Raw genomic sequence first — 144179 nt, forward strand, 5'->3', positions numbered from 1 at the left:
CCCTGGTGTCATGACAGACAGTGGCGTATGAAGTGGTGGGGGATTTAGACAGAGAGAGATGAGACGGCAACAATGGAGGGGTAATGGTAGGGAGATTCTGATGCTTTGTTCTCACACACACACACACTCACTAGTTCAGCATGGCGTTTTGGCACCAGAGACTGCAGCTGACTCGTATGCCAGGCTGCACCCGGACTACACAGACACACACACACACACATACACATAATGCACACATACACACACGCACTCACACCAACACACCAACAAGCCATGGGGACAGTGTTGTCTTTGTAATACCAGGGCTCATGTGCTTTGTATACCATATTTTGATGGGGTTAGTGGAATAATTATTTATTTCAGTGTTGCACAATCATTCATGCTTTATTACCATGACATTATACAATCAGTGTAGTTAGTGCTGTGTTAGTATACACAGAACACACAGAAACAGCACAATTGATTAAAACCTCAGTTTGAGGATGAGGTGGCATTCAGGGATTTTTTATCCCATTTTTAATCCCATTTTTAATCCCAGTTTAGGATTAATAGAGTAAAGAGAGTCAAAGATCTCAACCTACTGTGGTCGTATTAAAATGGCCTTGTGTGCCACACACACACATCAACAATCCACATGGAACACACACGCACACACACTCCCCGACAGGTACTGCCTTTTGTATTTTTAAAAAGAGCTGTTTGATGTGTAACTAAGTGTATTACACCACAAGAGCAACGCTCCATATTTTCTTCAGGTACATACCAATGACAAACTCCCAACTACCACACCTACCAATGCAATAATACACAGTAATAAATATTTATGGTGGAGCAACACTACAAAAACAACTAAATTGCCGTAATAATCTGTTACCGGTATTGCTTTGTGTAAAACAAAGAATAACCAAAATTACTATTGAAAATGTGAATAAGAATTGATTAATATAATAATTGTAACAATAAAAAAATAGTAACAAAAAATAAATTGTTCCACCAAATGTTTCTAAAACAGAACATCCACGCATAATGCCATTGACCCAACCAGACGCGTCTCGCCTGTTACATTATGATGTAAATAAGTCTAATATTTCAGTTTAGCTGCTGGCTGAGACTGTGTGTGTGCATGTGTGCGTGTGTGGGTGTGTGGGTGTGTGTGTTTGAGTCATAGTCAGCATGCTTAAATAGCTTGGATAATTTGTGCTGAAATTGCAGCGACATCTTTAAAACAAAAGGGCTAAGATGACACGCACGCACACATGCAAATACACGAGTCGAGACACAACCCTGGTTAGAATTGCCGATCCATTAAGATTGAACTGAAGCTTGTAAAGACAATGAGCTAGCGAACCAGGTAAGACTGACACACGCGCACACACACAAAGCACACACACACACACAGCGCACACACACACACACAGCACACACACACAGTGAGGTTCAAGTTACACAACATTTCTCCCCACCAACATAAAATAGAAACGGGCCTTTCTGGAGTCCATTCCGTACCAAAAACCAAAATTAAAGGATCAAAGGTCAGATCTAAATGATTGTTGATGAGGATGATCTGGGCCAGATCCATTTCCTGAAACTTGGATCTCTGGAGGCAATCAGAGAGTAGCCAGATGAGAAGAGGTGGCATAAATCAGAAACACAGTCACTACCCTGCATTTCTATACAACGGCAATAACTACAATACACACACACATATGAGAAAGGCCAGCTGAAAACTCCAAAATAATCTCTAGAGGAACTGTAATTATGGCCACCTTGAAATCCACCCTTTAACCCTCTATATTCCCAAGCATTTTTGTTGTTATTTACAAGCAAAGTGGTAAATGGTCTTGTTTTGTTGCTATGAACCGTTAACACTATTTAATATTTTCCCAGGCCTTATTTAGTTCTGCCAGTCAACCACTGGAAGTGAATCCCTAATTGAAATACACCGAAAAACTACACTATCACAGATCATTTGTGCCTTTAAGATGCTTTAAATAAACGACTCTCCCTCTGCAAGCCAAAATAACCGAATGTACACTCCGCTTCCCTCTCTGTTATACTGCACAGATAGGGAGAGAGTGAAAAAGAAAGAAAGAGGGAGGGAGGGAGAGAGAGAGAGAGAGAGAGAGAGAGAGAGAGAGAGAGAGAGAGAGAGAGAGAAAGAGAGAGAGAGAGAGAGAGAGAGAGAGAGAGAGAGAGAGAGAGAGAGAGAGAGAGAGAGAGAGAGAGAGAGAGAGAGAGAGAGAGAGAGAGAGCGAGCGAGAGCGAGAGAGAGAGAGAGAGAGAGAGAGAGAGAGAGAGAGAGAGAGAGAGAGAGAGAGAGAGAGAGAGGGGGAGAGAGAGAGATAGAGAGGTGAAAAATAAATTTCTGAGAGAGTAAGAAAGAGTAAGTATGCCTCTGTTTACCGGTGTAAGATGTGGTATGAGAGAGACCGCAGTGAGATCAGAAGACATCTGCTAGAACCACATGAGACAGCCACAGCCTGCAAGAGGGCATACTGTACACTCTCCATTCACAACAGGACACATACACACACACAACACAAAAGAGCACATACACGGACACACACAAAAACGGAAGCTTACACACATGGAGTGAAACACATCGTAAAACTGTAGCCTATATGGGGAAACTGGGAACACACATCCTAAGAAGGCATGAAGACAGAGAAACTGTGTACACACACACACACACAGAAAGGGAGAGAGACGAAAACACACACATCACAACATCTGTGTATGCCCTCTTACAGGCATATACACACTGCACAACTGTGTAATTACACAAATAAACTCTCTAAACCACTCCCACCGAAGCCCACACAGACTGACCGATGCCCCAAACCTTTGTTTCTCTGCGTGGTGGGTGGGTTGAGTCCGCTGCAGTGCCTGCCAGTGCACCCACCCTGTGCCCCACTTTTATAGGCCATCGCAAAATGGCCACTAACTCAAGGTTACCAGTGTCACTTTGCCATTGGGCTATATTTGATTACTGTGGAAAACCTACCTTCCCCCCATCCTCTCTCTGTCAAACTCAATGGATCTGAGGACAACTGCAGTGCCAAGTTAACCATTTCCCCTCCGCAGGCTGACACACACACAAACACACACATACACATACACACACAGAGCTAGAGATCAGTAGCACTATCATATACATGTGTCTCTAATTAAGAACACAAGCCAGTGAGAACAGGGCGATCTGAGACACGGATGAGCTAACAATCCATAAATCAAATCATAAGATGTGTTTTTATCTCAACCACACTATTCCTTTTCTCTTGGGCTTCCCTGTGACATTTCACAGTTGTGGTTAGCCAGAATAGACCCCGCCCCTAGCCTATCAGTCCTAACCAATCAGATGGATCACTTAAATGAGGACTGACAGCTGACCCAATCACGGCAGTGCCTTTCTCCCTGGGTCTCTTAGGACTACAAATCCTACAGGGATAGGGAACATGTGTGCCAAATATGTGACCTCTGCTGTACCCAGTCTATGCCTACACACACTACTCTGCATTGATGCTTTAATGCAACCCCCCCCCCCCCCCCTCAACATAAACACACAAGCCCACAAGGGACATACCCATTCACATGTCACTGCATATAATTGTGATTTGTGAAACTTCAAAACTTAAACACGCACCCATGGCTGCCTACCTTTATGGTGCACACACGTTTGAGCACGTTTACCCACGTTCATCTACGCCAATAACAACTCCTATTGTTTGTTTAAAGACAACTTGGTGTGGGGAATGGTGGTTACCTGGGATGTGTTCCTGCTTGGGGCAGATCCCTCTGGGCAACAAGAGGCGGTCGTCATCGCACCCTGGTGTGGCTTGGACGCCCACCTCCACAGGGCGCCTGCGGAGAGAGGCCAGGAAGGGCGAGGGGGTGAGAGCCAGGCCGGGCGTGGGCGAGGGGGGCTTGTCCAGGCCCCTGGCCAGACAGGGGGGTCCGTGGCATCTCTTCCTCTTGTGCTCGATGAAGAGCAGGATGTCCCCCAGGGGGAAGGTGGCCTGGCACTGCCCACAAGTCAACAGATCCTGCTCTGTCTCCACGGCAACCCGCAGTGTGCCCGTGCAATTCTCCGAACGGTCTGAGCGTTCCGAGCAGCGTTCCGACGAGAGCTCCTCTGAGGCGACGGCAGACAGGGGCTCGGCTGTAACCGGGAACGAGTGAGAGACAGAGGGAGGTAGGGAGGGAGGGAGAGAGGGAGTGTGATAGAAACAGATGGGAAATCAGAGGTGGAATGTTCAATTGAGCAGTATTAATAACAGTGCAAAACAATGGTCACGTGCTTTGGCTTTTTCTCTCTCACTATTCTGCCTAGACTAGTAGTAGTCGTCAGACTACTCCCCCAGTAGTAGTAGTAGTAGTAGAAGTAGTAGCAGTAGTAGTATGAAAAAAATTTATTCACTCACTAACTGTAAGTCGCTCTGGATAAGAGCGTCTGCTAAATGACGTAAAATGTAAAATGTAGTAGAAGTAGAACTAATGCCTGGGCAGTGTTGCAGAGAAAAAAGGGTGACTAACTCTCTGTGAGACTGGCATTAGACAGACAGCTCCACTTAACACTCATCAGCCTGTCAACTTCACACTCTCACCACTTCTACATCCATTGAAATTAACACAACAACAACCAAGAAAGGCATGTAATTAAAGATGGGAGTTATAATGTGATTGTAGAAACATATAGCTATGACAAATTAAGCCTTAGTTTGATGGATAATAAATGGGATAATTTAATGACTGTTTTATAGACTTGTAGAAATCAAAAGCTCAGTAGGACAGAGACAGTTGGATACCTCAAAATACAAAAGGAAAAAAAGGAAAAAGTTGTTCTAATATATTTTAAAAAAAAATGTTTTTCATATTCAAAAGAGTAGGCTATTCTTGGATGATGAAGAATAATAGTTCATAGGACATAGCTTGCTTCTCTCAATTCATTATGGGGAAAATTACAAATGTGTCCAACATATGTGCAGAAAAGACAAGCAGCATGAGTGTGTCGAAACAAAAAAAACGATCCTGGACTTTTTACATGTGTGTGACTTATAGTTTCTAGATAACCACATTTACAGACGGAAATCGGCCTAAAGGAACCGTTCAAGTACATTCTTTGCCATGGAAGCCAGGATTAACGCTTGACTAGTTTTAAAATTGCCTTTTGTCACACAGGGAGTGTCAGTCTTGTTGTACACGGACGACGAGCTGTGTGAATGAGAGATATTTTACCACAGAGGGAAGTTAGAAAGGAGTCTCAGTAGCCTACTATTGAGCGGCTCATGGTGTTTGAAATATTTCGCTCTAAGGTGAGAGTAGCTCTCCTTTAGCTTCCTAATGGGTAAGCATCTTGACCTTCTTTACTAAGCTGCCAATTTCACATTTTAATGAACCTAAAACCACTGAGAATCAAAAAATAGATTTTAATTTGTAGTGGCTGATGATTGGTAGGAATGTTTGATAAAAGAGATAGGATCCAGGGTACTGAGGTTAAATGTATTTCCGCCCAACCTAGAGACAGATAGAGGGAAATTGTGTGTGTGTGAGAGAGAGAGAGAGAGAGAGAGAGAGAGAGAGAGAGAGAGAGAGAGAGAGAGAGAGAGAGAGAGAGAGAGAGAGAGAGAGAGAGAGAGAGAGAGAGAGAGAGAGAGAGAGAGAGAGAGAGAGAGAGATAGAGAGAGAGAGAGAGAGAGAGGTATGTAGAGTAGCTCCCAGCGCGCGAGAGGAAATATCATTTGAACGAGCAATCCTACATGACATCTGCGAGCGAACTGGGACATAGAGATAACATGTGATAAATTCCGGCGGCCGGTTACTACCCTTAATTTAACGTCAGGTCAACCACCAGAAGGCCGGGTTTATGCTACAGCCCTGGGCATTAAATTCACTGGATAAAATCAAATGAAAGTAGACTAAGTCCTCACCTTAAACTTGAACTGAGAGTAGATTTTAGAGTTGCATAATGCATTGTTGGTTTTCATAAAAAATGGATAAACAACAAATGTAATCACAAAGTCTAACACCAATTTTCATGATGATATCATTTGATTGCATTTTTTTGTTGTTGCATAGGCCTTTGCACGTACTTTGCACCATATCGAGCCGTCTACATTGAACTGCTTGAAATGGAATTGAAAGAGAAGAGAAACAGAGCCTGGACATAAATTTTTTCTGAATATTTACATATTCTGAATAATAGCACTTCATATTTACATATTCTAAATAATAGCACTTCCACACTACATTTCCCCTCCTAAACTAAATGTGATGCTATCAGTATCACATTACCAAAAATATAGGCTGCATCAGAGCAGCAACACTGAGCTAAATTATATTGTATTCCTTTAAAATGTGTGGGATAAACATGATTCGTCACTAATTAAATTCTGCGTGGCAAATCAATAACAACAAGAAGAAAACTGTTGAGGAACAATTGTTTTCTAATAGGCTATATGAAAATCAAGCACTGTCAGGCAGCACTACAAATTAATTAATGCATTTGAAGCGAATTTCATTCTGCATGATATTAAAACAACTGTAATTTCTGCACAACCGGAAAAAACGAAGTGTGTTGTTGGATGCACAGCCCATAAGAATAAAAAGTTGTAAACATTAGTAGCATATCTCTTTTCCTACTTCTGTAAATTCCATTACATTTCAAGGGGTTTGATTAGCCTACCATTAACTCTAATGATAGCCTTCCTTATATGAAGGAAATATGGACAAATATATAATTTGGGTATAGGTCCTATTACAAAATATTTGCTCAAAAAGCAAAAATACTAACCTTAATTTAGAGCCATCATATAAGTAGGCCTACATTTTATATGAACAAGTTTTGTTATGCATTTGCACCTTAAATACATCTATTTTCATTGTAAAATAGGATATCCTCTACCATTTCCAATGGAATAAAAATAGGTCTGAATCTATAGAGATTTTTGCCTTAAGGTTTAACAAGATATAGGCTTACAGAATGTTGACACTTGTAATGACATTTGTTTAACTTCTATACCCCTGTAGAAAAAAACGGTGGATTCGAAACTGCAGAGAAAATAGGAGAAGGGGGGAAGGCGCCGTATACCTTATGTTTTTCCCTGCATTCTAAACATATAATCAAATATGTAGATTGAGATGGCGGTAAAATTGATCAGGTTCAAGTTCACATCCAGTTTCTGATCGTCGTCTGCCTCCTAGCGACGGGATTCGGATAGGAACAAAAGTCTGGCGATGCAGCTGGTCTGTATGCCCCCTGGCTGCATTGAGACCCAGAGATATGGCTATATGACCACTCGACTTAATGCGGAAACCTAATAATGCCGCACGAAAACATTACAATGTTACAACAACGTGGATCTGTGTAGGGCATGTTATCGCATATAACACCATTCGAGTGCTACTGAAGGAACGGTTGCAAGACGCATACACCGTGTGGCAACGTCAGGCATTGGGCTGGCTACCTTGGTCATTCCTCTAGTTACAAACGCATATAGCTGCCTGCTGCTTGTAACACTGTAAATATGGTGGTAATGTTTTCAATATATAAAGGCTCCAATCAAAATAAATGTGCGCGTAATGGAGTTTTCCATAACATTAGTTCAACTTAAAAATGTCTAATTATTAAACATTTTCGTTACATTGTTATTACCTTCTAAATAACATTACAGTGTTATGCTTGTATTGTCTTACCTTAGGGTACTGTACTGCATGATAAACTAAAACAAATATCAAGTGGCTCCAAATGTGGGTTTGTAAAAAGTAGGAAGAAAAATATAAAAGATAAAAAGCGTTGGTCCTGTTGCTCTTTACAAAAGCAACCAATTTTACTAGGCTACTCGAGAAGTATAGCCTATCATTCCTGCCACTATACCAGAACACCTTACAGAATCAATGTAGGCTAAACACTACAATCCAGTTGATAAGGATATTTGGACAAGCAGGGTACAAATAGGCCGTTACTGACATCTATTTCGACTCTGTTGGCAGATGAGCTACACGCGCATGCACGCGGTTCTTGTAAACAGTCGGACACGAGATTTTTCCCAATCAAAATCCACTTCCAGTTTTTTGAAAACCTTCCAAAAATAGCACGAGAGGGGGAAACCCGCCACGATCCAAGGCAGGCACGGATACCGGAAATTCCGGACGATATTCTACATAGCACCGCGTAAAGCATAGGCTATACTCATACACTCCGCGTACCTTAACGTAGCCTATGCACTTTAGTGGCTGAGGCAACCGGGGCACTAAAGCCAGTGCGTGTGAATGTAATTCCATTCTTGATGCAAACTTCTCCGATTTTTCTCAGGGATGAAAGCTGGATCAAACTTTTCTCTTTCAGCTTTGGGTAGGATATGCTATGTGCGCATAGGTATTTCACCCAGGTAGATTCTCGCCACGCTTTCACGGTGAAGTCCACTTGACTGCGGGTCGGTGCTGTCCAGTGTCCAAAGTGCCCGTGAGAATCACGCTCCTGGTAACCCATTTTCCGCTTTTCTGAATGGAACCATTATTGGGCTGGGTAGAAAAGGAGTGTGGTAAAAGTAGAAATTACAATTTAGGTGTACTTACGCGAAAAATCCCTTTTGCTTAAGTGCTGGGGTTTGCCTTGCTTGCGGCGAGACATGGTGGCTGGTGGCGGCGTTCAGCTCGGTTCACATCGGGAGAGCGGGGTTAGAAGGGAGACTCCAGATAAAATATCTTCATCAATGCCTTTGACATCCAAAATAAATTAGAAATAATACAACGATGGCGCAGGGAAGATGTATTGTGGGATCACCGTCATGGCTTTTTTGAAAATAGAGCGAGAGAGAGAGATGGAAAATGGCAAAAGCCCCCCTGAGCTGCAAGTTCAAGTGCGGACGTGACGTTTCTGCGAACTTGAACGTCAGGAGATGGATGGACACAGACATACAAAACATGGGCAGGGCGAAGCGGCAAAGTGGGAGGAGGGAAGGGAAATAACAAAACCAATGGACACTCATTAGGGGCTGGACATGAAAAATAGACCCGGAGAAGCCAATGGACAGAAAGATCAGGGGGCCGGACAAGCGGCACTTGGGGGAGGTAGTGAGGGAGCGCAAGGGAGAGAGATGTCTAATGAAAGCAATGTGCACTGTGTGTGTGAGAGGCGGGAGTGGGGGGACAGCAAGAAAAGCCAATGGACAGGAGCTCAGAGGGGGCCGTACATATGCTGCATGTGGGGAGAGAAAGAAAAGAGAGAGAGAGAGAGAGAGAGAGAGAGAGAGAGAGAGAGAGAGAGAGAGAGAGAGAGAGAGAAAGACAGAAAGAAAGAAAGAAAGAAAGAAAGAAAGAAAGAAAGAAAGAAAGAAAGAAAGAAAGAAAGAAAGAAAGAAAGAAAGAAAGAAAGAAAGAAAGAAAGAAAGAGACGTTTAATAGATGAAGTGGCAGTGGTGGACATTGTGGAGCCATGTGGTAGAAATACAAACATTTCTAGTCACACTCTCTCTCTGTGTGTGTGTGTGTGTGTGTGTGTGTGTGTGTGTGTGTGTGTGTGTGTGTGTGTGTGTGTGTGTGTGTGTGCAATATAGGTACAAAAGGAGAAAGGGCAAAGCGCCATTGAAACAAACGAAACGGAGCGCGTGAATATCGGGTTGCATGAACAGGACAGACAGGTTCTGGCAAGAGGGCACAGGGGTTGAACATTACCGCGCGCGCGCAGGTATAGAGAACCATCCCGGGACCAAAAATCTTTGAAATCGTGGAAACATAAGAGAGGTGTCCAAACCGTGCTATACCGATGTTTGAATACAGAGTTGGGTTTTGGGTTCAGTGGGCGAGGTTAGCGAGCACTATAGGCTAAAACTTCGAGACTATATGCTTTCTGTGAAATCCAAACTCCTTTACGAACAGACCGTGGGAGTATGCCCATAAGCGCCTATGTAGGCTAATAAGTTTCAGATGTGTTTCAGGTTGGACCGGCGGTTGGGGGAGGGGGTGTAAATACTCACAGAATGGGGGGTTTGGTAATATAAGAAGGGTTAAACACCGCCCGTGCAGACTAAATAACGACACCGTAAGAAGACATCATGCAAATAAAAAATTCAATGACAAGATGGGGTTGTGCGCGGGGAGGGTGGAGGAAAAGAGAGAAACAGACTATAGCGAGCTATAGCTGAAATGTGACTAGACAGCGACTGAAGCATATGCACAGGAGTGAGGAACCGCGCGCCATGCAAGTGCTGTACACACGGACCTGGGACACAGAGCATTATAGGACGGAGAGAGAGAGATAAATATAAAGAGAGCGAGAGAGAGACACGACCCGGAGTGGTGGAGGTGCTACGTTCAACGTCGACGACAAAAATATATATAACCAGTGAGTTAAATATTTTACAGGTTGCGACTAGCTGTTCGTTGCGCGCTGAAGAGTCTTGGTGCCTGGTGTGCTGTGGTGCATAAGGGAGGACTTAAGGCTATGCTTACATTCTGTGTTATGACGGGGCGTCAAAGTTCAGGCGCTGATAAAGGAGGTTACAGAAGTTGCCTAATTCCGTTGAACGACACCATGGACGCTGCAGATACGAAGCCTATCTTCCATTGTTATATAGCCTATGGCAATAACAATATTACAGTACATTAGAGTTGTATCTTATACAGACCCAAGGCTGCTTGGTCGAATTGTATTTTTCACGTACACGCAAGGAATACAAAAACCGTCTATCACCATCAGAATGGTGGACGCTTTACCCATTTATTTCACTTTCTCTAAAGTTTTACGCAAGCAATATGGACTTAAAAACATGCAATAACCAATATAACAATTATTTGTAAATATGCCAATGCTACACTTTTCTGATATTGTACATATTTGACCAGTGATCATTCCAGATGTTCCCTATATAGTGCTGAGAGCGCGGTGGAGATAAGAGGAATGATCTGTGACTGTTTTAGAACAATCTCAGTTTTCCATGGTCCCCAATTTAAATATTCGCCATCGATAACTTTAAATGCAGCTCTCATCTTCTGTTTGGAGTCATTTTCGTCCAATTGTGCACAATGGGGAATGCAGCCTCTTTGAGACTTGTTCTGGAACGGCCATTAGGCTATAGTAATTGAAAACAAGGAACAGCTATACATTGACAATTGTTTCATGTCTAAATAACAGTTTTAAACAGTTGGATACTAAATGCCATAGTTTTCAATTTAAACTAAGTGGTTTAAAATGAAGATTTTTTTTTTTATTCCGTAAATTTATGGCTGATATTTAGCCCGTTTCAATTGTCTCAGTCTTCCACATAGTGGGACATGATTGCTTAATCCAAAAGGTGACCTAAATCAAGTGGATGTGTTGCTTGTGTCCCCACACTGTAAACCTTATAGTTTACTTCAATATGCATGGCGTATATAGGACTTAATACTGTTGGGACACACTTTTAATTCACTTGATGGGCTTACCTTAAATGTCGCTGTAATTTTTTGAGGACACCGGCATGCACTTAAGATCAGGCTTTACGCACATGGTGCAATGGTTAAAAGAAACAATGTTACAAGGAAATTCACTTGTAGCCTTAATTTTAACTATGATTGTGTATCCTACTGTTTTCAATTAAAAAATATCGGTATAAAATAGGGCAGAGAATATCATCGGGATCATTCAGTAAGCAGCCTGTTATGTTACTTTATAGTGACAGCCGGCCACCGAGGTCTCTTCAACTGGATAGGCTTCACTGAAATCATTCACTTGTAGGCTTCACATTGATTCTTATCTTAGTGTGGACCGCCCACCATATAGCATCCCAATGATAGAAATGCAAATTTGTAGAGAAGTTTCCCACAATAGCATTGAAGAACATCACCATGAAGGTGTAAACAAGTTGAAAAGATGACCATGCTAATGTATTTTTTTGTTAACAATTTGGATTCATATCGATTCCCCCCAAACTGCCACAATAAAAAAAACTAACGCCACTTTGTAGGCCTACTGTACAAGTAATTAAAGTATTTCATGGACAACGCGTGTGTAAGCTGTTGACTAGTCTAGGCTACTGTCTGTATGCGTGAAAGCTCTTGTGGGGCCCTCGCTTTAACATCCATATTCTAAGGCACAGAGCGTTAACCTTGACCTCTCCCTACACCCCACTCCATCTGTTGGCACAAATAATCTTTTTCCTGTTTTTCTTCCCCTACTCTTTCTCCCGCTCACTCCACCCGCCCTCTCTCCCCTGCTCACTCAATGCGGACATTGATCAAAGCCCAACACCGCGAGCATCTCAATACGCAAATGCAGTATTTGCGGTGTTAATGCATTAGAGGTATCCATGTAGCACCACACTGCATGGATGCATGGACTGACATGCACCACGTACAAGTGTGTGTGTGTGAGAGAGAGAGAGAGAGAGAGAGAGAGAGAGAGAGAGAGAGAGAGAGAGAGAGAGAGAGAGAGAGAGAGAGAGAGAGAGAGAGAGAGAGAGAGAGAGAGAGAGAGAGAGAAATACGTTTCTCATGCCAATAAAGCCCTTAAATTGAAATTGAATTGAGAGAGAGAAATACAGAACACTCCCGTTTTGTCTTATAACCTAATGCAAACGAATAATATGTTATAACAAAAACTGAAAATCACCTGCATGCATAGCCTACCCTCCACGTGCGGGAGCCCGGAGGAAATTGAGTGATTGGGCGCTCGGTTGCATTTCAATATATGGAAATGACCAGAGGCTCGCGCAATAAATCAGTGCTCAATACACAACACATTCTCTGTGTCTCTTCATGCTTCACTCTACCCATTTCTCCCACTTCTGTTGGACTATTCAACCGCTTCTGGTATGAAGGATCTGCCTCTAAACGTTGGAGTTATGACATCTAAAAAGCACATTTAGGCTAATCTGTTAAAAAAATAAAGCGCGTGAAGTGCATGCAGGCCTACACAAATAGGTTATGCATAGATTTTGGGGGGTTGTTTTACATTCTATCTGCATCACCAAGAATAACAACAATATGTAGGAAGTCGACTAAGTCGACTAAACCATTCCATTGTTCTGCACTACCTCCCCTAACAAGAAAAGTTGGAAATGTGTTCTACCCTCTTGTGGCTTTGAGTCTCTAGTGACTCTTGTCAAGGATGTAGAGTAATGTAGAGTAAAATACCTAAGATACCAGCGAGTGAAACAACTCCAGTCCAGAGCTTAACATATTACTCTGGACTGGAGTTGGTTCACTCACTTCAGTTCAGGATAAGAATACTTTAAAATCTAAAAAACACCTAAAAATTAAGTTGTTTCACTTTGATAAACGCCAAAAAAGTAATCCCATGCGCGATGCGCCAGGCAAACACTCACAACCCACTTCAACGTGTTTATGGTGGGTCTTTACGCACACAGTGCTCCATTGAGCGCGTTTGGAGGACATAGGCCACTCTCTCTCTTTCAGCATTGTCCTCTCCCAGCAAAGAGGATGGACGTTTCTCTTTACAAATCAGAGAGAAAACCAGGGAATTAACTCAAAATCCTTGGTTAATCGAGCCTTACCCTTTTCGGAGGAATATCAAGCTCTGCTGGTCGAGGCATGATTCCCAGCCTTACAATTAATATTAATGGCTAGATTTCACAATGTGGCATTATCACACCGAGAGATGGGCGAGCATGCAGCCCAGGCTTCGGCAGGTATTAGATAAAATCTGAAGGATTATGCGGCTATAGGCAAAATTATCACCCTGAGCTCCCATTCTCTCCTTCTCGCTCCCTGTGTGTGTGCGTGTGTGTGTGTGTGCATATCTAATTTGTAAGCAACATACGTGCGTACCATCACACACACCACACACAGGTGCGAAAATCATCAAATTAATTACATAACTCAAGCGTTAATGGTAACAGTCAGGTTTCCGAAACCGCAAACGCCCGTCTCCCTCCGACGGGCTGCAGATACCACCCAGCAATCTGCAACAATCTCGGGGTAATGCATGACCATGTTTATTGCTGTAGTAGTTAAGTCGGTGTTAATTTTACACTAAACGCTTGTTATGATGATAAATGGGGAGGCCGAAATGGTCCACATGGGACATCAACCATTTATTTATCTGTTGAACGGAGGCCTGCCTCCTATGTCAGTGCATTAATGTTAGTTACATAGAACTGAAATACCATGACTGAGGTTTATCCAAGAGCGAAGCACACACCCTTGGCACTCTGACTTATGATACCCCCGCCACAAATGTTCAAATGTGGGTTCCACATCGCAAACCCAGTCTCTTTAAACGTTTAGCGCAGGAGGTTTCCTTAAAGGCTAATAATTAGCCTATTGTTTGTTGTATTTTCATGAATGGAATTGTTCATGGAATGCTGTATGTTCAAGGGTTTATCATAGGCCTAATATAAAATCACACGTTTGTCATAATCAACTTTTAGGTTCATTTAAATAATAAATAATAAGCCAAGGCCTACCAGTACTCATATATTGACAAACATCAAAGTAAGCGATAGCCCAGATGGTAGGCATAACGTATTACCTCCTTGAAACCTGTCTACATACAGACTATGCTATTTTTCGGTTTTGACGCACTTAGAGGAGGCCATGGCATTGGCATGACTTCCACAATCATGGACTCAGACGCCCTCTAGCGTCAGCAATCAGTAAATCACAGATGCTTGGTCAGTCCAGTCCTTGAGCTCCAATTTGTAATTGCCAGCATATGACAGTATCGTACACTATAGGCATTTTCCTCGTTTACTCTCCGTATGAGACTTGCACTATGAAGGCTTTGAACATTAGTAGGCCTATATCCGAGTAGGGTTAGAGTTATTTTCTGGAAGAAATTTGATATCTATCGAAATTCCAATGTCGATGTTCAACTCCTCTTTAGCCTAGGTCTACTCCATCTACAGGAAAAAAATTCATCGATTAAAATAGAATGTATAATCATGGGAGTAAGATTATTTCTAAACAAGGTTAAGCAGGCTAATGTAACAGAACAACGAACAAGGCAACTTCAAATATTGGCTTGCCAAGAATCTGAGAAAAGGTTAATGAAAATATATATAGGCCTACATGTTGCATCACCTGTTTCAACTACTATTTTAAACATTAGGCCTAGTTGGAAAAGATAATGTTTGAAGTAGGCTAAGCCTACAGCTTACAATATTTTGCCGAATAAATTACAATTGAATTGATGCAGTGCGGCAGGATTGAGGTCAATGCCATTTGTATTCCTGAAAAAAGGAGTAGTGAATTGAAAGTCAATTAATTAATTGATTTGGGGGGAAATCCTCATATAATCCGCAGTTTTATTTACGGAATTGTTCAGTTTTTCTTTTTTTTTTCGCTAGAGCTGAAAGGTCAGACCGATAAATAGTTAAGCCACGGTTTTTGAAAGACATGAAAACCATCTTTGAAAATTCTTTGACAAACTGATAAAACTCACATTCTCGGAAACAAAACCTCCTATGTTGTGTTGTAGCTATAAAGACATTCGGTTTTGCTATGTGGAGCGCGACACACAAAAGGGCTGATCATGCGGGTGCAATTTATTAGTCTGCTCTATTACATGATCGTGATGTATTTAACTAGGCCTATTTATATTTCCATGTATATATTATTAGTATTATTAGACTATTATTATTATTATTATTATTATTATTATGCTCAATTATTTTTCTATTGACAATCTGTCCTCAAAATAGGCTACGCATGTCGCCAGACAGTAGAACTGTGGATTGTCTCTCCCTCTCAAAGTAAATGAATTCCAACTGTTTGTCCTCTTATAGTCTACGTGGCGTTTATTACCCTCAGACGGATGAATGGGACATACCTCAGAGAACTTAGTGATAAATCATGTATTTTTAATGAATATCAATAGAAGAAACCCCAAAGACATAGCCCGCTATCTAATTTGATTAAACTGTGCTTAGGGCGGCTGGAAGTCTCTGACCGGGGAATAGTGTAGTAATGACTCGGCGGGTGTTACACCAGCCTATTTTAATGATCTAATGGACTGCCTGTGAGTTTAACTCCGCGCGGTTCAAATGATTAGCACCGACGAAAAATAGCATTCGTTCTGACATGATCCTTAATATCCGTTCTATAGTTACAGCCGCCCGCCCACTACCCATGATATCTGTTTGGGTGATGTGCAGGTGCATGTGCACGTTGTCTATACAAACAATTTACGTAGCACGCAAAAGGTCAGAGAGCACGCACAGCAATATCCATAGGCCTAAATGAGCACAGTTCAACGAAAACATTTACAAAAGCGAAAAAAAGATAAAGAAAGCTAAAGAAAAAGATTAAATCTGGTAGAGGAAAAATGTAAACTGCCAAGAAAGAGAAACTTCAAGTCAATCAAAAAGTGATATGACAGATAAATAAGTTATTGCAGGATGATTTCCTACACCAATTTACGGAGAGTGGGTAGTTAGGACTAAGTCTAATTGTTGCATTAGCCTACACAACAGTTCATTTCAGAACCATGGACAGCGTACTTTTTTGTTGTTGTACTTAACCATTTCATCTGGCGCACCAAACGTCAAAATTTCGCCAAAACTATTCTGCTCTGCCTCTTGGCAACACATAGGCCTATGTGCATCGATCTAAAAAAAAACGATTTGTTTGTAGGCTAACCAAATGTAGACCTATAGGCCTAGGTATAAATATGACCAGTCTTTGCGGTCGATAGGCCTACATGTGAATGCATAGGCACATTTTTTCACAGAATATGCCTTCACTGTGTGCTTCGTAATGTCCGTTACGTTCACATTCAGAATTTAATGTATGTTCTATATGGTAGTTTGCAAACACCCTACACATATTGGTTGTAGTTTACATTACAGGCTACAACTTATGTGCACATTGCACGCATGTGCCCTGTGCTGCTCCATAGTATTTGAAAATATGTATGTCATGCAAGAATGCAGTCATGATGTAGGTAGGCCTAAGACAGTGTCTAGTGCTACCACTAAAACGGAGTATTGGAAAGGGTTTATTATTGTTAATACCAGTGAAAATCTACACATTTCAAGGTGTATTCTTAGACTGAAGATTATTCCAACAGCTCAGGTATGTGAATCAATTATCTTTCCTAAAGCAGTTATGGCATGCATAAATTATATTGTTATGAAGGATAACAACAGTTGATAGAGAATGATGCTGAACAAAGTCTGTAGTAGCACTTTATATTGCCATTGTAAGGGGGCCAACCCACATCAGCCCACCACTGATGTGCAGCACCTACCTTTGTTAAGGGTTATGGTTAGGGTTTAGGTAAGGGAAAGTTGTTCAATTGCTTAATATGTTGGAGCTTAAAAACACGGCCTGTCTTATGGCTCCTTTGTACTGAACAGCAGCCATTTTGCAGTAGCTAAGTTAGTCATTTTCAACATCGTATACCTGTTTATTGACAATAACTTGAGTTGATTTGCCCACCATTTTCTTCCACACAGTCTTTTATTTGTAAATAATAAAAATGAACTCTTGAATATAAAACATACACATCAGTAGAGCCACATCTGTTATACAAACAAGAAATGTTGCAGTGAATACTTCTTTCCTAGATATCGTGTTTTGAGTGGATACCTATGGACTGTAAACAATCAGTATCATGGAGTAATACCGACAAAGGAAAGGGCAGTGGGCCGCACCGCAAGGGGTTAAACTGAAACGTCAGCAAATAAGATTTTCATTGGCTTTTAAATTCAGTCCAAACCATGAGAAAATAGTGGGTTTAAAGTTTTGCAATTAAAGAAACAAGATGGTGTGTGTTGCAAATAGTCACGTTGGTGTTGGCTGCTATTACGAGAATCTGAAAGGTCTGTTGGCTCCCCCTTGTGGTTGGGCACCGCTCAGCGGCTCTCACAGCACAGGGCATGGGGCTCTGATCTGTTTCCATAGGACCAGGAATGTTTGGATCGTTTTGTGTGTGTGTAAATATTGTCAAACTTCTCCCGATGACTTATATTTACAATGTGTGTGTGCACTTAAGTAATGTGTGTAGTCAAATGCACTAATTTGATAATCATATATCTTTATAATTTCTGTCAAGTCATAATTATACTTCATATACATTAAGCTCTGTTTTTATACACACATTCTCTACCTCTGTTTCCAGCCCCACTGTCATAGACTACAGTTAAAGCACCTAGATCCTCAGATAGTCAGGGGTCTCCAGTTTGCTCAGTACTACGATACAGCACTGCTCTCCAAAGGGTTCAAAAGGAACACAAGAAAATAAAAAAGGCTTTTGGAGACTTCCTAATATGGGAATTCGTACCCAGAGTTGGAGGTGTGGCCTGGGCGGAGCTTATTCCCCCGTGTCCGCCCTTGGAAGGCGGATGGCTTGGCTTTTCTGTTTGTATTCATATTCAGTACGAGCAAACTGTACAAGTACATGCAACATACAAGTTGGCCTAAAATATGTGGAACTAACACACATTTAGTCTCTTTTTTAAAAGTAATTCGTCTGGCTTTTGTTTTACAAAAAAATGTGCATGCAGCTTGGGCCGGGGTCCCGAGTCATGCTGTGCCTGCCACGCTCGCAGGGGCGGGACTAGAGGGGGGTATGACAAGACCTCTGCAGGTCTGCAGACCACCGTCACTCGAAACCAAATACACACACAGGGAGTCTGCACCACATGGTACCTTTCTCAACTCTAGGCAAATAGAATATGGAATAAAATATATCTAACCATCATTTGGCCTCTGTTTTTCTTTCTCTTTTGCAATCAATCGTTGTATGAAAAAAATCAATATTTTCTCTTTGTCTCCTGCACACCCTTTATGGCCTCACAATAACCTCTTCACTGATTGGCTTCACCAAGCCTGGGCTGACGTCCCTTTTGCCACCTAACAGAGTGGGCTGCATGAGTCCCTTCTATCTCAGGAGCACGTGCCATAACACACTCAACAGAGAGAGAGGAGGAATGGACAAAGAGGGGACAAAGAAAGTAGATGTCAGAGAGGAGGGGGATGGATACATAAAAAGGAGGAATGAGGAATACAAGAGGTGAGACTCAGGAGCAAGGCCCCAGCAGCCCAGAGAAAGGCGTGAGGGAAGGGAGGGAGGCATGGCAAGTGATTGTCAGAATCCAGCTAAGCTCTGATTGGCTAGTTCTCTATCTCCCTTCCTTTCTCTCTCTCTCTCTCTCTCTCTCTCTCTCTCTCTCTCTCTCTCTCTCTCTCTCTCTATTTCTCTCTGTCTGATTTGCTCTTTTGCCCTAAGGGCAATTGGCCCTAGGTATGTTGTCATGCACTCTGGTCATTTGTGGTCCATTGGTTGTGGTCCATTTGGGGTTGTGGTTACGTTGCGGTCACTAAGAGCGCATACTAGCTGGTCCTGAGCTGTCCAGGGATGTCTGGGACGCCCGCCGCGTGAGCGAGGCTAATGTAGGGTCCACCAATGAGGACGGGGGAAACAGTTTGTACCAGCCAATCACTGTGCTAGAGAGATCCAGCTCCTCCAATAGGATCTGTGCAACTCCCATGAAGCATTTGTGGTCCAGTCGCCCGTAGTCGCCCCAGACTATTACCTGTGGAAGGGGAGAGAGATATGTTAGGCCAAGGAAGCATGCACGCACACGCACACGCACAAACACAAACAAACACATAACACACAGTACAGCTCCCCGGTGTTATTACCTGGAGGACCTTCCCCTGTGGGCTCTCCTCAAACAGCAGGGCCTGCTGATAAAGTGGCTCCAGGGTTTTACGTGCAATCTTGGTTTTCTTTTTGGCTTTACAGGCTCCGTTGTCCAACAGGTACACCTTGACATAGGGAGCTGCAGCGAGAGAGAGGTGGGGGGAGAAAGGAATGAGGGAATGGAGAACAAACACACTTATCTGTATGTGGGTGGGTGGGTGGGTGGGTGGGTGTATGTGGTACCTGGGAGTGATTTGGACCCTGGTTTGGGGTTAAGGCCACGTGCCCTGATCACCTCTACCTCCAGCTGGCCTTTTTTATCCATCATTCCGATTTGAACATCTCCTGTAAAACACACACAGTATATCTTATCCAGTTCAATGAATGTATCATACTGTATGTAGTATCTTATGTCAGGTTACACAAGTCCTTTGTGTCACTCACCCATGGCAGGTGTGGCTAATGTTTGCCGGCCCACCAGTTGGGCCGGGCCAAGGCCATCCAGGAAGTCACTGAACTGACTGTCAGCCCCCAGCCTCATCCCCGAGAAGATTAGACTGGAATACACACACACACACACACACACACACACACACACACACACACACACACACACACACACACACACACAGACAGACACACACATACTGGGGTTAGACTACTGAATAACGTTACAATGGATAAGCATTGAGAATGACACTACCACTATAGTCAAAGAGACAGAGTGAGGCTAGAGATACTGACTTCCCCTCAGAGCTGTAGCTGTTCATGCTGCCGTTGGTGGAGTCTCTGCTGGTCTGGCGGTTCATGGCAGAGCGGGGGTAATCTACAGCCATACCCACCTCTGTACTCCTCTGGATCTGGATTTTGTTCTTTTTCTTGCCCTTCTTCTTAGTATCCACCCCCACTGCTTCTTATTGCACACACACAGCAAACACACAACAATGCATGAACAATACCAACAGGTGGTCAGATGGGTGCTGGATCCAGGGCTTGTGTATGGGAGAGTCTTGTTTGTATGGTCTGTCTGTGTTACCTTTCTGGGAGGTGAGCTGTGAGGTGCTGCAGCTGCGTCTGGAGGGCAGGCCCACGATGGCCACCACGCGTTGGCTGAGGCTGGAGCGTCGCTTCTTGCCCCCGCCCAATGCTGTATCTGATTGGCTGCCGTCCGTGCGCTCAATGCCATAGATCTCACCGCTCACGCTGGTGCTCTTCAACATGCTGCGGCCTGACGCATGGATCGCATTGCTACACACACATACAGACAAATATATGTTGCAGACATTACTGCAACACACAGGAGTGTGTGTTTGTGTGTGTGTGTGTTTGCGTGTGTGTGTGGTTCTATTTACTTGAAGCGTCCCCGGGGTCTCTCTGACTGGATGGACATGTAGCTGGTACTACTGATGCGGGAGGCACTGCTGGTGCGAGAGATGGCTGACACGTCACTGACATCACTGTCTGAAGACTTGCGGGATACGTTCTCACAGCTGGTTCTCCTCTGGTCCTTATACAGCTAGAGATAGGATGAGACGATATATACACATGTATTTATTAATGCCAATAAACTTAATTGAATTGTTTTGAATTGAGAGGGGGGATAGACAAGTGAGGGGTGAGAGAGAGATGGAAGGAGGGACAGGGATATGGGGAGCGAGAGAGAGAGAGAGAGAGGGACAGAGACATGGGGAGCGAGAGAGAGAGAGAGAGAGAGGGATAGAGAGAGATGGTGAGAGGGACAGAGATACAGGGAGCGAGAGAGAGAGAGGGACAGAGATATGGGGAGTGAGAGAGAGAGGGACAGAGAGAGATGGAGGGAAGGACAGAGATATGGGGAGCGAGAGAGAGAGGGACAGAGAGAGATGGAAAGGGAGACAGACAGAGGGTTAGGGTTAGTGGCTGACCTCTAGTGAAAGGTGACTGACCTCGCGTTTGCTCTTAAGCGCCCTCTCCAGGTCCCTGCTGGAAGTGGAGGGAGCAGCAGAACTCCTGTAGGAGTCCCTCTGCTGCACCTTCATCTGGAGCTGACGAACACGCTCCTCTGCTGCTAGAGCTAGACACACACACACACACACACACAAATACACACACACACACACACACACAGGGAGGAATGAGCAAAAATAAGCACACACACATATCTCTCACTCATTCAGGTTTACAGACAAAATCAAGTCTAGAAAGCCACACACACCTTGCTCTACGGGGCTGCTACTCTTGTCGGGGACCTGTGGGAGGTGTCTGACCCTGCGAGCTGCTGACGAGGACGTCACGGAGGAGGACAGAGACGCACCACCTTGGAGGGGGATCCTGAGAGAGAGAGATGGAAAGAGAGAGGATGAGAGAATGAGAGAGAGATACAACAAGGGGATGTATCTCTTCATGGAAATCCTGCAACACCAACTATTAGTTTCACTGTTGGACACAGAGTTTTTACACATACAGTGAGCTCCAAAAGTATTGGGACAGTGACCTATATATTTTTCTTTCTCGGCTCTGTACTCCAGCACTTTGGATATGAAATGATACAATGACTATGAGGTTAAAGTGCACTGTCAGCTTTAATTTGAGGGTATTTTAATCCATATCGGGTGAACCGTTTAGAAATTACAGCACTTTTTGTGCATAGTCCCCACATTTTAGGGGACCAAAAGTATTGGGACAAATTCACTTATATGTGTATTCAAGTAGTAAAAAGTTAAGTATTTGGTCCCATATTCATAGTACACAATGACTACATCAAGCTTGTGACTCCAAGATTATGGATTACGGATAATCCTGAATGAATCATGAATAATGAGTGAGAAAGTTACAGACGCACAAATATCATACCCCCAAGACATGCTAACCTCTCAACATTACAATAACAGGGGGGGCTAGCATGTCTTGAGGGTATGATATTTGTGCGTCTGTAACTTTCTCACTCATTATTCACGATTCATTCAGGATTATCCATAATCATGGTCGCATCCACATTAATGTAGAAGTGTTTAGAAATATATTATATTCTTATTTACAATACAATACAAATGACACAATACATTATTTACCATTAATTTCTATTGGGCACAAAATAAACTGAAACGCAACCAAAATAAACAGCAAATGGAAGCAAGTCACAAGCTTGATGTAGTTATTGCATACTATGAATATGGGACCAAATACTTAACTTTTTACTACTTTAATACACATATAAGTGAATTTCTCCCAATACTTTTGGTCCCCTAAAATGGGGGACTATGTACAAAAAGTGCTGTGATTTCTAAACGGTTCACCCGAAATGGATGAAAATACCCTCAAATTGAAGCTGACAGTGCACTTTAACCTCATAGTCATTGTCTCATTTCAAATCCAAAGTGCTGGAGTACAGAGCCAAAACAACAAAACATTTGTCACTGTCCAAATACTTTTGGAGCTCACAGTACGAACTAAGAAGTAAACACGAGTAAAGCTTGGTAACACAGTGAGGGGAAGTGTACTACACTCAATATGCAGCTCATTCCATTGTGGCTGGTGTGAGGTCCTGTAGCAAAAAGAGCTAGATACATTGAGACCGTGAAAAACATAGACAATTAGCATTAGTGAGCATTTAAGTGATAATGCCCGAGAAGCCGGTGTTTGGAGGATATATTGGCACAGGTGTTGTTCGTCGAGGCCAGCAAACCGTGCCAATATATCCTCCAAACACCGGCTTCAAGGGCATTATCACTTTTATATAACGGGTTACCAACATATTCAAATAATTATTTACATATTTTCATTAAAAACTTTATTTTGATGAATTTATTCATACTATTTCATCCTTCCACATGATATAGTCCCGACACAAATCTAGGGTTGCTACCCACGCCGGCTGGTCGTTCGTTCTATCGGTTCGGTTGCCAGAGACGCGACCCAATCGTTCAGTCTTTTTGTTCTGTATCTATGGACGCGACCCAGTCATTCGTTCTATATGTTCTATTACCATACTGGCTGGCAATGTTCTTATCCCTTGCTTGCTAGCTAGTCAACTACAGCTAACTTACAGTCACGTCAAACAGTGCAGCCAGGACAACAAAGCAGCTGCATTTGCATTTGTTTAAGCTATTTTCAAGTGACATTTATTTGGATACATCCATAACAATGAGCTAATGAGGCGCGATTTCACCTGGCATAGAAAATGTGCTCTCTCATCAGGACACTGTTGTTCAGAGGAGCTAGCCAACAACACAGCTAACACAATCACTTCAAACTGAAGCTGGAAAGACTGCAAACTATCTGCACTTCGTTTTGTTTTTACCTGTTTTCAATTTATATTTATTTGTATATATCCATAAAAATGATGCTGATTCATGATTTCGACTGGCTGAGAAAAGCTGCCTGCCTGTCTGTCTCGACCTGACTCCCGACTCGTTCATTACTATACGACAGCTGGAGTTACCCTTTGAATATTGAAACAATGTTGCAAATGTGGGAGAGACAGACAGCAAGGTTTATACAAATCTCAGCTGTAGAAAACTAAATGTTAGTCTAAAAGAAATGTGAGATAATGTCTAGATGCATTTTATAGTGGAAAGTTTATAAATTGCATGGCTGGGCTGATGAGACTGGATTGCGCAGTCGGATGGAACAGAGTAAATAGGCATTTTAATGTCATAGATTTAGCAGGTGGTAACTTGTGGAATAGACACCAAGCATTCAGGATTAGGCCCACTCGTTGTATTAACACACACAACACATACACTTACACACACAATCCACCACAACCCACCACACACTGGCCAAGGGCTGGGGTACAATGTCAAATAAATCGTGTGTCTGCATTAAAGGCAGTGGGATCACAGAGGAGGAAGGTAGCAGCTCTCTCAGACCACTCCTCCAGGGGGTCAGAGGTGAGGGGTCAGAGGTCAGCACCTGTTTGTTTGGGGTGAGCCCGGGGCCAACCCCCGGAGGTTCCCCTTACCGAGCGGCCGCAGGGGAGGGGGCCGTCCTCGGGATGCCTTCAGGATGGAGGTGGGCTTTATTCTGGGGGCCCCCCACACACACACCATACACACCGTGTGCACAACGTCGCACAGCGCAAAGCAGCATGGAAAAAGGAAATAAAATGAAAGGAAAATATATATAAAAAAATACAAATAAAAACGTTGTCAAACATGTTGAAATCAGTCTAGACAGTGTGAGAGACATCTCAGAAAAAGAAATCTGAAATGTGCAGGTCAAACTACCAGATCCCATATTAGGGACGATCACACATTGGTCCTGAACTGTCCATTGCAAACGCAAGCTCAACTTGCCTCCATGTGAAAACATATAAATGAATCCTAACCAATACTATCATGCTAATGTTAGCATCACCATGCTAACCAGGGGTTGGAACTGGTTCAGGGAAGAGAACCGAAAACCAGAAAAGAACAACAAAAGTGATCTATACTGTTCCGGAATAGAACCGTTATTTTAAAAGCATGGGAACCGGTTAATAACGTTATTTTACGTTCCGTGATTTTTTTTCCAGTCCCTCAAAAGACGCAACAAAGGACCTATGCAAAGTCTTCATTGTCACTCAGAAACTTATATCGGCCTGCCTGCCAGCTGAAAATCTTTGCCTGTACGAGTTTAGGCTACCTGCCCCTCCCTCTGAAGCATGCATAGTCTACTGTAGCTACTGGCGTTAAAGGCGTGATTCAGAAATTAGGGAGAGAGATTTTTAATTACAGAACAATAGATTCACTTTTTCAATGGTAGTTAAGGATACTATAGTTATCACGTTTCACATTGGATATATTAACTAAAATACATGTTTTTATTTGAATAACTGGTGCCGCTCTGCACACACAAGCTTGTTATCTAGCTAGCTTGTTAGCTAGCTCTGGTCTAGCTTTTGAAAACTCTAGACGCCATTAAGTGTAATGTAATGGAACTGAGAGTCATGATCAAGGGCTAGCTCTGGGCCAACATTAGTTAAGCCAACTCTTTGAAGTTCAAAGACATTTAAAGTTCCTTCATAGAAGCCGCTCCTCCGTAGGTATAAATCTGTGGGCCTAATTCAGATAATGCATGTCATAAAAAGAAGATGCCCAGCGCTTCATGCCCAGCATTATCCTGACCCGCAAAATTTCAGTCACATGTAACACCCTACGCTACATTTGTCTGTCCAATGCATGTACATATCTTGCCCGCTCCATAGCAAGCTGCTCTATCCATTGGTGAAGTAATTTAATTTTGAGCTAAATGTACAAAATATATAAATATTTCAGAGGTTTAAAAAGGAACAGAAAGGAACTAAATAAATTGTTACTTTTTTTTTGTTCGAACCGGTTCAGGACTTTATTTTGCTGGTCGGAACAGTGGAACGGAACGAAAAAAATAAAATTATGTTCTGAACTAAACGATTGGAGAATTTTTTTTGGTTCCAACCCCTGATGCTAAACACTGCAGCCCAGTACAGTACAGGTGTAGGTGACTTAAAAGTAACAGTTAATTCCCAAATCAAAGTCTAAATAGTGGTACTGTGGATGAACTAGTGAACAGAAAGGAGGTAGACCCCCCCCCCCTCTAGGTAAAAGTCACCCATGGGTACAGATCTAGGATCAATTTACCCACAAACAAATCCCAACCTCAATTATTATGGGGGAAAACTGATGTTAGATCATGTCTAAGGGGAACTTCATCCTACTCTGGGAACTCATGTGAGGGGACAGACTATGATGGCAGGATGAAACTCACAGTGAGATTCACATGCTCGACTCAAACTTTCACTTTAATCCTGTACTGATGTGAATGGGAGATTTTATGAAAGTTTGAGGATTGGGCCGGAGGTGATGATGTTGAAACAAAAAACTCTGGGTATATGTTATGGTTGGCCACCTTACCTGTCTCTGTCAGGGAGCTTCTTGCCCAGAGTGTGACAGGTGGATGAGTCCAGGGTCCGAGTTTGCCTGGGAAATTGGGGGATGAGTGGAAAACAGAAAGAATCGGATGGATGGATGAATAAATTAATGGAGTATGGTAGAGGGGTAAACAGCTGGGGTAAGTGAGAGAAGTCTGATTCTCTATTCGTAATGAATCTAATAGCCTTATGCTCTACAGAAGACAAGCCAGTTGAGATATAGATTTGATGTAGCTGTCTCTGTGTTGTCAATACACAAAAATTGAATATGGAACAATGATTACGAAGAAGCATCACACACTCATGCATTCATTGAACAAGTACTGTGTGTGTGTGTGTGTGTGTGTGTGTGTACCTCTTCTTTGCACTGAGGTGGTTTACTGTCTCTTGTCTAGGAACTAGATGCTCCATCATCCATCTGCTTCATACACACCACAAACATGAGGGTGATGAGATGGCATGATAAGAAACACAGACACACATACACAGAGACACACACACACCACTTATGACTTACATAGATATAAACTCAACTTTGAATCCTGAATTATGTGTATTTTGTTATGAATATGAAAGACAGACATTAGTGATAATGATAAAAGCTCAGTTGGCATGCAATAGACAGACAAAAGCTTCTGAAATCCCTCAGTTTCATAGACTACAACTACAAAGCAAAACAGCACAGCCATTCTTCACGAGAAGATAGAGGCTGCAAGGATTTTAGAACACAAAGTTTACACGGCAGAATGCTAGAACACAAACTGGATTGTAGAACACAAGTGGAAAACAGAAAGAGGAAAACAGAAAGAATCGGATGGATGGATGAATAAATTAATGGAGTATGGTAGAGGGGTAAACAGCTGGGGTAAGTGAGAGAAGTCTGATTCTCTATTCGTAATGAATCTAATAGCCTTATGCTCTACAGAAGACAAGCCAGTTAAGATATAGATTTGATGTAGCTGTCTCTGTGTTGTCAATACACAAAAATTGAATATGGAACAATGATTACGAAGAAGCATCACACACTCATGCATTCATTGAACAAGTACTGTGTGTGTGTGTGTGTGTGTGTACCTCTTCTTTGCACTGAGGTGGTTTACTGTCTCTTGTCTAGGAACTAGATGCTCCATCATCCATCTGCTTCATACACACCACAAACATGAGGGTGATGAGATGGCATGATAAGAAACACAGACACACATACACAGAGACACACACACACCACTTATGACTTACATAGATATAAACTCAACTTTGAATCCTGAATTATATGTATTTTGTTATGAATATGAAAGACAGACATTAGTGATAATGATAAAAGCTCAGTTGGCATGCAATAGACAGACAAAAGCTTCTGAAATCCCTCAGTTTCATAGACTACAACTACAAAGCAAAACAGCACAGCCATTCTTCACGAGAAGATAGAGGCTGCAAGGATTTTAGAACACAAAGTTTACACGGCAGAATGCTAGAACACAAACTGGATTGTAGAACACAAACTACAGGCTACAACATTTTAGAACACCTACAGACTGTTAAATTCTAGAATCAATACAACAAGTCACAGTGATTCTAAATAGTCTGAAATATAGTACCATAGAGCAAAATTATTGATTGGGATACGTTTATGGTTAGAGGTTAGCTAGCTATTAGTGTGCATTGGGGTTTAGTACAGGTGTGGGGGTTAGAGTTGGGGCCAGCTGCTAACAGGGGGGATGGGGCCGGATGGGAAGGGGGTACCTGTCGTCTTCTGGGGAGGCGTGTTGGATTAGAATCCTGGGGCTGCCGGGGCGTCTGCGGGGCAGAGACTGGGAACAGCTGAGACCCACAGCGCCCCCGGTGTACACACAGAGAAACACATGCATTATGGATCACCTGCACTCTCATAGCTCATAGGGGCTTTATCGAGTTCATGGGTCTATCATAGCTCTGAGTCTCAGTTTAAGGCTGTTACCACAAAAAAGGGACCCTCCCTTTATTGCATCTTACAAAGTAGCTATGTACAAACACTCACTCCATGAGACTCTACAAAGAGAATGGATTCTTTCAGACACTGCACTATACCATTACTTTTGCACAAGCCATAAGAGCTTTTGCACACACACACACACACACACACACACACACACACACACACACACACACACACACACACACACACACACACACACACACACACACACACACACACACACACACACACACTAAAATAGGTGGTAAAGTGTAGAAGGTGGGGTGCAGGGTACAGGTCAGTGGGCTGGTACCTTTGGGGCTCTGGTGAAGGAACACTGTGGTTCCTTTCTGGGTTCAGACAGTTGGTGCTAGCGCTCCAAGTCTTAACCCTGTCCAGAGAAGGCTGTAGATCACTAGCCCAATAACATGCCATCCAATGCAGGAGAGGAGAAAACAGGACAGGAGGAGATGCAGAAAAAAGAAGAGAAAAATGGAAAAGAAAGAAATGTTAGATACCCAAATCATAAAGGACATGCTAGTCTTAACCTGGTTTTGAGTGATTAGGTGATTGATTACAATCACGGCAATGCAATATGTTGTCAGATAGTGAGGTAGTCAGGTTGTCAGGGAGACCTGTTCCCCGGTTCTCAGAAGAGTCCTTGACCATGGTATGAGGAGGTCATGGAGGGCTAAAGGTCTGTGTGTGTGTGTCTGTGTGTGTGTGTGTGTGTGTGTGTGTGTCTTACCTAATGGTGATCTCGTCTGTAAACCTGAGAACTCGTTGTGTGAAAGAGCGGTGCGTTGCTGTGACAACACTGGAGCGCACCATTGAGCTAGTCTTTAGACATGCAGGCAGCGTGGAACTTCACTCAAGACAATGAAAAAAATCAAAATGAAAGCATGCAATAAAAAGGCAACAAAAATCTACTTAACATAAAACAAACAGAGGCCAAGAGCAGGTAATGATGTGTGTGGTAGCCTACAACTGTGGACAATACTCCCATGGGCAAGATAACAACAACTGTTTCTGAAGTGCAAATTGGACTACTTTCAATACCTGCTCCATGTGAATTGATGGAATTCATCCAAGGATATCAGTAAGACCAAGATCAGTAAGACCAGGATACAGTATCTGTACTGCAACATTGGTCTGGTGCATATGATGTAGCTATATGAAGTCAACTCAAGTGATATTACCTCCTGAACATAAAACTACAAATGTATAACATACCACAACAACACTAACTTACAAGATAATTGTGTGTGTACGGTGGGGAGAGGCGGGGGTACAAAGTTTGGAGGGGAGCAACTTTCCAACACAGCCTCTCTCTTCTTCCACGTACCTGTAAATGTCCTTGTGGATGCCGTTGACTAAGAGGGGCATCTTAGTGGAAAGTGTGTTACTGTGTCTAGAAGAGCTCCTGAGGTGAGTGGTGTGACGTGTGTGTGCATGCAGGAGACAGAGATAGAAAACGGGGAAGGAGGAAGATGGATTAAAATAATGGAAATAGAATTCCCAAACTACTGCTAAAGAAAGACAGGAGAGCAGCATGCCAGATGCGTGGAAGCATGTATGCCAGCCTTTGCCAGTCTCTTCCAGCCCATGTACCAGCCATGTACCAGCCAGGCTTTGCCACCTACCTCTGTGGGTGGGCTCACTTAGACAGTATTGCACTTTTGTCCAATATAATGGATCTAGCAATGCACTGAACTAGCGTCAAAAAGTGCCCTCTAATGTTTGAGGGACATTATTACAACCATGAATGGATCACTATAGCTACATGACGCTAACTCTGAATAACTAGCTGCCCCTCAGGCATTGGCCAGGATCAGCAGAGGCTATGTGCGGTCAGTAGTGAACAGTCCCAGTGTTAATAATATAATAATTATATGCCATTTAGCAGTCGCTTTTATCCAAAACAACTTACAGTCATGTGCGCATTCATTTTTACGTATGGGTGGTCCCGGGGATCGAACCCACTACCCTGGCATTACAAGCGCCATGCTCTACCAATTGAGCTACAGAGGATGTGTGTTGTGTCACTGTCACATGGGATAGGATGGACACACTGCATGTCCATTACTCTCTCACATACATTATGACAGAATAAGATGCATATAGCAGATCAAGAGTGAAGTCATCGAAGAACTCTACACATCTATATGCGGCTCCAAAATCAACGTATAGAAAAGGCTAAAAGAAAAAGAGAACCAACCTCAACCATGATGTGCTTCAGATAAAGGTTTATAAGGATGGTGAGAATGAGGATTATGATCATACCTAATAATAATAAATGTCCTGACTCCTGTTTACCTTTTAGTGTGTAGGCACTCTGCACTTTTGCCCCGATTTGATTGGTGGATCAAGATGACCTCACTGTGGTTACCATGGGGATGGATGACACATGAGGAAATAAACAATGGAAGCCGGAGGACAGGGAAAGAACATAGATACAAAGCTGAGCCAGCGGAGAACAATGGGACAGGTAGAAGTTGCCCCTAACCACAGATCTAGGATCAGATGACTCTATCCCATTTCCTAACCCTAACCATTACAGGGGATGAACAAATCTGACCATGTATCAGTGGTTATTGGCAACTTCTACCTACTCCGACAGGTACAAACATGACAGCAAGAGATGCTACGACGCCTTATAACTCTTAATAAACTTTTGTCTCATGGCTATAACTTCATTGTTCTGAGAGTCTGAATCAACAAACAACTGAGACCAAACCAACAAGTGAGCAGCCATATCCAAACATAATCCCGACTATTCATTGTGCTGAATCACAGAAAGGAAGAGAGCAGAAGAAAAAGGAAGAAATACAACTAAAGGTACTTTTCGAACTGGAAAACACGACAGGGACAAATAATCCAGGGCCACCCGATTGCACGCACGCACGCACACACGCACACACGCACACACACACACACACACACACACACACACACACACACACACACACACACACACACACACACACACACACACACACACACACACACACACACACACACACACACACACACACACCCACACACACCCACACACACCTGTCATCTACATAGTCCTGCTCCTGGTAGTGTCCTCTGGCAGAGTCGTAGTAGCGGGTGGGAGAACTAGACCTCCTACTATGGTGGACCTCATCATCCAAACTCCTGACACAGAGGAGGCGTGAGAAAGATGAGAGAGAGTGTGAAAGAGAGAAGGGGTGGGGGGTGGGGAGAAAGAGAGAACAAGGCTTTTAGCTGTGGTAACACTGTATGTGCTGGCTGTGTTGGCAGTGACAGTAAGAGCATTATTGGCAGCACTACTTGTTCTGGGTCACAAAGGCCGAAACACAAACATGTCCCTGAAGTTCTCTCCTCCCCCTCTCTCTTCATCAACACCCCTTCTCCCCCTCTCCTTTCCTCTCCCTCACCTCTGGGTGGGGACGTTGGTGGGTCGTGATCGGCCCCTGCCCTGTTCCTCTCTGTGAGGGGAGACAGATCGAGAGCGATGCTGGGGTGTCCTCTGCTGCTCCGGCACCTCCAGAGTGGTGGCGTGGGGATCCCTCTGCTGCCTCTCTCTCTCCCGTGAGCCTCTTTCGGCCGCTACACAGACACCCGCAGGGAAAGAGAAGCAGTGTTCATAAAAGCAAACATACATACGACATACTATATTGCCCCAAGCTGGCACATTTGTATCCTTCAGCTCTAGTATGACAATACTAATACAAACTACTCATGCCAGTTGAACCCAAGGATACCGACTGTTCCTGCTTTACCAAACAACCTCCTGCTGTGAGCTTTGAATGTTCAGTTTATATAAAAACATAATGAACTGCCTGATGTAGAAACAGTGAAAAATCACACTGCAATCACACTGCAATTAACTATTTTCTGAAGGTCAATGTGAGTTTTTTGTCATTTCTAGAGGAATAATTCATTAAAGCTGACAGTGGGTGCCTTTAATCTACAATTTCTTTTTTTACCAAGAAAAATAATGAGAGGTTAGTGGCTGTATCAACTTCTTTCTCTCTTCCTCTCTCACTCTCTCTTTTTCCTCTCTCTCTCTTTCAAACACACACATACGCCCCCACACGCATGCACACTCGCACGCATGCACACCCACCCACACACACACACACACACACACACACACACACACACACACACACACACACACACACACACACACAAATAGAGCAGTGAAGGTTTATGAGGTCCAGTGTTCTGACCACAACAGAACCACATTTTAGTTGTAGAATGCCGATGGAATGTCTCTCTTAGTAAGACAGCATTCCCATGCCCCCACGCACCTTTAGACACAACTCGAAGATGGTGCTGCAGTGGATAGCTGCCGTCTTACGAGCTGCTGACCAATTCTGCTATTTTGTGTGTTTAAAAAAAAAACTTTGATCTTAACGTTTTGGTACAAAATATTGCTGACATAATTTCCTATGACCGAAAACAGATTCTGGACATCAGAACAGTGATCACTAACCTCGATTGGGATGAAGATTTCTACTTCAACGAGTCGGCAGCTGTGGATTTACTGCTCATTCCGGACCAGGCCCTAATCCCCGGGATCCCTAATTAAATTGCCTCTACCCTCGGTTCCATTGGCAAACACACAATCACTAGAGAACAAACTGGACAAGCTCCGTTCGAGACTGTACTATCCTATGTTTCTTGAAGTCGTGGCTGAACAAGGACATAATAAACATCTAGCTGTTTTTTTATGCATCATCAAGACAACAAAAGCTGGTGTGTGATCTCTAATGTTAAGGAAGTCTCAAAGTTTTGCTCGCCTGACTTAGAATACCTAGATAAGCTGCAGACCATACTACAGTATTTACCAAGATAATGTTCATCTATATTTTTCGTAGCTGTCTATTTACCATCACAAACCGTTGCTGGCACTAAGACCACACTCAACAACCTGTATAGGGCCATAAGCAAACAAGAAAATGCACATCCAGAGGTGGCGCTCCTAGTGGCCGGTGATTTTAATTAATGCAGGGCAACTGAAATCCGTCTTACCTAATTTTTACTAGCATTTCACCTGTGCAACTAGAGGCGAATCTCTAGATCACCTTTACGCCATGCACAGAAACACATACAAAGCTCTCCCTCGCCCTCCATTTGGCAAATCTGACCATAACTCTATCCTCCTGATTCCTGTTTATAAGCAAAAATTCAAACAGGAAGTACTATTGACACGCTCAATAAGGAAGTTATCCGATGAAGCGGATGCTAAGCTACAGGGCTGTTTTTTTTGCTAGCACAGACTGAATATGTTCCGGGATTCATCCAAAAACATTGAGGAGTTTACCACATTGAGGAGTGAATCAATGACGTCGTCCCCAAAGTGACCGTACATATATATCCCAACCAGAAGCCATGGATTACAGGCAACATCCGCACTGAGCTAAAGGCTAGAGCTGTGCTTTCAAGGGACACTAATCCGGACGCTTATAAGAAATCCCGCTACGACCTCTGATGAGCCATCAAACAGTCAAAACGTCAATACAGGACTAAGATCGAATCCTACTATGCCGGCTCTGACGCTCGTCGGATGTGGCAGGGCTTGCAAACTTTCACAGATAATAAAGGGAATCCAAGCCGCGAGATGCCCAGTGATGTGAGCATACCAGAATAGCTACATTTATTCTATGCTCGTTTCAAAGCAAGCAACACTGAACGATGCATGAGAGCACCAGCTGTTCTGGACGACTTTGTGATCTCACTCTCCGTAGCCGATATGAGTAAGCCCTTTAAACAGGTTAACATTCAAAAGGCCACGGGGCCAGACAGATTACCAGGATTTGTACTCAAAGCATGCGCTGACCAGCTGGCAAGTGTCTTCACTGACATTTTCAACCTCTCCCTGACCAAGTCCGTAATACCTACATGTTTCAAGCAGACCACCATAGTCCCTGTGCCCAAGAATGCCAAGGTAACCTGTCTAAATGACTATCGTCCTGTAGCACTCATATCTTTAGCCATGAAGTGCTTTGAAAGGCTGGTCATGGCTCACATCAACATCTTCATCAAATACACCCTTGACCCAACAGATCCACAGATGATGTAATCTCTATTGCACTCCACACTGCCCTATCCCACCAGGACAAGAGGAACACCTACGTGAGAACGCTGTTCATTGACAATAGCTCAGTGTTCAACACCATAGTGCCCTCCAAGCTCTTCACTAAGCTCAGGACCCTGGGACTGAACACCTCCTTCTGCAACTGGATCCTGGACTTCCTGACAGGCCGCCCCCAGGTTGTGAGGGTAGGCAGCAAAACATACGACATGTTGACCCTCAACACGGGGGCCCCTCAGGGGTGTGTGCTTAGTCCCCTCCTGTACTCCCTGTTCACCCGTGACTCCAACACCATCATTAAGTTTGCTGACGACACAACGGTGGTTGGCCTGATCACTATGAGACAGCCTATAGGGAGGAGGTCAGTGACCTGGCAGTGTGGTACCAGGACAACAACCTCTCCCTCAACATCAGCAAGACAAAAGAGCTGATCATGGACTACAGGAAACAGAGGGCGAGCACGGCCCCATCCACATTGACGGGGCTGTAGTGGAGCAGGGTCGAGAGCTTCAAGTTCCTCAGTGTCCACATCACTAAGGAATTACCATGGACCATCCACACACACCAACACAGTCACGAAGAAGGTACGACAATGCCTCTTCCCCCTCAGGAGGCTGAAAAGATTCGGCATGGGCCCTCAGATCCTCAAAAAGTTATACAGCTGCACCATTGAGAGCATCTTGACTGCCTGCATCACCGCTTGGTTTGGTAACTGCTTGGCATCCGACCGCAAGGCGCTACAGAGGGTAGTGCGTACGGCCCAGGACATCACTGGGGCCAAGCTCCCTGCCATACAGGACCTTTATACCAGGCGGTGCCAGAGGAAGGCCCCAAAAATTGTCAGACTCCAGCCACCCAAGTCATAGACTGTTCTCTCGGTTACCGCATGGCAAGCGGTACCAACGCACCAAGTCTGAAACCAACAGCACCCTGAACAGCTTCGACCCCCAAGCCATAAGACGGCAAAATAGTTACTTAAATAATTAACCAATAGCTACCCGGACAATCTGTATTGAGCTTTTTTGCACTAACACTTTTGACTCATCACATACTATGTTGCTACTGTATTATCTATCCTGTTGCCTAGTCATTTTATCCCTACCTATATGTTTCATATCTACCTCAATTACCTCGTACCCCTGCATATCGACTCGGTACTGGTACCCTGTGTATATAGCCAAGTTACCATTACTCATTGTGAATTTATTCCTTGTGTTATTCTTTTTTATTATTACTGTTTTATTTCTCTCTGCATTGTTGGGAAAGGCCCGTAAGTAAGCATTTCACTGTTACTCTACACCTATTGTTTACGAAGCATGTGACAAATATATTTGATTTGATGATTTGATTTGATCATACTTAGGCTCTATAACGAGCTGAGAACCTGCACAATGGTGGATGTCACATAAATACACACAGGCACATACAGAAGGAATGCGGTAAACAGACCACATTGATATAGACATGCATGCCGACAGACATACAGACACACACATACACACACAAGCACAAACCACATTTATATACAGTTCCAGTCAAAAGTTTGGACACACCTATGGAATCATGTAGTAACCAAAAAAGTGTTAAACAAATCAAAATATATTTTAGATTTTAGATTATTCAAGGTAGCCACCCTTTGCCTTGATGACCGCTTCGCACACTCTTGGCATTCTCTCAACCAGCTTCATGAGGAATGCTTTTCCAACAGTCTTGAAGGAGTTCCCACATATGCTGAGCACTTGTTGGCTGCTTTTCCTTCACTCTGCGGTCCAACTCATCCCAAACCATCTCAATTGGGTTGAGGTCGGGTGATTGTGGAGGCCAGGTCATCTGATGCAGCACTCCAACACTCTCCTTTTTGGTCAAATAGCCCTTACACAGCCTGGAGGTGTGTTTTGGGTCATTGTCCTGTTGAAAAACAATTGATGGAATGGCATATCGCTGCAGAATGCTGTGGTAGCCATGCTGGATAAGTGGGCCTTGAATTCTAAATAAATCATGGACAGTGTCACCAGCAAAGCACCCCCACACCATCACACCTCCTCCTCAATGCTTCACAGTGGAAACCACACATGCGGAGATTATCTGTTCACCTACTCTGTGCCTCACATAAATCTCAAATTTGGACTCATCAGACCAAAGGACAGATTTCCACCGCTCTAATGTCCATTGCTCGTGTTTCTTGGCCCAAGCAAGTCTCTTCTTCTTATTGGTGTCCTTTTGTAGTGGTTTCTTTGCAGCAATTCGACCATGAAGGCCTGATTCACGCAGTCTCCTCTGAACAGTTGATGTTGAGATGTGTCTGTTACTTGAAGTCTGTGAAGCATTTATTTGGGCTGCAATCTGAGGTGCAGTTAACTCTGCAGCAGAGGTAACTCTGGGTCTTCCTTTCCTGTGGCGGTCCTCATGAGAGCCAGTTTCATCATAGCGCTTGATGGTTTTTACGACTGCACTTGAAGAAACTTTCAAAGTTCTTGACATTTTCCGGATTGACTGACCTTCATGTCTTAAAGTAATGATGGACTGTCGTTTCTCTTTGCTTATTTGAGCTGTTCTTGCCATAATATGGACTTGGTCTTTTACCAAATAGGGCTATCTTCTGTATACCACACCTACCTTGTCACAACACAACTGATTGGAAATTCCACAAATTAACTTTTAACAAGGCACACCTGTTAATTGAAATGCATTCCAGGTGACTACCTCATGTTGCTGGTTGAGAGAATACCAAGAGTGTGCAAAGCTGTCATCAAGGCAAAGGGTGGCTACCCTTTGTTAACACTTTTTTGGTCACTACATGATTCCATATGTGTTATTTCACAGTTTTCATGTCTTCACTATTATTCTACAATGTAGAAAATAATAAAAATAAAGAAAAACCCTTGAATGAGTAGGTGTGTCCAAACCTTTGACTGGTACTGTATGTAGGATCTTAATTTGACATATTTTTTCACAGCAAAATAATCCTGCAGAAACAGGATTTGAACATTTTGTCCATAATGTACCTTGATCGGTAGTTAGGCTATTAGCTGGCCAGAAATACTGTTAATATAACCGTGTGTTAGTTTGGTTTTCAGTTAATTTATGTAAATCACAAAGCTCATCTGCATTTCCTGCAGTGCAAGAAAATTCTCAGCAACAAAAGTGTGATGAAATTCAGATCCTACATCTGTACAATACAAACAAATATATTGTGAACACACATCGCACATATACCCGTCTGAGACTTACGCTGAAGCTTCTTGCTGGGTGTGTTGGGGTGGGTGTGTCTGCGGGGCATGTAGGGGGATGGCCGGGGCAGAGGGATGGATGACACGTCGTGGGTCTGCAGATTGTACCAATGAGGCTTATCATCCAACGGGGCTGTCTCGAGCTCTATCAGGATCTAAACATAACCAATATTAGCAAGCACAATCAGTCAAACACGAGGCCAATGAAAGCAATTAATCAACTTCTGTGTGTACCTCGCCCATGAACATGCTATCCTCATCAGGTAGGCGAGGCTGGTCCCACACAGTCAGCTCTAGCATGTGTTGGCGGAAGTCTCTGCGGTGGACGTGGGAGTACACAAACGTCTGGTTCCACATGGGCTCTCCGCTCTTCTTCACTGTCTTAGTCCTCCGCTTGCTCTTATCACTGCGCATGCACACACATACACACACAAACACACATATATACACACACACACACACACACACACACACACACACACACACACACAAACACACAGAGAGAAGTTATATTTGTTTGTTTCTTCCTGTTTACAGATCATTCTTTGTGGTAGTCTGTCAGTGATATACTATGTTAACGTACCTGCGGTCCGGCAGGAAGTACATTTTGACGTAGGGGTTTCTGGGTCGCCCATCCGGCCGTGTAGGCAGCTCTGTGGCCTGGACCACGTTCACTATTAGCTGGTGTCCCACCTTATCATACCACAGCTTCACCTGCACATGGACACACATCGACACAACCAAACATGATCACTGGGAGCCAACATCCCATCTTAAATGGTATGATGTAGGCTACAGACTACATACAAATACAAGACAACCCCAAATGTCTGCACTCATGATACATGACATGACAATCATTTGGTATTGACTTACTGAAAGTTGTCCGGGCAGTACCTGAAAACACACACAAACACACACACAATGGAAATGATCACTATGAGCCAGATTACTATCACATACACACCATATCCAAATGCATTATTATCCCATGTTTGAGTGCGTACACACACACACGTCTGTTGGTGTGTACTCACTGTGAGCTGTCCAGGCATTAGCTGTGGGTTGTCTCTTAGTGTACTGGGACTGGTGGGGGACATGACTGATATAGATGGCTGCTCCATCTTCTGGGACTCGAATGAACTGGAACCTGCTGTGAGGGCAGAAATAAGACAAGACACATCTCACCCAGTTAAACCCCTAACAACTAGGGTCAAAAAGAAAGAGAGAGATAGTAGACTGAGAAACAGAGAGGAAAAGCAAAGAGAGAGAGAGAGAGAGAGAGAGAGAGAGACAGACAGACAGACAGACAGACAGACAGACAGACAGACAGACAGACAGACAGACAGACAGAGAGAGAGAGAGAGAGAGAGAGAGAGAGAGAGAGAGCAGAGGAAATACCTACTAGATTCTAGTGGAGGGTGGGACGTGTCTGGAATTCTTGGGATATCACTGGAATCAATCAGAGACATATCAGTCAAAGTCACACTAACATCTGATAGGACAGGATAACACAAGTACACAAAGAACATTGTTTAGCGTCGTCTTGTCTATTGCAACATATTGGTAGGTAAAAACAGGAGGGAAGAGTAGGATCAATATAGAAAGAGTACGATCAATATAGAAAGAGTACGATCAACATATAATTTTTTTTACAACCAATAATCCCTTATTGCGGTCTACTCATTTAGGCATTTGTCAGCTCTTTGGTCACAGGGTGGGGGAGGACGGGAGTGCTTGTGTAATTTCGGGTGGAAGGAGAGGGGGTCCTAATACTGTAGCTGTACTTACTGATAGGCTTTATACACCCTTCGCAAGTGTTTGGAAATAAATATGTTTTTACGAAGGAGCAAGACAAGTCAGGTCAGAAAAAGACAACTGTTCAAAATGAAAACCAAATGTATGTACAGTATGTGGTTGGAGTGAGTGAACAGTGACACCCAATTCAAACGAGGCTAATTCTGTTTCACCCCCGTCTCCTCAGAGTAAACTCGTTCACTCGCCCTCAAGAAATTAAAAGCATCGCATTGATGTTTGAATGTTCTAATGGAGTTTCCACCCACTGGGCAAAAACTGGTTGAATCAACGTTGTTTCCACATCACTTCAACCCAAATAAATGTGACGTTGAATCAACCAGTTTTTGAATCAACGTGGAAAACTGATTGGATTTGCAAAAAGTCGTAAGGGAATTTAGTATTTTTTTCACCCAACTTTGAACCTAAATCCAATGATTTTTTTAAATGTTGAATTCACGTTAGTTGACAACTCAACCAAATGTAAATCAAAACTAGACATTGAACTGACGTCTGCGCCCAGTGGGCACCCTATTCCTTACACCAGACCATTCCTTGTAAATCTATGAGGGAAAGTGCATGCATGTACAATTTGGAGAGAAAGGTGGGAAATGAAATTGGGCTATGGGCTAACCTAACCATTATCTCACCAGATAGATAGACACAGAAGACACTTGAATCCAAGTTTCACAAAGTCACTACCCTAATCATAGTGTATCTATCAGGGTTCGCTGTCTTTTAATCAAAGGTAAGAGTCTCTTATTCCTGACTTACACAATGGGCCGGGACACCACTAGTTCCACTTGGGGTTCTGCTTGGGAATTGAGAATGATATTGTAAACTTCTTTCTGGGTTGCTCCTGGCAACATCTTGCTGTTCCACTGCAGAACCTCATCCCCTGAAAATACACAATGTCATTCTTCAAAACCGACACACACATACAAACATATTTACACACACATACTGTATGTACACACACATACATACACACACACACACACACACACACACACACACACACACACACACACACACACACACACACACACACACACACACACACACACTTTGCATACCTGCTCGTAGGTGTCCCACGATGTCGGCCAGACTGCCCTTCTTGACTACAGTGATGAAGGCTCCCAGTCTGCCCGCCTCTGTGACCCTTCCCCCAACCACCTGAGGACATTCATGTGTACATACACACAAACACACACACACAGAGTCAAGTAAAACAATGGCCAAACTTAAGACACACACACACACGTACACACATGCATGCATACACACAGATACTCACACACACACAAAACAGTCTAGCCAAAGTGTGATTGTGTCTGGTGTGAGCTCTAACCTTCAGCCCCAGCAGTGCCCCGGCCTCTTTGGGCATAACGCTCCTCTTACTCAGGGTGATTCGGCCGATTAGATGGTCACCCTCTTTGGATGGCTGCCATGTCACCGGATGCTGTGAACAATACACTGATTCAATCTAACAGCCTGGGAGCAATCACATTATACCTAACCTACTCTTTCTCTTTCTGTCTCTCTGTCTGTCTCTGTTTCTCTCTCTCTCTCTCTCTCTCTCTCTCTCTCTCTCTCTCTCTCTCTCTCTCTCTCTCTCTCTCTCTCTCTCTCTCTCTCTCTCTCTCTCTCTCTCTCTCTCTCTCTCTCTCTCTCTCTCTCTCTCTCTCTCTCTCTCTCTCTCTCTCTCTCTCTCTCTCTCTCGACAAGCACACACTATATAGAAATTCACACACACTTACAAACATAGACAGACACAAATACTCACTCACTCAATCACTCACTCACTCACTCACTCACTCACTCACTCACTCCTCACTCACTCACTCACTCACTCAAATAGATACAAAAAGAGAATCAGTCACTTACATGCCACACAGTGGGGTCCAGTGGGTAGCACTCCCAGTCCCCTACACGAGAAAAGAGATCAACTCAACCAGTAGAAGTAGATGGAAGGAGACATACACACATACACACAGAAAGACAGAGCCAGTAGTGGCAGCATGGATAGAGAAGGTGTATACACAGCACATACCAGCTCAGCTGCCACTATACACAACTGAGCCAGATCTGGACATTCGTTAGAACTGCTCTGTTTACAGCAGGGCAGAGTTGATTGAATATTTAGTTTTGAGACGTGACACTTCACCAGAATCACCCAGGGCTTGACACCATATTCCTCTTAGAGATTGGGAAGGAAAGAGAGTCTCCATGTGATGCATGTTTGTTGAGCTCTTCATGGTTATTGAGCAAACTTTCACTAGGAAGTCTAGTTAAAGGAAAGCAATTAACAACCTTACTGCTATTGTCCTTACGCACAGTTGAAGTCGGAAGTTTACATACACCATAGCTAAATACATTTAAACTCAGTTTTTCAAAATTACTGACATTTAATCCTAGTAAATATTCCCTGTCTAAGGTCAGTTAGGATCACCACTTTATTTTAAGAATGTGAAATGTCAGAATAATAGTAGAGAGAATGATTTATTTCAGCTTTTATTTCTTTCATCACATTCCCAGTGGGTCAGAAGTTTACATACACTCAATTAGTATTTGGCAGCATTGCCTTTAAATTGTTTAACTTGGGTCAAACGTTTCGGGTAGCCTTCCACAAGCTTCCCACAATAAGTTGGGTGGATTTTGGCCCATTCCTCCTGACAGAGTTGGTGTAACTGAGTCAGGTTTGTAGGCTTCCTTGCTCGCACACGCTTTTTCAGTTCTGCCAACAAATTTTCTATAGGATTGAGGTCAGGGCTTTGTGATGGCCACTCCAATACCTTGACTTTGTTGTCCTTAAGCCATTTTGCCACAACTCTGTAAGTATGCTTGGGGTCATTGTCCATTTGGAAGACCCATTTGCGACCATGCTTTAACTTCCTTCCTGACTGATGTCCACTTCCTCATGATGCCATCTATTTTGTGAAGTGCACCAGTCCCTCCTGCAGCAAAGCACTCCCACAGCATGATGCTGCCACCCCCGTGCTTCACGGTTGGGATGGTGTTCTTCGGCTTGCAAGCAACCCCCTATTTCCTACAAACATAACGATGGTCATTGTGGCCAAACAGTTCTATTTTTGTTTCATCAGACCAGAGGACATTTCTCCAAAAAGTACGATCTTTGTCCCCATGTGCAGTTGCAAACTGTAGTCTGGATTTTTTAATGGCGGTTTTGGAGCAGTGGCTTCCTCCTTGCTGAGCGGCCTTTCAGGTTATGTCGATATAGGACTTGTTTTACTGTGGATATAGATACTTTTGTACCTGTTTCCTCCAGAATCTTCACAGGGTCATTTGCTGTTGTTCTGGGATTGATTTGCACTTTTCGCACCAAAGTACGTTCATCTCTAGGAGACAGAACGCGTCTCCTTCCTGAGCGGTATGATGGCTGCGTGATCCCATGGTGTTTATACTTGCATACTATTGTTTGTACAGATGAACGTGGTACCTTCAGGCATTTGGAAATTGCTCCCAAGGATGAACCAGACTTGTGGAGGTCTACCATTTTTTTCTGAGGTCTTGGCTGATTTCTTTTGATTTTCCCATGATGTCAAGCAAAGAGGCACTGAGTTTGAAGGTAGGCCTTGAAATACATCCACAGGTACACCTCCAATTGACTCAAATGATGTCAATTAGCCTATCAGAAGTTTCTAAAGCCATGACATCATTTTCTGGAATTTTACCAGCTGTTTAAAGGGACAGTCAACTTAGTGTATGTAAACTTCTGACCCACTGGAATTGTGATACAGTGAATTATAAGTGAAATAATCTGTCTGTAAACAATTGTTGGAAAAATTACTTGTGTCATGCACAAAGTAGATGTCCTAACCGACTTGCCCAAACAATAGTTTGTTAACAAGAAATGTGTGGAGTGTTTGAAAAACGAGTTTTAATGACTCCAACCTAAGTGTATGTAATCTTCCGACTTCAACTGTACATCGTACAACTGCACACGCACTCAGAGAAATATTTAAATGCCTGAACACTCCTCCTGTGCTCAACCCATCTTGGACCGAGCTAAAAAAGGAAAAATGGCTCGCTACTGCACTGGTATGATTCAAACTAGTTTTGACAAATCTCCTCTTCCTCTCTCATATGATCGATTAGTCATTAGAGAGCTTTGTCTGGTTTCAATCCAGGTTGGCATGTGGAACAAATGGCATTAAATCAAAGTGGACTGAAGCCTATACTTAACAGTACTGGGTTTACAGTAGTACCTACTTTCTTCTGCTAGCAAATGTGATGTATCTAGGTGAGATGTATATAGCCTAAACATAACAGACTCTGACTATAGTTAGAACTGTACAACATGATTAGAGCTAACATAAATAGCTAGGACATGGTTAGGTACATGGGCATGGTTCACTTCAAACTAAAGTACATGGCTATGACAAGGTAAGACCTGAAGTAAAGAGCTAGGACATGGTTAGCATTTGCAGTAACATAGCTGAGACATGACGATGTTACAGAAGCATCCAGCCTAGTGTTTGTTCCCATGGCTCCAGGGCTGCAGCCTGTGTCCTAGCTCTGTCACGCAGGGTCACATTGGGTCAGAGCAGGGTCAACCTATCCTGCCCGCCTGGGACTCTATCCCCTCAGGCCAAGCCATGGCCAGAATATCATACACAAACAAGCGCACGCACACAAGTGCACACACATACAAACACACAATGCAGTCACACACAGACACACTCAACAACCAAAACACATCCACTGAATAATTTAACTAAATATGTTTTCTCACGACAAAACAAGCTGAGATCAAATAGAATAACAATATATTACATTATATACAGTACAAAGACGTACAAATACCACTATTCCTCATCTAATAATCTCATAAGAACATCCTATGATTATTTACCTGTAATAAAGTTGAACGCAACCTCAAGTTTGGATTGTTACAATGAAGAAAGCAGACAGAGACTGAGCAGCTCTCGCTAGTCGGTACTATTTACAATCACTTCCCATGTATGAGTGTGTTAAAAAGGCGGTGAGCACACACACACTTTCTCACACAATGAGTGAGCGTTGATTTAAAATTGTGCTCAGCATGCCTTCAAAACAAGGGAGCACACAATGTTACCACACTCTCTTACCTCTTTCACTGCAGTGTGGGATGCATACAGTATCGGTAAGCTCTTTCACAGTGTAGGATAAAGCTGGCCCTAGAAGCTGATCTGAAGTCAGTGTTGTGTCTCTCCTTGATTTTTTATGGTTAAGATTTGGGGAGGGTACGCTGAAACTAGATCTGTGTCTATGGGAAACTTCTACCCTGGAGCCTCTCTCACCTCTCTCACTAACACTCTCGATCTCGGCATCCTCACAACTGCTGTACTCTGGCGTGGTCCCTCCCTCTTCCTCTGAGCTGCTGACTGATGTCTGTCTCTTCCCGGCACCGCCACGTTTTGACTTGTAGGGCCGTGGCGGGGGTGGCCGCAGAGACTCTGACTGGTCCGAGCTGAGCGAATCATTTCGCAGCATGCTCTCAGCCTTTTCCCGTTTGGACCGGCGCAGGAGGGGGCTTGGTCCGGGGCCAGGGGCTGACCCAGGGGTTTCCCTGAGGTCTGGGGGCTGGAGATGTGGAGGGCCAAGGTCCTGTTGGCCCCCAATACCCCCCACCACTGTCCTCTGGCCCAGCATAGCCTCGGGCTGGCCCCCAACACCCTCAAACCCAATCTCAACCCCCCTGCCTCGCCCCTGGGGCTGTAGAGGGTGCCTGCCCCCCAGTGGCTCCCCTGGCTGGGGCTGTGCTAAATGTCGGGGGGCGTTGGTGTCTATGTGGTAGCCCTCTTCTGTCCATCGGGGGACCCCCGCACCCACAGGGTCATGTTCCAGAGAGCGGCCCTTACTCAGCCGCCGGCCCTCCCTCCGCTCTCGCTCCCGTTGGTCACGGTCCACAGACACCTGGGTGTGGAGTCTGGGATGACCCGGCCGATGCTCACCTCGACCTTTACTGTTCTGATCACCCGGCTTTCTCCTGGAAATAATGCGGTGTATGTCAGTTTAGAGTAATGTTTAAGTAGGTTTACAGGTTAACCATTTGTGTGTTTGTGGCCGGGGCTTACGGCGGCTCGCTGCGTGAGCGGAGGTCCATTCCTGGTGCCAGTCCTGGGACACTGGGGCAGTTGGGGTCGTGGGGCCCCAGGGGGACCTGGGAGCGGGAACGTAGCTTCTCGTCACCGGGGTTCAGGCCACACATGGCCGGGTCACTGATGCCTGAGCCTAGACCTGGCTTCCCTGGACCTGAGAACCACTCCCCTGGCTTAGTGAGGATCTCCTGCTGCTTACGGCAATTATTACACACCCACATCACCTGGAGGAACACAGATACATAGAGTTATTATATGGTTATTATACAGCTATCAACTGAAGGAAGATGTTACAACAGTTATTAAACACCCTGATCACCTGGAGGAACAGAGATATATAGAGTTATTATATGGTTATTATATACGGTTATTACACACCCACATCACCTGAAGGAAGAGGTTATAAGAGTTATTACACACCCACATCAACTGGAGGAAGAGGTTATAACTGTTATTTCACACACACCACCTGAAGGAAGAGGTTATAACATTTAACATTTTAGTCATTTAGCAGACGCTCTTATCCAGAGCGATTTACAGTTAGTTAGTGAATGCATACATTTTCATACTGCCCCCCCGTGGGAAACGAACCCACAATCCTGGCATTGCAAGCGCCATGCTCTACCAACTGAGCTACAGGGGACTATAACACAGTTATTACACACACACACACACATACCACCTGGAGGAAGAGATTATAAAAGTTCTTACACACACGCCACCTGGATAAAGAGGTTATAACACAGTTATTACACCCACATCACCTGGAGGAAGAGGATTTATAACACAGTTATTACACACACACCCATCCCCTGGAGGAAATATATTCACACTGCATTTGTTTGTTAAAGTCAAGATAATCTACATAATCTACATAAAGCACAAATTGTTTCATCTTTAGTTGGTTACCAACTTATTTGGTACATATTGTATTGCATATGACGTGAGAACAGTATTATTGTGTATTGTGAGTAGCTATTATTATCACAAGCAATTAAGATAAGCACTGAGCCAATTTGAACAGTGACAGACTAACTGTGAAGTTCAGCATCACAATAAAACAATGGCTTAGAACAGACAAGGGGGAATCATGCACCCTAAGGAGTATACTGCTGCCAATATAACAGTGTGGACAAGAGGGCTTTTATGATTAAAATAATAATATGGCATAAAGATATGACATCTATTCTAATAACCAGTTTGGCTTATATTCTTACAGCAAAACCACAGCTCTGACTTTGCTGATAACTACATTATTGAGGAAGAATGTACTTACTATAACTAAGATATGTGGTTGTCCCATCTACCTATCTTAAGATGAATGCACTAACTGTAAGTCCCTCAGGATAAGACCGTCTGCTAAATGACTAAAATGTCAAATGTAAAAACATAAACCTGAAGGTGCAAAGGAACACACACACATTGTTGCCTATTTCTGAGCTGAGTGTAGAGAAGAGGGGATGTAGAGAGAAAAGGCCGGAAGGAAAATAGGGAAAAGGGACAACAAGAGAAAGGAGAGCGAGGGGAGAGAGGGAGACCCTTTACTCTGGCCACCAGGTTTATCATTATTCCATAAGCGTCCCTGATGGCTCCTTAAAGATAACTAAAATAAAACACCTTGGCATGTTCCATATTTTCCCACTCCCTTCCCCTCTCTCTCACTCTCTCCCCCTCTCTACTCCTCCAGATTGGTTTTGATTAAAGCCGAGGAGAAAACAGCCACACACCAACGCAGCTATATTTATCATACCATCCGCCCAGTACCATCAGGGAAGAGGAAAGGCAGTATACACACACAGGAAAAAGCCAACAACTCCCCCAATGGAGCAGTGCTTTGCTGAAGATATTCACCAGCCCACCGATCCCTGCTGCCAGACCTAAGCAGACGATTCCTGCCAGCACCAAGCACTGATCTCCCGCCCTGCCTGCTACTGCTGCTCCATAGTGCCAGAACACATACACACACACATACATACACAAACACACACATACACACTCCCTGATGAGGCAGCTCTCCAACAGAACACACTCTCCATGAACGCACAGTCGCATATGCCTTCTGCCACCGCCATTGCTGCCGTCCTAGTTTATCACACAACAGCCAGCTTTACTAGTCAGCTATAGCGGCACTGATCGTTCTCAGTTGAATATCTGTGGGTGACACTTTTCATAAGTCACCTGTGTATAGTGCTTAGTACTGTATCATCTATAGTACATGATTAGAATGCTAAAAGCATTCATAACAGTTCATGACTACATAGAACGGCTTAAATGTGTTTGTGTTCTCCTCTCTCTCTCTCTCTCTCTCTCTCTCTCTCTCTCTCTCTCTCTCTCTCTCTCTCTCTCTCTCTCTCTCTCTCTCTCTCTCTCTCTCTCTCTTTCTCTCTCTCTCTCTCTCTCTCTCTCTCTCTCTCTCTCTCTCTCTCTCTCTCTCTCTCTCTCTCTCTCTCTCTCTCTCTCTCTCTCTCTCTCTCTTTCTCTCTCTCTCTCTCTCTCTCGCTCTCTCAATTCAATTCAATTCAAAGGGCTTTATAGACATGGTAAATAGATAGCAAGTGAAATAGATAATAAACTAAAGTGAAATAAACAATACAAAATGAACAGTAAACATTACACTCACAAAAGTTCCAAAGGAATAGAGACATTTCAAATGTCATATTAAGGCTATTTACAGTGTTGTAACGATGTGCAAATAGTTAAAATACAAAAGGGAAAATAAATAAACATAAATATAGGATCTATTTACAATGGTGTTTGTTCTTCACTGGTTGCCCTTTTCTTGTGGCAACAGATCACAAATCCTGCTGCTGTGATGGCACACTGTGGTATTTCACCCAATAGATATGGGAGTTTATCAAAATTGGATTTGTGTTTCTGTGTAATCTGAGGGAAATATGTGTCTCTAATATGGTCATACATTTGGCAGGAGGTTAGGAAATGCAGCTCAGTTTCCACCTCATTTTGTGGGCAGTGTGCACATAGCCTGTCTTCTCTTGAGAGCCAGGTCTGACTACGGTGGCCTCTTTCAATAGCAAAGCTATGCTCACTGAGTCTGAGCTCTCTTACTTTCCATCTCTCCCTTCTGTTTTCCATCTTCTTTCAGCATAAACAACCACTCCAACACCAAACAAAGTGTTCTCATTCCAAACCCCAGTCAGACACAGCATGTGACACATACAGTGCCTTGCAAAAGTATTCATCTCCCTTGGTGTTTTTCCTATTTTGATGCATTACAACCTGTAATTTAAATGGATTTTTATTTGGATTTCATGTAATGGACATACACAAAATAGTCCAAATTGGTGAAGTGAAATGAAAAACATAACTTGTTTCAAAACATTCTAAAGAATAAATAACGGAAAAGTGGTGTGTGCATATCTATTCACCCCCTTTGCTATGAAGCCCCTAAATAAGATCTGGTGCAACCAATTACCTTCAGAAGTCACAAAATTAGTTAAATAAAGTCCACCTGTGTGCAATCTAAGTGTCACATGATCTCAGTATACAGTCGTGGTCAAATGTTTTGAGAATGACACAAATACTAATTTTCACAAAGTCTGCTGCTTCAGTTTTGATGATGGCAATTAGCATATACTCCAGAATGGCATGAAGAGTGATCAGATGAATTGCAAAGTCCCTCTTTGCCATGAAAATGAACTTAATCCCCAAAAAATATTTCCACTGCATTTCAGCCCTGCCACAAAAGGACCAGCTGCCATCATGTCAGTGATTCTCTCGTTAACACAGGTGAGAGTGTTGACGATGACAAGGCTGGAGAACACTCTGTCATGCTGATTGAGTTAGAATAACAGACTGGAAGCTTTAAAAGGAGGGTGGTGCATGAAATCATTGTTCTTCCTCTGTTAACCATGGTTACCTGCAAGGAAACACGTGCCGTCATCATTGCTTTGCACAAAAAGGGCTTCACAGGCAAGGATATTGCTGCTAGTAAGATTGCACCTAAATCAACCATTTATCGGATCATCAAGAACTTCAAGGAGAGAGGTTCAATTGTTGTGAAGAAGGCGTCAGGGCGCCCAAGAAAGTCCAGCAAGCGCCAGGACCGTCTCCTAAAGTTGATTCAGCTGTGGGATCGGAGCACCACCAGTGCAAAGCTGGCTCAGGAATGGCAGCAGGTAGGTGTGAGTGCATCTGCACGCACAGTGAGGCAAAGACTTTTGGAGGATGGCCTGGTGTCAAGAAGGGCAGCAAGAAGCCACTTCTCTCCAGGAAAAACATCAGGGACAGACTGATATTCTGCAAAAGGTACAGGGATTGGACTGCTGAGGACTGGGGTAAAGTCATTTTCTCTGATGAATCCCCTTTCCGATTGTTTGGGGCATCCGGAAAACACCTTGTCCGGAGAAGACAAGGTGAGCGCTACCATCAGTCCTGTGTCATGCCAACAGTAAAGCATCCTGAGACCATTCGTGTGTGGGGTTGCTTCTCAGCCAAGGGAGTGGGCTCACTCACAATTTTGCCTAAGAACACAGCCATGAATAAAGAATGAGAGCAACTTCTCCCAACCATCCAAGAACAGTTTGGTGACGACCAATGCCTTTTCCAGCATGATGGAGCACCTTGCCATAAGGCAAAAGTTATAACTAAGTGGCTCTGGGAACAAAACATCAACATTTTGGGCCCATGGCCAGGAAACTCCCCACACCTTAATCCCATTGAGAACTTGTGGTCGATCCTCAAGAGGCGGGTGGACAAACAAAAACCCACAAATTCTGACAAACTCCAAGCATTGATTATGCAAGAATGGGCTGCTATCAGTCAGGATGTGGCCCAGAAGTTAATTAACAGCATGCCAGAGCGGATTGCAGAGGTCTTGAAAAAGAAGGGTCAACACTGCAAATATTGACTCTTTGAATAAACTGAACGTAATTGTCAATAAAAGCCTTTGACACTTATGGAATGCTTGTAATTATACTTCAGTATATCATAGTAACATCTGACAAAAATATCTCATAACACTGAAGCAGCGAACTTTGAACATCCCACGGGGCACCATTAAATCCATTTTTAAAAAATGGAAATAATATGGCACCACAACAAACCTGCCAAGAGAGGGCCACCCACCAAAACTCACAGACAAGGCAAGGAGGGCATTAATCAGAGAGGCAAGAAAGAGACCAAAGATAACCCTGAAGGAGCTGCAAAGGACCACTTTAAGCCGTACACTCCACAGAGCTGGGCTTTACAGAAGAGTGGCCAGAAAAAAGCCATTGCTTAAAGAAAACAATAAGTAATCACGTTTGGTGTTCGCCAAAAGGCATGTGGGAGACTCCCCAAACATAAGGAAGAAGGTACTCTGGTCAGATGAGCTTTTTGGCCATCAAGGAAAACGCTATGTCTGGCGCAAACCCAACACCTCTCATCACCCCGAGAACACCATCCCCACAGTGAAGCATTGTTGTGGCATTATCGTGCTGTGGGGATGTTTTTTATCGGCAGGGACTGGGAAACTGGTCAGAATTCAAGGAATGATGGATGGCGCTGAATACAGGGAAATTCTTGAGGGAAACCTGTTTCAGTCTTCCAGAGATTTGAGACTGGGACGGAGGTTCACCTTCCAGCAGGACAATGACTCTAACTGCTACAGCAACACTCGAGTGGTTTAACGGGAAACATTTAAATGTCTTGGAATGGCCTAGTCAAAGCCCAGACTTCAATCTAATCTGAGAATCTGTGGTATGACTTAAAGATTGCTGTACACCAGCGGAACCCATCCAACTTGAAGGAGCTGGAGCAGTTTTGCCTTGAAGAATGGGCAAAAATCTCAGTGGCTAGATGTGCCAAGCTTATAGAGACATACCCCAAGAGACTTGCAGCTGTAATTGCTGCAAAAGGTGGCTCTACAAAGTATTGACTTTGGGGGGGTGAATAGCTATGCACGCTTTCACCCCAAAAAATATTTTGCATCTTCAAAGTGGTAGGCATGTTGTGTAAATGAAATGATACAAACCCCCCAAAAATCCATTTTAATTCCAGGTTGTAAGGCAACAAAATAGGAAAAATGCCAAGGTGGGTGAATACGTTTGCAAGCAACTACTACTACTACTGACTGACATACACACACACACACTAATCTACACCGAGTCAGACAATGAACCCTTGCAGTACAGGATTAGAGAGGCTTTTTTGTTGTTGTGTGTGTATATATATATATACAGAGAGAGAGAGAGAGAGAGAGAGAGAGAGAGAGAGAGAGAGAGAGAGAGAGAGAGAGAGAGAGAGAGAGAGAGAGAGAGAGAGAGAGAGAGAGAGAGAGAGAGAGAGAGAGAGAGAGAAAAGGAGAGCGTCACAAAAGCCTAACAATCTATGTAAGCAACCGTTTGGCCAACATTGAAAATGCTCATGCACCATTTTGCCTCACACAGTGCAGAAGCACTCATCAAGGTCCAGATGACAACTTCTGACACCATTACAAATGGACAACATTCGAGAGGCAGTGCAGGACTCTAAGAACTTCTGTTTTCCCATGGGAGCCACAGATAATCCAGGAGTAATCCTGGTATTAGATCACCCTCTGATAGGAGGCCGCCAGTCGGCTGGATGGAGTCACAGTCGGATAGATTGCAGCAAACACAAAGCCTTTTCACACACTCTCATTCCTAACAGCAACACGTCACATGACCAGAAGAAACCCTCAGAGACAGAGAGATTGAGACCAAGAGAGAGAGGGGGGGAAGCAGAATGTACTGTGACCAGAAGAAACCCCCAGAGACTAAAGAGAGAGAGAAAGAGAGAGAGAGAGGGAGAGAGAGAGAGAGAGAGAGAGAGAGAGAGAGAGAGAGAGAGAGAGAGGGGGGTGAAGAGAGGGAATGGCTTCAACACAGATCAAGTTTATTTTGTCGTGAGGATACATATTTCATTACATTATTCAGTGGATGTGTTTTGGTTGTTCAGTGTGTGCGTGGTTTGACTGCATTGCGTGTGTGTGTGTGTGTGCGTGTGTGTGTGTGTGTGTGTGTGTGTGTGTGTGTGTGTGTGTGTGTGTGTGTGTGTGTATGAAATAACAATGAATAGGGCTGAAATCTTTGAGATGCTATTGTATCGCTGCTGGTTCCTGGAGAGACTAACACACTGTGTAACCATAGTTACCGCATGTTATTACATTCCACTGTGGGAATCCCCATTCTCTGTCTTCAGGTACGTGTCAACTAGAGGTCATGCTCTATAGTGGAACAAAACGCTTTATCACAGCAGAGTAGTGTGCTATGAAAGATATTGCTCATTGAAAAACAGCGCCACCAACTGGTAATGGACACCAAAAATGAAGGTGCCGGTTTAGATAAGGAATGATCGGGGCGGCAGGTAGCTTAGTGGTTAAGATTGTTGTGCCAGTAACCGAAAGGTAGCTGGTTCTAATCCCCGAGCCGACTAGGTGAAAATCTGTTGATGTGCCCTTGAGCAAGGCAGTTAACCCTAATTGCTCTGGATGAGAGTGTCTGCTGAATGACTAAAATGTAATTGCTCTGTGTACCTGGTTTGAGGCACAATGATGAACAGGACACAGACTCAAGTTTAACACTTTATTGCCTCAGACACACACGGCTTTATGGTGTAGTTGAATGAATGGTTTATCATCATCGACGCATTTACATCACACCAGGGAGGTTCAGAGTTTAGAATCCTTTAGCAGAAAAGAGACGATGGAAATGTCCAGTTGTGGTAGAGTAGCCTACACCTTTCACTGGAAAACTGACTTCTGACCCCGGGATGGGCCGACTGATATCAGTCCCAGCCTAAAGTTCTTATTGGCTCAAGGCTAAGGTGGGCAAGGTCAAGGGGGATGAATGGTGGGTCAAGGGTCCCATGAGAGCTCAGAGGTGTGACCTGTAAACAGACACTTCACACCTCCAAGGCAGAGGGGGAGAGTGTCCTTCCCACTGCAGCAGACTTGCAATAAATGTAAGCAACTCTAACTCAGGTAACATGCATAGCAACAACATCCAGATACAAGCAGAAATGGAAGAACCAAATGTACCTGTGTTGCCTTTATTGTTTGGCATTTGCGATGGTAAAGGTTTTGCATGATCATGTGATGTCAACATATGGTTTTTTTCCAAGAATAATGATCCCCCCAAAAATCCAAGATTAGTGAAATATGATTTCCAAGAGAGATGATAGAAACTTATAACCAAATACTGACTGGATTCCTAAAGGGGAGAGTAGGGAAAGAAAAGTACAACCACTGGATGCCTGGATTCATAGGGGTTGAGACGAAGGTCAAAGACAAATGGCTGACTGGTAAATGACTGGTTTCCCCCTAGAGGGGTGTCTCAGACCCCCAAGGGGGTGGGGGATCAGTGACTAGCTCGTTATCACACAAATTATCAGCTCCATCATGTGGCTACATCATAATTAACATCCAATCAACGAGTGATCACTCGGACATCAGAGCCTCTGGGTGGGGCTGTGGGGAACAGGGATGCATGTTTTTGTTCTAGCCCAGCACTAACACACCTGATCAACTACTCGCCAAGCCTTGAAATAGTTGAATCAGAAATGTGCACGCCCTGGATTGAGAAACCCTGCTCCAGCCTACCCAGCAGGCCCCTGCACCATCTATATGATGTACTGTGCTATAATGTAATGGGTTATGATCTTGTCTGCATTGACTAGTGTGAAGGGGACAGGCAAGGACTATGAGTAATGAGTCACTGCTGTCAGTGTCTCCTCACAGGTGAAATGGATGGGGTTTAGATGGGGTTTCCCTTGATGTATGGAGACGGCAACATCAATGCACTACCCATAATTCAGTGGGCTATAAATCCTAGGTAAGGATGAAAGAGTGCCACAAAGGAGATTAGTGTCCATTGGGGTTAATGAGAATGTATATCAGCATACCCAGACACCCTCCTCAGTCACACATACATATGCACACACACATACACGCAAGCACGTGCAAACACACTCACACACGGATACATGTAATGTCACACACCAAGACACATGCCCACATACACACAGAACATACAGCCACACACACTGTCACAGTAAATGAAGACCCCAATTCTATCACACACTGACCCAACCACATAGAAACACTAACACACAGTCAATAGTGTAAATAATTTACTTTGGGTCCCTGCTGATGTTACAAAAGCATACCTCTGCCTGTGTGACTGTGTCGGGCCAGACATATGTTTCCCTCTGACAGTTCATCAGTGAACCGATGCCCGAGACAAGTTTAGCCCGGCCTCCCCTCCAAACACAGGCTTTTCTGTGAATTAAGCCGCTCGATAGGTCTATGAATGTGCGTGCGTGCATGTGTAATATATAACAAATATATATATATATATATAATATATGGGTCAGGTCTTTACTCACTCTCACTGGGAGTGTGTTTATGTTTCATTGTGCCCTCACACACCCACTCTCCCTACAGTGCCTCTATACTACTGTAAAAGTCCTGTGTAGCTCAGTTGGTAGAGCATGGTGTATGCAACGCCAGGGTTGTGGGTTCGTTTCCCACGGGGGACCAGTATGAAAAAAACAACAACAAAAAAAACATGTATGCACTCACTAACTGTAAGTCGCTCTGGATAAGAGCGTCTGCTAAATGACTAAAATGTAATGCATTGGAGGACGGTAAGTCTACTGTACTTCTGCCTGTCTCCACTAGATGTCTCTGTGCTGCACTTACATGTTCTTTGAGGTTCATTTTATATAACATGTGAAACATAGGCTTCATCAAATGTGATATGTGTAGGGTAGGTAAGGGTATGCGTTGTATCTATATGTGTGAAACAATAGGAGGAGACTGAGAGATAGCTCTGTGTCAGGTCCCAGTCAATGAAACATTTCCGTGAGGTGAATGAATGGCAGAGCGGAGGGAGGCTAGAGACTGAGATCAATAGTAGTCATGAGGCGCTGTTGATTTCAGGGGAGATGACACATTTCTGTGTGTTTCTGTCTCTCAGCCACTACCAAACTGCTGCTGGGAGAGACACTGGGTATACACACTGAACGCTACCCTGAGACAGTATCAAACACTGATATGACTACATTGTAGCTATGATGAAATACTACCACAGTGCCTGAAAAAAATACCCAACAGCCAAACAGACCGCACCTGAAACCTTTTAGCAATGTTAAAGAGTCTGTTTTATAGCCTAATCAACACATTCTAAAAACATAGCCTTGGATGTTACAAAAAGAAGGAAAGAGAAAGAGAGAAAGAGAAAGGGGAGGGAAGAGAGCTCTGTCTTGGAAGAGGAATCAGACATCGAAAACAGTGTTCCTGTGAGAAACACTTGGCTTCAGCACAAACACAGATTTCACCAATAGATCCACCATTACTGTAGACAATGAGCACTGCTTATCATTAGCCATGACACATATGTGACTAGTTTCAGGAAACTTGGCGTATGTCGCGCGTCACTACTTCACAGCACAGGCATTTGAACGTAAACGTTTCTTTTTTATCCAAATGTGTTTTGTTGACAGAAATGCCTTCTGGAACGTGAACTTTCATGTGCATTAAAAACAAACTTGTATGCCATCTGTAAGTACAAATAAAATTGTTAAATTACGAGCCCAGTTGGTTTAGCTACGGAAAAGACAGGAATCTTCCCGATAGCTATGATTGGTTGAGATAATGGATGGGCTGGACATGCCAAGAGATGAGTTCAGATTGGTCTGCAATGTAGCACGCTTCTGTCTATAACATGAGCTGCTCAGTATGTGTAGGTCATCCTTTCTAAAACAGCTGTTTTTAAAGATATCACGAAAAACTGCAAAAGTGTTGCTAATGCTCTTCACTTTCTGGAGGACCGAGTTTTGAAATCAGTGGAATGTCCGGTGGAAGCAGAGTATGATAGCTAAGGAGATGGAGAACATTCTGGCGTTTGATTGCAAATATGCGGAGGGAGTCGAAAAGAGAACACACTGAAGGCTGTTGTATAAAACACGTCTCTGGATTACATCTTCAAACTAAGGGTAACCATGGCATCTGTGACAGAGAGGGAGTAGAGTTCATCCATGTATACGCGTAAGAGAGTCTAGCTAGCTACATATTCAGATATTATACGTTTCTAATTTTGTCAGTAAGTAGTTTTCATTGCAAGTTAAAGTGTACTGTTAGCTAGCTAGCTAACGTTAGCTGGCTGGCTCGCTAGAGTTACTTGTTAGATCTGTGTAGTAATATTATTAATATCTCAGAGCCATTTGCATTGCATTGCTAGTTAGCTAGCTAGCTAACATTTAACCTAGTTGGTTAGCTTTAGCTACCTGCAGCTTCATGCAATTTAGTAACGTTATGAGTAGGAATTATGGTTCATTGTTTAGCTAGCTAGCTACATGTCTAAACAAAAGACTCCACTATGCAAGTAACCATTTCACTGTACCGTTTACACCTTCTGTATCCTGTGCATGTGACAAATAGACATTGACTTTATTTAATATAGTGTGTGTTTACCAGAGACGGTAATGTGAAAAACAACATGACCAGCACCAAAGTCAAATTAGGATATAACGTTAGGCCAACGAGACAGTGTCCAAGTTCAAAAATTCTCCAGTAGAACGCCCTGCTTTTATTTCGTCACACTCACAACCGTAAGCTATTTTCTGTCATTAGCTCGCCATTAACTTGTAAATAATGATCTTGTTGTGAGTTTCTTTTCCTGTAATAATGAATGCAAATTAGCTAAAGTTAAGACGTTGTCAGCTATATGATATGGTCATTATTTGAACTGGCTAGCCAGCTAACTTAATGTTAGCTAGCTAGCTAACAAGCTACAAACTAACCATAACATTGTTTAGAAAGTTGCTTTTAGTTGCCTGGTTTGTTAGATTGACATTACTAAATTCATTTTTAAACGGATGGGTTTATTGGTGTTAAAATACACCAGTTATGCTATTTTGGACTACCAGGCTTCTGATGTCGTTTTTGTGTTTATACTTTTTCATAACGACAACGACAAGTTTGATGTCGAATGACAATAGAATGTTCATGATGTCACTGCGACAACTGTCTACAGACATGTCGATAGACGTAGTATAAACCACCCTTTAGTCTTGAAATCTTTGGTTGTTTAGTACACTACCGTACTCACATGGCCTCACATGTGAATCCTTAAAGAGATGGGTGGGGCTAAGGCTTAAGAGGGTGTGAATGATGCTGAATGGGTGTAGACAAAGAAGAGCTCTCCAATAGGTGTACCAAACCATTCAATGGCCATTTTCTCAAAAGTGGGGTTACAAGTTTATCAACTTCCAAAGCAGTATTACTTTACCACAATTTCAAATGTTGCTACATAAGACCGAATTGAGCCGGTAGATCACATATGGGCTATGCAAGCTACAGTATAAACAGTGGCTGCCTACTGTAGGGCATACATATGGGATTAGCAACGTGCATGCCCCATCCACCTGAGGATCTGTCTTTTTCAACCATCTATTTCCTGTGTTTGAGGGGTGCAAAATTCACTTGTCACTTAAATCTCGCTTGATTGATTGCTTTTATTTTACTCCTGCGACTCTTTCATACTCTTGCTTTTGGCTGAAATGTTTTCCCTTTAGTGTTAGGACTATGGAAATGTTTGTAATGACCTGTCAAACACACCCCGGTAATGGCAGAAATTGGCACTATGGAATACATTGTTGTACCGTTGAATCTATAAGAACGCTAAAGCTTTGTCAGGGATTTAATGCACAGTCTAAATATTTACATCACAAGAAAGAGAAGAAAGATAATTTTATTTTGATGGTGTTCATTTTTGGTGGAATTGAAAAAAAGTTATCATTTAATACAGTTAAAATGTTTACAAATTAGATGCGCTGAAATGAAAGCAACTTCCGAAAATGGACAATTGGATTATAGTGATATTATTTATAATCTCGCAAACAATGTAAAGTATGTTTAGATAGGTGTAATCTAGAACTAAGCGTGTTGACTTTTAATCTGATGGTATCCTGCTATTGACACACTTGTTAAATTATGCAAGAGTATGTGACAACAACAGTAATGAATGATGCAGTCTAGACAAGACAGGTGAGTGCAGGTAAGGTAGACAGAGCAAGTGTTTGGTGGTTGCAGCCTTGTCCCACCCCTTTATGTTAATGTATTATTATATGCAAACACAGTTGGCATATTAATGCAAATTTGTCATATATAGTTTTATAAAAAAAATTGGGGGAAAAATACCTGATAATATAAGAAAATATATATGAGTGCATTCCACCCCCCTCCAAAAAAAAAAAAAAGAAATTTGACAATAAATGGAATACCTGAATTGCCACCAAAATATCTGATGCTTTTCACCACTGGGACTGCTAAGTGTGGAAAGCGATCTGTTGAAGTCAATAAATGACAAACTGGGCATACTAGAGTTGGTCAGTAAGGACGTAAAGCAGTTGAAAGCGAGTCTTGAAATGAGTGACGAAAAAGCTGCGATAATGGAGAAAGATACAAAAAAGCTAAAAGGGACAGTCACTAAGATAGAAATGGACGTTAATGAACTTAAAAAGGAGAACAACTGTCTGAGAGAAGCCTTACTAGACATACAGACTAGATTGATGAGATAAAATGTAGTACTTACAGGTATCCAAGAAAAAGAAGGAGAGGTTACCGAAAAAATTGTGAAGGACTTCTTTCTTACAGTGCTTCAAATCCCAGTCGATGCTGTCGATAAAATCCAACTTGAACGTGTACACCGTTTCGGAGAAAGAGAACAGAGATATGAGCGTCCAATTGTTGCCAAATTTGCTTTCTTTAAGGATAAAGTAATGGTTAAAAGGTAAAAGACCTGCTGGCACAAAAATAGGCATGAATGATCAGTTCCAGAGGGAGATTGTTCTGTACTAAATCTTCAAGGAAAATAGATTAAAAGGGAAGCGTTTTGCTCTCGTAGTGGATTATCTGTATATTGACAACCAAATGTTCTGCGACACAAAGACTACTCCATGGCTATTCAGAAAGTTCTAATAGAGGAGTCGAATAATGGAACACCCAATACTAGCCATGGTAGGGATTGTAATAATAAAACACATTTATAGTATTTACAGTATTTTATAAAGGGATAAGACAGCATTACAAGAAAGGATAACAAGCGAAATAATACATCTTCAAATATAACTAATTAGAACACAAGTACTCAATCAACATAGTGGAGATAAAAACATAGCAAACAGAAGACATAGAAGGCACAGTATGTGGGTATGTGTGGATGTATTGTGATGGAAGGTGTGGTGTGCGTTTTTGTGTTTGGAAAAGTGTGGCGTTAAGTGAGTGAGAAAGGAAATGGTTGCATATCCCAGAACCAATGTGTGTCTGTGAGCAGAAGTTGTGAGAGAGAGCTTTCAATTTTGTGCAGATGAAGGATATACATTTTAAAATAAAGTACACATCTAATTTATTTGTTATTGTCCTCTCATGATGGAACGGTCCCCAACCCTATATCCTAGACACCCACCTGAGCGACCCATACACCAAAGAGAAGTCCCCATCTGTTTTATGGCCCTGCTGTAAGTTGCCTATATGCAGCCAAAACAGAAAGACAAATGCGGTCAGAGACCGACTAGAGCAGAACCGCCCCCTTAAGATTCTTAGCCTGCCTGGCAGGGTTGGTCCTATAAAGCCAGAGCTCCCTGATGGGAAAGCATAATATACAAGGAAATTCTCAAAGCTGCTAATGAGAACCTTGACGACCTTATACCTAGCCGGTGGGGATTCTGGTGGGGTACCCCCACCCAGGTAGTGGCAGTGCTGGCAACACTGGCTGCAGTAACCCATGGGGAGGGAGTCACACTCGGAAAATCAGAGAGGGGGCATTTTATTGTGGCCCTGGTGGCACAAAATAATCAAAGGTCTGACTGCACGGAGATGCTTGGGAAAATGGTTACAACGGGGGACCAGAGTGTTTGCGTTTCAGGGGAAGAAGGTGGATCTGATCTCCATCACCGAGGACTTGACATACAGTGGGGAAAAAAAGTATTTAGTCAGCCACCAATTGTGCAAGTTCTCCCACTTAAAAAGATGAGAGAGGCCTGTAATTTTCATCATAGGTACACGTCAACTATGACAGACAAATTGAGGAAAACAAATCCAGAAAATCACATTGTAGGATTTTTAATGAATTTATTTGCAAATTATGGTGGAAAATAAGTATTTGGTCACCTACAAACAAGCAAGATTTCTGGCTCTCACAGACCTGTAACTTCTTCTTTAAGAGGCTCCTCTGTCCTCCACTCGTTACCTGTATTAATGGCACCTGTTTGAACTTGTTATCAGTATAAAAGACACCTGTCCACAACTTCAAACAGTCACACTCCAAACTCCACTATGGCCAAGACCAAAGAGCTGTCAAAGGACACCAGAAACAAAATTGTAGACCTGCACCAGGCTGGGAAGACTGAATCTGCAATAGGTAAGCAGCTTGGTTTGAAGAAATCAACTGTGGGAGCAATTATTAGGAAATGGAAGACATACAAGACCACTGATAATCTCCCTCGATCTGGGGCTCCACGCAAGATCTCACCCCGTGGGGTCAAAATGATCACAAGAACGGTGAGCAAAAATCCCAGAACCACACAGGGGGACCTAGTGAATGACCTGCAGAGAGCTGGGACCAAAGTAACAAAGCCTACCATCAGTAACACACTACGCCGCCAGGGACTCAAATCCTGCAGTGTCAGACGTGTCCCCCTGCTTAAGCCAGTACATGTCCAGGCCCATCTGAAGTTTGCTAGAGTGCATTTGGATGATCCAGAAGAGGATTGGGAGAATGTCATATGGTCAGATGAAACCAAAATAGAACTTTTTGGTATAAACTCAACTCGTCGTGTTTGGAGGACAAAGAATGCTGAGTTGCATCCAAAGAACACCATACCTACTGTGAAGCATGGGGGTGGAAACATCATGCTTTGGGGCTGCTTTTCTGCAAAGGGACCAGGACGACTGATCCGTGTAAAGGAAAGAATGAATGGGGCCATGTATCATGAGATTTTGAGTGAAAACCTCCTTCCATCAGTAAGGGCATTGAAGATGAAACGTGGCTGGGTCTTTCAGCATGACAATGATCCCAAACACACCGCCCGGGCAACGAAGGAGTGGCTTCGTAAGAAGCATTTCAAGGTCCTGGAGTGGCCTAGCCAGTCTCCAGATCTCAACCCCATAGAAAATCTTTGGAGGGAGTTGAAAGTCCGTGTTGCCCAGCGACAGCCCCAAAACATCACTGCTCTAGAGGAGATCTGCATGGAAGAATGGGCCAAAATACCAGCAACAGTGTGTGAAAACCTTGTGAAGACTTACAGAAAACGTTTGACCTGTGTCATTGCCAACAAAGGGTATATAACAAAGTATTGAGAAACTTTTGTTATTGACCAAATACTTATTTTCCACCATAATTTGCAAATAAATTCATTGAAAATCCTACAGTGATTTTCTGGATTTTTTTTCTTCTCATTTTGACTGTCATAGTTGACGTGTACCTATGATGAAAATTACAGGCCTCTCTCATCTTTTTAAGTGGGAGAACTTGCACAATTGGTGGCTGACTAAATTGGCTGACTAAATACTTTTTCCCCCACTGTAGGCTAATCAAATCTCAAATATTTGTCAATTTTTGCTCAATCTTGCATGCTTTCTCAAACAGCTGTAACTGTATATGCATTCGTAATATCAGGTCCTTTCTTGAGTTGGGCTCTGGGATGTAACAACCGTTGAGCATCTGAGCATATGGTTGATTGTGGAGGAAAGGGGTTGAGTGTGTAAGATTATGTGCGTGTGTGTGTGTGTGTGTGTGTGTGTGTGTGTGTGTGTGTGTGTGTGTGTGTATCCCACATCTGTTGCAAGGGGGTAAGGATGTTAGGGAGAATATAGGATGGACCACAATTATTGTTTGCTAAAATAATAATTGCTTGACAAAAATGTAATGTAATACAATGGCAATCCGGGTTTTAGGTAACAATCCTTCGCATGAACTGCCCACATTATTACGCATATTTATTGATAATGATGGTAATTAAGATATGCAAGATATTTGAATAGATATATATGTTTAATAGCTATACAGTGGGGAGAACAAGTTTTTGATACAATGCCAATTTTTCAGGTTTTCCTATTTACAAAGCATGTAGAGGTCTGTAATTCTTATCATAGGTACACTTCAACTGTGAGAGACGGAATCTAAAACAAAAATCCAGAAAATCACATTGTATGATTTTTAAGTAATTAATTTTCATTTTATTGCATGACATAAGTATTTGATCACCTACCAACCAGTAAGAATTCCGGCTCTCACAGACCTGTTCATTTTTCTTTAAGGAGCCCTCCTGTTCTCCACTCATTACCTGTATTAACTGCACCTGTTTGAAGTCATTACCTGTATAAAAGACACCTGTCCACACACTCAATCAAACAGACTCCAACCTCTCCACAATGGCCAAGACCAGAGAGCTGTGTAAGGACATCAGGGATAAAATGGTAGACCTGCACAAGACTGGGATGGGCTACAGGACAATAGGCAAGCAGCTTGGTGAGAAGGCAACAACTGTTGGCGCAATTATTAGAAAATGGAAGAAGTTCAAGATGACGGTCAATCACCCTCGGTCTGGGGCTCCATGCAAGATCTCACCTCGTGGGGCATCAATGATCATGAGGAAGGTGAGGGATCAGCCCAGAACTACACAGCAGGACCTGGTCAATGACCTGAAGAGAGCTGGGACCACAGTCTCAAAGAAAACCATTAGTAACACACTACGCCGTCATGGATTAAAATCCTGCAGCGCACGCAAGGTCCCCCTGCTCAAGCCAGCGCATGTCCAGGCTCGTCTGAAGTTTGCCAATGACCATCTGGATGATCCAGAGGAGGAATGGGAGAAGGTCATGTGGTCTGATGAGGCAAAAATATAGCTTTTTGGTTTAAACTCCACTCGCCGTGTTTGGAAGAAGAAGAAGGATGAGTACAACCCCAAGAACACCATCCCAACCGTGAAGCATGGAGGTGGAAACATCATTCTTTGGGGATGCTTTTCTGCAAAGGGGACAGGACGACTGCACCGTATTGAGGGGAGGATGGATGTGGCCATGTATCGCGAGATCTTGGCCAACAACCTCCTTCCCTCAGTAAGAGCATTGAAGATGGGTCGTGGCTGGGTCTTCCAGCATGACAACGACCTGATAGAAAATCTTTGGAGGGAGCTGAAAGTCCTTATTGCCCAGTGACAGCCCCGAAACCTGAAGGATCTGGAAAAGGTATGGAAGAGTGGGCCAAAATCCCTGCTGCAGTGTGTGCAAACCTGGTCAAGACCTACAGGAAACATATGATCTCTGTAATTGCAAACAAAGGTTTCTGTACCAAATATTAAGTTCTGCTTTTCTGATGTATCAAATACTTATGTCATGCAATAAAATGCAAATTAATTACTTAAAAATCATACAATGTGATTTTCTGGATTTTTGTTTTAGATTCCGTCTCTCACAGTTGAAGTGTACCTATGATAAAAATTACAGACCTCTACATGCTTTGTAAGTAGGAAAACCTGCAAAATCGGCAGTGTATCAAATACTTGTTCTCCCCACTGTATATATATATATATATAAAGCAAATTGAGGTGAGAGCATTGGAAATACTTTTGGCGGTTGACCTGCTTCTGTTTTGTGGGTGGCACTGTGTGATCTTTTCGAAGGATGGGTCCTGGCCTCTCGGGGGGCCAAGGGATCCGGGGGGACGGGGGTGGTATGCCGATCACTTGGATGACAACCCAACTTGGGATGGGGAGGGGCTTTCGCGGGGGGGATAGTGGAGAACAATTGGAGGGTTACTTAGTAGCAATGCAAATATCATGGTACAGCTATATGGTCACTCAATCACTATGGTACTTTTTATTGGTACATTTACAAAAATATACTGTATTATGATAAATAGATTTGAAACCTGTATCTCATTATGGTAAGTGGAGAAATAAGTATACCCAATTATAACTGTAATGGCTTAGCAGATAATAACAAAATAAGTTCAATATTTACATGGCTCAAAGAGAAGGAATATAATATCTATTGTTTACAGGAAAGTCATTCAACAAATCTAGATGAAGTTGTTTGGAAAAAGGACTGGGGGGGGCGAAATATACTTCTCCCATGGGCAAAGAAACTCAAAAGGGGTGATGATATTAATTAACAGTAATTTTGATCCGAATGTGCAAATTGTCCAAACAGATCCACAAGGTAGATGGATGATTTTAAATATGTTATTGGACCATAAACAGATATGGCTCATTAACCTTTACGGACCAAATAATGATGATCCATGCTTCTTTGACAATATATTTAATACATTATCAACCCTGCAAGCAATACAAGACTCTGTTATTATGGTGGGAGATTATAATACTGTTTTAAATAGCTCAATGGACCGTAAAGGAAATCACACTACAAACTATAACCCTCATGCTCTGAAGGAAATAATGAATGTCATGGATATATTAGAACTAGTGGATATACAGTGGGGGAAAAAAGTATATAGTCAGCCACCAATTGTGCAAGTTCTCCCACTTAAAAAGATGAGAGAGGCCTGTAATTTTCATCATAGGTACACGTCAACTATGACAGACAAAATAAGAAAAAAAATCCAGAAAATCACATTGTAGGATTTTTTATGAATTTATTTGCAAATTATGGTGGAAAATAAGTATTTGGTCAATAACAAAAGTTTCTCAATACTTTGTTATATACCCTTTGTTGGCAATGACACAGGTCAAACGTTTTCTGTAAGTCTTCACAAGGTTTTCACACACTGTTGCTGGTATTTTGGCCCATTCCTCCATGCAGATCTCCTCTAGAGCAGTGATGTTTTGGGGCTGTCGCTGGGCAACACGGACTTTCAACTCCCTCCAAAGATTTTCTATGGGGTTGAGTTCTGGAGACTGGCTAGGCCACTCCAGGACCTTGAAATGCTTCTTACGAAGCCACTCCTTCGTTGCCCGGGCGGTGTGTTTGGGATCATTGTCATGCTGAAAGACCCAGCCACGTTTCATCTTCAATGCCCTTGCTGATGGAAGGAGGTTTTCACTCAAAATCTCACGATACATGGCCCCATTCATTCTTTCCTTTACACGGATCAGTCATCCTGGTCCCTTTGCAGAAAAACAGCCCCAAAGCATGATGTTTCCACCCCCATGCTTCACAGTAGGTATGGTGTTCTTTGGATGCAACTCAGCATTCTTTGTCCTCCAAACACGACGAGTTGAGTTTTTACCAAAAAGTTCTATTTTGGTTTCATCTGACCATATGACATTCTCCCAATCCTCTTCTGGATCATCCAAATGCACTCTAGCAAACTTCAGACGGGCCTGGACATGTACTGGCTTAAGCAGGGGGACACGCCTGGCACTGCAGCATTTGAGTCCCTGGCGGCGTAGTGTGTTACTGATGGTAGGCTTTGTTACTTTTTTAAAAAGTTTTTATTTTTAATTTTGTATTTTTTAATTGTTTTCCTCTTTTTTTATATATAATTTTTTTTATTTTTGGGGGGAATGGATCAGCTTAATATTGCAGATAGATTGTATCTTCTATCAATGTAATTGTCTGCATCACTTCCAATCCCCCATATTTTTTATATATATATTCCCCTTTATTACTTTTCAACCCCACCATCCTTTCCCTACTTGGAGTAAATTAGTGAACAACAATGCCCAGGCCTCTACTTCCGGTCTATACTTACTATCTACACCTATCAGTGGTCTTGTATGTCTTCCATTTCCTAATAATTGCTCCCACAGTTGATTTCTTCAAACCAAGCTGCTTACCTATTGCAGATTCAGTCTTCCCAGCCTGGTGCAGGTCTACAATTTTGTTTCTGGTGTCCTTTGACAGCTCTTTGGTCTTGGCCATAGTGGAGTTTGGAGTGTGACTGTTTGAGGTTGTGGACAGGTGTCTTTTATACTGATAACAAGTTCAAACAGGTGCCATTAATACAGGTAACGAGTGGAGGACAGAGGAGCCTCTTAAAGAATAAGTTACAGGTCTGTGAGAGCCAGAAATCTTGCTTGTTTGTAGGTGACCAAATACTTATTTTCCACCATAATTTGCAAATAAATTCATTAAAAATCCTACAATGTGATTTTCTGGATTTTGTTTCTCAATTTGTCTGTCATAGTTGACGTGTACCTATGATGAAAATTACAGGCCTCTCTCATCTTTTTAAGTGGGAGAACTTGCACAATTGGTGGCTGACTAAATACTTTTTTCCCCCACTGTATGGAGGCTTAAATATCCTGACCTAGTGAGATATACATGGATGGAGACTCAATCAAGCTAGTCATCTTGACTTCTTTCTTATGTCATTCTCGTTGGCACAAAATATAAAAAAGTGTTGACAGGGGACAGAATGCGGTCGGACCATCATATAATTGGCATATACATTACTCTTACTGAATTTCCACGTGGGCGAGGATATTGGAAATTTAATCAAACCCTATTGCGTGACAACTTGTTTTTAACTAGGACAGAGGAATTTATAACTGCATTTTTCCGACATAACATAGGTACAGCAAATCCCCTTATTGTATGGGACACTTTTAAATGTGCCTTTAGAGGCCATGCAATTCAGTACTCATCTCGAAAACAAAAGCAATTTAGGTCAAAAGAGTCCATACTAACAAAGGAAATAGAAGGTCTAACAGAACAGATAGATAGCAATAAAAACTGTAACATAGAGGCTCAGAATAAATTAGAGGAAAATCAAAAATAAATGTTATATAACTTATTCAAGAAAGAACAAGTGGTCCTCTGTAGCTCAGCTGGTAGAGCACGGCGCTTGTAACACCAGGGTAGTGGGTTCGATCCCCGTGACCACCCATACACAAAAATGTATGCATGCATGACTGTAAGTCGCTTTGGATAAAAGTGTCTGCCAAATGGCATATTATTTTTATATTATAAAAAATTAAGCAAACTGGATGGAATATCGGGAAAAATGCACCAAATTATTTTTTAATCTTCAACATAGAAATGCTACCAAAAATAATTTACTGAAATTGGTTACAAATGATGGAGTCACCCATGATTCACCAAATTATATTTTGAAGGAGGAAGCAAAGTACTTTAAGCATATGTTTTCATTTCAGTCTCCTCCATCTCCTCTAACTGAAGCTAATTGTAGGGATTTTTCTTCTATTGATAATGTAAAATTAACAGCCATACAGAAAGACTCATGTGAAGTTGAAATTACAGAGGAGGAACTTCTGGATGCAATTAAAGACTTTAAGTCCGGGAAAACTCCAGGGTTGGATGGCATACCAGTCGAGGTATACCAAATATTCTTTGATATACTCAGAGGACCGTTATTAGCATGTTTTAACCACTCCTATGTAAATGGTAGATTATCAGACACTCAAGAAGCAGGTCTGATTTAATTATTACTGAAACAGGATACAAGTGGGAAATATAAAGATCTAGTCCGTTAAAGAAATTGGAGGCCCCTTACACTTCAGTGTTGTGATGCAAAAATTATTAATTCTAATCAGATAGGTTTTTTACATGGACGATACATTGGAGATAATATAAGGCAAGTACTGGAAACAATAGAACACTATGAAAAATCTGGGAAACCAGGCCTGCTATTCATAGCAGACTTTGAAAAGGCATTTGATAAAGTACGACTGGAGTTTATATATAAATGCCTGGAGCATTTCAATTTTGGAGAATCTCTTATAAAATGGGTTAAAATCATGTATAGTACCCCTAGGTGTCAAATAGTAAATAATGGCTATTTCTCCGAAAGTTTTAAACTGTCAAGGGGAGTAAAACAAGGTTGTCCACTATCGGCATTACTATGGCCATCGAGATGTTAGCTATTAAAATCAGATCCAACAATAATATCAAGGGATTAGAAATCCAGGGCTTAAAAACAAAGGTGTCATTGTACGCTTATGAACTTGAATCCCTCCACAGCCTCATAGAGGATCTAGATACATTTTCTAACCTCTCTGTATTACAACCAAATTATGATAAATGTACTATATTACGTATTGGATCACTAAAAAATTACCATGTAGTTTACCAATGGAATGGTCTGATGGTGATGTGGATATACTCAGAATACATATCCTAAATGAAATAAATGATCTCACTCCAATACATTTTAATAGAAAGTTAGCAAAAAAAGATAAGCTCTTGCTACCATGGAAAGGTAAATACCTGTCTATTTGTGGAAAAATCACCCTGATTAACTCTTTAGTATTATCCCAGTTTACCTATTTGCTTATGGTCTTGCCTACGCCAAGTGAACAGTTTTTTAAATAAATATTTTTATATTTTTATAATATTCCATTTTATTTGGAACGGCAAGCCAGACAAAATTAAACGGGCCTATTTATATAACGACTATGAATTTATTAGGACAGAAATTATTAGACCTATCACTAAAAGCTTCAGTCATATAAAAGCTATACTTAAATCCGAACTGGTTCTCTAGCAAATTAGTAAGATTGTCTCACCCCATGTTCAAGAATGGCCTTTTCCCCTTTATTCAGATTACAAGCTCTCACTTTCAGTTATTTGAAAAGGAAATAATCTCCCAAATATCTGTCACGCCCTGACCTATAGAACTCTAGTTAGTTTGGTCAGGGTGTGCATGTTTAGTTCTATGTTGTTGTATATCTATGTTTAGATTCTAGTTGTTATATTTCTATGTTTGGCCGGGTATGATTCCCAATCAGAGGCAGCTGTCGCTCGTTGTCTCTGATTGGGGATCATACTTTAGTAGCCTGGTTGCCTACCTTTGTTGTGGGATCTTGTTTGTGTTCCTGTTAGGCTTGTTTCGTGTATAGCCCATAGGACATCATGGTTTCGTTGTGTTTGTTATTTTTCTAGTGTTTATCCAGTTTAATAAACATGTTCGCATACCACGCTGCACCTTGGTCTGACCCATTCCTCAACGATCGTGACAGAAGATCCCACCAAACGAGGACCAAGCAGCGTGGCCAGGAGCAGACATCCTGGACATGGGAGGAGATCCTGGATGGTAAGGGATCTTGGACATGGGAGGAGATCCAGGCTGGGATGGATCGCCGTCCTTGGGAACAGACAGAGGAAGCCCGGGTTAGAGAGGAGCAACGGCGACACCGACGGCGCCGGCCGAGGAGGAGGCCCGAGAGGCAGCCCCAATAATTTTTTTGGGGGGGCTAAAAGGGTGGTCGGGGATCGAGAGAGAAGAGCCCCGACCACTGCACCCGGTGGGGTTCCAGTTTGAGTCCCTACGACCATGGGAACAGGAATGGGAACAGTTTTACATTGAGGAGTCGGAGGATGATGACGACGATGAGTTTCTGTTCCCTAACTCGTGGGGGCTCCCGGAGGAGGACTATGCGCGGAGAATAAAAGACTGGTACAGTCGGAGATCTCTAACGACAGTTCCCAGTCCGGTACACCTCGTGCCTGCGTCTCGCACCAAGCTAGTGGTGCGTGCTCCCAGTCCGGTACGGCCCGTACCTGCTCCCCGCACCAAGCCAGTGGTGCGTGTTCCCAGTCCAGTACGGTCCGTCCCTGCTCCTCGCACCAAACCAGTGGTGTGTGTCGCCAGCCCGGTAAGTCCCGTACCTGCTCCCTGCACCAAGCCAGTGGTGCATGTTCCCAGTCCAGTACGGCCCATACCTGATCCCCGCACCAGGCCAGTGGTGCGTCTCTCCAGTCCGGCCCGGCCTGTGCCTGCACTTCGCACCAAGCCAGTGGTGCGTGTTCCCAGTCCGGTACGGCCCGTGCCTGCTCCTCGCACCAGACCTGTGGTGCGTGTCTCCAGTCCGGCCCGGCCCGTTCCTGCTCCTCGCACCAGACCAGTGGTGCGTGTTCCCAGTCCGGCCCGGCCCGTGCCTGCTCCTCGCACCAAGCCAGTGTTGCATGTTCCCAGTCCGGCACGGCCCGTGCCCGTTCCACCAGTGCCCAGTCCAGCTCAGGTCAGCGACTCCACTCCGGAGTCAGAGCAGTCCGCTCCACTGGTGCCAAGTCCAGTTCCGGCAGCGGCTCCACTCCGGAGTCAGAGCATTCCGCTCCACCGGTGCCAAGTCCAGCTCCGGTCAGCGGCTCCACTCCGGAGCCAGAACAGTCCGCTCCACCGGGATCCGGTTCAGCTCCGGTAAGCAGCTCCACTCCGGAGCTAGAGCAGTCCGCTCCACCGGTGCCAAGTCCAGTTCCGGCAGCGACTCCACTCGGGAGTCAGAGCAGTCCACTCCACCGGTGCCTAGTCCAGTTCCAGTCAGCGGCATCACTCTGGAGTCAGAGCATTCCACTCCACCGGTGCCCAGTCCAGCTCCGGTCAGCGGCTCCACTCCGGAGCCAGAGCAGTCTGCTCCACCGGGATCCGGTTCAGCTCCGGTCAGCGGCTCCACTCCGGGTCCAGACTTCAGCCCCTCTCCAGGTTCGGGGTCTCCCACACCAGGGTCCAGACAGGGATCGGTGCATCGTGGGAGGACTGAGAGGGGAAGCTCCGCATTGAGGTCCAGACCGGTCCAGGGGGCAACGCAGAGGCAGTAAGGGAGAAGATGTCACCCCGAAGCCAGAGCCGCCACCGAGGCTCGAAGCCCACCCGGACCCTCCCCTGTTAAGTCAGGTTTGTGCGACCGGAGTCCGCACCTTTGGGGGGGGGTACTCTCACGCCCTGACCTATAGAACTCTAGTTAGTTTGGTCAGGGTGTGCATGTTTAGTTCTATGTTGTTGTATATCTATGTTTAGATTCTAGTTGTTATACTTCTATGTTTGGCCGGGTATGATTCCCAATCAGAGGCAGCTGTCGCTCGGTGTCTCTGATTGAGGATCATACTTTAGTAGCCTGGTTGCCTACCTTTGTTGTGGGATCTTGTTTGTGTTCCTGTTAGGCTTGTTTCGTGTATAGCCCATAGCACTTCACGGTTTCGTTGTGTTTGTTATTTTGTCTAGTGTTTATCCAGTTTAATAAACATGTTCGCATACCACGCTGCACCTTGGGCTGACCCGTTCCTCAACGATCGTGACAATATCACTATTTCTAAAACAAGCCATAGAAAGTTTGTTGCAATTTCAATTTAATCCTCCAGAAACAACTGAACAAATAATGCAGCAAATCTTGTGGTTAAACTCAAATATATGAATTGATTAAAAAAAACATTAAAAAAAAAAAAATAAGTATAATCTTCGTAAATGATATCATAGGTAGGACTGGTGGAGTTATGTCGCACATGCAGCTAACAAAAACATATGGAAATGTCTGCTCTACCCACAATTACAACCAAATAATTGCAGCATTACTGCAAAAATGGAAGAGGAAAGTGGAAGGGGGAAAAAGTAAGGAAGTTGTCTGTTGGCCCTGCATTAAAGACCATAATTGGTTAAAGAAAATTGTGATAAATAAAAAAGTATACCAGTTTAATTGAAGGACCAAAGAATTGACAGCTGTCCCATATAGATTGCAAAATAGTTGGGAAGAGATTTTTGACGTACCGATTCTATGGCATGGTGTTTATGAAGTGATATGCAAAATGACTCCGGATTCAAAACCTAGAATTTTTCAATTTAAATTATTATACAAAATTCTTGCTACCAATAGAATGTTATTTGTATGGGGGATACAATCTTCCCAGCTCTGCAGATGTTGCTGCGATGAGACAGAATCATTATATCATTTGTTTTGGTACTGTCCATTTGTGGCTTGTTTTTGGTCAAAAGTCCAGGAATGGCTGAAGGATTGCAATATTTACCTGGAGCTAACCCTGCAGATAGAACTACTCGGTGATCTGAAAAGTCATAGTCAATCGATCAATAATATAATAATACTTTTAGCAAAAATGTTTATTTTCAATTTACAATCTGTAGAAACAATGAGAATAGAAGGGTTCAGAACTTTTGTGAAACATCACAGTACAGTTGAAAAATATATGGCAAATAGAAATCCAATATGGATGGAGTTAAGAGATAGATGGGAGGTGTTGAATGGAGCTGAAGGATGGGACTAATAACAACTAATAACAACAAGATAACTAATGTAAAGCATACTGTGTCCATAATAAGTATATAGGTTATAGGATGATAGCTTTTGTGAAAGAGCACAGTTAGAAAGACATGGCATATAGAAGCAAACCGGATGGACATCATAAAAATGATCAGAGAGGTTGAGGGTAGAGGAAGTTCAGGAGTAAAAACAAACAAAATAGAATCATTGTAAAATTGACTGTGTCCATAAAATGTATATAGTATGTATAAGCTGGAAGTAGAGGCCTAAGCGTTGTTGTTCACTAGTTTACTCCAATTAGGGGAGGAGTGGTGGGGTTGGAAAGTAATAAAGGGAAATATATTTTCAAAAAGGATATGTATATATATATATATATATGTATGTATATGTATTTATATGTATGTGTATGTATGTATATGTATATGTATACAGTGAGGGGAAAAAAGTATTTGATCCCCTGCTGATTTTGTACGTTTGCCCACTGACAAAGACATGATCAGTCTATAATTTTAATGGTACGTTTATTTGAACAGTGAGAGACAGAATAACAACAAAAAAATCCAGAACAACGCATGTCAAAAATGTTATAAATTGATTTGCATTTTAATGAGGGAAATAAGTATTTGACCCCTCTGCAAAACATGATTTAGTACTTGGTGGCAAAACCCTTGTTGGCAATCACAGATGTCAGACGTTTCTTGTAGTTGGCCACCAGGTTTGCACACATCTCAGGAGGGATTTTGTCCCACTCCTCTCTGCAGATCTTCTCCAAGTCATTAAGGTTTCGAGGCTGACGTTTGGCAACTCGAACCTTCAGCTCCCTCCACAGATTTTCTATGGGATTAAGGTCTGGAGACTGGCTAGGCCACTCCAGAACCTTAATGTGCTTCTTCTTGAGCCACTCCTTTGTTGCCTTAGCCGTGTGTTTTGGGTCATTGTCATGCTGGAATACCCATTCACGACCCATTTTCAATGCCCTGGCTGAGGGAAGGAGGTTCTCACCCAAGATTTGACGGTACATGGCCCCGTCCATCGTCCCTTTGATGCGGTGAAGTTGTCCTGTCCCCTTAGCAGAAAAACACCCTCAAAGCATAATGTTTCCACCTCCATGTTTGACGGTGGGGATGGTGTTCTTTGGGGTCATAGGCAGCATTCCTCCTCCTCCAAACATGGCGAGTTGAGTTGATGCCAAAGAACTCGATTTTGGTCTCATCTGACCACAACACTTTCACCCAGTTCTCCTCTGAATCATTCAGATGTTCATTGGCAAACTTCAGACGGGCCTGTATATGTGCTTTCTTGAGCAGGGGGACCTTGCGGGCACTGCAGGATTTCAGTCCTTCACGGCGTAGTGTGTTACCAATTGTTTTCTTGGTGACTATGGTCCCAGCTGCCTTGAGATCATTGACAAGATCCTCCTTTGTAGTTCTGGGCTGATTCCTCACCATTCTCATGATCATTGCAACTCCACGAGGTGAGATCTTGCATGGAGCCCCAGGCCGAGGGAGATTGACAGTTATTTTGTGTTTCTTCCATTTGCGAATAACCGCAACAACTGTTGTCACCTTCTCAGCAAGCTGCTTGGCGATGGTCTTGTAGCCCATTCCAGCCTTGTGTAGGTCTACAATCTTGTCCCTGACATCCTTGGAGAGCTCTTTGGTCTTGGCCATGGTGGAGAGTTTGGAATCTGATTGATTGATTGCTTCTGTGGACAGGTGTCTTTTATACAGGTAACAAACTGAGATTAGGAGCACTCCCTTTAAGAGCGTGCTCTTAATCACAGCTTGTTACCTGTATAAAAGACACCTGGGAGCCAGAAATCTTTCTGATTGAGAGGGGGTCAAATACTTATTTCCCTCATTAAAATGCAAATCAATTTATAACATTTTTGACATGCGTTTTTCTGGATTTTTTTGTTGTTATTCTGTCTCTCACTGTTCAAATAAACCTACCATTAAAATTATAGACTGATCATTTCTTTGTCAGTAGGCAAACGTACAAAATCAGCAGGGGATCAAATACTTTTTTCCCTCACTGTATATATATATTTGCGGGGGGGAAACATATGGGGGATTAGAAGTGATGCAGACAATTACATTCATGGAAGTTACAATCTATCTGCAATATTAAAGCTGATCTACCCCCTAAAAAAATAAATCATAATCATAATCATAATAATAGTAAAATATGATCTGATGTATCATACAAATGCAAAAAGTTTGCAGTATCTTCATCCATTGTCCAACTGTAGTATTTATTAGAGTTGTTTTTAAAACCTTTTAAGAATGTTGATGACCGTTGCTAAGGGGATACATAGTCTCAACACAGGGGTTTTATTTTTTTTCAAACCCCACCTGGGGCTTCAAACTGATACAGAGGGCAGCATAGGTTAGAAATTGGGGTTATACAAACTACAGTGGGGCAAAAAAGTATTTAGTCAGCCACCAATTGTGCATGTTCTCAAACTTAAAAAGATGAGAGAGGCCTGTAATTTTCAACATAGGTACACGTCAACTATGACAGACAAAATGAGAATTTTTTTTCCAGAAAATCACATTGTAGGATTTTTTATGAATTTATTTGCAAATTATGGTGGAAAATAAGTATTTGGTCATTAACAAAAGTTTCTCAATACTTTGTTATATACCCTTTGTTGGCAATGACACAGGTCAAACGTTTTCTGTAAGTCTTCACAAGGTTTTCACACACTGTTGCTGGTATTTTGGCCCATTCCACCATGCAGATCTCCTCTAGAGCAGTGATGTTTTGGGGCTGTCGCTGGGCAACACGGACTTTCAACTCCCTCCAAATATTTTCTATGGGGTTGAGATCTGGAGACTGGCTAGGCCACTCCAGGACCTTGAAATGCTTCTTACGAAGCCACTCCTTCGTTGCCCGGGCGGTGTGTTTGGGATCATTGTCATGCTGAAAGACCCAGCCACGTTTCATCTTCAATGCCCTTGCTGATGGAAGGAGGTTTTCACTCAAAATCTCACGATACATGGCCTCATTCATTATTTCCTTTACACGGATCAGTCGTCCTGGTCCCTTTGCAGAAAAACAGCCCCAAAGCATGATGTTTCCACCCCCATGCTTCACAGTAGATATGGTGTTCTTTGGATGCAACTCAGCATTCTTTGTCCTCCAAACACGACGAGTTGAATTTTTACCAAAAAGTTCTATTTTGGTTTCATCTGACCATATGACATTCTCCCAATCCTCTTCTGGATCATCCAAATGCACTCTAGCAAACTTCAGACGGGCCTGGACATGTACTGGCTTAAGCAGGGGGACACGTCTGGCACTGCAGGATTTGAGTCCCTGGCGGCGTAGTGTGTTACTGATGGTAGGCTTTGTTACTTTGGTCCCAGCTCTCTGCAGGTCATTCACTAGGTCCCCCCGTGTGGTTCTGGGATTTTTGCTCACCGTTCTTGTGATCATTTTGACCCCACAGGGTGAGATCTTGCGTGGAGCCCCAGATCGAGGGAGATTATCAGTGGTCTTGTATGTCTTCCATTTCCTAATAATTGCTCCCACAGTTGATTTCTTCAAACCAAGCTGCTTACCTATTGCAGATTCAGTCTTCCCAGCCTGGTGCAGGTCTACAATTTTGTTTCTGGTGTCCTTTGACAGCTCTTTGGTCTTGGCCATAGTGGAGTTTGGAGTGTGACTGTTTGAGGTTGTGGACAGGTGTCTTTTATACTGATAACAAGTTCAAACAGGTGCCATTAATACAGGTAACGAGTGGAGGACAGAGGAGCCTCTTAAAGAAGAAGTTACAGGTCTGTGAGAGCCAGAAATCTTGCTTGTTTGTAGGTGACCAAATACTTATTTTCCACCATAATTTGCAAATAAATTCATTAAAAATCCTACAATGATCACAAGAACGGTGAGCAAAAATCCCAGAACCACACGGGGGGACCTAGTGAATGACCTGCAGAGAGCTGGGACCAAAGTAACAAAGCCTACCATCAGTAACACACTACGCCGCCAGGGACTCAAATCCTGCAGTGCCAGACGTGTCCCCCTGCTTAAGCCAGTACATGTCCAGTCCCGTCTGAAGTTTGCTAGAGTGCATTTGGATGATCCAGAAGAGGATTGGGAGAATGTCATATGGTCAGATGAAACCAAAATAGAACTTTTTGGTAAAAACTCAACTCGTCGTGTTTGGAGGACAAAGAATGCTGAGTTGCATCCACAGAACACCATACCTACTGTGAAGCATGGGGGTGGAAACATCATGCTTTGGGGCTGTTTTTCTGCAAAGGGACCAGGACAACTGATCCGTGTATAGGAAAGAATGAATGGGGCCATGTATCGTGAGATTTTGAGTGAAAACCTCCTTCCATCAGCAAGGGCATTGAAGATGAAACGTGGCTGGGTCTTTCAGCATGACAATGATCCCAAACACACCGCCCGGGCAACGAAGGAGTGGCTTCGTAAGAAGCATTTCAAGGTCCTGGAGTGGCCTAGCCCGTCTCCAGATCTCAACCCCATAGAAAATCTTTGGAGGGAGTTGAAAGTCCGTGTTGCCCAGCGACAGCCCCAAAACATCACTGCTCTAGAGGAGATCTGCATGGAGGAATGGGCCAAAATACCAGCAACAGTGTGTGAAAACCTTGTGAAGACTTACAGAAAACGTTTGACCTGTGTCATTGCCAACAAAGGGTATATAACAAAGTATTGAGAAACTTTTGTTATTGACCAAATACTTATTTTCCACCATAATTTTCAAATAAATTCATTAAAAATCCTACAATGTGATTTTCTGGATTTTTTTTTCTCATTTTGTCTGTGATAGTTGACGTGTACCTATGATGAAAATTACAGGCCTCTCTCATCTTTTTATGTGGGAGAACTTGCACAATTGGTGGCTGACTGAATACTTTTTTTCCCCACTGTAGGGGCTACACAGGTAATACCCAGAGTAACACATACTACTCAGTTCTAGCTACAAGAAACAGACTTGTACTGCCAAAGCCTCATTAGAGTTAGTGCTGTTGTACTTTGCTGTAGGGGGGATGGTCTAGTGTCTACACTACTCTAATGCATTGTTGGAAGCCCAGAGCACCACTGAGCCAAGTCTCAACAAAGTGATAGTTTGGCAGCGCCACTGAGGGAAAGGGCCAAGGGCAGGTAAGGTTCTAAACTCAACATAAAAGTATGAGTGCTGTAAGGTGTAAAAGGCATGTCTGGAGTAATACCTAATGGTGTAAGTGGAGTATGTTACTAGTGGTCTAGTGAGAGTTAGTGTAGCACTATTGGTTGACACTGGAAGTGGTTCTACCTTTTTGTTGGCTACATATCTTAATGGTATAGTGCGAGATTTTGGCAAGTAAGCCCTTTTTCTACTTACCAAGAGTCAGATGAACTCATGGATACAATTTTATGTCTCTGCGTGCAGTTTGAAGGAAGTTAAAGGTAGTTTTGGCGAGAGTTAACACAATGACTAGAAGTCTATAGGTAACGCTAGCTTGCGCTAGAGGTTGACACGGGAGTGAAAACGTATTCCTGTCCCGTCTTGTCCTGTCAATTATTTTCCTGTACTATCCTGATCCCGCAACAGTTCTATAACCCCAGAACTTTCCTGTCCCTTCCCAATAAAAATCACTCCCATCCTGTCCCGTGCTCATTTTTGCGTGCAGAAATATGTAGGTTATTGTGTTTGTTTAGGAAGTAAGCCTATTGAAAATTATTTCAGTAATGCAATATGCGACTGTGATATGTGGTTGTCTTACCTATCTTAGTTAAATGCACTGACGGTAGGACTAATTCGCTCTGGATAAAAGAGCGTATTCGAAATGATCTAAATGTAGATCGATTAAGCTGGAGGATGAGGACTGAGACCCCAGTAGGATGGTCAGGTCAGCACAGCACCGGCATAAAACTGTAGCCTACAGCTGAGCACTGCACACATATGAACATTTACAACACATTAACATTTACAACATTAACATAATTATATATTTTTTAAACCTGAGTGGCAGTACTGCATTAGTCAATCTATTTTTATTTCATTCTTCACCTCAGGTGGCACAGGTTTAGTTAAATACGCCAACAATTGGGCTTGACTGTAAAGTTGTTGGGAGTACAGCAGCTAGGCCGCTTCCGGTTGGTACCCTATTTGATTCAACAGCAGCATATTTTACAAGCAGTGTACTTTGTACTCGGTTCCTTCATTGTCAAAGACAACTCCATCAAATTTAGCTAAAACATCGCTCTTTCCTTGGCTCTAATGTTAATGTTAGTGTTGGGTCCTTGGCTGCAACAAGACATTGCAATTCCTCTATTAAAAGCTTCATAATTTAGCCTAGTGACGTAGATTGGCATCTGAGGTAGCCTATAGTGACTGGCTATAACTGGAGCGAAGCATGAGAGTGAGCCGGGGGAGGGGGGAAATTACCCTTTTTTTTTTTTAAGGGGAGGACGGGCTAAAGGAGGACGGGGTCATTGTAATGGCTGAATGGAATTAATGGAACGGTATAAAACACCAAACATGTGGAACCCACTTTTTTTTTTATTCAATTCCAGCCATTACAATGAGCCCGTCCTCCTATAGCTCCTCCCACCAGCCTACACAGATTTTTATTAAGTAAACTATATAGCCTACACAGTTTTTTATTTTCATGAAATGCTCTACACATGACATATTTCTCTGTTTTCTCTGTTTATAACTAGTCCTGTACTGCCCGTTCCTTTGGACTCATCCTGTTCCATCCTGTCCCAAACTTGAGTCTAGAACTTTACTCTCATTCCTGACAGAATTCCGCGGGACCCGCAAGACCCGCGGGAGTCCTGTTCCTGTGTCAACCTCTAGCTTGCGCTATCGCTAGTTAGCAACTTCCTTCAAACTGCATGCAGAGACATAATAATGGTATCCATGAGTTCATTTGACTCTGGCTAAGTAGAAAAAGGGCTTGATTACCAAGATCTTGCACTATCCCTTTAAGGTCTTAATGAGTCACATTCCTGCATTTACACCTCGGACCCCTTTGATAGAGAACATGATGCTGGCAAAATGCTGGCAAAATGGAGTTCACTAAACCACATACTGTATGTCTTCACAGAAAGAGGAAACACTCACCACTTTCTCCTCCTGTTGTCAGCATCCAGGTGGCATATGAGAGAAAAATAAACAGAGATGGAGGGAAAGAGAGAAAGAGAGAAAAGGCAAGATGAGGACACTAAAAAAATGCTAAAACCTGTTTGAGAGAACACACCTTACGGTGATAGAGGTGTTTTCATTCAAATCAAAATGAGGTTATCCACAAACTTCCTTAACAGCAGCACAAGCCTGATTGAATATGAGTTGAGGTGGTGGAGGTGGGGGGGACTCAACAGGTAGGTAATCCCTGTTTAAAAGCCCCCCACAACTATCTCCCCTCTCTCACAAGCAGTGGATTCTCCACACTGTGCTCGTTAGGGCGTTGGGGGGGGGGTGGTAATTAAATATCACACTGTGGGTGGCCGGGTGGGCTTCCTGCATGGGGCCCCCACAACTCCACTGTGACTCTAGTCCCAATCCCCGGGGAGAACACAGAGACCCCCCTGCACCTAGTCCCTGTCTAATTCCCAATTAACCTTTACCAGCCTCTACCTGGGTAACACTCTGCTGCAGCCCACCCTAACCCCCTCCCCCCCAACACACACACTCTCTACAGCTAATCTGGACCAGCACCTTTCCTCCACCTGAGCACAAACACCTGTGCCCCTGATTAGACTACACACTGTCAGTGAAAGTGGAGTAAACAGGGGGCGTGTGTGTGCGTGCGTGCGTGTGTGCATGCGTGTGTGTACATTGCCTTACATTGTTGGAGCGCAGGGACACCCTCCCCCCGCAGCGGGCACAGAACTTGATCTGGCAGTAGGAGCAGAGGTTGCCACAGCCGTCAGCGAACTTGGTCTTGTGGCAGATGCCACAGGTGGGCGCGTCGTCCCGGTGCTGGCCCGTGGTGGTCTGCCGACGCGTCTCCTCCCCCACCCGCCGCACCGTCTCCCTGTAGCTGGACAACTGCTGCTGGATACCTCTGAGAGAACAGTAGTAGAGGAAAGGTACAAAGTTAGCTAAAGTCACATACTTTAAGACCTTGCCAAAGTATCTGAAGCATTAACTCTGCCACATCAATTAATTCTCCCAGCATGAATTCTCTTCACACATCTTTACATATCGTTGCTGTCGGATGAAAACCTCGTAACTTAACTTTTGCCAAAATGTATTCAAAATAGATTCAGAAGTTTCATGAGCTACCGAGTGGCGCAGTGGTCTAAGGCACTGCATCGCAGTGCTAGCTGTGCCACTAGAGATCCTGGTTCGAATCCAGGCTCTGTCGTAGCCGGCCGCGACCGGGAGACCCATGGGGCGGCGCACAATTGGCCCAGTGTCGTCCAGGGTAGGGGAGGGAATGGCCGGCAGGGATGTAGCTCAGTTGGTAGAGCATGGCATTTGCAACGCCAGGGTTGTGGGTTCGATTCCAGTATAACAAATAAAAATGTATGCACTCACTAACTGTAAGTCGCTCTGGATAAGAGCGTCTGCTAAATGACGTAAATGTAATAATGATATGTTAGTTAATGGGACAATATGGCAGTTTTTTCCATTTCCTGAAAGGTTTCTGTTTTGGAGAATCTGACAGCGACAAAATGATACAGTATGTACATATTGCATGAAATATAATAAAGATACAATACAGTTACAGACATTTTAAAAGTATATGAATCTGTCAGCGCATTGCGCACAGAGCACCCTGTGGCAGCAAGTACAATTGCAAGTTTGATTTCCTTCTAACATTCTGTCTGTCTCGCAACTGCACCCACCTCACACTGCTGAACCAGACCAAAATATGACAGCATTAAACACATTATATTACTGATGCATTTATATGGTCTCTTGTAAACAGCCCTAGCCTATTAGGAAGACTTATTTTATGTTTTGTAATACATATTACCATCTACGTATGTTTTATGAATGCATCTGTATCTGTAAGTCATTTATAAATGCTGTTAATATAAGCTATTATAAATGTTTATAGACAATATACATTTGTTATTGGGTGATAATAGGCACTATAGATACAGTTGTAGATACAGTACATCCCATAATAAATTATAAATGTATGCACTCACTAACTGTAAATCGCTCTGGATAAGAGCGTCTGCTAAAATGACTAAAATGTAAAATGTAAATAAACACATTTAGTCACAAACAAATACAGAGCAGATAGTAGCTTCCAAAATACTGTAACATCCAAATACTATAGGTAGAGTTAGATACATTATCTTTACTTACAGACAGGGTGTCATTGGTGTAGCCTCCTCCCCCATCAAACCAGCCTTAAAAACTACAATTCCCACGAGGACAGGAGGTCACAAACAACTGACTGCATCAAACATCCAAAAGGCCTTAGGCTCATTCTTCACTCTACTACTGGTGTCACAAAACAAACTGTTCCCCTATCATACCTCAAACAAACATCCTCCTCCCTGGACTATCCCACAACAGTGACATCCATGTATCCCTGTATCTTATCCCTGTAAATACACACGCATCAACACACACACACACTAGCACTCGCACTCGCACTCACACACTAACACACACACTCACACACACACACACACACACAAATACAAAAACACTTCCCATCCCATGCCGTCTTCCTCGCAGCGCCCCGGGCCTAATCTCTGGTATCTATTGGCCCTAAAGGTCAGACAGGGGTCACCTGCTGCTACATCTCCTCAGGGTTCATATCCTCAGCTCCATGACTCTCACGTAGTCACACTGTCACAGGCCCCATTTCCAATACTTAGGCCCTGTTTGAATAATTTGGAAATGTATCCTTCCTTAGGCCCCTCTGAGGTAAACACTGCTTGAATAGGTGAGAGTACAGATTCATAACATTCCTTTCACCAATCAATTATTTTTTACATTTTAGTCATTTAGCAGACGCTCTTATCCAGAGCGACTTACAGTTAGTGAGTGCATACATTGTCATACTGGGAAGGAGATGAGGGAAGGAAGCTATCTTCAACTATTGGACTGCAGCCGACTCAACTACTCTGGCAAACCCTCTCTCTCAGATCGGTAAACTTTAAACTTAAATCTCTATTAGATTGTGCAACACCATTGTTGAATGTTTTTTTAATTAAAAACATATTTAAGAGTGAACAGAGAGAGGAAGAGAGAGAAATAGAGCGAGAAATATGTATTTATGAGGAGATCTGAGAGAGCACTCATCTTTCAAGATTCAGGAGAGACTGTCAGACAGGAGCTCATTAAGAAAAGCTAGAAAACACAGATTCATAAATGAGATACAAGGTTAAACCAAAGTGAGCTCAAGCTTTACTTCTACCAGCACAAACACACACAAATGAACGCACAGACACACACACTTCCCTTTACGTCACACAATTCAGTACTTTCTCTCTTTTAAGAAATAAAAATAAGCCCTTTGCGAAATGCACATTTGTCCAAGTGTGTTTTTTAAACAATCGGGCCAACAATTCAATCTGGGGAAACAACATTAGCATCCCATATAATAATTAAGCCATGCAACACTAAGGAGCTTGCTGAGAGTCTAGGACTACTGTAGCTACAACAAAGCCTACTGTACAGTACTGTATGCACACCCGTAAACAAGCACAGCAAATAGGCATACTGAGAATGGAGATTTCAGATGGGCTTACTTGGGGGATATGATCATGTAGTGGTCCTCTGTAGCTCAATTGGTAGAGCATGGCGCTTGTAACGCCTGGGTAGTGGGTTCGATCCCCGGGACCACCCATACGTAAAAATGTATGCACACATGACTGTAAGTCGCTTTGGATAAAAGCGTCTGCTAAATGGCATATTATTATTATTATATTATGTAAGGGGCAAGATCTACCTCGCTGCCTCGAGCAGTGAATGGTGTGGCTATTCATACAGTCCTGTGCAGTGGAGCTCGATCATTTCCCCAGTCCTCCCCAACCGAGGGGGAGGGAGTCAAAGGAGTCCTTTAGAAGGCCTGACATGATGTGACAGACGTGAAAAGCCAGCAGTATCTCAGCCACCGAACAAGGACAAACGTCCTGCGGACACACACACGCTGTCCCCCATTCATCAAGCCCTGGCAGGATGGCCCTGGTCCCTATCAACAGCGCTGGATGTAAATCCTCCAACACACACATATGCACACATGAAAGCACGCACATACATATACACATGTGGTCCTCTGTAGCTCATCTGGTAGAGCATGGCGCTTGTAACGCCAAGGTAGTGGGTTCGATCCCCGGGACCACCCATACACAAAAAAATGTATGCACGCATGACTGTAAGTCGCTTTGGATAAAAGCGTCTGCTAAATGGCATATTATAGTATATTATTATATACACCCACACGATGTTGTCCCAGAGGAGCAATGGGTCTGTGTGATTTGTCTCTAATATGTGGGACACCCGTATGATAGAGCTGTGCTGCTCATTGACTCCTGTTAAAATCCTCAAACCACCGCCCAGAAACCAGAAACATCCCATCACACATGTGGAGATGCAGGGGTGTCCCCCCCCACACACACATTCTGAAATTGCATTTTTGTCTCCCCCCCAGTTTTATCATTGGAATGTGATACAAAACGAGGCAACGGTGTGCTTTAGGACCATGCGGACGGCTCCGAGCGATTAGGTAGACTGTTTGGAGTGTTTAACCGACAAACAAAAATAAAAAATAAAATACTAGTTATGTCCCCCCACTTCTAAAACCAAAGTTGCGCCCCTGTAGAGATGTTGATAGCTATAAGCAATATGGTGAAAGTCCTAGTACCAAGCCAATCAAAGGGCAATGTGAAGCTACTGTTTATACCTATCAAATTCCTTCTGATCTACAGTCATGGTCAAAGTATTGGTCTTCACAAAGTTTGCTGCTTCAGTGTTATGAGATATTTTTGTCAGATGTTACTATGGTATACTGAAGTATAATTCCATAAGTGTCAAAGGCCTTTATTGACAATTACATTAAGTTTATGCAAAGAGTCAATATTTGCAGTGTTGACCCTTCTTTTTCAAGACCTCTGCAATCCGCCCTGGCATGCTGTCAGTTAACTTCTGGGCCACATCCTGATTTATGGCAGCCCATTCGTGCATAATCAATGCTTGGAGTTTGTCAGAATTTGTAGGTTTTTGTTTGTCCACTCGCCTCTTGAGGATTGACCACAAGTTCTCAATGGGATTAAGGTCTGGGGAATTTCCTGGCCATGGACCCAAAATGTCGATGTTTTGTTCCCCGAGCCACTTAGTTATCACTTTTGCCTTATGGCAAGGTGCTCCATCATGCTGGAAAAGGCATTGTTCGTCACCAAACTGTTATTGGATTGTTGGGAGAAGTTGCTCTCAGAGGATGTGTTGGTACCATTCCTTATTCATGGCTGTGTTCTTAGGCAAAATTGTGAGTGAGCCCACTCCCTTGGCTGGGAAGCAACCCCACACATGAATGGTCTCAGGATGCTTTACTGTTGGCGTGACACAGGACTGATGGTAGCACTCACCTTGTCTTCTCCGGACAAGGTTTTTTTCCGGATGCCCCAAACAATCGGAAAGGGGATTCATCAGAGAAAATGACTTTACCCCAGTCCTCAGCAGTCCAATCCCTGTACCTTTTGCAGAATATCAGTCTGTCCCTGATGTTTTTCCTGGAGAGAAGTGTCTTCCTCGCTGCCCTTCTTGACACCAGGCCATCCTCCAAAAGTCTTTGCCTCACTGTGCGTGCAGATGCACTCACACCTGCCTGCTGCCATTCCTGAGCAAGCTCTGCACTGGTGGTGCCCCGATCCCGTAGCTGAATCAACTTTAGGAGACGGTCCTGGAGCTTGCTGGACTTTCTTGGGCGCCCTGAAGCCTTCTTCACAACAATTGAACCTCTCTCCTTGAAGTTCTTGATGATCCGATAAATGGTTGATTTAGGTGCAATCTTACTAGCAGCAATATACTTGCCTGTGAAGCCATTTTTGTACAAAGCAATGATGACGGCACGTGTTTCCTTGCAGGTAATCATGGTTAACAGAGGAAGAACAATGATTTCAAGCACCACCCTCCTTTTAAAGCTTCCAGTCTGTTATTCTAACTCAATCAGCATGACAGAGTGATCTCCAGCCTTGTCCTCGTCAACACTCTCACCTGTGTTAACGAGAGAATCACTGACATGATGTCAGCTGGTCCTTTTGTGGCAGGGCTGAAATGCAGTGCAAATGTTTTTGGGGGATTAAGTTCATTTTCATGGCAAAGAGGGACTTTGCAATTAATTGCAATTCATCTGATCACTCTTCATAACATTCTGGAGTATATGCAAATTGCCATCATAAAATCTGAGGCAGCAGACTTTGTGAAAATTAATATTTGTGTCATTGTCAAAACTTTTGACCACGACTGTACACGAAGTGCCTAGGGGCAAGAGGCTAGATGCTGTTTCAGGATTCGGGGGTGAGCATCACTCCCAAAATTCCTTCACTCTCGATGGGAGAGTGGGCATAGATGAGCATGTCCTGGCACCATTACAATGGATTTTGGGTAATGGAATCTCATGTCATCAGCTGGGAGAGGTCTCCGGTTATAATTTCTCACTGAGGGGAACTGTAAGCATATTTAGTGCTGAATACAAAATAGAGCCCTAGCCCCTACTCCCTAGACCCTACTCCCTAGACCCTCCTTATAACCACTCTAAATAATAATATAGTCATTCATCAGATGCTTTTATTCATAGCAACTTCTAGTTCATATGTGACCGGTGGCCACTAAAGTGCCTTCTATTCCGTTGTATCCCCAGCCAAGTGCGTCTAGCTGGCTAATCAAGGGTGTGGTTGTGCCAGTGTATTTAAGCAGAGCGCTTCCTTCTGTCTGGAGATTGTTTTATCATTTGGAAGGTTGGCATGTCTTTGGAGTATGAGAGAGATGACAGTGACAGCCCAAATCCATATTCTGAAAGTATAGCGTGTGCATAATAGCGCCAGTAAACGTTACACTGAGTTCCTCTCTCCTCCTCCTTGGGCACACCCAGTGGGTGAGACAGAGGGATAGAAGTGGCCAGTGGTCACATATTAAATTAAAGTCGCTTTGAATAAAAGCATCTGATGAATGACTATATTATTATTTAGAGTGGCTAGGGAGTAGGGGCTTAATTTTGCACGCCACCGGTTACACACGTGTCCAATATACACTGAGTGTTCCATGACATAGACAGACCAGGTGAATCCAGGTGAAAGCTATGATCCCTTATTGATGTAATTTGTTAAATCCACTTCAATCAGTGTAGATGAAGGGGAGGAGGCAGGTTAAAGAAGGATTCTTAAGCTTTGAGACAATTGAGACATGGATTGTGTCTGTGTGCCATTCAGAGGGTGAATGGGCAAGACAAAAGATTGAAGTGCCTTTGAATGGGGTATGGTGGTAGGTGCCAGGCGGACCGGTTTGAGTGTGTCAAGAACTGCAACGCTGCTGGGTTTTTCACACTCAACAGTTTCCCGTGTGTTTCAAGAATGGTCCACTACCCAAAGGACATCCAGCCAACTTGACACAACTGTGGGAAGCAATGGAATCAACATTGGCCAGCATCCCTGTGGAACGCTTTCGACACCATGAAGAGTCCATGCCTCGACGAATTGAGGCTGTTCTGAGGGCAAAAGGGGGTGCAACTCAATATTAAGAAGGTATTCTTAATGTTTTGTACACTCAGTGTATGTACTCCATGCAGGAATCCAACCCACAACCCTACCAGCCCACTGATCCATGAGACCTACCGATACTCTATATCTGTACTAATAAACTCAGTCCCATGCCGCCTGATCGAACTTCAGTGACTAAGGGTTCCCTTCCTTCCTCTCATCTCAGTTCGATATTCAACAGGCAAGCGGGCATGAATCAAAAAACAATGAGGGAGTGTCAAATAAGAACGAGGGAAAATCACTTCGCAGCCATTTAGAAATGAAGCTCTCTCTCTCTCTCCCTCTCTCTTTCTCCAAACAGGGGGAGTCATCCACCTGATTGATTTCAGTAAATTCACAATCCTATAATAGATGAGCTTTAAAAAAAAAAGTATTCCTCCTCATCCTATTTGCAAAATTAGAAAGCAGTAAAGGGTGCCAGCTTTGTGGCTGGCCCCTGTATCCCTTGAATAAAGGACAGGAGTGTGTGTGTGTGTGTGTGTGTGTGTGTGTGTGTGTGTGTGTGTGTGTGTGTGTGTGTGTGTGTGTGTGTGTGTGTGTGTGTGTGTGTGTGTGTGTGCGTGCGTGCGTGCGTGCGTGCGTGCGTGTTTAAGTGGGGGGTTGAAAATGATGACAACTGCCTTTTACATCATAATGACAAAAAAAACCTTTAGTGTTTGGTAGGTGTCCAGTTTTTTATTTAGCCCACACGCAATTGCTCTCCTCTGTTGCTATGCTAGGAGGGTTGGTCTGTGCCCGCTGTGGTGAGGTGCAGTGGTCTGTGCCCACTCTGGGTGGCACCTCACCACCATATGGCATTAGCGGCATACAGTATGCCACAGTCTGTATTTCTGTCCCTCTCACTCACTCTTTCGTTTTTTCTCTCTCTGGCAGGGTCTGCACTTCCACCCTCCCTCCCTCGCTTCCGCCGGAACTGTCGCCATGCTGAGTGGTTTCACCTTCCCCCTCTCCCACCATCCATCCCTTTCTTCCAGTCTCTCACTCATCCCTGCCTCAACCTCTCTCCCTTCCACCCCTCTCTTCATTCCTCTCCTCTGGTGTGCACACTCCCTTCCTCCATCTCTCTACTCTCTCTACTTTCTTCTCTCTACTCTCTTCTCTCTATTTAGCTCAGCTGCTCTCTTACACACACTTGCTCTTCCCTCTCCTCATCTCTGCCTCCCTACTTCCTCAACCCTATACTGGGTGGCCTTTTTGGTGCTTATGTAGGTTCCCCAACCTCAAGACACATGCACTGTATTGATTATTGGCTATGCAACACAAACTGTTCTTGGGTACATGGACTGGTCTGGTCTGGAGGGCCTATGCTCATTACTGAGTGGGACTTCAAGAAGCCTGCAGCTCCAAGACAATAACATTTCCCAGCAGAGAGAGAGAGAGAGAGAGAGAGAGAGAGAGAGAGAGAGAGATTCAGTCCACTTGAGAAGACACTCCACTCTGTCAATAACACACCTAATTACTTACACACTGTCACAGGCTTAAAGAGCACTAAAGTCACACACACAGGCAGGCCCATGCGCACACAGTCAGTAATTAGCCAGATACCTGAGGATGTCTATTTTTACACCACATTTTAGGCTTTATAAAACACATAAAAGACAGGCAGCGTGGAGGAGATAAAGAGGAAGATATAGAGGAAGAGATTGAGCGATGGAAATAGAAGATGAGGAAGACAGATGGAGAGAGCACCAGAGCCAACAGCAGAGCTAAGTGGGTAGTGTGCTCCCCAGACAGAACTGGGCAATTCCATGCTAACGGAATTACGCTTTGAGTTTTTCACTTTAAAATGTATGCCAAACAAAACCATTGATTTCAAAGTTTACTCAACCATACAACTCTATGCACAAGGACAACTTTGAACAATTTACAAAGAACATTTCACAAAAACATATTTACTGGAAGAACTATGTAGATGCAAAGTTTTGTAACAGAGTTACGGTAAAATCTCCCTCAGTTTTTAAGATTCAAATATGTCTGCAGAAAGAATGGGGTGTCAGCTACAACACCTCGAGTTTGAACAAAATATATTTTGGTTTTGAACTACAGTAGGTGAAGTGGATTTTATCTGGTAACGGAATTCCAGTAACGGAATTACATCACGGGTCACTTATCTGTACTATACAGAAATGCATAATTAGGGATATGAATATCATTCTCTTCATGGTGATGTATCCTGAATAGGTACACAAAGGTAGAAATATGCAATATCCTATGCAATATCCTTTTGGGTATTATTCCACACACTGGCTATTATTGTAATGAGTTCCGCCCTCAAATATATATTTTTTTTACAGAAATGCATTGTAATTGAGGCTTTAAAACAGCAAAGTGTTCTCTCTTCCTCATGGCAAAATGTGTAGAATTGCAGGAAATTTGCTTGAAAATTGAAAATGTTTCTCTCCGGTGCCAAGAGATGGGACTTTTAAATGTTCCTTCGCCCGAGACTTGGTTCGTCTGCTATTTTATTTATCTCACTCGAGTAGTGCTCTGATTATGAGGGGGTCCCTGATGAATTTGCTACCACAAAAGGGGTCCTTGCTAGTCCTTGCTGATGACAAGCATACCCATAACAAGTTGTAGCCACCACCATGCTATAAAATATGAAGGTGTGGTAAACATAACACTTTGCATTCAGGACATAAAGTTCATTTATTTACCACATGTTTTGCACTTTTACTTAAGTGTCTTATTGCAAACAGGATTCATGTTGTGGAATATTTGTATTCTGTAAAGGCTTTCTTCTTTTCACTCTGTCAATTAGGTTAGTATTGTGGAGTAACTACAATGTTGTTGATCCATCCTCAGTTTTCTCTTATCACTACCATTAAACTCTGTAACTGTTTTAAAGTCACCATTGGCCTCATGGTGAAATCCCTGAGCGGTTTCCTTCCTGTCCGGCAACTGAGTTAGGAAGGACGCCTGTATCTTTGTAGTGACTGGGTGTATTGATGTTACAGGAGTGGGTCGCAGTTCCGGAGCGACCCACTAGGTGTAATCTTCCGACAACCATAGGCACCTCCTCACTCACAGTTGGGACTAATTATCTGCCTATTGGTGTCACCTGTGGCTATCTGATTCACATGTGTATTTATGCCCTCACTTCCCTGTGTTACTTTGCTCAGTTTTCTCTGCTAGTTCCTTGATGTCAAGCAGTATGTATCAGTGTCGGATTACGTGACGGAGTTACAGGTACTCGAGAAGTGTTCTCCCTGTGTCATTGTGTTTTTCCAGTCAGAGTTAGTATTTCGTATTGTTTGCTGTCAGTCTGTTTTTTGGAGACCTATGTGCTCCTCATTTGTTTTCGTATGTAGTCCGTTGATTTGTATCCTGGCTTTTGGACCACCAGTAAAGATCCTTGTTTCACCATCCTTGCCTACTGCCTGTCTATCCTGCACCGCACCTGGGTCACACATTTACATTTACGTCATTTAGCAGACGCTCTTATCCAGAGCGACTTACAGTTAGTTAGTGCATACATTATTATTTTTTCATAACCCCTGTGGGAATCGAACCCACAACCCATGCGTTGCAAACACCATGCTCTATCAACTGAGCTACATCCCTGCCGGCCATTCCCTCCCCTACCCTGGACGACGCTGGGCCAATTGCGCGCCGCCCCATGGGTCTCCCGGTCGCGGCCGGCTACGACAGAGCCTGGATTCGAACCAGGATCTCTAGTGGCACAGCTAGCAATGCAATGCAGTGCCTTAGACCACTGTGCCACACCTCACACCAACCCTTACATATTGATACACCATCCAAAGTGTAATGAATAAGTTCACCATGCTCAAAGGGATATTCAATGTCTGCATTATATATTTTATTTTACCCATCTACCAATAGGTGCTCTTCTTTGAGAGGCATTGGAAAACCTCCCTGATCATTGTGGTTCAATCTGTGTTTGAAATTCACTGCTCGACTGAGGGACCTTAAAGATAATTGTATGTGTGGGGTACAGAGATGAGGTAGTCATTCAAAAATCATGTTAAACACTATTATTACACTCAGAGTGAGTCCATGCAACTTATTATGTGACTTGTTAAGCACATTTTTACTCCTGAATGTATTTAGGCTTGCCATAACAAAGAGGTTGAATACTTATTGACTCAAGACATTTCAGCTTTAAAATTTTTTATTAATTTGTTAAAAATATCTAAAAACATAATTCTATTTTGACATTATGGGGTATTGTGTGTAGGCCAGTGACATCTCAATTTAATCATTTTAAAACTCAGGCTGTAACGCAACAAAATGTGGAAAAAGTCAAGGGGTATGAATACTTTCTGAAGGCACTGTATACACAAAACATTTAGAAATGTCTTGAGTCTGTACCCCACACATACAATTATCTGTAAGGTCCCTCAGTCGAGCAGTGAATTTCAAACACCAATTCAACCACAAAGACCAGGGAAGTTTTCCAATGGAAACATTTACTTTTTACTAGTCTATGTCTGTGCCCCCGCGGAAGTCTAATTATCATAATAATAAAAAACATACAAATCTGTCAGTTTAAGCTAGAGATATCTGTTTTTTTGCATTGCTCAATCCACTGCATCCGCCGATGTCGCACATCCGCATCTGCGGTGAAAGGTGACAGAGCTAGAGCGGTGAGACATCCCGAAAATCGGTCTTCTCACAAAATCATCTGTAGTGTCCCAACGGTTTGGCCTACAAACTATGACCTATGACCCCTGTGACCCCTGAGACTCTCACGAACACGATGGTGCTCTCCGTTTTGCTCTATGACCCCCACAAGCGTCTTGGGACTCGTCTGAAGTCAGTACAGCCGATCTGCCAACTTCTGTCTGTAGCGTCCAAACAGTTTAGGCTACACACTAATATGACCCCTCTGTGGAAAGTTGAGACTTCCATGAACACATACATGTCGGTTGTTTTGCTATAGGATGCCCACAAGCCTCACAAGACTTGTCTGAAAGTCCCCCGGTACCAGTTGAAGAAATGTATGGAAGTATACGTATACTGTATGGTAGATGTTGTCTAAGACCCTTCTCATCTGTTTGACCAGAAATCAAAGCATTTGCACTACATTTTAGCATTACACATTTGTAGGATGGAAAATGGTTGCAAAATGTATACATGCCTTCATTTCTAAAAAATATAGACTCTTAGTTTCATTTGACACTCATGGGTCCTTTTAGATGGAAATGCCCAGCTCCATATGGCTTGGCACCGAGCTCTACCTTCAGCAGGGTGGGAAGTGCACCGTCTACAATCACACATACCATCACACACAAACACACTTCTGTACAAAGCTCCATCTTTAGTAGGGTGGGCACCGCCTACACACACATGCACGTACACACAGATGCACATACAGTGAGGGAAAAAAGTATTTGATTCCCTGCTGATTTTGTACGTTTGCCCACTGACAAAGACATGATCAGTCTATATTTTAATGGTAGGTTTATTTGAACAGTGAGAGACAGAATAACAACAAAAAAATCCAGAAAACGCATGTCAAAAATGTTATAAATTGATTTGCATTTTAATGAGGGAAATAAGTATTTGACCCCTCTGCAAAACATGACTTAGTACTTGGTGGCAAAACCCTTGTTGGCAATCACAGAGGTCAGACGTTTATTGTAGTTGGCCACCAGGTTTGCACACATCTCAGGAGGGATTTTGTTCCACTCCTCTTTGCAGATCTTCTCCAAGTCATTAAGGTTTCGAGGCTGACGTTTGGCAACTCGAACCTTCAGCTCCCTCCACAGATTTTCTATGGGATTAAGGTCTGGAGACTGGCTAGGCCACTCCAGGACCTTTAATGTGCTTCTTCTTGAGCCAGTCCTTTGTTGCTTTGGCCGTGTGTTTTGGGTCATTGTCATGCTGGAAAACCCATCCACGACCCATTTTCAATGCCCTGGCTGAGGGAAGGAGGTTCTCACCCAAGATTTCACGGTACATGGCCCCGTCCATCATCCCTTTGATGAGGTGAAGTTGTCCTGTCCCCTTAGCAGAAAAACACCCCCAAAGCATAATGTTTCCACCTCCATGTTTGACGGTGGGGATGATGTTCTTGGGGTCATAGGCAGCATTCCTCCTCCTCCAAACACGGCGAGTTGAGTTGATGCCAAAGAGCTCGATTTTGGTCTCATCTGACCACAACACTTTCACCCAGTTCTCCTCTGAATCATTCAGATGTTCATTGGCAAACTTCAGACGGCCCTGTATATGTGCTTTCTTGAGCAGGGGGACCTTGTGGGCGCTGCAGGATTTCAGTTCTTCACGGCGTAGTGTGTTACCAATTGTTTTCTTGGTTACTATGGTCCCAGCTGCCTTGAGATCATTGACAAGATCCTACCGTGTAGTTCTGGGCTGATTCCTCACCGTTCTCATGATCATTGCAACTCCACGAGGTGAGCTCTTGCATGGAGCCCCAGGCCGAGGGAGATTGACAGTTATTTTGTGTTTCTTCCATTTGCGAATAATCGCACCAACTGTTGTCACCTTCTCACCAAGCTGCTTGGCGATGGTCTTGTAGCCCATTCCAGCCTTGTGTAGGTCTACAATCTTGTCCCTGACATCCTTGGAGAGCCCTTTGGTCTTGGCCATCGTGGAGAGTTTGGAATCTGATTGATTGATTGCTTCTGTGGACAGGTGTCTTTTATACAGGTTACAAACTGAGATTACGAGCACTCCCTTTAAGAGTGTGCTCCTAATCTCAGCTCGTTACCTGTATAAAAGACACCTGGAAGCCAGAAAACTATCTGATTTAGAGGGGGTCAAATACTTATTTCCCTCATTAAAATGCAAATAAATTTATAACATTTTTTACATGCGTTTTTCTGGATGTTTTTGTTGTTATTCTGTCTCTCACTGTTCAAATAAACCTACCATTAAAATTATAGACTGATCATTTCTTTGTCAGTGGGCAAATGTACAAAATCAGCAGGGGATCAAATACTTTTTTCCCTCACTGTACATGTACACACACACACAAACTCACACTGAGCTGAAGCCTACAAGGAACAATATCCTGTAACTGCAGAGAGATACAGTACATAAGTCATGCTAGGTTGTGTTGAGTTAGCTGTGTACTAGCAGTGCTTCTCTAATGTGTGTACAGTATCCATGCGTTCTCCTGTGAAGACTCATAGAAGTAAGCAGTCAGGAACTCCATGCATATTCTACACATGTAGATTGAATAGCAGTCTCCTGACACTGGCGCCATGGCAATTCCTGAGCTCTGTGATTGGCTAGTATCCTCCCAGGAGTCTCTTTACTCCAAGGGGTATAACGGTGAAAGAAGCTGGGCCTTATATATGTGCATTGTTACAGAATGTTACAGAACCTCTGTCATAAAGAGGGAAGAGTAATGTAAGCTCTATATGGTAAATATAAAGTTACAGAAACTGTGACTATTGCTAGCTAATGTTTGACTTGAGTTTTAGCGAGAATGCTACCTGGCGGTAGGTGATGCTAATGCTAAGAGGTTATCTTACATAGCCTGTGTTCCTCAGTAGGCAGGAGCAGGGCCGTAACCACGGTCTGAGTTTTAGTGAGGTCCGGGGGGTGGGTCGTGGGGTTCAGTTTGTTAAGAAAGTTGAAGCTCATTTACTGCATTTCTATACAATTTAAATACTCTAAAATGCTATTTGGAGAACAGCAAGAACAAGCAAAAATGACCCCAGCCATTATCACATTGGTTGCTGTAGCTTCATTCAACTCAGTCGATCTACAAACACATAGCCTATTAGCTATACAATTAGCCGCTACACATTAACTCAGTACCGGGATTAAAAACTATAATTTAATACGTACATAGGGATCTTTTAGCAGAAAAGTATTTTATTAACAAAAAGTAAAAAAATTAGTTTGCTTTACAGAACATTTGTTTTTGTAATTTAGCTGCTAATTACCTGGAATTCTACAAGTTGTCATGGGGTGGGGTGACATTTCTGCAGTTTTAAAGCTAATTTCCTGCAATTCTACACATTTTGCCATGACATACTGTATGCCATGTTAATATGATGTATGAGTGAGCGTGAAAAACAAAATCAATGGAGGCTCCCTGGAGGTCAGGGCCCCTGGACATGGGGTAATTCAGGTCGGTAATTCAGCCATGATTACTACAAGTTTAGATAGCTGGCTAGACTAACTAGACTAATTTACCAATCTAAAAAGTGTTAACTGACATGTCAGTGAGTGACATATACAAGAGGGAAACTGCTGATGCACAACTAAGTATCAAAATTGCACCTTGTGTATTCTACTATTCATACACTCAAAAAAAATACATGGCTTTTGAGGGCTCGTCTTTAATGTACAGAGAGTTATGAAAGCTTTTCTCTCTATTTGTTTATCTTTCTCTCTATCAACAGGAATAGTAGGTCTATCATTAATGCATTATGAGTTCACTTCAATTGCCCTTCATAGAAATCTGCTTTGCATTTCTTGAGCTCCCCAAATTCATATCACAGATCAACATCTGTGCTCTTCTAGGATCATATATAGAAAAACAGATAGTACATGTACATAATAGCCTGCATGTCAAGTGATACCAAATTCCTTATAGTTCACTGCTTTTCATCAGAGTCAAGTTCTTATCATTATCTGTATCCCGATCTGACGGCTTGCTAACATTACGTATGTGTCGGAATACTGACCGGGATTCCGTGGTATAATGTCATAATCGGCCACATTCCGTGATTTCTCGGGGAAGCAGATGTGATCCAGCTGACTTACCCCTTAATCCCACCGCTCTCTGATCCAACCTCTCACACACACATGCATTCTTGCACAAAACAAACACACAAGTGCACGCAAAAAACACTCACATGCAACACCACACACACACACAAACTGTAAACGTGCACGACCATGCAGACATAATTACTTACAGTATGTACACACATAACATGTTCATTGTGCTACCAAGACAATCTCTATTACAGACATAAGCGTTAAGTAGTGACCACACCTCCCACTACCAAGAACACCAAAACATACAGACAGAAACACACATTCTCAACTGCATCCTCAAACTTGCCTCAGTTAAAGGGGCCTTAGATGCTGGATTTATAGTTGACATACTGGTACTTCAATATGACATACTTATCACTCTGGGTGGATACTGGCTGTTTTTCTCTTAACATTTACATTTACATCATTTAGCAGACGCTCTTATCCAGAGCGACTTACAAATTGGTGCATTCAACTTATGATAGCCAGTGGGACAACCACTTTCTTTTTTTTTATGGGGGGGGGGGGTAGAAGGATTACTTTTATACTATTCCAGATATTCCTTAAAGAGGTAGGTTTTCAAGTGTCTCTGGAAGGTGGCTCTTCAGAGCCAGAGTGATAGGAAGTTGGCTATAACCAGACATCTGGGGTCAGATTACCCAACCTCAAATTCTAACTTTCTAACCACTAGGAGGATACAGAACATCTGACTCTGGACCAGCTGTTAGGGGCACCAGGCTTAACCACATATCCACAACACAACCCATGTCAAAGACTCAATGATGGCGCAATAGTCCTTAAGAGTTAATTGACAAGTGATGTCCATCTTCTCACTGGGTTGTGGAATGTTGTGGTTGACGTTAGCTTGGGGAGCTAACACAAATCTTCAGGTTTCAGGCAAAGTTACGCATCACGCGAGCACCAAACCACATCCGTTACACTTCACCCCCCTTTGACCGCCTTGTCCTCAGAGATCCACCCCGGGTTTAGGAACCATTCTGACAGACTGGGTTCGAACCCAGGCCTTCTGACCACCCCAAGACTGTGTTACAATATCCAGCTGAACCTGAAAAGGAAATAGACAGCAAAATATGGTTGTATAATGGTTTTTACCTGACATCATTTTGCTGAGGAGGCTTCTTCTGCCCAACCAGGTTCACAGTTCTTGCTTGAATTGGCCTCTCCTCCCTGGAACACACAAGAGGGACAATGTGGTTGGAATGTTGTCAGAAAATGTTGTAAAATGTTATACAATGGTGTAGTGTGAGGGTTCTTTAGAAGGTGGATGCATGACTCTCTATTTAGACATTGGGCAAATTCCTCTGCTCAGACGTTGCTGACGCCTGCCAGATCTTACAATGACTGGATAGGTATTTTACGTATCAGCTAACCACATCATTTGTTATGGAAATCTGGTGCTCAAATGCACAGTCCATGAAGTAGCGCTCAACCATTGGTTGATACATGCAATGTCTGAGCAGGGGAACGAGATTAAACACTGGATGGATGAAATGACCACATTCACAGGGTCGTCACTAGTTACCACAGCCACAAAGTCATAACCCCCCCCACCACCTATTTCTACAATTTATCTTATTAAAATGTGATTTTAAACCGAACCCTAACCTTAACCACACTACTAACCTTAGGCCTAACCTTAACCTTAAATTCAGACCAAAAAGCACATTTTTGTTTTCATGAATTGTTACGATATAGTATACTTTGTGACTGTGCTATCTAGTGCAAACCCATTCACAGCCATAAATCAAATCCACTTCTTCCTGTTCTCCTTCAACAATTAACCAACACCTGACCAATCAGAATAGAAGAAGTTGCTATGTAGATCATCAATTACAATTACAAAGAACAGATTTATCATATTTTAGAACTACACAACAATGACTTAGAAAATATTTTTTCAGAGAAAATAATTATACACTAGTATGTTTTTCACTTTTACTTCAAAATATCTATTGTTTTCTTTTTTCCCCTCAGAAATCTGACACATCATTGGGTGGGTCCTCTGATCATCTTGATCACAGATAAAACCCTATGAGAACCCCACAACATGGAGGCGTTCTGTCTAAAACTGAAAGGGATAACACATTGTGTTTGAGCTGTCATTAGATGAGTGTTATGAAAAAAAATTGGGTTCGATAGCAACTGTGTCTGACTGTCCAGTATTTCTGCTGTTCAAACCTCCCATCTTCAATTACACCGATTGGGTGAAAAAGTGTATGTATAAGCAAAACCTAATTCTTCGGATACAGTACCAGAGGAGCACACTGCGTTCTTACAACCATCAGATTTTTTTTTTTCTGACTGTGACCTATGCAGGAAAAGATCTGCACATACAGTACACCCACACCCACACACTACATATGCATGGGCAGATAGTATGAATACAAAAGCACTGTGTAAATATTGATTTGCCGGTTTTGATTAAATTCCAGCCTGTGTGTGTGTGGGTGTATGTATATGTGTGGTCATAGTACTGTGTGCAGGTTTCATCAGTGCTTCTCACATTAGTGGGTTTATCGAACGGCTTTACAGCATAGAATGGGCAGATTAGATGAAATATCAGTTCAGCCCGGGTCTACTGTAATCTGATGTTGTGATTAGAGTAAATGATGCTATCAGATATAGGTGAGTTCTGTGAGTGGAAGACTTACACAAGGCTATTTTCATCACTAGAGTGTGGGCACATAGGCTACTGTAGCATATGTTGCAATTCAGATCACACAGCAAACCACATGAGCATGCGAAGCATGCATGGGCACACACACACACACACACACACACACATGCTACAGTGTTACAGGGCTGATGCATAGCCTATGATTACAATTATGCATGACCACTTATGCATTGGACACTTCCTTCTTTAGATGCAATGAATCGATCTGCAGTTTCAGTGCAGGGTCATCACTCTGCACAACGAGCCTAAAATAGAACACAGACGTGAATAGCACAGGAGTTCTCATAGGAGCCTAGTTATTCATTCTCTATAAGACTATGCGATAGCAGTGACTTGTTTGAGGTCATATCACCTCGCTGCAGTTTGTCAGGCAATCAGTCGAGTAATATGCTACTCAGATAGGGTTATATTTAACTCACGATGACAAACCTTCGATTTTTGGTCGTGACAAATACAACAGAAGTGCTGCTTCCACACCGGCTCGTGTTCTGTATGTGAAAATACTAAAATAGCACAGGCTGACTGTGCTGATTATCGACCATTATACACTATAATAGAACAGCACATAGGGCATAGACTAGGCTACATGTATTTACGCTAGCCTTTCTGATGGGCTGCTGTAGCCTGATGCGAGAGTGCTGGAGCTGGCCTACATTGGGCTGTTATACTCAACCGCACCGCGTCGCCAAAGCAGCGACCGAACACGCAAACAGCTGTTGAGATATGGGATGGAAACACACCGCTAGAGCAGAGATGCACTGATTTTACAAGCAGAAATGTGAGAGTCTCGTTCAAATCACGTTGTGCAATCGCAGCCTGAATTTAGCCTATAGCCTACAGACGCAGTGCTTGAGATACTGGGCTATAGACTATTTATAACCTATATAGACAGCAATTTAGAAGTGTTCGGATATAAGAGGACACAGGATTGCATTGGGGGGAAATGGGTGAGGTTGAGAAGAAATTAGTTAGATATCCAGTTATTCGTGTCCGGGCATCCGAACACAGTGGAGTGTGACGCTGCTGCGTGTCTCGGGGACGAAACACCCCTCTCTCTCCCACTTCTCTCTTTCTCCCTCCCTCCCTCTCTCTCCCTCTTCATTTCTTACACCTGTGACAGCGCTGACCCAACACACGCTTACTCAGAAACCTCTTCCTCGCTCTCTCTTTCACACACGCACACACAGCATGTTATGGCATCTTGTTAGGTCATCGTTGACTCTCTGTAGACTAAATTATAGGCTATAGATGGATAAGAGTGAGGGCGCAAATAGGCTACACTATCTTTGCCGTGAGAGGAGCTGGGGCTATACATACTGATAACACACACACACACACACACACACACTTCGATAGCATTGAGTAGGTTAGGTAGGAAGATATTTGTATAGGTTTGGTAGCCTATTGGTAGCCTAGCGGCCGATGAGCAGCAGTATTGGTACCATCTCTGCACTACATCTCCCCAACATCTCCAGAGCGGAAATAGCCACAGTATCTCTCTTACTTTAACATGGCCTCTTCCTTCTCCTCCTCCTCCTTCTGTCGAGCTAACACGGCCATGATTATCTTCCTCTCTTCCTCAGTCAGATGGCTCAGGTCCGGCTCATGCATGGACGCCGGCGCAACGGGTGGGCGCGGGCCGCCCCGAGGGCCCACCGAAGCGGACATCTTCTCCCCCCTTCCTCGGCGGCTCGGATCACGGACAGAAATCCCGCTGGCGGAGCCCACGGATCACGACATGGCCCATGGACGAAGCAACGGCTGGGGCAAGTGATGCAAGGCTCTCATGGTGGCGGGCACCCACGGAGGTAGTGCTTCTTCGGTTCCTAGTCGCCTTTCCTCTCCCTCTGCCTCTCTCTTGCTCTTTTCTCTTCTCCCCCCCACCCCCCGCCCGCCCGCCTCTCCCCTCCACCTCCAGTTACGGGGAACCCATCTCTGGTGGAGAATGATACTGGGAAGGCTTAGCTTTCTTCACCGCGGAGAGATGTTACTCTGCCGCTGCCTAGGCTGGTCCGCTGGCTGGGTGGGCGCCCTGTTTTCTAACGCTGCCGCGCTCTGCTGCTGATGCTGCCGCTGTCCGGGAGATGTGGAACCGTCAATGGGACCGCAGCCCCTGAAGCGCGCACATCTTCTCACGCCGGGAGCGCGCATTCTCATTTGAGAATGGGGGCTCACCGTACGAGGCGCGTGCACAATATTCTCTCTCACTTCATCAATCGTAGTTTGCTAGTGACGCGCTTCCTTCCTCCCTTCCTCGTGTGCGTGTGAGTGTCAGTAGTGTTGTTGTATCTTGTTAGGGCCCCAGCTCAAAATACTCGCAACACAAATTTAGCATTGGTTGTCTACCCTACACTGAAAATGTGTACGAGCCTATTTCAGGGCAATGGAAAGGGCAGTGGGCGGCCGGCGGCGAGACTCAAAAGGAGATGGCTAACCAAAGCTTCCCCGTATTTTTCATAAAACATTATTCACTCTATCATAATGAGAATGTTATTTGTATTTCAGTTTACAAATCAATGTAGCCTACATATCATACTATTATATATTATTGTCATTGAATTGCGCCCTAAAAGAGTTGTAGCCTAGTTGTTGGTTGCCTGTTTGAGGTGCTCGTATCAGAAGTCTTTCAGTTTAGCCCGACGCTGATGTTTCATAGCTAGGCTACAGTATTACTAGTGCTACAGAGTTTTATGGACTTACTTTTGTGCCTTTAATATCAAGAAAACCTTTTGAATTCGAGAACAAAAATCTTATTATTGCAAAATAATAATGATATTGAAAGCAAATCAACAACCCAAAAGTATTGAGAACAAAATAAATAATATTGCAAGGAAATACCTTTGAATGGCAAGAGCACGTTAATTTTAAATGAAATTTTTAAAAAAATAATCACTAAGCAGGTTTCCATCCAACTTTTTTATGCAAGTAAAGTAGGCGGATAAAAAATGTCACAGCAGGCCGGATAGAAACAGGAAATTTGTAACAAATGTCGACTAAACAAAATATGCTAGACAAGGTGGGATCTTTTCAACCCAATCTCCAAAAAAAATGCAAACCCGTGTCGTAACTGCAGTAACAGAATTATGCCATGGTTTGAAGTTTTAATTGCGTCATGTGGTGCCACATCTTAGCTGTCAGTCAAACTCTGCAAAAATTGAAACAAAAACTGAAGTGTATGTATCACTACCGAATGGTTAAGGTTAGGGTTAAATTTAAGTTTAGACATTAATTCCGAATGGTTAAGGTTAGGGTTAAGGTTTGGGAAAAGCAAAAAATAAATAATAATAATAACGAGTGTCTAGCAATGAGATTGAACATGCGACCTTCAGAGACTACTTAAACGCCCATCCACAACGCCCAGCCACAAGCCTACTAGAAGGTAATAGGCGTTTGGTTGCGGCTAGTGGATGGTATAGCTTCCACATTTCGCCAGGTCCAAACGTAATCTGGTACATGCAGAATCGGCACCTCCTGCCTTATTCCATAAGATAATGGACTGGGTTTTTTGTGTCAGTAAAATTAAGTATGCGAGAAATGGCTGTGGAAACACCTTTATGCACAAATATTGATATAATAAATCAAATAAAATGTTATTTGTCACGTGCCGAATACAACAGGTGTAGACCTTACCGTGAAATACTTACTTACAAGCCCTTAACCAACAATGCAGTTTTAAGAAAATAGAGTTCAGAAAATATTTACTAAATAAACTAAAGTAAAAAAACAAAAACAATAACGAGGCTATATAAAGGGGGTACCGTTACCGAGTCAATGTGCGAGGGTACAGGTTAGTCGAGGTAATTTGTACATGTAGGTAGGGGTAAAGTGACTATGCATAGATAATAAACAGCAAGTAGCAGCAGTGTAAAAACAAAGGGGGGCGAGTGTGAATGCAAATAGTCCTGGTTGCCATTTGATTAATTGTTCAGCAGTCTTATGGCTTGGGGGTAGAAGCTGTTAAGGAGCCTTTTGGATTTAGCGCTCAGGTACTGCTTTGCCATGTGGTAGCAGAAAGAACAGTCTATGACTTGGGTGACTGGAGTCTTTGACAATTTTTTTGGGCCTTCCTCTGACACCACCTGGTATAGAGGTCCTGGATGGCAGGAAGCTTGGCCCCAGTGATGGACTGGGCCGTACGCACTACCCTCTGTAGCGCCTTACGGTCAGATGCCGAGCAGTTGCCATACCAGGCGGTGATGCAACCGGTCAGGATGCTCTCGATGGTGCAGCTGTATAACCTTTTGAGGATCTGGGGACCCATGCCAAATCTTTTCAGTCTCCTGAGGGGGAAAAGGCGTTGTCGTGCCCTCTTCACAACTGTCTTGGTGTGTTTGGACCATGATAGTTTGTTGGTGATGTGGACACCAAGGAACTTGAAACTCTCGACCCGCTCCACTACAGACCGTCGATGTGAATGGGGGTGTGTTCGGCCCTCCTTTTCCTGTAGTCCATGATCAGCTCCTTTGTCCTGCTCACGTTGAGGGAGAGGTTGTTGTTCTGGCACCACACTGCCAGGTCATGGACCTCCTCCCTATAGGTTGTCTCATCGTTGTCGGTGATCAGGCCTACCACTATTGAGTCGTCAGCAAACTTAATGATGGTGTTGGAGTTGTGCTTGGCCACGCAGTCGTGGGTGAACAGGGATTACAAGAGAGGACTAAACACGCACCCGTGAGGGCCCCCGTGTTACGGATCAGCGTCATATTGAAGTAAACTTGGAGTCGCGATGATACAGTATATTGTGTGGTTCTCCCACTAGGACTCGGGAATCCATGTAGTTTATTAGGCTACAGATGAAATAATCCTGATGAACTTCACAGGGTGGTGAAAGTGAAAGTGCACCGAGATGAATTTGATGCTCCTTTCCAATAAATATGGAGGGTCCTCACACACTGATTTTTATCTGCAAAAAGTAAGTTTGGTTTTAACACACTGGCACCACTGGTGGAAAAATGCACATATTTTCTTTACGCAGATTCTAGAATATTCACATGAAAATCTGTCGCCAATTGGATGGAAACCTAGCTAGTGAGTGAAACATAACAAGAGAAAAACTGCTGAAGCACAACCAAATTACAAAATTGCACCTAGTGTATTATGCTATTCTAACTCTCAACAGTAATTTAACACCCTGACTGAGTTCCAAATATATATAAAGTAATCCTTCTACCCCCCCAAAAAAAAACAAAAAAAATAAAAAAATAAAACAATTGTAAAGTGGTTATGCCACTGGCTATAAGGTGAATGCACCAATTTGTAAGTCGCTCTGGATAAGAGCGTCTGCTAAATGACGTAAAAAAAATATATATATATATATATATATATATATATATATATATATATATATATATATATATATATAGAGTGGGGAGAACAAGTATTTGATACACTGCCGATTTTGCAGGTTTTCCTACTTACAAAGCATGTAGAGGTCTGTAATTTTTATCATAGGTACACTTCAACTGTGAGAGGCGGAATCTAAAACAAAAATCCAGAAAATCACATTGTATGATTTTTAAGTAATTCATTTGCATTTTATTGCATGACATAAGTATTTGATACATCAGAAAATCAGAACTTAATATTTGGTACAGAAACCTTTGTTTTCAATTACAGAGATCATACGTTTCCTGTAGGTCTTGACCAGGTTTGCACACACTACAGCAGGGATTTTGGTCCACTCCTCCATACAGACCTTCTCCAGATCCTTCAGGTTTCGGGGCTGTCACTGGGCAATACGGACTTTCAGCTCCCTCCAAAGATTTTCTATTGGGTTCAGGTCTGGAGACTGGCTAGGCCACTCTAGGACCTTGAGATGCTTCTTACGGAGCCACTCCTTAGTTGCCCTGGCTGTGTGTTTCGGGTCGTTGTCATGCTGGAAGACCCAGCCACGACCCATCTTCAATGCTCTTACTGAGGGAAGGAGGTTGTTGGCCAAGATCTCGCAATAGATGGCCCCATCCATCCTCCCCTCAATACGGTGCAGTCGTCCTGTCCCCTTTGCAGAAAAGCATCCCCAAAGAATGATGTATCCACCTCCATGCTTCACGGTTGGGATGGTGTTCTTGGGGTTGTACTCATCCTTCTTCTTCCTCCAAACACGGCGAGTGGAGTTTAGACCAAAAAGCTAAATTTTTGTCTCATCAGACCACATGACCTTCTCCCATTCCTCCTCTGGATCATCCAGATGGTCATTGGCAAACTTCAGACGGGCCTGGAAATTGCGCTGGCTTGAGCAGGGGGACCTTGCGTGCGCTGCAGGATTTTAATCCATGACGGCGTAGTGTGTTACTAATGGTTTTCTTTCAGTCTGTGGTCCCAGCTCTCTTCAGGTCATTGACCAGGTCCTGCCGTGTAGTTCTGGGCTGATCCCTCACCTTCCTCATGATCATTGATGCCTCACGAGGTGAGATCTTGCATGGAGCCCCAGACCGAGGGTGATTGACCGTCATTTTGAACTTCTTCCATTTTCTAATAATTGCGCCAACAGTTGTTGCCTTCTCACCAAGCTGCTTGCCTATTGTCCTGTAGCCCATCCCAGCCTTGTGCAGGTCTACAATTTTATCCCTGATGTCCTTACTCAGCTCTCTGGTCATGGCCATTGTGGAGAGGTTGGAGTCTGTTTGATTGAGTGTGTGGACAGGTGTCTTTTATACAGGTAACGAGTTCAAACAGGTGCAGTTAATACAGGTAATGAGTGGAGAACAGGAGGGCTTCTTAAAGAAAAACTAACAGGTCTGTGAGAGCCGGAATTCTTACTGGTTGGTAGGTGATCAAATACTTATGTCATGCAATAAAATGCAAATTAATTACTTAAAAATCATACAATGTGATTTTCTGGATTTTTGATGCTGCAACCACCATGCTTCCCCACAGTGAAGCATGGTGGTTGCAGCATAATGCTGTGGGGATGTTTTTCATCGGCAGGGACTGGGAAACTGGTCAGAATTGAAGGAATGATGGATGGCGCTGAATACAGGAAAATTCTTGAGGGAAACTTGTTTCAGTCTTCCAGAGATTTGAGACTGGGACGGAGGTTCACCTTCCAGCAGGACAATGACCCTAAGCATACTGCTAAAGTAACACTTGAGTGGTTTAAGGGGAAACATTTAAATGTCTTGGAATGGCCTAGTCAAAGCCCAGACCTCAATCCAATTGAGAATCTGTGGTATGACTTAAAGATTGCTGTACACCAGCGGAACCTATCCAACTTGAAGGAGCTGGTGCAGTTTTGCCTTGAAGAATGTGTAAAAATCGCAGTGGCTAGATGTGCCAAGCTTATAGAGACATACCCCAAGAGACTTGCAGCTGTAATTGCTGCAAAAGTTGGCTCTACAAAGTATTGTCTTTGTGGGGGTGAATAGTTATGCACGCTCAAGTTTTCTGTTTTTTGCATCTTCAAAGTGGTAGGCATGTTGTGTAAATCAAATGATACAAACCCCCAAAAAATCTATTTTAATTCTAGGTTGTAAGGCAACAAAATAAGAAAAATGCCAAGGGGGGTGAATACTTTCGCAAGCCACTGTATGTGGCAGTCTAGCTACAGAAAGTTCACACAACTCTACTTTGCTCATGTTTTGGTTAATGTTGTACTTCATCTTATGTCTTTACAGGATCTACGTGAAGGAGTATGAGCTGGAGGGGCAGCTGTCACCTGCATGGGTGAAAAAGAAGTGGGAGAGCCTGAAGCAAAAAATACACGGTACTGTATGTTATCTTGACATTTATCAGCTGTCTTGGCTAATAAAGTTAACCTTTTCTCTGAGAGCAACAACAATTTCCCATCTATTTCCAGTGCTTCACCGGCACATTCATGTAACTGTGAAGATACATGTTAGAAAGGTGCAAGTATTCCAGAGAATTGTACTGCAATTGGCTTAATACCTTTTACAGGGCTTTACATATAGTATGTTTGATGCTGGAAGCTAACCTTTTCCATATTTTTCAGGAGTTGAAAGCTCCCCCCACCGGAGTCAGCACGGAGGGAGGGAAGGCCACAGCTACATCCTAGAAGTGGTATACGGTGATGGATGAGGCGCTGCAGGGGCTGCCACTCCATCATCCCACTGGTCATCATCTCCTCATCCCCACAAGGTGCAGCTGTGGGCTCCTCTCCCTCCCAGAAGGGTCCAGATGTGGAGTTGGGAGAAAAAGTTGACTGCCAGGAAGGCACGTCTTATGGCCATTTTAGAGGCCATGATTAAGAAGTAGTTGTATGTATTTTGTATGTATTTTATTTATAGCTATTAATGTATTCATTTTCTACTGTTTTTGGTGAAGTCCTTTTTTTAAACCCAAAGTGAATTTTGGTTGTGTCATTGAAAAGTGTTTCTTGTTTGTAAAAAACATTTTTATTTGATAAGAGTACTCTTGGTACCATGAGCATTATGAAGCTATACAAAGCTGCGGGAAGTGTCCGCGGACTTGCACAACAAATAAAATAATTACTCAACAATTACTCTTGGATGAAGGCCTGGATTGTGCTGAGGCACATAGCCTTTAGTTAATACAAAGTGATGGACTATTGGAATAAGTGAACAGAAAACCCCCCAAATTGATAACTTTTATTACACATCATTTCATTTAAAATAAACATTTAATCTCCAAATGGATAACTGTTTAGTTCATTTTAGTTTTCCCAAATCCTCTAATGGATAATATTTTAGTTAATTGGTAGAATTGTGGAGCAAAGTTTGGTTGTGTTTTATAAGATTACTATTTTTGTTCATTAAAGACTTGAGAACAAGTTGAAATAGTGCAACATTTGTAGAATAAAACTGATTGTTAAGTGTTTGATTAATTAAATATTTAGTTTTTCTTAAAAACAATTGTTGAAAATGTATTTTGTTTCTTAAGGGATACTTTGGGATATTGGCAGATGAACTCGTGGATACAATTTTTATGTCTCTGGGTTTAGTATTCATGAAGGAAGTTAGAGGTAGTTTCACGAGCCAATGCTAACTTGCATTAGCACAATGACTGGAAGTCTATGGGTAGTCATTCTGCTAACGCTAGTTAGCAATTGCGCTAGCTCTAGTTAACAACTTCTTTCAAACTAGACGCAGAGACATACAGTGAACTCCAAAAGTATTTGGACAGTGACATATTTTTTTGGGGGGGGTTCTGTATTCCAGCACTTTGGATTTGAAATGATACAGTGACTATGGGGTTAAAGTGCAGACTTTAATTTGAGGGTACTTTCATCCATATCAAATGAACCATTTAGAAATTACAACACATTTTGTACATAGTCGCCCCATTTTAGGGTACCAAAAGTATTTGGACAGATTTACATTATGTAAAAAGTGTAGTATTTTGGTCCCATATTCCTAGCACTCGATGACTTTTGGAGTTCACTGTAAAAATGGTATCCACGAGTTCATCTGCCTCTGGGGGAAGTAGACTATTGTAGACTATTTGCCTCATTGACAAAACCCAAAGTATCGCTTTAACTGTAACAGTAAACAGCATCTTAGGAAGTAAATTATTTGTTTGATTATATTGAAGGAGGACAGGGGTTGTGGGTTTGTATTGGGGGGGATCAATAATATTGTCAATTGAAAGTCTTGATATTACTGCTAGAGTCAGGTTTAGAGCTAGGAGTCAGGAATGTGGTTTGGTGCATAGTCAGCTATTACTGAAGCATGACACTTGATATGCATGAAAATAAAAAATAAATTGTTTTAGGTTGTTATTACATTATTGGCTAAAGTTATTACACTATTAATTTCTAAATTGTTTTACCCACTTCATAATGTAATAATCAACCCATAATGTAATAATTATTACACTATGCGCTAAAACTTTATTACGTTATGTGTTCAAAATATTGATTACGTTATTGGCAATTTATTACATTATCAGCATTTATTACATTATAAATGCAAAAGTTATTACGTTATTAGCAGGTATTACATTTTTGGCATTATCAGTTGCTACAAGTTGTCTGTAATAAGAATACACGTGGCAAAACAAATGTAGACATTAATGAAAGCATTTCTATAGCTTCGAAAATATTTTCTACAATGGCTGGGGAGTGCCAAGATGGAGGTGCGGTGGCTTCAAAACAGCGCCCCAATAAGTCTTCTAATGTATACATAAAGCGCTTTGCTTCAGTGCCTTTTTTAGCTTTTGCAAAATTTGGGCACATTCATTCAGTGTAGGCAGGGTTTAGAGGGAGGTGTAGATGATGCGTCTCTATTGGTCAACTGGTTTTGGAGTGACAGTTCATCTTCATTGCTTATATCTGAACTAGCAGCGTTTAAAACAATGGCCAGTACAGCTATGTTAGATAGATAGCGAGCTGGCAATGCTGAAAGGCAACAGTGTTTTCTGCTAACTAGGCAGTTAGTGTATAAAAAAGCTTTATTTATTTTTATTTATTAAACTTTCCCATTTCAAATAAAAATGGCTCAGTGGCTACTAGCTAACATTAGCTAGCTAGACCACTGGTGGTGGGACTGACAAGCCCACTACCTTTACAACAAGGAGGACATCGGGACATACCCTTAGGTAAGTGTCTTTTGTGTCTTGTAATTTCACATTTAGAAAATTGATTGAAATAATTAGCTAGCTAGCTAACTAGTAGTGTTATATCATTTCTATCACAGCCAGCAAACAAGATATGATGCACTGAAATTACTCTGAAGTTACTCTAGTGGTACGAATGTGGCTATTCAAGAACAAGGGCACTACTAGCTCTTTTCATGACACCAGTGCTGTATGGCCTTGGGTTCTCTAGAGCTAGGGCACTACTATCTGAGCACTGCTTTGCCAAGATAATCCATCCACCAGACAGGTGTTGCATATCAAGAAGCTGATTAAACAGCATGGTCATTACACAGGTGCACTTTGTGCTGGGGACAATAAAAGGCCACTCTAAAATGTGCAGTTTTGTCACACAATACAATGCCAAAGATGTCTCAAGTTTTGAGAGAGCGTGCAATTTGCATGCTGACTGCAGGAATGTCCAACAGAGCTGTTGCCAGAGAATTGAATGTTCATTTCTCTACCATAAGCTAACTCCAGTACGTCCAACTGGCCATACAACCGCAGACCACATGTAACCATGGCAGCCCAGGACCTCCACGTCCGGCTTCTTCACCTGTGGGTTCGTCTGAGACCAGACAGCTGAGGAAACTGTGGGAAAGAATTTCTGCACAAACTGTCAGAAACCATCTCAGGCAAGCTCATCTGCGTGCTTGTCTTACAGTGTCGTAACTGACTTCAGTGGGCAAATGCTCACCTTCGATGGCCACTGGCACTCTGGAGAAGTGAGATGTTCACGGATGAATCCCGGTTTCAACTGCACAGGGCAGATGGCAGACAGCGTGTGAGCAAGCGGTGGGGTTATGGTATGGGCAGGTATAAGCTATGTACAACAAATACAATTGCATTTTATCGATGGCAATTTGAATGCACAGAGATACCGTGACGAGATCCTGAGGCCCATTGTCGTGCCATTCATCCGCCGCCATCACAATGACTACATAGAGGGAGTACCAGTACCGAGTCGATGTGCAGGGGTACGAAGTAATTGAGGTAGCTATGTACATATACAGTGCATTCGGAAAGTGTTCAGACCCCTTGACTTTTTCAACATTTTGTTACATTACAGCCTTATTCTAAAATTGATTAAAGGTTGCCAAAAGGCACCTAAAGGACTCAGACCATGAGAAACAAGATTCTCTGGTCTGATGAAACCAAGATTGAACTCTTTGGCCTGAATGCCGAGCGTCACGTCTGGAGGAAACCTGGCACCATCTCTACGGTGAAGCATGGTGGTGGCAGCATCATGATGTGGGGATGTTTTGCAGCGGCAGGGACTGGGAGACTAGTCAGGATCGAGGATGAACGGAGCAAAGTACAGAGAGATCCTTGATGAAAACCTGCTCCAGAGCACTCAGGACTTCAGACTGGGGCGAAGGTTCACCTTCCAACATGACAAAGACCCTAAGCACACAGCCAATACAACGCAGGAGTGGCTTTGGGACAAGTCTCCGAATGTCCTTGAGTGGCCCAGCCAGAGCCCGGACTTGAACCCGATCGAACATCTCTGGAGAGACCTGAAAATAGCTCTGCAGCGACGCTCCCCATCCAACTTGACAGAGCTTGAGAGGATCTGCAGAGAAGAATGGGAGAAACTCCCCAAATACAGATGTGCCAAGCTTGTAGCAGCATACCCAAGAAGACTCGATGCTGTAATCGCTGCCAAAGGTGCTTCAACAAAGTACTGAGTAAAGGGTCTGAAAACTTATGTAAATGTGATATTTCAGTTTTTTATGTTTAATACGTCATTATGTGGTATTATGTGTCGATTGATGAGGAAAAATAACAATTTAATCAATTTTAGAATAAGGCTTTAATGTAACAAAATGTGGAAAAAATCAAGGGGTCTGAATACATTTACATTTAAGTCATTTAGATACTTTCCAAATGCAATGTAGGTAGGCTATGTTTTGTTGTGTTATAGATTTGGTATTTGGTATTTATTAGGATCCCCATTAGCCGCTGCAAATGCATCATACTCTTCCTCTGGGGTCCACATCAAACACGACAATATATTATGTTATGGTGAAAGTAATGAATGGTAAGCTGCACTTGTTACCGTTTCACCTTGGCACTCCAATTTGATAAAGTATGTGGCAGTCTAGCTACAGAAAGTTCACACAACTCTACTTTGCTCATGTTTTGGTTAATGTTGTACTTCATCTTATGTCTTTACAGGATCTACGTGAAGGAGTATGAGCTGGAGGGGCAGCTGTCACCTGCATGGGTGAAAAAGAAGTGGGAGAGCCTGAAGCAAAAAATACACGGTACTGTATGTTATCTTGACATTTATCAGCTGTCTTGGCTAATAAAGTTAACCTTTTCTCTGAGAGCAACAACAATTTCCCATCTATTTCCAATGCTTCACCGGCACATTCATGTAACTGTGAAGATACATGTTAGAAAGGTGCAAGTATTCCAGAGAATTGTACTGCAATTGGCTTAATACCTTTTACAGGGCTTTACATATAGTATGTTTGATGCTGGAAGCTATCCTTTTCCATATTTTTCAGGATTTGAAAGCTCCTCCCCACCGGAGTCAGCACGGAGGGAGGGAAGGCCACAGCTGCATCCTAGAAGTGGTATACGGTGATGGATGAGGCGCTGCAGGGGCTGCCACTCCATCATCCCACTGGTTATCATCTCCTCATCCTCCCAAGGTGCAGCTGTGGGCTCCTCTCCCTCCCAGAAGGGTCCAGATTTGAAGTCGCAAGAAAGAGATGACTGCCAGGGAGGCACGTCTTATGGCCATTTTAGAGGCCATGATTAATAAGTAGGTGTAGTATGTATTTTGGATGTATTTTATTTATAGTTACTAATTTATAAATGTTCTACTCTTCTTGGTGAAGTCCTTCTTTTTTTAAACACAAAGTGGATTTCGGTTCTCTCATTGAAAAGTATTTCTTGTTTGTCATAAACATTTTTATTTGATAGCAGTTGAAAGAAAAAAGGAACCCGCACACTGCTTTTTATTGAAGCTTACATGTCTGTCTCTTGGCCTAAGTCAGAGCTTTTTGCTCTACTAAACTAAATAAACCCATGCTAACAGATCATTTGTTCATTCGACATAGTGGGATCTTTTTGTGTCTGTAAAATGAATAATGGCAGAAATTGTGGTGGAAACGCCATTATGCGCAAATATTGATATAATAACCATCAAATTGAAGTAAACTAGGAGTCACTCGATGATATGGTGTGTGGTCCTCCCACTACGACTCGGGGAAACCATGCAGTTTATTAGGCTACAGATCAGTGCTTGACTTGGGCAAGAACTCACAGGAGCTGAGTACCAGCACCTGAAATGTTCTACTGTTTGAGCTCCTGTTCCTCTTATAGAATATTAACTAAAAGTATTGTGGAGCTCCTGCACCTAAATATAAACTGTACCAGCACCCAAAAAGAGTACCTGCACCTATTTCACTCTAAGTCAAGCACTGCTACAGATTAAATAGGATGAACTTCACAGGGTGGTGACAGTGAGCTTGATGTTCCTTTCCAATAAATATCGAGGGTCTTATTCTGGTGACATGATGATCGATTCTTGACTGCTGTTTGACAAATAAACATGTTTGAGCTCTTATCCATAATAATCTCATCATGTAGTCTAGCCTACCCACACTGTATCTGTGAGCTGTTGGATAGAGCGCATGTGCCAACACCAGAGTAGGCACATTTTCTATTTAACGCAACAGTTTCTGTGACAAAACTATCGGAAGAGTTGAAAATGCGATGGAAACATATTGAACAAAAAAAATAATATATATTTACAGTTGAAGTCGGAAGTTTACATAAACCTTAGCCAAATACATTTAAACTCAGTTTTTCACAATTCCTGACATTTAATCCTAGTACAAATTCCCTGTCTTAGGTCAGTTAGGATCACCACTTTATTTTAAGAATGTGAAATGTCAGAATAATAGTAGAGAGAATGATTTCTTTCAGCTTTTATTTCTTTCATCACGTTCCCAGTGGGTCAGAAGTTTACATACACTCAATTAGTATTTGGTAGCATTGCCTTTAAATTGTTTAACTTGGGTCAAACGTTTCGGGTAGCCTTCTACAAGCTTCCCACAATAAGTTGTGTGAATTTTGGCCCATTCCTAATGACAGAGCTGGTGTAACTGAGTCAGGTTTGTAGGCCTCCTTGTTCGCACACGCTTTTTCAGTTCTGCCCACACATTTTCTATAGGATTGAGGTCAGGGCTTTGTGATGGCCACTCCAATACCTTGACTTTGTTGTCCTTAAGCCATTTTGCCACATTTACATTTACGTCATTTAGCAGACGCTCTTATCCAGAGCGACTTACAGTTAGTGCATACATTATTTTATTTTTTCATACTGGCCCCCCGTGGGAATCGAACCCACAACCCTGGCGTTGCAAACACTACCAACTGAGCTACCTCCCTGCCGGCCATTCCCTCCCCTACCCTGGACGACGCTGGGCCAATTGTGCGCCGCCCCAACAACTTTGGAAGTATGCTTGGGGTCATTGTCCATTTGGATGACCCATTTGCGACCAAGCTTGAACTTCCTGACTGATGTCTTGAGATGTTGCTTCAATATATCCACATAATTTTCCTTCCTCATGATGCCATCTATTTTGTGAAGTGCACCAGTCACTCCTGCAGCAAAGCACCCCCACAGCATGATGCTGCCACCCCTGTTCTTCACGGTTGGGATGGTGTTTTTGGCTTGCAAGCAGCCCCCTTTTTCCTCCAAACATAAAGATGGTCATTATGTCCAAACAGTTCTATTTTTGTTTCATCAGACCAGAGGACATTTCTCCAAAAAGTATGATCTTTGTCCCCATGTGCAGTTGCAAACCGTAGTCTGGCTTTTTTATGGCAGTTTTGGAGCAGTGGCTTCTTCCTTGCTGAGCGGCCTTTCAGGTTATGTCGATATAGGACTCGTTTTACTGTGGATATAGATACGTTTGTACCTGTTTCCTCCAGTATCTTCACATGGTCCTTTGCTTTTGTTCTGGGATTGATTTGCACTTTTCGCACCAAAGTACGTTCATCTCTAGGAGACAGAACGCGTCTCCTTCCTGAGCGGTATGACGGCTGCGTGGTCCCATGGTGTTTATACTTACATACTATTGTTTGTACAGATGAACGTGGTACCTTCAGGCATTTGGAAATTGCTCCCAAGGATGAACCAGACTTGTGGAGGTCTACAATCTTTTTCGGAGGTCTTGGCTGATTTCTTTTGATTTTCCCATGATGTCATGCAAAGAGGCACTGAGTTTGAAGGTCGGCCTTGAAATACATCCACAGGTACACTTCCAATTACATTTACATTTAAGTCATTTAGCAGATGCTCTTATCCAGAGCGAGAATGATTACTGTTATACTATTCCAGGTATTCCTTAAAGAGGTAGGGTTTCAAGTGTCTCCGGAAGGTGGTCAGTGACTCCGCTGTCCTTAGTCGTGGGGGAGCTTGTTCCACCATTGGGGTGCCAAAGCAGCGAATAGCTTTGACTGGGCTGAGCAGGAACTGTTCTTCCGTAGAGGTAGGGGGGCTAGCAGGCCAGAGGTGGATGAACGTAGTGCCCTCGTTTGGGTGTAGGATCAGAGCCTTAAGGTAAGGAGGTGCCATTCCCCTCACAGATCCGTAGGCAAGCACCATGGTTTTGTACTAGATGCGAGCTTCATCTGGAAGCCAGTGGAGTGTGCGGAGGAGCGGGGGGACATGAGAGAACTTGGGAAGGTTGACTCAAATGATGTCAATTAGCCTATCAGAAGCTTCTAATGCCATGACATCATTTTCTGGAATGTTCCAAGCTGTTTAAAGGCACAGACAACTTAGTGTATGTAAACTTCTGACCCACTGGAATTGTGATACAGTGAATTTTAAGTGAAATAATCTGTCTGTAAACAATTGTTGGAAAAATTACTTGTGTCATGCACAAAGTAGATGTCCTAACCGACTTGCCAGAACGATAGTTTGTTAAAAATAAATGTGTGGAGTGGTTGAAAAACGAGTTTTAAGGACTCCAACCTATTTGTATGTAAACTTCTGACTTCAACTGTACATATGAAGTGGGTAAAACAGTATGTACACATTATTAAAGTGACCAGTGTTCAATGACTATGTACATAGGGCAGCAGTCTCTAAGGTCCAGGGTGGTAGCTGGCTAGTAACAGTGACTAAAATTCAGGGCAGGGTACTGGGTGGACGCCGGCTAGTGGTGAATATTTAACAGTCTGAGGGCTTTGAGATAGAAGCTGTTTTCAGTCTCTCAGTCCCAGCTTTGACGCACCTGTTATGTCTCTGCTTACTAGATGGTCCGGGGTGAACAGGCCTTGGCTCGAGTGGCTGAGGTCCTTGATAAACTTCTTGGCCTTCCTGTGACACCGGGTGCTGTAGATCCCAAACATTTTTATTTACTGCAATTCTACACCTTTTCTCATGGGGTGCACCGAAAATGTTGCAGTTTTAAAGCTAATTTTCTTGCAGTTCTATATGTCTAATGTGTATTCATGTGATATTTGAGTGACTCAAACATTACAACCAAATCTATGGGCTAAAAATGGATTTGGACACTAAATAGCAGTCTAAGGTTTGCAATAACTGATATGGCAAGAGGAAAACTGATGATGCACTACCCAATTTTGAAATTGCACCTTGTGCATTCTACTATTACAACTTCAACAGTAAGTTGAAAGCCGGACTGAGTTCCTTACAGATCCCACAGTTTGGGAACCACTGCTGTAGATGTCCTGGTGAGAAGTGAGGGGAATTAAGGTTTGGCGTCATTGTGCTCTTGTGCTCTTGACACAAATACCAATATAAAAAAAGGTCATTAACATGAGATGCAAAGACACAATGGAAATCTGGTTTGTCATTAGATGAAGTGCTAACAGTTCTAGGCATTTGTCTAGATTAGAGTGCTGCTGGCCTTTTACTCTGCCCATTCCATTGGCCCCAAAGCATTACACTGTAAATAGGTAGGTGATTAGCTGAAAAGACAACTGCTTCAAATACACAATGTAAACAATGATGGACTGGCATACCTCGTAATGACCTAGATTAACCCAATGCTGATGAGCCAGCTGCGCCTTAGCTTTACACATTTAAATCACCCCAAGACCAGCCACAACATGTGCCAAAAATTGCATTAGGTCAATTGCTTGGCCCGACAAATTAAATATTTTGCCACTAGGACTTGGGTTTTGCACTGAAAGTCACAGAAATCTGTGTTCTGTTTTTTGGCGATTGTGTGAAAATTGTATTTGTCTCCTCATAAAATATGTGCTCATAGGAATTGCCTAAATTCATGGATCATACAGCCATTCTCTCCAAATTGTCATTTGTGAGAAAATACAAGTGATTATTACTTGGGCTTTGTCTTATTAGAAGTCCTGTCTTATTTAAAGTGTCAATCAGCAGTAGAAACGATAACAAAGCATTCTCCCCCTTGTTTAGGTAAAAAGCTGAGGGATGGGGCTGGAGAAATGTACCACTCTCAAATTCATATACAGAGCTATGGATGCAAGGACTGACCATCCATGATACCAAAATTATAGTTTTGACCATGTTTTTAGGCTGTACAGTATTTATATACATTTACTTTGTTTACAAACATTGGAGTAAAACAAGCTTATATTTTGAGTTCTGATGGGGCACGACAGTGAAACTAAGCTCATGAGGCATTTATAAGTTACATTCTTTAAGAATCAATGCTTCAAGTCCCTTTAAACAATAAGGGCAATTCCATGTGAGCGTGGACATAATTCTTTTTTGTTGGTATCTCAGATATCTATCACAAACAATTTTTTAGAAGATCAAACATGCCCTCGTAAAACTGACTATCCTACCGATCCTTGACTTCGGCGATGTCATTTACAAAATAGCCTCCAACACTCTACTCAGCAAATTGGATGTAGTCTATCACAGTGCCATCCGTTTTGTCTCCAAAGCCCCATACACTACCCACCACTGTGACCTGTACGCTCTTGTTGGCTGGTCCTCACTACATGTTCGTCGTCAAACCCACTGGCTCCAGGCCATCTATAAATCACTGCTAGGCAAATCCCCGCCTTATCTTAGCTCATTGGTCACCATAGCAGCACCCACCCATGGTCTGCGCTCCAGCAGGTATATCTCACTGGTCATTCCCAAAGCCAACACCTCCTTTGGCCGCCATTCCTTCCAGTTCTCTGCTGCCAATGACTGGAACGAATTGCAAAAATCTCTGAAGCTGGAGACTCTTATCTCCCTCACTAACTTTAAGCATCAGTTGTCAGAGCACCTTACCGATCACTGCACCTGTACACAGCCCATCTGAAATTAGCCCACCCAACTACCTCATCCCTATATTGTTATTTATTTTGCTCTTTTGCACCCCAGTATCTCTATTTGCACATAATCTCTTGCACATCTAGCATTCCAGTGTTAATACTATTGTAATTATTTTGCACTATAGCCTATTTATTGCCTTACCTCCATAACTTGCTACATTTGCACACACTGTATATATATTTTCTGTTGTATTTTTGACTTTATGTTTTTTTACCCCATATGTAACTCTGTGTTGTTTTTATCGCACTGCTTTGCTTTATCTTGGCCAGGTCGCAGTTGTAAATGAGAACTTGTTCTCAACTGGCTTACCTGGTTAAATAAAGGTGAAATAAAAAATAAAATAAAAATAAAATGATGAAAGTGGACATTTTAGGCCCTTTTTAGACCTAAACATGCATCCTGTAAGACCCTATGATCCATGAACCGTGTAAGATTTAGATTTGTGTTATAAGGTAATTCATTTGGAGAAGGTCTCACCACACCCAGTGATGGTGAGGAATCAAGTTTTGTGTGACAGGAACTATCAAATCAATTAACATACAAGTAGAACATGGGCATGCTAATGATTAAAATGGTTCTTCAGGTTGGGGCATAGATCAAAGATGTATAACACTACAAGAGCTGAGGGCAAACTCAGTCTACTCTGCTGGACCCAGAGTTAGGAACATGGCTACTCTGCTTCATTGCTGCTGTATTGTCTCCTGGTCTGCTGCCGGATACTAAAGTAAAGATTCATACAATCAAGACGTTTTTGCTGTCCTTCATTTTCTTACAACCGTATATGTTTGGAACAAAATACTCTACCAAACATTTCTAGAGTGGGCTTTCTTACTAATTTTGAAGTGATTATCAATTTTATGAGCCACACCAACAAAACCACCACAGTGAATGGGAAAATGGATGGAAAGGGAACTCCCTCTACTGGTGATTTGCTGAATGTACAATCCTAAAGGAGGGCTGTGATTGTTTAATGACCCATAATTTTAGTTTATATATACTGAACAAAAATATCAACACAACATTTAAAGTGTTGGTCCCATTTCTCCTGAGCTGAAATAAAAGATCCCAGAAATTTTCCAAATGTACAAAAATCTTATTTCTCTCAAATGTTGGGCACAAATGTGACCCGATTCAGGGAACTAGGCGTATGTCGCAAGTCACGACTTCACAGGAGAGCCGTTTGAAGGTAAAAAATATTTTTTTTATCAAAATGCGGTTTTTGGCAGATATTCCTTCTTGAATATGTGAACTTTCATGTGCCTTAATTGTTATATCTAGCCTAGTTGTAAAAGAACGGACATCTGCACAGTTTCACATTGAACATCACTCTGTCGTTTAATGACATGTGCCACGCATTCTGACAACCCATTCATCCGTAACGCAGCACACTGTCGTAAACCATAACAACGTACAGTACGACGTACAGCACGTCGTACCATACATAACATTTCCCCCCCCTTTCCAAAACCAGGGACTGGTACCATATATAAAATGTCCATAGGGCAAGAACCTAGAGTGATACCTGTAAGAAATAAACATTAACCCTTAAACGGATGGACTCTCCAAACTAGCCAGTTCAGTCCATTAACCTGGAGCCTAAGAATGAAAAGAGGTTAAGTAGTCCCCCAGATAAGCAGGGCGAGTTCGTGCCCGCATAGGCCTTTCTTCCACCGTCACCGCTTGTGGCTCTGGCCCTTGGGGAACCCACAGAGGCTGGGGCTCAGGTGGTAGTGGTGGAGGAGGTCCATCCGGTGGCGTCTCTGGCCTGCATGTCTGTTTTGTGTGCCTTCGTGTTCCTTGAGGGGCAGGGACTTTTCTGAGGCGGCTGGCGTGCCAGCGTGATCCATTGCTCATCATGAATGTGGCGGGCCCCAGTTGTCGACTGACCTGCAAGGGGTCCGACCAGAATGAGGCCATTTTGTTGCACCGCTGAGGCCGTCGGGCTCGGACCCAGTCTGACACTTGAATGATCGACTTCTTCACCCTGTGTGCCTTGTCAAAACGCTGTTTCATTGCTCTTTGGTGCCTGGTCACTGCCTGCTGTTCTTGGGTGCGCCTAGTCGCGGTTCTGCTACTCTCTGTGTTCTGAGTCTGTCCAGTGGCAGTTCCATCTCACGACCTAGCATGAGGGATGCCGGGGAGACCTGTGTTGTTGTGTGTTTGCTTGCTCTGTAGTGCATTAGCGTTTGATTCAAAGCAGTTTGGAACGTGCACCCCCTGGACCAGGTGCGCTCTGATGCCGTTCTTCAGCGTTTGGTTGAAGCGTTCCACCCCTCCGTTAGCTTGTGGGTTGTAGTAGGCCGTGCGGATGTGTTTGATTCCCTTGTTGCTGAGATATGAGGAGAACTCGGCAGAGGTTAGCTGGGGCCCATTGTCCGTGGTAAGGGTGAGGGGTAGGCCCCACCTTGTGAACAGGCTGTCTAGGATGTCCACGATGGCCTGTGCTGTGACAGTTCCGACAGGAACCACTTCTGGCCACTTAGAGTGGAGGTCATACACCACCACCAGGAAGCGCTGATGGTGAGGGACTGCGTGTCCATGGATCTCGCCACAGATGTCCAGTTGGATGTGCTCCCAGGGGTGGGACGGCCATGCGAGAGGCTGCAGGGGGGTGGGGCGGACTGTCCTGTTTTCCCACTGAGGAGGCATGCAGCACAATCCCTGACCAGGGCTTCAATGTCGTGGTCGATGCCTGGCCACCACACAAGGTCTCGACATCGCTGTTTGACCTTGACTATGCCCAAGTGACCCTCGTGCGCCATGGATAGAACACGCGCACGCAGGCCACTCGGGACCACAGTGCAAAACCCTCGAGAGACACAGACTTCTTCCCAGCAAGAAAGTTCGTGCTTCACTCTGGCGAAAGTCGCCAGCTCTTCCGGCACATGTGCTGGCCATTTAGTGCGTATGTAGGTGCGCAGGGTAGACAGTGTGGGATCCTGTTCCGATGCTTGCTTCAGCTCCTCCAGTGAGACGACTGACTGAAGAGGAGCGTAGAGCATTTGTACAAGCTCTGTTTCGTTGTCGTCTGGCAAGACGGTTGGAGTAGGAGCGTCAAAGGAGCGTGAGAGGAGGTCTGCCACCACGTTATCCCTCCCCCGGAGTGAACTTCAGCTGATAGTCATACTGTCTGGAGGCGGTCGGCCCATCTGTGCAGCCGAAGTGGCTTGTGGCCAGTTCCTGATGCTGACAGTAGCGTTGTGAGGGACTGGTGGTCGGTTCGGAGTGTGAACAGACGGCCATATAGGTAGAGGTGCCACCTTTCGCACGCCCAGACACAGGCCAGTGCTTCTCGTTCGCCCACAGAGTACCGTTGTTCTGTGGGGCTCAGGGCCCCTTGAGGCGAAGGCGACGGGCCTCTCAATGCCATTCTGCAGCTGTGAGAGGACAGCTCCTAGTGCTCCAGCTGAGGCGTCACATGTGACAATGGTGTGGCAGACGGGGTCAAAGTGAGCCAAGACTGGGGCTGTGGTGAGCTGGCTCTTCAGTGAGCGGACCGCGTCTGAGCAGGCTGCCGTCCAGGCCCATGGCTCATCCTTCTTGAGGAGCTGGCGAAGGGGCGCTGTGGTCTGAGAGTAGTGGGGCAGAAACCGGAGGTAGTAAGCTGTCATGCCCAAGAATGAGGCCACCTGAGAGGCTGAGGTCGGTTCGGGATCCGGTGGACGGCTTCAATGTTCGACATGAGTGGGGCAATGCCTTTGGCCGACAGGCGGAAGCCCACAAACTCGACGGCTGGAGCTGCAAAGGTGCACTTTCCACCGTTCAGGGTCAGGTTGTTCCGCAGTAGAGCACTGAATACTCTGTGGAGTCGATAATCATGGATGTGGAGGTCAGGGCCGTGGACCACGATGTCATCCAGATAGACCGCCACCCCAGGTATTCCAGCGAGGATGGTGCTCATCACCTTCTGGAAGCAGCTGGGGGGCGGAGCTAAGTCCAAAAGGCATGCGTGTATATCTGAACACGCCAGCGTGTGTGACAAAGGCCGTGAGGTCTCTGCTAGCTGCATGGAGGGGTACCTGAAGATAACCCTGACGAAGGTCAAGCTTCGTGAAGATCGTGGAGCCATGGAATTGTGCGGTCAGCTCCTCAGCTGTAGGCAAGGGGTACTTATCCGGGACAACGGCCTTGTTCACAGCACGGAGATCCACACAGGTCCGGATTCCACCGGACTTTTTGGTTGCAATGACCAAGTTTGAAATCCAGGGGGCAGCGTTGACTGGCTCAATGATGCCTGCATCCAACTGTGACTGGAGATCTTTTGTGACATCATCACGCAGTGCAAAGGGAATGCGCCGCAGGGGCTGCATGACTGGGGTCACTTCCGGATTCACTAGGGGCCTGTGAGTAAAGGCTGTGAGGCAGCCCAGTCCATCAAACAGAGTCGGCCAGTTCTGTTGCCATGTGCAGGTAACCTGGTAGATAGCTGACCCACTGTCATCTCTCAGTGTGAATCCCAAGCCTGTGAAGAGGTCGAGGCCCAGGAGGTTGGCACCCCGCTTTGCAACATGAAATGTGAATGATGGCAGATGTTTGGTGCCGTAGTGTACTGGGACCTGGAGGGTGCCTACAATGTCTATCTTAGATCTACCGTACCCACACAGGGCAGTGGAGGGCTGTTGGAGTGGTAGGTGACTGAAAAACTTGTAGTAAGTGGCAAGGTTGAGCAACGACACCGCAGCGCCAGTATCCAGCAGCAAAGGCAAACCCACCTCACCCAGCTGCACAGTGCATGTCCTGAATGACACATGGTTGGTGGAGACGGTTCGGATTTCCGTGTGTTCATGTTGAGAGTGAGATGAAACGAAGGGCCTGTTCTGGGTGGAGCTAGTAGCAGGGGGCAGAACGACACACTTTCGCAAAGTGATTGTATTTTGAACAGTTCTTGCATATTTTCCCACGGGCTGGGCAGTTTGAAGCCCTTGAATTGTGAGAGCTAGCCCCACAGTTGCCACAGCTAGTTCTGTTTGTTTGTCTGTGTGCCTGCTGCACGGGCATGTCGGTGTCTGTGTCCATGCAGCTATCGACGCGGGAGGGCGTGCGAGGCGTGATCGTTGTAGTGCGCCTGCTCGGGCTGAAGCTGCTGTGTGAGAATGGCTGGGGGCCGAGTGTATGCTGCAGAGCTGTCTGTTAGCATAGAAGAGCATTCCAACGCCGCTTCAACCTGGAGTGCTATTTTAATAGCTCCATCTAGTTGTAAATTATCCGATTCCAAAAGCAGTTTCTCCCTTGTCTTTTCACATAACGTCCCCTCTATCAACTGATCCCTGATGATCTCGTCCTGAAGTGTCCCGTAGTTACAAGAGCTAGCCAAATCCCTCAGATTAGCCACGTAGCTTTGAATGGACTCACCCGGCCGTTGGTGTCTCTTCCGTAGCCGGTAGCGTCGGAGGAGCACTCGCTCTTTCCCCGGCGAAGTGGTTCCGTAAGAGGCTGACTGCAGCAGTGAATGTAGGAGCCGATCCAAGCGCTCTGAAAATCCTCTGTCCCTCTGTACCAAGGCAGTGACGGAGCAGTGCTGTCCTCCGCTTGTCGGAGATTGTAGAAAAGTCCATAGCTTCTAAATAAGTGTTAAAACTATCAAGCCAGTTATTCCACGGGACTGGAGGTTCGCCAGGCACGGCGAGGAATGGTGCTGGCGGTGGTAAACTGAATTCAGCCATCTTCGTCGCCAATGTTATATCTAGCCTAGTTGTAAAAGAACGGACATCTGCACAGTTTCACATTGAACATCACTCTGTCGTTTAATGACATGTGCCACGCATTCTGACAACCCATTCATCCGTAACGCAGCACACTGTCGTAAACCATAACAACGTACAGTACGACGTACAGCACGTCGTACCATACATAACATTAATAACAAACTTTAATGCCATCTGTAAATACGAATAAAGTTGTTAAATTATGAGCCTAGTTGGTTTAGCCAAACAAAAAGACAGGAACCTTCCCGCTAGCCATGATTGGCTGAGATAATGAGTGGGCTGGACATGCCGAGAGATGAGTTTCAGATTGTTCTGCAGTGTAGCATCTTTTTGTCTATAAAATGAGCTGCTCGTTATGCATAGATAATCCTTTCTACTGCAGTTTTTCTAAAGATATAACGTTAGCCATGGAGAACTGAAAATATGTTGCTACTGCTCTCAATAACATTGCTGCCCTGAATTTATCAGGCCCTATCGACAAAGATCAGTGGGAAAAAGTTGTGATGGACTACTTTCTGGAGGACGATCATGCCATGCTGACTCTGACTCTGAAAATGAATCAGATGATGGGGAAATCCCTGATTTAGGTAAAAACATTTTCATTGAAGAAGACATTGTAGAGTCTTCTGATGATGGTGATGGGGAAGAAACGGCGATCAACATTGCTGTTGTCACGGAAGAAGTTGACCGAGTTTTGAAATCAGTGGAACACAACGGGCCAAACAAGCTGTGCAAACTAAACGGAAACAACACAGGACGTCTTATTTAATGAAAGGGGTCTGCCGTGAAGCTTTCATCCATGTATACGGGTAAGAATCTAGCTACAGTTTCAGGTATTATACGTTTCTAATTTTGTCAGAAAGCTGTTTTCATTGCAAGTTAAGGCTTGCTGTTAGCTCAGAATGCCATTTTCCATCTATTGTATAATAATGCTAAAATATTTGTATCTGGAATTTTCTTTCAGAACACGCCTGACTCTCCTCCACCAGTCATACAAGGTGAATGGTCTAATGCCTCCCATCAAAAAGAGAGCTGGCCCAAGCAAGCAAAGGCAGCAGCGCAGTCATCAACTACATGCACCATTTCTTCACCAACCACGGACTTGGGGAAACACGTGTGGACCTGAATTGTGATAACTGCAGTGGCCAAAACAAGAACAAGTTTGTGCTCTGGTATTGTGCCTGGCGGACCATGCACAAGCTCCACCACAGTCTGGACCTTCACTTCCTGATCACAGGCCACACCAAGTTTGCCCCCGACTGGTGCTTCAGCCTCATCAAGCAGCGCTTCAGAAAGACCAGAGTGAACACTTTGTCTGAGATTGCTGGTGTTGTGAAGGACAGCACTGTGACAGAGGTCAACATCCCACAGCTGGTTGGACTGGAGGATGGTACGGTGCTGGTGGAAAGCTAAGGCTGGCAACAACACCTGACTCCGTACTTCAGGCCGCTGCCACAGATCAAGCAGTACCAGCACTTCAGGTGAAAATCATTTTCATTGCATTGCATGAGGTTATTCTTCTTATCTAAACTTGGGAGGTGAATTGATGTTGTGCAGGGTTGTAATGTCTTCAGATTTTGTTGTTGTTGTTATTCCCTGTTTTACAGCTTCGATGCTCTGGAGCCTGGTGTTGTTGTCGTCAAGGAGCGTTCGGACTCGGACCGTACCAGGTTTCAGCTGCTGTGCAACGCTGTCATCCTTCCTCCCATAGATGGTCTGTCTGTACAAGCACCACCTGGACTGGACACAGCTAGACAAACTTATATTTTTGAGAAGATCAGGGAGTTTTGTGACGAAGAGGCTATGGACATCACATGCCCTGCACCAAAGTCAAGGGCAGGACAGAAACAGGCTCTCCGAATATAGATTCCCTTGTTCATGCGTGGTTCGGATGGACCAGTCATCAGCACTATCTGCAGTGCCTCTATTCAAATGACTCTCTCCTAACACACACGCCATACGTTGCTGCTACTATATATTTTTTAAAATCTTACTGCTCAGCCACTTTACCCCTGATTGTATGCATATAACTACCTCGTCTATTACTGATATCATTATTGTTCTTGTACATACTGTATATTATTCTATTTTGACATTATCTATTTCTGATATTGCTACTATGCAAGTAACCATTTGGCTGTACCATTTACACCTTCTGTAGAGACCCATCCACTTAGCAAGACTTAACTTATGTATGGAATACTATGTGATAAGTGCGTGTGTAACAGTATATAAAGTATGCTAATGTACTGGTGTGAAGGCATTTGGGCAGTGGTCAAAAGTACTTAAGTAAAAATACTTAAGTATTTTTTGGGGGTATCTGTACATTACTTTACTACTTATATTTTTGGCAACTTTTACTTTTACTTCACTACATTCCGAAAGAAAACAATGTACTTTTTACTCCATACATTTTCCCTGACACCCAAAAGTACTCGTTACATTTTGACAGGAAAATTGTCCAATTCACACACTTATCAAGAAAACATCCCTACTGCATCTGATCTGGCAGACTCACTAAACACAAATGCTTCGAGTGTTGGAGTGTGCCCCTGGCTATCCATCAATCCATTTTTTAAATATATATATTGTGCCGTCTGGTTTAATATAAGGAATTTGAAATGATTTATACTTTTACTCAAGTATGACAATTTAGTAATTTTTCCACCACTGGATGTGGCTGGGGGTTATAGCATTTATTTCACATGACCCATCAATTTAGACAAGTGTGTCTGGGTAAGCGTCATCTAATATTTATAAAATATTTGTATCTGGACACTTTCTGTTTACCTGAAAATGTTCCTTATCTTTACTACACTGCTCACTGTTTAGCACATGACCTCATGTGAATCCTTAAAGAGATGGGTGGGGCTGGCTTAAGAGGATGTGAACAATGCTGAATGGGTGTAGACAAAGGAGAGCTCTCCAGTAGGTACCAAGCATTCAAAGGCCCTTTTCTCAAAAGTGAGTTTACAAGTGTATAAACGTTCAAAGCAGAATTACTTTCCCATTGTTCTTCAAAAATGCCGTGTATGATATATCATTTCAAATTTTGTTACATAAGAATCCAGGTGGTGAGTCACAAATGTGTTTATATCCCGGTAAGTAAGGGAGGATGGTGCTCAGGAGTATTTCTGTCTGTAATAAAGCCCTTTTGTGGGGGAAAACTCATTCTGATTGGCTGGCCTGGCTCCCATGTGGGTTGGCCTATGCCCTCCCAGGCCCACCCATGGCTGCGCCCCTGCCCAGTCATGTGAAATCCATAGATTAGGGCCTAATGAATTTATTTCAATTTCTGATTTCCTTCTATGAACTGTAACTCAGTAAAATCTTTGAAATTGTTGCATGTTTCTTTTTAAGTTTTGTTCAGTATATATAAAATGGTTCATATCTCCAAAAGTACCAGAGAGCCCACTCTGGAAATGTGATGTGCAGGAAGAGTATATTGTTCAAAACAATATGTCTAAAAATAAGCAAAATTAAAATTTAAAAAAAGTATATGAAAATCTATATACATTTACATTTTAGTCATTTAGCAGACGCTCTTATCCAGAGCGACTTACAGTTAGTGAGTGCATACATTTTTCATACTCAGAATAAATCAGAATTAAACAATAGTTGGACTGATCCTACAGCCTTCTTAGACTCAACAACCCTGAAGCAACTATCAGCAGACAAAAAAATATCACAAAAAATAGAGACCATCCAAAAAGACAGATTAGACACTGTTAAAACATTCACGTGGAGAAAAGTACCAGGAATGGATCGCTATCACATAGAATTCTATTTAGAATTTGGGACAAAGTAGCGGCCTTATTTACACAAATGATAACACACGTCACTCAATTCAGTACTTCCTAGTTCCATGTATCAAACATTTATTTCAGTTTTATTAAAATTGGGAAAATCTGGAGAGTCCCCTGCTGATTACAGACCCATAAGTTTAATAAATTGTAGCAACAAAATAATAACAAAGCTCTTAAGTAATAGAATGGCAAAAGTCTTACCAGACTTCCTACATATCAATCAAACAGGGTTTATTAAAAATTTACATTTACAAACAAATACATGGCCATGTTTCAGTATAATACAATACGATAAAAAACAAGATCTAGATTTATCAATAATGGCTTTTAATGCCGAAAAGGTTTATGACCATCTTGAATGGCATTTTCTATTCAAAACTTTGGAAGCCTTCAACATTCCAGCTGAAATAATACATTTAATAAAAATATTATATAAATAACCTGAAGCAAAAAAATACACAAATAATACATTATTTGAGGAACTTGCTTTAGAAAGCGGTACAAGACAGGGATGTCCTCTCTCCCCACTTCCTGTTTGCACTGGCAATTGAACCGCTTGAAGAAATAATTAGATAGGACCCAAGCGTAGCAGGTACTGTATCAATCAGTATTGGTAAACATGAATATAAACTCAATGTATTAGCAGATGATCTTCTGATATACCTGACCAACATTGACAACTCAATGCCCCCCTTGCTAAAAATATTTTCTGAATACTCTAAAATCTCAGGATACAAAATTAACATGTAAAAAACGGAAATAATGCTAACAGGAAAAAGAAAAATAATAATTCATTATCTACAGCAATCCTTCAAGTGGATCACAAAAAATATAAAATAATTAGGACGCTTGTTGGTAGAGTATGGCGCTTGCAACGCCAGGGTTGTGGGTTCGTTTCCCACGGGGGGCCAGTATGAAAATGTATGCACTCACTAACTGTACGTAACTCTGGATAAGAGCATCTGCTAAATGACTAAAATGTAAATGTAAATAACAAACAACAAATATACAATGCATTCGGAAAGTATTCAGACCCCTTATCTTTTTCCACATTTTGTTACGTTACAGCCTTATTATAAAATTGATTAAATTGTTTTTCCCCCTCATCAATCTATACACAATACCCCATAATGACAAAGCAAAAACTGATTTTCAGATTGTTTTGCAAATGTATTAAATATAAAAAACTGAAATATCACATTTACATATGTATTCAGACCCTTTACTCAGTACTTTGTTGAAGCACCTGTGGCAGCGATTGTAGCCTTGAGTCTCCTTTGGTATGACGCTACAAGCTTGGCACACCTGTATTTGGGGAGTTTCTCCAATTCTTCTCTGCAGATCCTCTCAAGCTCCGTCAGGTTGGATGGGGAGCGTCTCTGCACAGCTATTTTCAGGTCTCTCCAGAGATGTTCGATCGGGTTCAAGTCCGGGCTCTGGCTGGGCCACTCAAGGACATTCAGAGACTTGTCCTGAAGCCACTCCTGCGTTGTCTTGGCTGTGTGCTTAGGGTCGTTGTCCTGTTGGAAGGTGAACCTTCCCCCCAGTCTGAGGTCCTGAGCGCTCTGGAGCAGGTTTTCATCAAGGATCTCTCTGTACTTTGCTCCGTTCATCTTTCCCTCGATCCTGACTAGTCTCCCAGTCCCTGCCGATGAAAAACATCCCCACAGCATGATGCTGCCACCACCATGCTTCAGAGTAGGGATGGTGCCAGGTTTGACGCTTGGTATTCAGGCCAAAGAGTTCAATCTTGGTTTCATCAGACCAGAGAATCTTGTTTTTCATGGTCTGAGAGTCCTTTAGGTGCCTTTTGGCAAACTCCAAGCGGGCTGTCATGTGCCTTTTGCTGAGGAGTGGTTTCCGTCTGGCCACTCTACCATAAAGGCCTGATAGGTGAAGTGCTGAAGAGATGGTTGTCCTTCTGGAAGGTTCTCCCATCTCCACAGAGGAACTCTGGAGCTCTGTCAGAGTGACCACCGGGTTCTTGATCACCTCCCTGACCAAGGCCCTTCTCCCCTGATTGCTCAGTTTGGCCGGGCGGCCAGATCTAGGAAGAGTCTAGGGGGTCCCAAACTTCTTCCATTTAAGAATGATGGAGGTCACTGTGTTCTTGGGGACCTTCAATGCTGCAGACATTATTTTATCCAGTCGGATAAACACTCCAAACAGCCTACCCGACCGCTCGGAGACGTCCGCATGGTCCTAAATTACACCTTTGCCTCGTTTTGTATCACATTCCAATGATAAAACTAGGGGGGACAAAAATGCAATTTCAAAATGTGTGGGGGACATGTCCCCCCGTCCCCATTGAAAGTTACGCCCCTGCCCAGATCTATGCCTCGACACAGTCCTGTCTTGGAGCTCTACGGACAATTCCTTCGACCTCATAGCAAAGGGTCTGAATACTTATGTAAATAAGGTATTTCTGTTTTTCATTTTTAATACATTTGAAAAAAAATCTATAAACCTGTTTTTGCTTTGTCATTATGGGGTATTGTGTGTAGACTGATGAGGAAAACAATTGATTTAATCAATTTTAGATTAAAGCTGTAATGTAACAAAATGTGGAAAAAGTAAAGGGGTCTGAATCCTTTCCGAATGCACTATACATATATATTTCTTCTCCGGACTCTGACATTGCTCGTCCTAATATTTCTATATTTCTTAATTCCATTATTTTTATTTTAGATTTGTGTTTATTGTTGTGTATTGTTAGATATTACTCCACTGTTGGAGCTAGGAACACAAGTATTTCGATACACCCTCATTAACATCTGCTAAATATGTGAATGCGACCAATGAAATTGATTTGATTTGAACCCCCTCATAGCTACATGTAGCTAGGATGTAAACAAACTGGATCATTGGGTGAGGCTGACCTGTCACACCAAAACCGGTTGACCAATAGAGACGCATCATCTTAGGCTGTCGCTTAACCCCGTTTACATGGAATGAATGTGCCAAAACTTTGCAACCGCAAAAAAGGCAGCAAAATGGTCAGTCAATACCCAAAACCCTAACCCTAACCTTAACTCCTACCCTTACCCTAACTCTAACCTTAACCATACCCCTTACCTAACCCTAACCCTAACCCCTATCTTAAAACCCTTTCCTGCAGTCAAATGACCAAATCGGGTGGAATGTTATTCATATTTTTCATAATTAATAAACCTTTTTTTTTTTTTTGCTGAAAATCGGGTGTTTCTATATGAAACGTTTTTCTTATATTTCAGTCTTCTGTGATGTATATAAAGTGTAATATTGGGATGCGAACTCAAAATTAAATACATTTCAACTCTATATCTGTCATCGTACAGGTGTCTTCTTTTTTTTAAGCCCATAACCATGTGTGTGAGGTGTAAAGTAGATTTGTTTAGGACTACCAAGAAACACTCTGTGTGAGCCTGATTTAGCCCACTGCAGTAATTATTAACCATTTTAAATTTCAACTTCAATGGGGTAAGGACTTCCCAAGGATCACGGATAGCACAGACCAAAAGTAAAGGGCTATAATCAGTCAAATCCGATTCAAAAGTCAAACAGGCGCCAGATGGCATGCGTGAGCAAGATTAAACAAAAGGACAGGTCCCGTATGCGCAGGCCAGCGTGTTGTGTTCTGTTATTAAAGCAGGCTATTGATGAGGCAAGCTAGGTTAACGTCAGCTAGCTAGCTAACGTTTAACACCGTGGTTTAACCAAAGGTGGGCTTGTTTTCTATGCCATCCCTGGTTTAACTAAGAGCATTTTAGCTAAGTCGACGAGGGGTTTAGTAGTGGAGGAGGACTTGGAAGACCAGCATGACTGGGTGGCAGAAGAGGGGGGAGAGGCAGGGTGAGAACAGACATGGAAGAGCCTCACTAGGGAAGAGCGCCGTAATCAAGGAGGGGGAGCCAAGAGAGGTCAGATTCCAAACCAAATAATAGCCAATATTGTAAACCGCTAACCACATACTTTGAGATACAGTCTGATTGAAATACAGATTTGTTAACGAGAATGACGTCAAACCATTTCTCTCTCTCCATCCCTCTTTCCTTGCAGGTCCACTGTCACTAATATGTGGTGGTGTCGTAGTAAATATTAAAATGTTATAGCTTGGTCTGACTAAAATCTTGTGCATGACCCATTTTAATGTTAGGAGCTTGTTTTCAATCAATGCTGTTCCTATGCAAGAACAATGGACAGAGCCAATATCTTCTCAAGGACAACTCCCACGCCACAGGCCACAATCTGGTTGCTCCCCACGAGACTTTCCTTTGAGAACATACACACATTCACACACACATCTCCATGCATACGCACACTCATCCTCATGCCTCACGAGTTACGCACACACACACACTGCACTTCCTTCTACTGGTCAAAATGGGGCTTCTACTCTGGACAGAGCAGACCCGCCTCCTACGCCTCGGGAACCAATCAAGGGACTAGAAGAAGGACCCCTTCCTTTGTGTTGCATTGTATAAAGTAATGCTGAAAACTCTGTTTTTGATCCCTTTCAACTGTCTCGATAAGAGGCAACTGAATGGGTCCATGCATGTAGCTGGAGCAGTACCAGCTATCTCTGTTGTTTAATAAACTGCCTTTTGCTTAAACATATTCCTCTCCGTCTAGCGTCGTTGGTTCTGTACTTCCTCTCCTGTATGGTTTCACCAACAAAAATGGTAGCAGAGGATGGTTTTAATTCGATCTAAAAGTTGGTGCGAGAGGAAAAGGCAAATCATCGATCTAAAAACAGACGGAAGAGTGACCTGAAAATCCTGGAGAAATCAACTATTCGTCTTGGCTCAGGAAACCTGATCAGAGCGCGCTCTTCTAAAAAAAGGTATGCAGAGCCTGTTAAAACGAAATCTTGCATATTGTATTATAGACCAATACCAAATTATGATCAGTAGTACTGAGCGTGAGTATGAATACTTGTTAAATAATTTTCCATCCTAATGAATTAAGGCATAAATGAGATATCTGGTACTGTGAACACTGAGAACTGTGTATATTATGAGAGTCTTACCAGTGACTGAATACTGATGGTTGTATATTATGAGAGTCTTACCAGTGACTGAATACTGATGGTTGTATATTATGAGAGTCTTACCAGTGACTGAATACTGATGGTTGTATATTAGGAGAGTCTTACCAGTGACTGAATACTGATGGTTGTATATTAGGAGAGTCTTACCAGTGACTGAATACTGATGGTTGTATATTAGGAGAGTCTTACCAGTGACTGAATACTGATGGTTGTATATTAGGAGAGTCTTACCAGTGACTGAATACTGATGGTTGTATATTAGGAGAGTCTTACCAGTGACTGAATACTGATGGTTGTATATTAGGAGAGTCTTACCAGTGACTGAATACTGATGGTTGTATATTAGGAGAGTCTTACCAGTGACTGAATACTGATGGTTGTATATTAGGAGAGTCTTACCAGTGACTGAATACTGATGGTTGTATATTATGAGAGTCTTACCAGTGGCTGAATACTGATGGTTGTATATTATGAGTCTTACCAGTGACTGAATACTGATGGTTGTATCATGTATTTTAACGTGTAATTTTTGCCTGTGTGTTTTGATGTATTATAACGTGTAATGAATGATGGGAAGTTATAGTGAGACTTATGAGACTGAACACCAATCTGTGGAATTGAGTGAATTTGACCTAGGGTTTCAGGAACCGGGGACTGGGGAGACTGATATTGAAGTTGTGCATGATTCTAGAACAAGCGTGAGATAACTAAAGCGTGGTGTGTGCTGTGTGTAGAGATTACTGCATTGGTATATGTGACTGGAATTCTTATTCTTATGATAATAATTGCATTAGAAATTATATAAATTAGCCTCTTTATATGCGAGGGTGTCATACATGAGATAAGTCTGTATTTGATACCGATAATACATCCAAGATAGAGAAAGCAAGATGGCAGGACCAAACATAACCATACCCAAATTCAATGAATACTTAGAACAACGAATGACAGGGAGAGTAATGCCAGGTCCACCAAGGGAGGGAGGTCATATGCCCGCCCTTGATGTACAACAGATAGAAATGACTGATTATGTGAAGAAATTGACGGAATTTTCTGCAGCACTCTCTTCTCAGGCGCAGAAGGCCCAAGAGGGGGAGCTGTCGGGAAGTACGCTGACACTGAAGGTAAACGTGGGAGACGGGGTGAGGGTTAAAGTCCACAAGAGAAAGTGGCTGGAACCCAGGTGGACTGGACCGTACGAAGTGAAGGAGGTTACTTCACACTCAGTCCAGGTCAGAGGTAAATCAGGAGCACCCTGACACCATCTAACACACTGCACTCCAGCCCCCACTCCTTCCAGACCATTGTCTGAAGTAAGAGCTGATTTGAGCAGCGAGAACCAATCCTGACAACACAATGAAGAAACCCTTATAGAACAACAATCTCACTCAGGGAGAAGGATAACTTTTTCCCCCTGGGAGAGATTGGGAGTGTCTGAATGATGTATGTATGTTTTCTGATAGGAATTGGACTCCTGCTGGGCACTCCTTATGAGGTGTTGTTCTTTTACATTACATTTGAGTCATTTAGCAGACGCTCTTATCCAGAGCGACTTACAGGAACAATTAGGGTTAAGTGCCTTGCTCAAGGGCACATCGGCAGATTTTTCACCTAGTCAGCTCGGGGATTAGAACCAGCGACCTTTCGGTTACTGGCACAATGCTCTTAACCACTAAGCTACCTGCCGCCCCGTGTTGTGTGAAGCTATTTAGAATTACTTGTTAAATTGACTTATAATATAGAAGAGGTGGCTAAGGGATTTTTAACAGTACCATCCATGGGGGGGCAAATCCTCACAAGAGGTCCCAGAATTTACTGGGGACGAGAAATGCTTGATGTAATTAAAATGGAATCCAGGGATAGAAGAAATCTCCATTATATAACCAGGTGGAGGGAGAGGTATGGTTTTGAGGGACGTCTGGACGGAGATAAACTCGAATCCATGCTTAAACAGATACATAAGGTGTGTAAAGGAGAAATAAGCAGTGAGAGAGAGAGAGAGAGAGAGTTGAGGGGGCCAGTACCCACTGACAGCCTTACCTAATCTATTGGCGGGGGAATGAAAGGGGCCCAAGCAACCTTAGATGTATACAGTAATAATAATAATATGCCATTTAGCAGACAGGCCATGAACACAGAGGACGTGGCCAGAGCGGTAGAAAGAATGACCCACCCCATGACAGGAATAGTAAGGTTTGGGCTGCCGTTAGAGGGCAGTGGGTTTCAGGGGATGCCCATAGGACACTTTTGCCATGGGCCGATTACGGAGAGTATGTTGGGAAAATAACTGAATTGTGTAATAGTCTCAGAGAGACATGCAATCCATCATGAGAGAAAGTCAGACAGGAGAGAGGAGAGAGGAGAGAGAAGTCCATCCCCCAGCTTTGAGTGTGAGAAAGAGGAAGATAAGGCGTGACTAGTCCTTGAGGGAGAAATAGTAGACTCTAGTGGGGGGAAGACTAAGGAACCCTTTGATCCAAATTGTGAGGTGTTTGAATTGGCTACTATTGACTTAGCACTTCAACAGGAACAGAGAAACCTAATTTGGCATTGACAGTAATGGGTATGAAAATTAATTGGATGATGGGGTTTTGTGTTGAATTAGAGACAGTGAGACTATTAGTCAATACCTAGGAGAGAAGAGAGGTTACGGTAGCAAAGACAGACAAGAAGGAAATAGTAATAGTGGAGACAGGAGTGAGTGGAAGTGTTACAATTGTGACAAACGGGACATTTTGCTAGAGAATGTGAGGAACCGTGTAGTTACTGCAAGGAAAGGGCACCAGTTAAGAAACTGTAGGCAGAAGGGGAAGAGAGAAATCAGGAGTCCTCATGACCTGGCTGTTTGGTTGTTGTTTTTTAATTGGGGTTTTCAAATAGAAAACAACACACCTAGTATGATGTTAATAAAGTCTTGTTGTTTCAATTTTGGAGGGTTTTCAGCAGGTCAAGGGTTATAGGTCTTAAAGGTGCACACAGTGAATTTTATGGATTTTTTAGGTTTTGGCTGAGTTTGGGGTATATATGATTTCTTATGAGAATGAATGTCATGAGGACTTAATGAACACTTGGGATAACTAACATTTATGAAATATTTAGAATAATGGTAATTGTTTAGTATACTATGGGATTAAACAGTTCGTTAAATGATTTCAATGGCCTCTGAACTCTGTTTTAACATTCTGGTGTTAATTAATCATCCACACTAGTACATTCTAAAGGCATGAGAGGAAGACTTTAAGATAGTTTATTTTACTAAGTTGAGGGTAATTTATAGTACTGTGAAAATTGTGAAGAAGATTATAATTTGGTAATAATATATTTGATTTTAACCATAAATAACAGAAGAGAGAGTGGAGGAATGGCAATTGGATAATGAAATACCAATATTAACTAAAGTGATTGTTTAAGTAGGTGGTAATATTGACACATGGCCAAATCATGTGTCAAAGAGGGGGATGGTTGGATTAAATATTAAATATATACGAAGGAGAGGACAAAATACTTTAAAAAAAAAACATGTATGATAGTTTATTAACCACACCTGTATGTCAGAAGTTTTGTGCCCCACAGGTGAACTAAAGGAGAAGGTGACCCACTCTATCTAACCAGGAGACTGAATCAGGCCTGGCGGGAAGGGCCCCTACCAAGTACTGCCTTTGCCAGCAGAATAGCTGAGAGATCCATCTGGGTGCATGTCACACACTGTACAAAACCAGCTACACCTGACGAACAAACACAGAGTTAGGAGAAAGATCCGATCACCACTATGGTCCGGGGTTGCCTCTTAACGAAGATTCCCTTACCCTGTCTGATCATCCCTGTGTGAGTTCGATAGAAGGTAAAGCAATGGGTTGGCCTCTGGCATCTGACATGTTCTCAGGGCAAGGGTGGGGATTCACAGGTCTCCCGACGGTAGGTAGCTGTCTGATTGTGGGGGGCCATATTCCTAACACACACGGACCCTCCTGTTTCAGCCAGAAGTGGTAGTTAACCTAACACAAGTTGAAAAGGCATAGGAGACAGCTAGACGTAGGGAAAGGGGAAATTCTAGAGTAAACCTCTCTGAGGGAGGTAGTGAGACCGGGGCTGTGATAAAGATAGTGCAAAACTATAGACCTGGAGGAAGTAGTACAGGTGGAAACGGGGTATAGAAATCTTAACCTGTGGTTGGAATGGATTCAGTATACGGCAACAACTATGTCTAAAGAAGACTGTTTTGCCTGTGGGACAGCCAAACCAGGGTTAACAACTACTCCGTTCCCCTTGACAGGCTTTAACTCTCTGTCAGGTTTTTCCTCCATGCAAGCCACCTGGGAATGTGGTGAAAGAGTCTTATGGTAACTTGCACTATCTGTTTCCCCGATAACAAAGTCATCCCGACCTGGGTTGCCTCAGTTTGAAGTCACAGGGGGATTCTAAATTGTTTTTCTAGTCTAATCTCTCCTCTTTGTTGCAGCCAGAGGATTTTAGGAGCCAAAAAACCAGACCCGTGCTGACATCTGATGGATGTGTGGTGATAACTGATTGTGAACTCACCTACATACGCAAACAATCAAACGTGTCAGAGACTGGTGAGTTGTCACATAGAAAGTAGGACCTCCTCCCGGGATCCTTTGATGAAAGGATATATATTGATGGGATCCACAATCAGATCGCAGCTGGGTTTGAATCAAGTATTTTCTGGTGGTCAACAATTAATAAAATGTAGATTGGATAAATTATATTTAATATAACCAGCAAAATATTTATAAACCACACTCGTGATGCAATAAAGGGATTAGCTGAGCAGACAGCGGCAACTAGCTTAATGACATGGCAGAATAGAATAGCTTTAGATATGCTTTTGGCTGAGCGGGACGGGGTTTGTGTTCTGTTTGGATATATGTGCTGTACTTTCATCTCCAACAATATAGCACCGGACGGGCCCGTGACCAAAGCGCTTTGAGTGACCATCACCACGCTGGCGAACGAACTGGTTGAGAACTCTGGTATTGATAGCTCCATAAACGGGTGGTTTGATAACGTATTTGGTAAATGGAAAACTATTGTTGTGACTATTCTGGGTGAAGTTATGGCCTCTATGGGTATACTTGTTCTTTGTGGATGTTGCCTTATTTCCTGGCTGAGTGACTGGTTTGGTGAGTACTCTTCTATGGTGGTTACTGGATTTCTGACCCTAGTAATTGTGTTTTTGCTGTTAATGTGTTGTGCTGCTTGCATCGTCCCTTGTCTCAGGAGGTCAGTGGTAGGAGTGGTGCAGGCGTCAGGTATGATGCTGTTGTTACCGGCCCAGGATGATGCAGGTGACTCTGCTACTGACTCTGAGACCAAGCTGGATGATCCATGTTTTGCCTAGTAAAATACATACACGCATTTATTTTCAGTTCTTGCTCATTTATTACCTTATGTTTTTACTAACCACTGTGATTGTTTATTCTTCCTGATAGAAGGTAAAGGATTCCTGGGTGGCTGGTAGCCAACTCAGTACATGTTAGGTGTAGGGGAGGAATAGAGGGTTAAAATTATTATTTTTATTTTCTATTAACATTAAATGTTGTGATTTAATTTCCATATCTTGTTATTCTTAAGGGTGATTATACTCTGTTTAGAGTGACACCATAAAATTGTTGGGTTTTATTTTTGGATCTGTATGTGATGAATAGCTTGGAAGGAATGCATTAATGAGGAGCACTGTACTGATATGGATTGTTTCACATAACAGGCAGATAAGAACACTCTCTCTTTGTTGTCTGTGAAACTGTCCTTGAACATGGGTACATGGAGTACAGTTTTTGGGGGCTCGTCCTTTTGGGTGCTGACTGTTGTACTATTAATAAAAACGTCGATAGAATTAACTGCATACATTAATGTTAAAAATTAGGCAATTGGACACAACAAGGTTTTGAGGCGGTGCATGGCCAGTTGGCTGCAACCTCTCTCATGGCTTTCCAAAATCGTATTGCTGTCGACATGCTCCTGGCTGAAAAAGGAGGAGTATGTGCTATGTTTGGTGAACAATGTTGTACCTTTATTCCCAACAATACAGCCACAGATGGCAGTTTGATAATTGCCCTGGAAGGGTTACCGAACTCTTAATGGCAAAATGAAGAGCCACTCAGGGGTGGATACTTCAATGTGGGACTCTTGGATGGATGCGTTTGGTAAATATAAAACGCTTGTTTCTTCTATACTTGTATCCATCTCAATTTTGCTGCAATTCTAGTGCTTTGTGGATGCTGTTGCATTCCATGCATACGGACGCTGACAACCAGGATTATAACCACCGCTATTGATCCGCATCCTGCAGATAACGGTCAGATGTTTCCTTTGCTTGCTATTGACGATGCTGACCAAGGATATCTGGATGATGAATAGCATTTAAGCTTTTTGTCACGTCTCTTGTGAGACGTGAAGAGGGGGAATATAAAACTTTATCTTCTGATAAAGTTTTCCCTATTTTGCCAATTACACTGTTAGCTTGTGTCACGTCTCAAGTTTTCCTTCTTTACTGTTACTTGGTCACGTCTCTGGGGAGACGTGAAGAGGGGGATTTGTCGTAGTAAATATTAAAATGTTATAGCTTGGTCTGACTAAAATCTTGTGCATGACCCATTTTAATGTTAGGAGCTTGTTTTCAATCAATGCTGTTCCTATGCAAGAACAATGGACAGAGCCAATATCTTCTCAAGGACAACTCCCACGCCACAGGCCACAATCTGGTTGCTCCCCACGAGACTTTCCTTTGAGAACATACACACATTCACACACACATCTCCATGCATACGCACACTCATCCTCATGCCTCACGAGTTACGCACACAAACACACTGCACTTCCTTCTACTGGTCAAAATGGGGCTTCTACTCTGGACAGAGGCAGACCCGCCTCCTACGCCTCGGGAACCAATCAAGGGACTAGAAGAAGGACCCTTCCTTTGTGTTGCATTGTATAAAGTAATGCTGAAAACTCTGTTTTTGATCCCTTTCAACTGTCTCGATAAGAGGCAACTGAATGGGTCCATGCATGTAGCTTGAGCAGTACCAGCTATCTCTGTTGTTTAATAAACTGCCTTTTGCTTAAACATATTCCTCTCCGTCTAGCGTCGTTGGTTCTGTACTTCCTCTCCTGTATGGTTTCACCAACAGTGGTAAAGTTGTTCTCTGCCCAGCTGACAGAGACAGGAGATACAGGAGTCCATTCTGTTCCAAGTAAGTTGCCTTGGCTCTCTTCTATGCATATCACTCTGGGGACTTCTTGCAGGGAACCATGACATCCACCAATCATCCCCGTAAGTTAATCATTATTGGTACTGAGAGTTCCTCTCATTTCTTTGATGCTGTATGAAGGCATTGTGCATAAGACAATTGCCACGTAGAGAGGATGATGACCAGCTGCTGTCTATTGGTTAGAAAGATGGTTCTATACAGATGATGGTTCTATACTGAATGTATGTAATAGTCATTGCTAAACAATATGAATAGTGTAGGTAAGGGATGAAGTGAAAACCTATAGGCGGATAGCTCTCCACGAGGTGGATTGGGCATGAAATGACAGCAGGCTGTTCAATACTGTGCCATGCTGACTGACAAGTGGCGTGGATTAGTACAGGGCAATTCCACAGCGTGATGCTGAGACTCAGATTTTTCACTTTAAAATGTATGTCAAACAAAAACCAATGATTGCAAAGTTAAACAAACCATACAACTACAAGCAGGAGGACTACTTTGAACAATTTCCACAGAAAATGTTACTAAAATAAATGTACTTGAAGAACAGTGCAGATGCAGAGTTTGGTAACAGAATGATTGCATTCTGTGGAAATTGTTCAAAGTAGTCCTTCTGCATATAGTTGTATGGTTTGTATAACTTTGCAATCATTGGTTTCTGTTTGACATACATTTTAAAGTGAAAAATCGGACTCCGTGGAATTGCCCTACAGCTCGGCTCAGTCCCACATCATGTGTTATCACTTATTTGGCTAAATTATTATCCATAGTTGCCTCTTTTCATACAGCCACAGCAGTCTTTAAATGGACTGTTAACTTGAATGTAACATTAAGATATTAAAACATTTCAACTCCAATTGAACTCTGTCTATGACATTTCCAGACATCTTATTTTCCTCTCTCTCTCTCACTCCAGTTGTTCTCAGGAGACAGGTCAGTGTATATAGAGATAACACGTTTGATCAGGTGGAGTCAGGATTCTACTTCATCGCCCTGGACCACTACACCAACGAGGCAGAGGACGCCATGTTTGGACCAGTGAGTCACCAACTCACACTGGGCGAAAAGGGTCCATATCAGGGAATGTCTTACATGACATGCTTTTGATATTTTAGAGAATACAGACCATTTCCAATGTATATTTTGAGTTTTGTGGATATGCACCATGTCCTGGCAAATTCTGAATCCAGATGTGTCTTTTAGACATATATGGTATTGGGATTACTCCGAATATCACACACGGACATTTCCTATGGCCAGATATGGACTCATTGAGATATTTGACATCGTATTTTCTCTCTTCATGCTGACAAATACTGACTGTATACATTGCATATGTGTTTTCTCAACACACTCAAGATATTAAGTGATATTGATTCCAGATATGCTTCTCTTGGCCGAGCTCCATATCTGGATCTTGATATACCTTTTGATATGCTGAAAATAACAATGATTTCTGATGCATTTCTGAGTTTTCAGCACATGCTCAATAATTTAACAAATATGTAATCCATATTTTTTGTTCATGCACAAATCATTTTGGATTCCCTCCGGATATCATACATGGTATTGCCGGATATTGACTCATTAGATATCCTGAGATAGGCCTATGTGGACATCTTATTTTCTCAATATGATGACAAATACTGACAGTAGGCCTACATAGTATATTTTTTCAGCACATACAATGCATATGGTTCTTTTTATAAATAATGTGGCCAATATGTGACATTGGGATAACATTTTTAAATTGGTTTGAAACAACAACAAAAAAAAGCTTAGAGGAAAATAGGTGGAGTTATGGGCTTCGAATATGAAATTAAGGACATGCGTATCTGGAGCATGTCTACTCCTTATATCTATTAAAATGTCAGATATCCGGAAATATATACAGTACTAGTCAAAAGTTTGGACACACCTACTCATTCAAGGGTTTTATTTATTTTTTATTATTTTCTACCTTGTAGAATAATAGTGAATACATCACAACTATGAAATAACACATATGGAATCATGAAGTAACCAAAAAAGTGTTAAACAATTCAAAATGTATTTTATATTTGAGATTCTTCAAAGTAGCCTCCCTTTGTCTTGATGACAGCTTTGCACACTCTTGGCATTCTCTCAACCAGCTTCACGAGGAATGCTTTTCCAACAGTCTTGAAGGAGTTCCCACATATGCTGAGCACTTGTTGGCTGCTTTTCCTTCACTCTGCGGTCCAACTCATCCCAAACCATCTCAGTTGGGTTGAGGTCGGGTGATTGTGGAGGCCAGGTCATCTGATGCAGCACTCCATCACTCTCCTTCTTGGTCAAATAGCCCTTACACAGCCTGGAGGTGTGTAGGGTCATTGTGCTGTTGAAAAACAAATGATAGTCCCACTAAGCGCAAAACAGATGGGATGGCGTATCGCTGCAGAATGCTGTGGTAGCCATGCTGGTTAAGTGTGCCTTGAATTCTAAATAAATCACAGACAGTGTCACAAGCAAAGCACCCCCACACCATCACACCTCCTCCTTCATGCTTCACGGTGGGAACCACACCTGCGGAAATCATCCGTTCACCTACTCTGCGTCTCACAAAGACACGTCGGTTGGAACCAAAAATCTCAAATCTGGACTGATCAGACCAAAGGACAGATTTCTACCGGTCTAATGTCCATTGCTCTTGTTTCTTGGCCCAAGCAAGTCTCTTCTTATTATTGGTGTCCTTTAGTAGTGGTTTCTTTGCAGCAATTCAACCATGAAGGCCTAATTCACGCAGTCTCCTCTGAACATTTGATGTTGAGATGTGTCTGTTACTTCAACTCTGTGAAGCATTTATTTGGGCTGCAATTTCTGAGGTTTGTAACTCAAATGAACTTATCCTCTGCAGCAGAGGTAACTCTGCGTCTTCCTTTCCTGTGGCGGTCCTCATGAGAGCCAGTTTCATCATAGCACTTGATGGTTTTTGTGACTGCACTTGAAGAAACTTTCAAAGTTCTTGAAATGTTCCCTATTGACTGACTTTCATGTCTTGAAGTAATGATGGAATGTCTTTTCACTTTGCTTATTTGTGCTGTTCTTGCCATAATATGGACTTGGTCTTTTACCAAATAGGACTATCTTCTGTATACCACCCATACCTTGTCACAACACAACTGATTGGCTCAAACGCATTAAGAAGGAAAGAAATTCCACAAGTTAACTTTTAACAAGGCACACCTGTTAATTGAAATGCATTCCAGGTGACTACCTCATGAAGCTGGCTGAGAGAATACCAAGAGTGTGCAATGCTGTCATCAAGGCAAAGGGTGGCTACTTTGAAGAATCTCATATATAAAATATATTTTGATTTATTTAACACTTTTTTGGTTACTACATGGTTCCATATGTTTTATTTAATAGTTTTGATGTCTTCACTATTATTCTATAATGTAGAAAATAGTAAAAATAAAGAAAAACCCTGGAATTAGTAGGTTTGTCCAAACTTTTGACTGGTACTGTAGATAAAGATATCCCCAGATAATGACCCTTTTTGCCGAGTGTCATCTTATGCCTTGCACAACTCAGCACATACTGTATGTATTGCTACACCTTCCTCAAACTCCAGTGCCCTACTTTTGTTTACATTTTTACCAATGTCTATGGATTGTACAAGGATTTTAAGTTGGGACTTTGACTCCATACTAAATCTAATTCCATCTCCTGTATCATTCTGCCCTCTCTATAGATTATGCTGATGGAGATCTTCACTGGTTCTGAGGGAGGTGACGTGGCCACAAACAGTCCCTGCGACCCATTCCAGCGCTACCGCTGTCTGGAGAATAGCCAAAGGGTTGCCAAGACATCTGCTGCAACTTTATCTTTAGTGTGTCTGCTCTGCTGCACCTGGGAGCTAAAGGTATGGCACCGCACACCTAACAGTCATGTATGCTTAAACATACTTGTATGCTCATGTGTGTTTCTTAAAGCGGAAATGAGCAGTTGAAACAATAACAAAGCACTCTCCCTGTCCCTGTTTCAGTAAAGAGTAGAGGGATGGGGCTGGAGAAATGTAACCACTCTCAAAATCATATAGACAGAGCTATGGATGCAAGGACTGACCATAGTGCCTCCTTCTAAAACCCCATTGGAGGAGACGGTCCAAGGTTCCTCACCTCAGACCTCCTCCAATGGGTTTTGAGAAGCATATGAGTAGAGAGGAAGTGAGGAGTTGAGAGATTAATTGGGATAGACCCCATGTAATTTTTTTAGGTGGAATCTTATGTTGAATGATACATTTATTATGTTTGCACTTATATCTTTGTTCTACTTGTGCTCTTTCCACAGATGACTCTGGCTTGCTGTCACGTTCGTTGTGTAAAGGATCGGACCAAGGTGCAGCGTGGTATGCGTACATAGTCGTTTATAATTATAAACATAGACAAAATATCAAAATCCAACAGAACGTGAAGTTCAAGAGGCTAAACATCCAACAAGCCAAACAGAAACAAGATCACACAACATAGGTAGGCAAAATGGCTGCCTAAGTATGATCCCCAATCAGAGACAACGATCGACCGCTGCCTCTGATTGGGAACCACACCCGGCCAACATAGAAATAGATACACTAGAATGTATCCAAATCACACCCTGACCTAACCAAACAGAGAATACAGGTGATCTCTAAGGTCAGGGTGTGACAGTACGCCCCCCCCCCAAAGGTGCGGACTCCGGCCGCAAAAACCTGACTCATTAGGGGAGGGTCCGGGTGGGCATCTAGCCTCGTTGGCGGATCCGGCTCCGGCTTCGGACGTGACGTAGGCAGTAAACTCCTCTCCCATCCTGCCTCCCCTTTGCATGCCCGGTCCGGTCTGGACCCCGACGCGATGCTCCCCCTCTCAGTCCTCCCACAATGCACCAAGTCCTGTCTGGACCCTGGTGTGGGAG

The 144179-nt window shown here is 43.1% G+C and overlaps 2 protein-coding genes and 1 long non-coding RNA gene across 12 annotated transcripts in view; 1 reads left to right on the forward strand and 2 right to left on the reverse strand.

Moving 5' to 3' along the window:
* LOC121570651 (B-cell lymphoma/leukemia 11A) overlaps positions 1 to 9077 on the reverse strand; it is a 42798-nt gene extending 33721 nt beyond the window's left edge. The window contains exons 1-2 of the mRNA XM_041882127.2: positions 8575 to 9077; positions 3764 to 4159 (exon numbers count right to left, since the gene is read on the reverse strand). Coding sequence (XP_041738061.1) covers positions 3764 to 4159; positions 8575 to 8629 — 451 coding nt within the window. The 5' untranslated portion in view covers positions 8630 to 9077. The remainder of the gene's footprint in view (positions 1 to 3763; positions 4160 to 8574) is intronic.
* A 6877-nt stretch (positions 9078 to 15954) lies between these two features.
* On the reverse strand, positions 15955 to 100511 carry LOC121570569 (regulating synaptic membrane exocytosis protein 1). 10 transcript variants are annotated; one of them, XM_041882056.2, is made up of 31 exons: positions 100151 to 100511; positions 97062 to 97136; positions 80365 to 80584; positions 79642 to 79653; positions 45600 to 45847; positions 44823 to 45511; positions 41407 to 41447; positions 40871 to 40981; positions 40596 to 40695; positions 40294 to 40417; positions 39131 to 39177; positions 38763 to 38878; positions 38602 to 38622; positions 38309 to 38439; positions 37960 to 38131; positions 37727 to 37880; positions 31830 to 32001; positions 31462 to 31566; positions 30721 to 30783; positions 28718 to 28819; positions 28194 to 28271; positions 26437 to 26502; positions 21780 to 21895; positions 21490 to 21638; positions 20938 to 21101; positions 20622 to 20833; positions 20330 to 20498; positions 20030 to 20142; positions 19829 to 19930; positions 19585 to 19724; positions 15955 to 19475 (listed from the first exon to the last, which is right to left on the reverse strand). In XM_041882056.2, exons 1-31 carry the CDS (start codon positions 100312 to 100314, stop codon positions 19260 to 19262), a joined length of 4392 nt encoding a protein of 1463 aa, XP_041737990.2. In that variant the 5' UTR covers positions 100315 to 100511; the 3' UTR covers positions 15955 to 19259. The 10 variants fall into 10 exon arrangements, with proteins under 10 accessions (XP_041737990.2, XP_041737978.2, XP_041738003.2 ...); XM_041882044.2 differs by having other exon boundaries at positions 38763 to 38887; XM_041882062.2 differs by having other exon boundaries at positions 15956 to 19475; positions 21511 to 21638; positions 38763 to 38887.
* An 8372-nt stretch (positions 100512 to 108883) lies between these two features.
* On the forward strand, positions 108884 to 112230 carry LOC121570808. The gene is made up of 3 exons (XR_006001552.2): positions 108884 to 109158; positions 111373 to 111461; positions 111708 to 112230. It is a non-coding gene; the product is annotated as an uncharacterized LOC121570808 (long non-coding RNA).
* Positions 112231 to 144179: the final 31949 nt, after the last annotated feature.

This window comes from Coregonus clupeaformis, chromosome 1 (genome assembly GCF_020615455.1).
Source record: "Coregonus clupeaformis isolate EN_2021a chromosome 1, ASM2061545v1, whole genome shotgun sequence".
Classification (NCBI taxonomy): domain Eukaryota; kingdom Metazoa; phylum Chordata; class Actinopteri; order Salmoniformes; family Salmonidae; genus Coregonus; species Coregonus clupeaformis.

What these genes read in the sequence shown, in the direction of transcription:
- LOC121570569 (XM_041882044.2), bottom strand. Translation starts at nt 100,314, where the DNA reads ATGTCCGCTTCGGTGGGCCCTCGGGGCGGCCCGCGCCCACCCGTTGCG. An exon ending in TAGCAGCCCCGTAGAGCAAG is followed by an intron (nt 21,639 to 21,779) that starts GTGTGTGTGGCT and finishes GTGTGTGTCTAG; the next exon opens with CTCTAGCAGCAGAGGAGCGT. An exon ending in TCAGTCACCTTTCACTAGAG is followed by an intron (nt 21,102 to 21,489) that starts GTCAGCCACTAA and finishes TCCTATCTCTAG; the next exon opens with CTGTATAAGGACCAGAGGAG.